The following is a 144179-nucleotide window of genomic DNA, read 5'->3' as shown; positions in this document are numbered from 1 at the left end:
CTGCCTTTCCATGTGTTGTGATTTATTTTACAATTCCCATTTTTTGGGCCCGTTCATAAATTGGCAGCTGGCAACTGAACTTTTCTGTTAAAGCCATCAAAACAGTAGACTATTATTGACTTTGGCCAAACATATGCTTTTTCAGGAGTTAGACTTAATTCTCTTTCTAGTGTTATTTAATATATCTTGCCTCAAATGCATGCCAGCCAAAAATTCCACATAGAAATTCCAGGAACCCACAGCCACTGAGAGTTCTGGACATTTCCAATGTGAACAGCTTATTTAGTTGTTATTGTCATTTAGTTTCAATTCCTAGTCTCTATGTTCTGTATGTGGTAGTAATGGTTTCTGCTTAGTATTATTAATGCTTTTCATCTTGGCAAAGTGTGGAATGTGTACATTAATCCACACTTTCTGCCAAGCCAATAGCAGGAAGCTTTCAATCTAACGTTTTTTTTTGAAAACAGATTCCACATAAAATGTACACATTTTAATGGAGAACATTATGAAAAATCCATTGATTGTGCTAAATTAGTATGTGAGCCACCATCATGGCTGACTTGCGACCAAAAATTGGCCTAGTGATTGTTACTTACCTGCCCCCGGCTCCCACGTTGCCGCCACGGAGGAGAGGGAGACCCCCCTCCAATACGCGGCCACCGGAGCCGGCACGGAGGAGAGGGAGACCCCCCTCCAATACGCGGTCACCGGAGCCGGCACGGAGGAGAGGGAGACCCCCCTCCAATACGCGGCCACCGGAGCCGGCACGGAGGGGTCTCCCTCTCCTCCAATACACGACCACCGGAGCCGACACGGAGGAGAGGGAGACCCCCCTCCAACGCAAGACCTCCGGAGCCGCCACGGAGGAGAGGGAGACCCCCCTCCAACGCACGGGCACCGGATCCTCCACGGAGGAGAGGGAGACCTCCCTCCAAAACTGTGCCGCCTCCGCCGTCGTCTGCAGGACTGCCGCGCAGGAGAGGCAGACCTCCTGGAACACGGCGTCCGGTTTCGGCACTCGCGTGCCCTCTGGTGGTGAACTCCCGAACTGCAGGCTTATATGAAGGGAGATTGCGCCACACTCATCATGGTGGTGATTCCCGGTCATTGGAAGTGACGTCATGAGGTTTGGCGGGAGATTTGAACTTCCTCTGTGGTTTCTATTTAAACCTCTTCAGTTCTATCTGACCTTGCCTTCTGTTGGTTGTCTATGCCTTGTGCTAGTGCCCAGATAGCGTTTCCTGATTCGGTATTCCTGTGTATGATCCTGGCTTGTCTGACTTCGTTGTTTTCCTGAATCCTGACCTCGGCTCTGTTATTTGACTATCCTGCTCTCCGGTATCCTGACCTCGGCTCTGTTATACTACTATCCTGCTCTCCGGAATCCTGACCTCGGCTTGTTATACCTGTTCTGTCCTGGAGTCCTACCTGACCACGGCGTCTCCTACTACTTGTACGTGACAGTGATACTGAAACATTTGAGTTTCCATATATATATATATATATATATATGCTGAGAAAATGTGCCACTTATCTATCATTAGGTCATCAAACCACATAAAATTTCTGACAAAGCCCTATCCTTGCCCCTATCCCTAAACCAAAACCTTTTCTTTGATATGGACTCTAACTGTTAGATATGTAGTGTGAGTTCACCCTTCTGGAGGAAGATCCACCAATCTCTATGGAAGGTGGAGACCCTTCCCTTTTTGCTCTGGATGTGAGAATACCAGCTAGTCATGATTATCATAAACATATTCCCTAACCATTTACTTAATGCAGCCTAGATGCCTAATTACTAGACTTGTGCATTCGTATTCGTGCGAACATGAAAACGAACATGAAGGGTGCGTTTTCGTTGTTCAGCCCGAATACCGAAGAAACAAACACGAAGACACACAACTCCCCTCCTAATTTCCTATTAGTCACCCCCATATGATTGGAGTCACACCAGCTTTCAATGAGCATGCTCTTTTGAATTATTATTTATGTAAATGTTTTTTCTTTAGTTTGTTCCTTCCATTTTAAGACCTCTTGATGGACCCCTCTGTGTTTTGTTTTCACATACTCACTTTCTGTATTTACCCTATTATCAAAAAAATGAAGAAACGAGTTTACAAAAAAAATATGCTGTATAAAGTAACCGGACAGTTAACTGTAGTCCAGCTCACCTCACCTGTGAGTTTGCGATACAAAAAGCCAACAGTATTTAATCATAAGGCTGGGACTTTTTCTCACATTTCCAAAAAGCATGTCATGCTCTTGCCAGCTTTTATAACTTCATTTCCACTGGACAGTTCCACAGCAGATTCCACTCTTTCGGTTTTCCAGTTCAGTATGCACTGATAAGGTACAGGGCCGGCCTTTGGGGTGTGCGACCTGTGCGACCGCACAGGGCGCCACACTCCAGGGGGCGCCGCCGCGGGGTCCGCCGCCGCCGCGGGGTCCGCTGCCGCCAGTAGCGTACCTAGCGGGCGGGGGGCGGTCCGCACCGGGTGCCGCTCATCAGGGGGGCACCCGGCACCCCTCCAGAGACGGACAGTAATGTCCGCCGCTGGAGGAGCAGGCTCGCAAGGGAGCGGTATCGGAGGTCTTTAACAGACCTCCGGCTCCCTTGAGCGATTTTAAGCCGGTTCAACGATCTCCTTTGAACCCGGCTTAAAATCGCTCAAGGGAGCCGGAGGTCTGTTAAAGACCTCCGATATCGCTCCCTTGTGATCCGTGCGGCAACAGCTGCTGTGCGCCGGGGTTTGTTGTCAGATCCCGGCGCACAACACTGAAGCCGCGCCCACCGCTGTCCGTGCCCTCTGACCCGGAAGAAGACAGAGAGGACAGAAAAAGAACTGAAGAAGAGGAGGAAAAGAAGCTGTAAGGAGAAAAGAGGAAAGGTAGGAAAGCATTCAGTGAGAGTGAGAGTGGATTGGTATATGTGTGGATTAGTATGTGTGGATTGGTATATGTGTGCATGAGTATATGTGTGGATTGGTGTATGTGTGGATTGGTATATATGTGTGTGGATTGGTATATATGTGTGGATTGGTATATATGTGTGTGGATTGGTATATATGTGTGGATTGGTATATGTGTGGATTTGTATATGTGTGGATTGGTATATGTGTGGATTAGTGTACGTGTGGATTAGTATGTGTGTGGATTGGTATATATGTGTGGATTAGTGTATATGTGTGGATTGGTATGTGTGTGGATTGGTATGTGTGTGGATTGGTATACGTGTGGATTGGTATACGTGTGGATTGGTATACGTGTGGATTGGTATATGTGTGGATTGGTATATGTGTGAGAGTGATGGGTGTTATGCTGTACCATTCCCAATGTCTTTTTCATGATCTAATTATGCTCTAAAAGTACATCATAACTCCCATCACTCTATACTGTTCCATACAGTGGCAGAGCTGGGAGGCAGATGCCTTGCACCCCCACCGCAGGACTCCTGAAAGGTAAGTGAACTTCAAAGAGGGAAAGGGTAGATAGTTAGGAGGGGGTAGATAGGGAGAAGAGAGTGAGGCAGGGGAAAGGGGGTAGATAGGGAGAAGGGAGTGAGAAGGGGTAGATAGGGCAGAAGGGAGTGAGAAGGGGTAGATAGGGCAATCATACTCCTATCATGCCAAGTCTGTGAGTACATCCTGGAATCTGGGTATGCCTGGGCATGATAGGAATGTGATTGCTGTTAATTTTATATATATATATATATATATATATATATATATATATATATATATATATATAATATTGTTATTTAATTGTTTTGTCCTATTTTGGTGTGTTACTTACTTTAAATAAAAGTGTTAGATTTCTTTATGGTGTGGGGGGTCATATTCGGTTTTGGCCAGGTAAATGCTGCACTTTCGGTTTCAGTCCAGAATTCGTTTCGGTGCATCCCTACTACTAAGCCAGACAATGAAGTGGTAGGCCTACACCACATCAATGTTTGGCGTAGTATATAGTGATTGGGGTTTTGTTACAAGTTTTTATTCCTTTCTTTTTTTGGGATGGGGGGACGCCTGAGGAGTAGTCCGCACAGGGCGCCAGAACACCTAAGGCCGGCTCTGATAAGGTAGATAATAATTTGTAGCCTGGTGACCATAGTTTTTTCTTTTCCTCGCAATAAGAAAAGAGTGTCCTTAAGGTAAACATACTTAGGGCAGATAAGTGTTGCACGTTTATAGCAATGCTATAATGCCTGGCTTGAAGTCACGATAACTTGCTTAGAAAGCCATCTGTTTATAATCGCTAACTGCTGAGTGATAAAAAAAACCTTTATGACGTGGAACTTTTTCGAGCATTTTTACATATACTTCTGACATATACGACCTAAAGAATACGTTGGCCAGCAAATCTTTGGGCCATTTTTAACCTAACATTAGACTGTATAGCTTGGTAAAAGCAGCAGTTGAGGAATAACTTTGCTTTATCAGCATAGCTTAAAGGATAGTGGAACATAGCAATTGACTTTAATAATGACAGTGATGAGGTGCCAGCTAGCCAACGATGTATTCTGGCTAGATACTGTTCCAAACTTGACCCAACTCAGCATCCCAGCTGCCCCTTACCACTGACCTCCATGGCTTCTATCCTCTTTGATGAGCCTCAGGAAATGACTTGATATTTGATACTATGGAAACTGTGTCTGCTAGAAACCGATTCAGTGTTGCATTATTAAAACTGATCAAAAAATTGAGGATGTTACACACACACAACCATTTTAAGGAAATAAGTTATTAACCTTGTGATAGGTTTGTGTGTAGCATCTGATATTTTTTAATCTGGTTTATGAAATGTTGTACATTGAATTAAGCCATGTCATTTTTTTCAGAGCAGGTCATGGGCAGAATGTCTATAGTTTTAATAATTCAAAATTATTCTAGCCTTGGTAATGTAATAATTAAAAGTTTAATAAAGACAGGAGGCTAGTATGATCTACGCGTGCCAGGCGCCCAAAATTCTCTGAGTAGAGTCTGAGTGATCTCCGATAGGCTACACTCCATTGGGGAACCACCGAGATCTTCCACACAGCAAAAGACAATTGATCTTCTAGGATCAAAGGGTATGCCTGACTATCTGGGCTTGAAAGAAGAAAACAGGAGCCTCTTGTCTTGCCTTAAAATTTTCTGTACACTATTAAATGTGCTACAGTTCACGATCACCTTTCACGACAAGCTACTTGGCCGGGTTCCCAGAATAAGTCTGGAAACTTATCTAACTGTCCTTTTATGTCTTTCCTTTTATCTCATTGGTAGTTACGTGGTTTTGTTATTCTCACCACACATGTTGTGGTTAAATGTCCAAGCAGCAGGTCTAGTGGAGGGTAGATAAAAAATGTGATGGTCTGAAATATACGTATAAAAATTTATCCATTTCACTTCTCATACAAACAGCACACCTCAGAATAACTGTCAGGGCAGGTTTTTCCATGGTTTGAATGGAGCATTTTTTGGTGTGTTAAATGTATGTACTATGAAATGTATGGTCATTTACAACTGAAAAAATTATATATATCTGAGATTCTTTCCCTTAGTTGCCAATAAACAAACAAAACACCACAGATAATTCAGTTGAAAACATTGAACCAGCAACCTTTTGTGTGCAGATCCTGCACCTTGCATACTCATATCAGATAGTACTCACCTGTTGCTATCTGGAAGTACCTCAGCTGGCACTCATTTCCCAGCCCTATACAAGGCTGCACCATCTTATCTCCATTGGCCTTGTTTGGTCTAGCTGCTAGTAAGAGTGTCTCATGGTTTTAAATTTGATATCCTGTTTTCCTTATGGACATTCTTGACTTCTCCAATCCTGACCATGGCCAGTTCCTTTTTTTGCCTGATTGCTGCCTCCACCGACTTTTGGCCTGAATTCTGACATTCCCATGGCAGCTCAAACCGAAGAACTTAACGTGAGGGGGAACTGGTTGGAGTGTGGAAAACTCCATATTGGTCTTGATTGGTACATTCCTTTGCCTGACAGTTTAGCCATCTCGCATTGAGTCTGCCTCCCTGGAAAATCTGACAGATGGTCAGTGTTATGGTTAGATTCAAATTTCAGCCTCAATGTGCTTTGGAATTAATGGATATGCTCTCATCCTTAATGGAAAGTACTTAAAAGTATGTTTGTATTTTAAGTTGGACACTGTAAGGGGTTTTGTGTATAAATGATCAGGATTGCTCTACTCTCTGTAGGGGGGAAATGGGCAGTGTTTCAGGGCAAAGTATGTAATAATGGAATCATAGTTTGTTTGTAAAATATACGTTAACATCATATGCTTAGCCCCTCGTTGCTGCCGACTCAGTATTAATCTACCAGACGTGAGCATCTGGCAGTTAAAGGAAATATTGTAATGCCTTTACTGAACAATCAAATCTCAGGCAATTTCCTGAAAAGTAACTATATATTTAAACACCTTGGTAAAAATTTACAACTTTGCCCAGCATGCACAAATATTATGATTAAGACTGAAACTTGGAATGTGTTTGCTAAATGTGACAAATTACATCAGATATGATTATCAAAGCAAACACTGGCTTTCTGCAAAACTATCCTAAAATGAAATATACATTCTTCCTATTTCAGGGTTGTACTCCAGCTTCAATGGTCTCCTATGATTTTTTGTAGGCAGGTTTATTGGATAAATAAGGAAATGCATAAATAATCTAGAAGAAACACTTTTATCAGGAAAATGGAAAGAGGATGGACGATCCACATTAATGTATATTCTCTGTGCAGGTTGTAGAGATGGGCAAGATGATGCTGGCTAAAGCCCAATACCTGACTTGACCCAGCTTGCACAAAGCACCCCCGCTTGTTCAAGATTCTGGTCTCTGCAGTTGTCCATATGGACTGTTTTGGGCATGTTCTGCTTAAGTGTTTGACATACAGATCAACTAGCCAAGAGTGGGATTGGGCTCACTTCATGCCGAGCCTGGGTCAGCTAGGGATTTGCACTGATTGGACTGCCCATCTCTAGAATGTTTGTTAAAGCAACTGTACTATAATACTTAATTTTAATAGTTACTGTGAAATGTTACGTGGAATGTAATGACAATTTCTCTTATTGAGCCTCTTGTGCTTGTGTATATTATAACCTTTGATTTAATGGTCATCATATTTTAGGAGCCAAAAAGCCTTCCCACTGTTGCATTGTTAAAATAGTTTTCAAAGTCATGGGGTGGACTTGGTTACATTTTTTACTGTAAGAAGTCACTGTTTTCACTTTAGAAAATGTTTGTTTACTATTGTTTGATTTTAAAAGCTACCCTGGTGGTTTCCTGATTGGAACTACTTATGGAACAATTATGGATGGTTGTTTATGATGAGAAAAGATGCAATGGCTAAATATGTTTGAGATTTAGAGATTCAAATGTACATATTCACATATGTTCTTCCCCTTAATGATGTTTTTATAAAGTGATGAACATTATAGAGAGTTTTTCCAACTTTGATTGAAGCCAAATGATGAATGGAATACAAACTGAAATATATACATTAAGGTTTAGGAATTACATAATGACAAGAACTTTCTCAATAAATGTCACAAATGGACCATCAAGCTTCTGACAATGGAGCCACTGACAGCATCTAAACATTTTTATCACATTGGTCAGATTAATATAAGGTATCTTGTAAAGGCAAAATTAATACAGGATAACATAAGGCTTATGTTTCCTCATCAAAGCGACTGACGTAATAGCATAGAACACAATATGTCAATTCACTGCAAAGTCTTTGAGTACCAGAAACAAATCCTAGGTATGTAGAATAGGATAAATGTGTAGCTGAGTGCCTCAATGAATACCTGTTTAGTTTTACAGATGAAAATGATGAAAGGGACTAATAAGTAATTTGTTGCATGTGAGTTTAATATAGAGGAAGACATTCTACTTCAGCTGCCTAAAAAAAGACAAATAAGTTAATGGGGTTGTTGGGATACACCCATATTTATTAAAAGACCTTAGTGGTGTACAAGCAAACCCGTTAACGAATTTATTTAACCAATCACTGTTAATGGGAGTAGTCTAAACTGGTAAGTCTTACATTAGTAAGGATTAGTCACATGGATTAGAAGTAACATGGGTTTGCTTCAGGGAGACCATACCAAACTAATCATTGATTTTTTTCATTGGCCTGCTTAAGAATAGGCGGTGCAGTAGACATTACTTATCTAGATTTCAGTAAGGCTTTTCACACTGTCCCACATAGAAGACTTATCAATAAACCTTGAGTCTGTCTCTACCTGGATGTCTGAACGTTTCTTGAAACTCAACTTCTCCTCATCTTCCCTCCCTCCAATGCTAAGATTCCCCCATCTATCTCCCTCAATGTTAATGGTGCCATCATCTCCTCGTCTACTGGTGCACGCTGTCTTGGTGTCACCCTTGACTCCGACTTTTGTTCACACCCCATATTCAGTCTCTCTCTAAAAACTGTTGCCTACATCTTAAAAACATTGCCCGCATCCGTCCCTTCCTAACACAGGATGCTACTAAGGCTCTTGTCCATGCCCTGATTATCTCCCGTCTTGACTACTATAACTCTATCTTAGCCGGTCTCCCTCTAAACCGTATCACCCCTCTACAATGCACCATGAATACTGCTGCCAGACTTATCTTCCTCTCACATCGCTTTACTAACACCTCTCCCCTCTGTCAGTCTCTTCACTGGCTGCCTGTGCGCTTCAGGATTCATTTAAAAATTCTCACTATTACTTTCAAAGCCCTTCACATCGGTTCTCCTCCCTACATCTCCTCTCTCATCTCTAAATACACTCCTAACCGGTCTCTCCGCTCATCCAATGATCTCCCTCTATCCTCTCCTCTGATTTCTAGCTCTCATGCCCGCTTACAAGATTTCTCAAGGGCTGCACCTATCCTCTGGAAAGCCCTCCCCCGGTCTATCCGTCTCTCCCCCTGCCTTTATTCCTTCAAAAAATCCCTCAAGACCCACTTCTTTAAGGATGTTTACAACATAGCACACTAACGCCCTCCCATACTCCCATATTCCTTTAGCTTACCTTTCCTACTCCCTACTATACTAGTGTGGCTGGTCTATCCCTAACAACGACACTTTTACCCATTGTGTAATACAACCCAACTCCCTCTAGACTGTAAGCTCCTTTGAGCAGGGCCCTCCTCACCTGTTGTCTCTGTTAGTCAATTTGTTATGTTACATACTACTTGTTTTGTCCTGTTGTACCATTGTACAGTGCTACGGAATCTGATGGTGCTATATAAAACAGTAAATAATTTTTATTAGTTGAAGAAGGTCTTGATAGTAAGGCATGTCTTTTTGCTGATGACACAAAGATTTGCAACAGGGTTGATGTTCCTGGAGAGATAAGGTTCATGTTTGTTGGTAATCAAGAGGGGGATATAAATAGATCTCTGGCTTACAACCTACTCACACCAATTGTGTCTTGTCTCTTATTCTGGGTATTGAGTGTGTGTGTGGGGGGGGGTCTGTTTGGGCTATAGGCCTAAGCAGTCAAGGAATTTCAAAGCCACTGGACACAAACAGGTGTCTACTGTGATGTTGAAGTCTCCAAGGATGACAGGGGATATCAGAGAAGAGGAAAAGTGACCAAATGTGGTAAATCAATTGATTGTTGTTGAACAAGTCCTATTATTCTCATTTCTTTGGTTATAGCCTCCTATTGACTATAAACTAAACATTGTGAACGCAATACCCAAATGTGTACTTTCTATAGAGTTTCATGAAATTCTCAGTAGGCTATGTGTCAAAATATTTTAACAATGTGCCTTAGAATTCTACTGGTGAACTTCTGACCACTTTATTGGCAAGAACAGGGAGTGGTTTTTTTAGGTATTGACTTCTATAACGTGTTTTAAGAGAGTAGATTTCAAAATTCAAAAGAAACATATGCAAAAGCAATAAGACACAATATTGGAGGTAGGTGAGGGAAACATAAGAAGGTACATTATTTTGACCAAGAATGCTAGCAAAAAAATTCTAACCACAAATGCTGCCCATTAGTGAATACAGTGAATAATACTTGAAGCACACAGCTTCCCAGAGTATATGCATGGCAAAGTGTCATATATACTAATTATGAATACAGATTACACAATTACCACTTTCACTCTTGTGAAGTAGTAATATGCAAGCTTTGAATCATAGAAGTTGATATTTTTTAGCTATATGTGGTTTTGATTGTAGTAGGTGGTAGGACATGCAGGCTTAGTTGCAAGATAATATATCAGAAATGTTGTGCTTGCTTACCTGATATACATTTTCTCTATACATTTTCTTGCTTTTACTACATATATTATAATCCTCTCCCATTTTTCTCTATATTCTTTTGTACAGCTCTCTTTTCTTAGTATTATTCTTCTTGCTCACTTACACATATTTAAAACCTACTGTAATCATATACAAACCTTTTACGATACCTATTGTGAGCAAGTCAAATGCTCCAAAATGTTTTACACCTACCCCATAGTTCCTAGCCATCCTCATTTTGTCTCACCAGTCTGTTGCCCCATCAACCCAGGTAAAAACAGCACGGATACGTATTAAGTGTTTCACTGAAAATTGGCTTTGCACAGTTGACTTTCATCGAGACTGCATAATGTCAGGGAAATATTTACATTTGCCCAGGAGGCATCTGACTGAGTTTTCGTCAAATTGTGAAAGTATTTACCCATTGCCTCTCCATAACAAGTTCACTTATTTCCCACTTCTTTGCTTCATTTTTGCCATCACTTTGCATGGCATATATATCACCTGTCCTCTCTTTCATTGTTCTAATTAAAGTATTTATGTTAAATCCCGGTACCTATTAGGAAAGAACATTGAGATCCTATTAGAGTAAGAGCAGAAGCATTTGGGAAGCATTTTCTGTTGCAGTTATGTATTAATGAATTAACCTGACTTGTCCTTCTTAAAAAACTCTTAAGTACATATGAAGTAGTACAGAAACTCTTGGTATGAGCAACTTATGATTTGGATTCAACAACCTCCTCCCTCCAATCCAGGGAGAGGACGTCACTGCACGCTCCACCATATTGCCCTCAGGTGACCTGAAATAAATACGGTAGCACTTGCCTTCCCTTGATTTGAGGATTGGGAGAGGACTTCACCACACGCGCCACCATATTGTTGCAAAATGGTCTGCAGGTTATGTCCGCATAGATATGGACAAAGAAAGAAGATACCAAATTAAGGAATGAAGATTAAAGATAGAATAGAGAATGAGAAGAGGAGGGAGAAGATAGAATCTGATGCGGAAGTGGTCGGTAGAAGTGGAGGTGGTCGGCAGAAAAGGTAAGGTAAACATTTAGAGAACGTGAGAGAGAGTGTGAGTGAACGTGGACCTACAAATTTTGGATGAAAATTCAGAGCTTTTTGCTCTGTTTTTGGCAGATTTGTGGGGGATCTTGTCTTGTTTTCGAGGAAATTCATACGAATGGCAGAATTTCCCAAAATTCTGTAAATTTGCAGTTTGTACAAATCTGAATGCACATGTCTAACTCATATCTACCCCTATCCACACCCCCTTTAAAACAAAATTAGCCTCTTTGGAAATTTCAATATCGCAGATTGTATATGAAAAAAAATAATTCTCTGTCTAAACTGAAAGGGAAAGAGAGAATACATCTTCTGTAAATTAAGAACATACTAACAAGGTACAATGGTTGTTAGTTTCCCATAAAATCAATGATTTAAGTTACCATCCAACTAACTAAGGCCAAATCAATACAACCAAAGTGACGTGAAGATACTCCTAATAAAATAATGAGTTCCTTCCTAGTGCGTACATGCTTTTGTAATTGAATCCTGCAATTATTTATATAACCGCGATGAGACATGGAAAGCTCATTTCTTCTTTTAAGTTTTTTTTATCTTACAAAGTCCTCATATGAATTACTGTTTTAATACTGTCATCGTGCATATGGTTTATCTTTTAAATGGGTATGTCATTTTGTTGAACTTACTGTTTAAACATTATATTGATAGCAATAATTTGCTTTAAGCTTCCAATTGATTTTGCAAAAGTGTCGTTTACATTCTGAAAATTATTTTATGGAAGAAATGGAGGCAGTTTGATTATAATGGACTGCAGTCCCTATTATCATTATCATTTAAGAACATCTAATTAATTAGCAGATCTGCCTTATGTCTAAATGAGAATATGATAATATGTTCCAGACAGATGCATCTTTTAACCAGTGACAACCCACGATTTCCACACTGAAATACATAAAGGCAAAATCCTCTTTTAAAGCACATACTTTTAGTAGTTCTAGTCATTAAAATAATAGTAATAAAATAATTTAAAAGGATAAAATGAAAGGCGGATGCCTTATTCAAGTAAGTGAAACAAAGTGACTAGATCAGTGCGGGACTATCAGTATGAATTTACAGCTCCTGGTATGTCAAACAACACCCTAATATATGTTCATCAACCACCCATGCATAGGTTTGTTGGGTTGTTTGGGGAGTAAAAGGCCACATTTGGAAGGTGCACATTTTTTCATTTGGAATTTTGACATCTGGTCATCCTGTGGCCATGTTCTACTTGGGACATCTTTGAGAGAGAGTTGAGGGACTCCTGGGGTGATGACGGAGGAAGGGGTGCCATGAGGGTGGCCCACACAGGGTGCCTAAACAACTAAAGCCAACCCTGATCATGACTTGCACGTCCATTTCAGGTCACTTGCAGGAACCGCACCATTAATTTGCTCACACAGAGTCGCATTAGGGTCAGAAGGAGGGCCAATCAATAATAAATTTTTACTGACTTTTACTGAATTTTTAAACCTGCCGAGGAACAGATTATTGTTATGTCGTGATATGTGAAAACAGCAATCACACTCCTATCATGCCCAGGTTCTAGTATGTACTGGTTGCCTGGGCATGAAAGGAGTGTGATTGCTGTTAGCAATCATATGTATATTTTAATATTGTTATTTAATGTTTCTGTCCAAATCAACAACAATTATATATATATATATATATATATATATATATAATTGTTGTTGATTTGGACAGAAACATTAAATAATTGCTAACAGCAATCACACCCCTATCATGCCCAGGAAGCCAGTACATGCCGGAACCTGGGCATCATAGGAATGGGATTACAGCAAAAAAACTAAGAAAAAAACAAACACGAAGAATGTACACAAATATTCGCTGGAACCGAACACAAGAACCGGCGAATATTCATGGAATACGAAGATTATTTTTCCCACAAAGACGAACAAGAAGTAGAGCACAAAGAGTTGGCCGGTGCCCAAGTCTATTTTTTAGTATTCACTGTCTTATTTTAGAGTACTAGCCTGAATTTAGACAGGTTATTGGATATCTAACCATATTAAATCAAATAAAGAAGATAGGCCATTCTATCAGGCCTTTTACAAAGTACTTACAAAGTAATTTATGTGCATTGCTTGTTTTGTATAATTATTAGACTTGGGCACCAGGGGGCTCTTCGTGTTCGTCTTCGTGCTCGTCTTCGGGGAAAAAAAAATCTTCGTATTCCGCGAATATTCGCCCGTTCCTGTCTTCTCTTCGGGCGAATATTCGCGGACATTCTTCGTGCTCGTTTAATCTTCGTTTTCCTCCTGGTTGCCTAGCAGGGGTTAATACGGGGTTAATAACACATCACAGCAGCAGCAGCTGCCGTGAAGGTACGTGTGTGCAGCTCTATTGGTCGTTTCGGCAGGGGGCTGGTCTGGCATCAACGAGTGAATTGCAGAACTGCAGAATGCACTTCATTCGTTGATGGCAGGCGAGCCCCCTGCCGAAACGACCAATAGAGTTGCACACACATACCGAGGTGTACTGTCCATAGATGTTTAATAAAAGAATAGGGAATATTTTACATTTTTAAATTGATTTTGGACCACTTTACATGCCTAACATTTGCTACCTATTTACAATGGCATACTTTGCAACAACCCAACTTACTTATTGGACAGGACTGGAAAATAGCAGGACTGTCCACCAAAATCTTGGGTGTGTTGGCAGGTATGCTGATGGAAAAATGTTGGACAAGAACTAAAAAATAGCTTAGGGTTAATGTACGGTTATGTTTAAGATTAGTAGCAGTGCACTGGTTTGGTTAAAGATGGATTATGTCTAAATAATAATAATTTAATTTTAATGTTTTTTTTAAAAAAAAAATAGGGGTTTATTTAAATGTATTTTAAAGTTAGATTTATTATTTAGTACTTGATTATATTTATTAAATGTTTATAGTAGCGTTACCTACCGAGCTATAACTACCTATGTGTATTTGCATTTTGCATACCTAGTTTAGCTAAATTAGATGGGACAGGACTGGAAAAAAGCAGGACTGTCCCTGAAAAAGTTGGGTCTGTTGGCAGGTATGTGGATGGAAAAATGTTATAGGGTGAAGTGTGAGTTATAGTGTTAATGTAATGCTATTAGTGAGTGAAGGCCAGGGCAAATAACAAGGAAAAGGTCCTTGTGTTTTGTGCATTGTAAGTGTGTGTGTATGTGTGTTATGTGTGATGTCACTGTGTGTTATATGTGTTATATGTGTTATTGTGTGTGTTATGTTTGGTTGGTTGTGTATCAGAAGGAAAATAATGAAATGGAAAAGGAAATGGGAAAGGCAAATGAGTGGGCAATTGGCGACCCGCTCACCTGTTTCACCCCAGGGCAAAGCACCCAAACACTGTCAGTCTTAGACGTTTGGCAGCAGACTTCCAGAGCTCAGACACAAGGCCCTAGCGTAAGCTGGCCACTCCGGCGGAGGTAGCAGGCGTTGCCACACCGCAAACAGAGGCAGCCAGGGGGGAGAAACTGCCCTTACCATTAGGGACATTTTGGGCATGACTCTAGCCAGGAAGCGAACTGGCAGAGAAGAGATGCTGGCACCACCACCAGCAGCAGCATTGGAAAGGCGAATGAGTGGGCAATTGGCGACCCACTCACCTGTTTCACCCCAGGGCAAAGCACCCAAACACTGTCAGTCTTAGACGTTTGGCAGCAGACTTCCAGAGCTCAGACACAAGGCCCTAGCGTAAGCTGGCCACTCCGGCGGAGGTAGCAGGCGTTGCCACACCGCAGACAGAGGCAGCCAGGGGGGAGAAACTGCCCTTACAATTAGGGACATTTTGGGCATGACTCTAGCCAGGAAGCGAACTGGCAGAGAAGAGATGCTGGCACCACCACCACCACCACCACCACCAGCAGCATTGAAAAATTGGAAAGGCGAATGAGAGGGCAATTGGCGACCCGCTCACCTGTTTCACCCCAGGGCAAAGCACCCAAACACTGTCAGTCTTAGACGTTTGGCAGCAGACTTCCAGAGCTCAGACACAAGGCCCTAGCGTAAGCTGGCCACTCCGGCGGAGGTAGCAGGCGTTGCCACACCGCAGACAGAGGCAGCCAGGGGGGAGAAACTGCCCTTACAATTAGGGACATTTTGGGCATGACTCTAGCCAGGAAGCGAACTGGCAGAGAAGAGATGCTGGCACCACCACCACCACCACCAGCAGCATTGAAAAATTGGAAAGGCGAATGAGAGGGCAATTGGCGACCCGCTCACCTGTTTCACCCCAGGGCAAAGCACCCAAACACTGTCAGTCTTAGACGTTTGGCAGCAGACTTCCAGAGCTCAGACACAAGGCCCTAGCGTAAGCTGGCCACTCCGGCGGAGGTAGCAGGCGTTGCCACACCGCAGACAGAGGCAGCCAGGGGGGAGAAACTGCCCTTACAATTAGGGACATTTGAGGCATGACACTAGCCAGGAAGCGAACTGGCAGAGAAGAGATGCTGGCACCACCACCAGCAGCAGCATTGAAAAGGCGAATGAGTGGGCAATTGGCGACCCACTCACCTGTTTCACCCCAGGGCAAAGCACCCAAACACTGTCAGTCTTAGACGTTTGGCAGCAGACTTCCAGAGCTCAGACACAAGGCCCTAGCGTAAGCTGGCCACTCCGGCGGAGGTAGCAGGCGTTGCCACACCGCAAACAGACGCAGCCAGAGGGGAGAAACTGCCCTTACCACTAGGGACATTTTGGGCATGACTCTAGCCAGGAAGCGAACTGGCAGAGAAGAGATGCTGGCACCACCACCACCACCAGCAGCAGCATTGAAAAATGGGAAAGGCGAATGAGTGGGCAATTGGCGACCCACTCACCTGTTTCACCCCAGGGCAAAGCACCCAAACACTGTCAGTCTTAAACGTTTGGCAGCAGACTTCCAGAGCTCAGACACAAGGCCCTAGCGTAAGCTGGCCACTCCGGCGGAGGTAGCAGGCGTTGCCACACCGCAGACAGAGGCAGCCAGGGGGGAGAAACTGCCCTTACCATTAGGGACATTTGATTCATGACACTAGCCAGGAAGCGAACTGGCATCGAAAAGACACTGGCACCACCACCAGCAGCAGCAGCAGAATTGGGAAAGGCGAATGAGTGGGCAATTGGCGACCCACTCACCTGTTTCACCCCAGGGCAAAGCACCCAAACACTGTCAGTCTTAGACGTTTGGCAGCAGACTTCCAGAGCTCAGACACAAGGCCCTAGCGTAAGCTGGCCACTCCGGCGGAGGTAGCAGGCGTTGCCACACCGCAGACAGAGGCAGCCAGGGGGGAGAAACTGCCCTTACCATTAGGGACATTTGATTCATGACACTAGCCAGGAAGCGAACTGGCATCGAAGAGACACTGGCACCACCACCAGCAGCAGCAGCAGAATTGGGAAAGGCGAATGAGTGGGCAATTGGCGACCCACTCACCTGTTTCACCCCAGGGCAAAGCACCCAAACACTGTCAGTCTTAGACGTTTGGCAGCAGACTTCCAGAGCTCAGACACAAGGCCCTAGCGTAAGCTGGCCACTCCGGCGGAGGTAGCAGGCGTTGCCACACCGCAGACAGAGGCAGCCAGGGGGGAGAAACTGCCCTTACCATTAGGGACATTTGATTCATGACACTAGCCAGGAAGCGAACTGGCATCGAAGAGACACTGGCACCACCACCAGCAGCAGCAGCAGAATTGGGAAAGGCGAATGAGTGGGCAATTGGCGACCCACTCACCTGTTTCACCCCAGGGCAAAGCACCCAAACACTGTCAGTCTTAGACGTTTGGCAGCAGACTTCCAGAGCTCAGACACAAGGCCCTAGCGTAAGCTGGCCACTCCGGCGGAGGTAGCAGGCGTTGCCACACCGCAGACAGAGGCAGCCAGGGGGGAGAAACTGCCCTTACCATTAGGGACATTTGATTCATGACACTAGCCAGGAAGCGAACTGGCATCGAAGAGACACTGGCACCACCACCAGCAGCAGCAGCAGAATTGGGAAAGGCGAATGAGTGGGCAATTGGCGACCCACTCACCTGTTTCACCCCAGGGCAAAGCACCCAAACACTGTCAGTCTTAGACGTTTGGCAGCAGACTTCCAGAGCTCAGACACAAGGCCCTAGCGTAAGCTGGCCACTCCGGCGGAGGTAGCAGGCGTTGCCACACCGCAGACAGAGGCAGCCAGGGGGGAGAAACTGCCCTTACCATTAGGGACATTTGATTCATGACACTAGCCAGGAAGCGAACTGGCATCGAAGAGACACTGGCACCACCACCAGCAACAGCAGCAGAATTGGGAAAGGCGAATGAGTGGGCAATTGGCGACCCACTCACCTGTTTCACCCCAGGGCAAAGCACCCAAACACTGTCAGTCTTAGACGTTTGGCAGCAGACTTCCAGAGCTCAGACACAAGGCCCTAGCGTAAGCTGGCCACTCCGGCGGAGGTAGCAGGCGTTGCCACACCGCAGACAGAGGCAGCCAGGGGGGAGAAACTGCCCTTACCATTAGGGACATTTGATTCATGACACTAGCCAGGAAGCGAACTGGCATCGAAGAGACACTGGCACCACCACCAGCAGCAGCAGCAGAATTGGGAAAGGCGAATGAGTGGGCAATTGGCGACCCACTCACCTGTTTCACCCCAGGGCAAAGCACCCAAACACTGTCAGTCTTAGACGTTTGGCAGCAGACTTCCAGAGCTCAGACACTAGGCCCTAGCGTAAGCTGGCCACTCCGGCGGAGGTAGCAGGCGTTGCCACACCGCAGACAGAGGCAGCCAGGGGGGAGAAACTGCCCTTACCATTAGGGACATTTGATTCATGACACTAGCCAGGAAGCGAACTGGCATCGAAGAGACACTGGCACCACCACCAGCAGCAGCAGCAGAATTGGGAAAGGCGAATGAGTGGGCAATTGGCGACCCGCTCACCTGTTTCACCCCAGAGCAAAGCATCCAAACACTGTCAGTCCTTGGCGTTTGGGAGCGGACTTCCAGAGCTCAGACACAAGGCCCTAGCGTAAGCTGGCTACATTGGCGGAGGTAGCAGGCGTTGCCACACCGCAGCAAGTGCAACCAGGGGGGAGAAACTGCCCTTACCATAAGGGACAATTAAGGCATGACACTAGCCAGGAAGCGAACTGGCAGAGAAGAGATGCTGGCACCACCAGCAGCAGCAGCAGCAGCATTGGAAAAGGCAAATGAGTGGGCAATTGACGACCCGCTCACCTGTTTCACCCCAGGGTAAAGCATCCAAAGACTGTCAGTCCTTGGCGTTTGGGAGCGGACTTCCAGAACTCAGACACAAGGCCCTAGCGTAAGCTGGCTACATTGGCGGAGGTAGCAGGCATTGCCACACCGCAGCAAGTGCAACCAGGGGGGAGAAACTACCCTTACCATCAGGGACATTCGAGGCATGACACTAGCCAGGAAGCGAACTGGCATTGAAGAGAGACACTGGCACCACCACCAGCAGCAGCAGAATTGGGAAAGGCGAATGAGTGGGCAATTGACGACCCGCTCACCTGTTTCACCCCAGGGCAAAGCATCCAAGCACTGTCAGACCTTGGCGTTTGGGAGCAGACCTACAGAACTCAGACACAAGGCCCTAGCATAAGCTAGCTACACCGGCGGAGGTAGCAGGCGTTGCCACACCACAGCAAGTGCAACCAGGGGGGAGAAACTACCCTTTCCATTAGGGACATCTGAGGCATGATTTCAGCCAGGAAGCGAACTGGCAAAAGATACTGGCACCACCACCAGCAGCAGCGTTGGAAACGGAAAAAGGTGAATGAGTGGGCAATTGACGACCCACTCACCTGTTTCACCCCAGGGCAAAGCATCCAAAGACTGTCAGTCCTAGGCGTTTGGGAGCGGACTTACAGAGCTCAGACACTAGGCCCTAGCGTAAATTGGCTACACCAGCGGAGGTAGCAGGCATTGCCACACCGCAGCAAGTGCAACCAGGGGGAGAAACTACCTTAAACATTAGAGAGAAAAAATTTAACTTTCCAAGCTAAGAGCTGGGTAACCCAATTTGGGCAGATTGAATTTAAGAAAGGCAATCTGCTCCATCAGATGAGGTGCCATGCGTGAGCGCTGTGGACTCAGTATGTTTCCAGTCATAGAAAACACGCGCTCACTTTGAACAGTGGTTGGCGGACATGATAGAAGCTGCTGCGCAACCCATGAGAGTGCAGGCCACACACTCTTCTTTTCATCCCAGTAGCTAAGAGGATCAACATTAGGAGCAGAAGGAACTTCACAGAGGTAAAGTTTGACCATTTCAGCAGCACTACTCTCCTTTCTGCTGCTAGCTCTGTCAGATGGTCCAACTATACTGCCAAGTGCCTCTTCCCAAAACGCAGCTGCTCCACTCAGCTGTGTTGTGCTGCTTGTGGCACTGCTGCTGATGCTGCTGCTAGGGGTAGCAGACCACATCATCTCTTCCTCCTCCTGCACCTCACCCTCCTCGGACAGCATTCCCATTTTACGCTGCCAGTCACGCACCTTGTTGACCAATTGCTCCCGGTAGCTACTGAGAACATTGAATTTCAAAGCTAGCTTTCCCTTAATTCTTGGATCACAAAGGCACGCTAGCATCATTTCGGGACTCTCTTCCATTCGCTTGCGAAGGTGTACTTTTAGCAGATCCTTCAGCTTCCTGACTATGGCTGCTACGTCAGGATGTAGAGTGCCACCTTGAACAGCCTCACGGTTTCCAAGGAACACATCCATCTTGCTGCCTAGATGGGAGAACACTGGGATTACCTGGGCCAGACTGGCAGTGTTTGAGCTTAAATTTTCTGTGGCATCCCTGAATGGTTTAAGGACTGCCACTAGCTGGGCGATCACTGTCCAATCCTCCCTATTCAATGGAGAGGTAATCCCAATATTGTGCTCTGAGGCAAGATTATGGATTGCCCTCTGCTGCTCCAAAATCCTCTCTAGCATGTCTAACGTGGAGTTCCACCGTGTACTGACATCCTGACGTAGGCAGTGTACGGGAAGACCTGACCTCTCTTGCTCTTCCCTCAAAAGTTGGCTAGCCTTAACACTATGGTGAAAGTGCCCAGCGATCTTTCTGCAGCGGGACAGAACTACTGCTGCCACATTAGTTCCTTCTGACATTGCTGCCTTCACTACAAGATGGATGATGTGGGCTGCACAGCGCACACCAACAATATGACCATCTCGCAGCGCTTTCACCATATTGGCACCTCCGTCAGTTACCACAAAACCAACTTCAACATTGGTGCCCGCCTCTGCTCCCACCCAAAGGCTAAACATTTTCCTAATCGCATGCAGAATATTTTGGGAAGTGTGCTTTTCATCCATCACTTCTGCATGGAGAAGGAATGATCGGTAGCCTGCTGCAGCAACTTCCTTAGACACACCGGGCTGCCACCAGTGTGCTGTCAAAGAAAGAAAGGCATGCTGGGCGCTAGGTGCACTCCACAAATCTGTAGTGAAATGAACACACTGACCAGCAGCCTTGGAAAGCTGCTCTTTCACTGCTGCAACACAGGACCGATACAGCGAGGGGACAATGTTCCTGCTGAAAGTGGAACGTGACGGAACTGTGTATTGTGGAGCCACAGCCGCCATCAATTGTTTGAAAGGCTCCCCTTCAATCATGGAGAAGGATGCCCCTCCAACAGCAATGAACTGACCAATAAGTCGCGTTACTTTATTGGCCTGCTGTTTGGGCATCGTTCTCTTGGAGTGGAATGCCCCAAATTCTTCCAGGGTGGGCTGGGCATGCAGTGCTCCAACCTGCCTTGGTCTCTGGCTGCCAGCACTAGTTGCTGCTGCTGCTGCTGCTGCTATTGGCTCAGAAGAAGAAGCTGTTGGGGTTTTTCCACGGCCACCAGCTATGCTGCCTGCACTAAGTTTTACCTCTGCATCTTTCCCCAATAGCACAGCGTTGTGTTGAGTGCTGAGGTGATGCTTCATGCTAGCACTGGTAAAATGGCCAGACACTTTCCCTCTGCTTATTAGCTTCCCACAATGTTTGCACTTTCCATAGCGCCCTTCTTCAACATTTTCAAAGTGCTCCCAAATTGGGGCGCGCATAGCCTTGGAGTGTGCCTTGGGTGCTGCTCTTACTGCTCGGGGTGGATGAACAGAGGCAGAACTAGTGGTGGTGGGACTGGTGGTAACAGTACTGGCCATAGTGGGACTGCTAATTGCTTTAGATTTGCTAGGTTTTGCTGCTGCTGCTGGTGGTGGTGATGGTGATGATCGTAGCGGAGAAGGTGGAGGCTCAGGGGAAAATTGTGCACTAGTCATTTGGACACTGCTCCCTGAGGAATCTGATTCCTGACCACTCATCTCCTCTACTTCCTCTGGCTCATAGTCTAGCTCTTCATTAGCCAGATCGAATGGAATTCCTGCTAGGCTGGAGCTAAGACTGATATCGTCGTGAGACTCGTGACTAGTAGTAGTGCGAGCAGGAAGAATAGACTCTGCACTTGGCCTCTCAGTCTCAGGCTCCTCTGCTACCTCGCTAGGTGGAGTTCCACTATGTGTAGCCCTCTCTCTAACTGTCTTTACAAAAATTTTGTAAGGACTTGGTGGCTTGCTAGAGGTACTAGGAGGACATGGCGTGGCGGTACCAGTGGGAACAGTAGGCGCAGCACTAGTGGTGGTAGAGGCGGTAGAGGTGGGGGTGGTGGTGGTGGTTTTCCCTACAAAGGAATGAGATCGCTTTGGTTTGGGACCCCTCTGAGTCTTGCTGCTAATTTGGCTCTGCTTGGTACCTTGCATGCTGCTGGTGGATGGGGAAGATGCTGCTTGGGGCAAAAGGCACTTCTTTTTAGTCACTGGGCTGGTACTACTTGTGCTACCCTTTAACTTTGAACGTGCTTCTGGTGCTTTAGGCTTTCCGTAAAAAACCATAGAGCTTGTGGGCCTAGCCGCACTACTACTGCCTGCTTTTGGTGCCTTTCCTTTACTTGATGATCCTTCAAGCAATGCTTCCCCAAATGATAAGCGAGAGCTTGGCCTACTTGGCCGACTAGACTGACGCAAAGGCTGCATCTTAGAACTGGTGGTGGTGCTGGTGGTGGTGCTGGTGGTGGTGGTGGTGGTGGTAGATGGAGCTTGTCCCTCCTTAGTCCCAAAAGGAGGATCCATTTCAAATTTTGTGTTGTGTGTGTAGTGTAGTGTAGTGTAGTGTAGTGTAGTGTAGTGTTTAAAAAACTATAAAAAAAAATAAAAAAATAAAAATAAAAAAAAGGAAAAACGAATTAAAGACAAAAAAATTAGAGGAAGTTCTCTTCAGTGCTACTGCTTAAAAAGTAAAACTATGCACTACTGCACTGTGCTGTGTGCAATCTGCCAAAATCCTAAAGTTATTTAAATTATTAACTCAAGATTAACTATTTAATAACTAGCAGTATTTTATTTTTAATTTGAATTTACACGGGCCTAAGAGCTTAGCCTACTACTATGCTAGCCTAAAGCTATATTTCCTTACTATAAGTCTACCTCTAGGCAGACGCTCTCAAACCCACTAAGCTAAAGTGAGGTTAAATCAGATTCAGTATATGATTTATTAATTAATATTAAGTTATATAATATTAATAGATTAGAACTAATTTACTTATATATTATGTATTATAGATAGAAGAATATAGATTATGAATTAGAATTTAGAATTAGAATTACTTATATTATAGATTATGAATTAGAATATTATTATTTATAATATATTATAGATTAAGATTAAAGAAGATTAGAATTATTTTAGTACTACAGCTAGTAGCTTGAAGCTTTGCTTAGTACAGCTCGTCACAGTCAATTTTTCTTGAAAAGAATTAGAAATAAAATAAAATGTCACAGCAAAACAGTTATCTTCACTGCTTGCTGCACTCACTAGCCCAACAAGTTCACTTCACTGATGGACTGAGGTGAGCAAAACACTAAGGGTACTTTTAATAAAATTGAAATAAAATGTAAAATAAATGAGAAAATCTTTGCAAAACAGTTAACGTCACTGCTTGCTGATCAAAAAAAAACACAGCACTTATGCGGCTGCACTCACTAGCCCAACAAGTTCACTTCACTGATGGACTGAGGTGAGCAAAACAAATGAAATAAAATGAAAGATTAATTAAGAAAAATTGACTTGGTCTCTTACTGTTGCTAAAACAAAGCACAAACTATAGAGCTGCAGCACCAGTACTAATAAGATTAGCTGAACTATACGCTAGTAGTAATTAATTAATATTATTACTTTTATTTATAGCTAATTTAATTAACTATTAAGATAAGAAAGAATTAGAGAATTATTGATATTACTGATTTTAGATTAGACACTAGTAGATGTTCTGAATGTCTACAGTACACTCTACACTAGTATACTATTACTAACTATAACTGACAAATATATATATTTTATAATGAATTCAATTATTAATTATATTAATTAATATTACTGATTTTAAATTAGACACTAGTAGATGAATGTCTACAGTACACTCTACACTAGTATACTATAGTATATATATATATATGACTGACAAATATATATATATATATAATATTATAATGAACTATTAAATTATAGATTCTATTAAATTGTAATTTATAAATTCTATTTAATTTATTTAAGCAGGACAGGCAATAGGCACTAGTGCCAGCCCAGGGCAAGGGCACCCCAGTGCCACTGAGGCACTGGGTGCACTGTCAACTCAACAGCACTTACACTAAAGTTGATGACAAATTAATTTTAAAAAAATTAAATTAATCAAATTATTATTATTAAATATATTAATTAAGTAGCACTGAAGTGAGGATGAAGTACACAGTGAGAAATGGCAGGCTAAGGCTTACCAGTCTCACACAGAACAGAACAATCTCTCTCTGTAACGCTCGGATGCAGCACAGCAGTGTTGCCAAAGCAGTCACAGCGAAAAATGAATGGATCTCTCAGGCAAGCTCTGGTCTTATAAAGGCGCCTTCAGAATTCAAAAAACAGCAGCACAGGCATTGGACGAGACCCTTAGCGTTACGTCACAAGAGTGAGCTGATTGGACAGACGAGGATCAGCTCACTCCTGTTTGAAATTTTGGCGGTTGCGCGGCAAAAACGAAGACGATCACGAAGAATCTTCGATTCTTCGTGATTGTGAGTCTTCGTCTTCGCCTACGGTTTGCCGGCACTGTATTCTGTTCTACGTTCCTTCGGAACGAACAAAAAAACGGCCTCTTCGTGCTCGTTTTCATGTTCGCCCGAAGACGAATGCACAAGTCTAATAATTATGCATGTTTTTCTGCATATGTACCAAATATGAATTTTGAGGACTGTTTCTTTTTTGGCCAAATGTTAACTATTTACCTTTTCAAAATCATTTGTCCTGATCCCCTCCCCTTCTCTCCTCCTTCAGCCATAACCTCCTAACCGTTTTACTTTAAACTTATTTTTCTTATTAATTTCTCTCTTTCTTTCCCTCTTCTAGCCTTCCTGCATCATAACAAACAGCCTGCTTATTACCATCTCAAGCCAAGCTTGAGCCACTTACCCTAATTACTGCTGCAAGAGAGTTTTCACCTTGATTCACTGACCCATACTACTCATTTAGATTGTAAGCTTTCTAGCAGGGCCCTAAAAACCCCACCATTCCTGCCTGGAACTTTGTATAAAAGTTTCATAAGGTGAGATGGCAAGCTCACGGGCAGGTTTCTGATCTCCTTGTGTGTCTGTATGTATTAATGTATATTTGTTATGTGTGTTAACTACCCCGTTTAAATTGTACAGCACTGCATAATTTGTTGGCACTTAATAAAGAAAAGGCTATAAAATAAAAGGTAATAATAAAAAAGGCACATAAAACAGGGTTATTTATTTGTTTCTGACATTAAATTGTCACTCAGGTGATACCATACAAAGAAACTTTTTTAAAATATTAAAGTATAACAGAATAAATTGTTTTAAAAGGTAAGTTATTGCCCTCTAGTGGTAAAATCTGTAGATGCATATTCTGATAAAACAGGTGTTGCGTATCTTAGCAGCGCTCCTACCCTATTAAACTATTACTGTGGCAATTGGGTGGGATCCTGACCATGTATATATATATATATGAACTTTATGGGTCACTACCAGAAGCCTTTCCTTGTAATTCCTTGGATTAACAATGATTTTATCCAACATTTTCATCGTATCTGGATTCTTCAGGAGCTCCTATTGAGGGACCCTCATACATACCCTTTTGGTCACTTTATGTTGTATCAAAGATGTCTGATCTCCTGTGTTAATGTTGTTGTTATGAAAATCTTTATAACAACAAGTGGAAATTTTCTACCAAGCGTTTTATTTAACACAGTTAGTCTGAAAGTTAGCTTGCTTCATGAAGACCCTTAAAAGCTTTTATAATACATTTATTTTACATAAAAAGTAAAAACCAGCAAAAGCGTATTCAGAATTGCTGCCTCGTCTGTCAAAAAACATATGCTTTAGAGAAACACATACTTTGAAATAATGCATGACGCACTTCACTATCCATAGAGGAGTTAGGAGCCTCATTTTTTTGACATGTTCAACTAAAAGTCTACACCTGGGTTAATTAATTTCTGTAAACAGAGGTCTTTGAGTTAATGGCAACATTTAACACCCCCAATCAAAAGGACTGACAGGTTAGGCTAACAATGATTATATTAAAAATATGAGAATTAACCCCAAAGTAATCAATCTTTTAATACTTACACGTGGTATTAACATAATAAAAAGCATTAATTGAAATGAAAGCAAATTTGACACAGTACTAAATGTTCTTTTTAAGTCATTCTGTTATGACAGGTTTCATCTGTTTTGTTATACTCTAGAGAACTGCAATTTATTATAAGTATGTATTATATAACACCAAGTGTCCATTCGGGGGCACGTTTAATAAGCCTTGTGCAAGTTAGGTTACGATTCTAGTGAATGAAACCTTTTTTGTAGATTCTTTTTCAAGGATTTACACATCTGCAACATATTCGGATGATCTGTGATTCAATTTGCAGACATGTGAATAAGCAAGATTTCCTGTCCTTATGGTTATAATAATGAGGTAATGGCTGATAGAACAAAGGGAGGTATGGAATGACAAATGGTTCAGAAAATACAGATTTTTTTTTTATATTGTAAAAGTGCACGTGTCACATTTTAGTAGGTTCACTTTGACGATAGTTAAGCGTACTTGCTAATCATTTTTCCTTTTGTATTTTTCATACTGGTACTTTATCTTTAATATATTTCCTTATATTCATGGTTAAATGAATTAGTAATTATTATTATTTATTGCTCTGATAATTATTGGAAATTATGCTCAGAAGACAATCACCTGTTAAGTGGGGAAAGGGGTTGCCTACTTGAAATTCTAGTGCCAATGTAATTGTTTTAATATGTATTTACTTATTCTGTGTCATCTCCTGCAGCACAGGTCTCCTCACATATGAGGTAGGGCAAGAAGAGCGAGAATATTAAAACGGGTGCAGGTCAATGGCTCATGCTGTTGAGAGGCTTGTGGTCTTTTTTAAGCCCTGATCTTGATTGGCACGTGCATTTTGTTTGTTTTTTTCTTCTTTTTGCAATCCGGTTCGGGGCCATTGAGATGCGCTGCAAACCATTTTTGAGCATGCCCAATAGGTCCCCATGGTAACAAGAAGCCTGCACTTGTGCATTACAGTATTTTTAATGGCAATCCTATTTAAACGTACCTTTTTCCTAGTGTTCAGTATGTTCATGGTGGTTTTTACTATTGTTTGGTAACCAATTTTTTAGAGCCTTTGCCAAGGAAGTTTGTTTTACTTTTTTTATTTTTCATGCTTTATGTTGTTATGTATTTTCATTTTATGCTTTCTTTTCTTAGTATGTCCAAACATAAGACCTCCGGGGCTCCCACACATGACTAAGGTACCGTCAATGTCAGCACCCTCCCTGTCCCAAGAAATACGCATGAACAAGATAATACTTAAAATATATTTTATTAAAGTCAACTTTGGATAATTTGGCCACGGTGCAGTCAGCTTCGCTTTCCGCACCGTGACACGAACCGCAATCAATTTTGTTTATTCAAATAACATGCGATAAACACGTTTTTAAACAATATTTTAAGCCAACCCCTTGTTGACCAGCCCGATTGTTCGTAAACATCACCAACACTTTACTTAACACCTATTTAAACGTTCTAAACAACAATACCAGCTGGCACAGGCGTAAAACCGTATGTCTTTTGCGACCACCGGCATCCCATGCACGGCAGCCGTCATCACCACCAACCTTAGGGCTTGTGCACCACAAGTTCAACCACACCTCTAGGTGGTTAACCCTTGCACCATGCCAGCCCACTAAACAACTAAGAATATATGTGAAGAATATCAACTAATATAAAGTTCTCGATTTGCATCTCTTGAACCATAGGCACCATATTGAACACATGCTACTGTACCCTTTAACACATATCTAACCAGATTTTTGTATAAAATGATGTTGGTTCTGTTGAATGCAGAATGGCGCATAGGTCTGTTTGACTTTTGTTAACAGTCACTACGTCACAGTTATGATCTCTTGTATAATGTAAAGTTCACAAGTAATAATTAGAGTACTGCACCTCACTATATGTATTTAGGGGGTGCTAATTAGGGTGCTAATTTTATGTATGTTTGATTTTGGAAAAGGGTAATGTTGTGTTTTGACTGGGTATAACTAGTCAAATAAAGTAACACAACACTTGTTTCATTCATACAATATATTCACACACTCTATTCATACTCATTTTTTCAGCCCTTTCATTTTGTTTAGAACATTGTAAGCTTAAGTGGCACAGTTAATGCGTGTGTCTGTCTAAGAACAAAGAGTAGGGCGCTGTGAATGTTTACAGCTTAATTACTATGGACTTGATTAATAATTATGGAAAGCTTTACGTGCCAGCAGTCTGTCGGACCAAAATGGCTGTGCTTTGTTGAAAGCAATATAGAACATAAAGATTTGATTGTGGGCAGATAGGTCTTCTGGAACAGTATTTATTAAATAATTATGGGGGCTGTGGGAAAATGTTTTTGACAGCAGATGGGTCCATTGGGTCTGTCACAAGTTAAGGCTAGTCTATCTACATTGTTTATGTGAATGAGTTCCTGTTGAAATGGACTTTAGGTAAGGATTAAGACAGGTGTCTGAGTAAGGAATGTTAATGTATTTCATCGGTGGAATAAGTAAAAAAAAGTTAAAACTGCATGATTTAATTCGTCACCTTTGTCACTGTTATGTTATCTTGAACCTGACAGTCCAGCATCATGTTTGAATACCAGTATCGTAATCCAGTCAATCCCTGATTGATTCTTTTATGTGTGCCCTTCTTGTTGTATGTGTATATAAACCTTTTAAAACCTCAATAAAGAAGTTCACTCTTTGGAAGACATATGCCGTTTGCTATTTGCTGACTGGTGCATCTTAAGGCTATCCGAAAGGGGCTATACATGCAGTTATGCCCCACAATGGCTGACCACTCTACTCGACTGCTGCAACCCTGCAAGATTTACTTTTGGAGGCTTACCCCCAGGGATTGGATCCAAAGGCATCCCTGGAGCCTTGTTTCATGACGGGTTTATTTCACTCTTTCTATGTTATGCTCAGCTTTTGTAAAACTGTAGGCTTGGATGTGCAGCAACTGTATATTAGAGGAGCCTGATTTGCAGTGGGTTCTAGAGTAAACAACCTCTGGTCGTCGTGCATTATAGAGCATGTAAAACTACTGTCTAAACGAAAGTCTAAACAAGCTGTGAAGCTATATTAGTTGGTTCAGTAAGGAAGCTCATCCTATTAGCTAATGCTCTGATCAGACCATACTGACCCATGTGAATCAAATTCTTACACTTAGGAGGATTGCTGTCCGTGTAGCAGGTGTCTATATATAGACACCTGCTACACGGACTCCCTGTGGGATAAATTAGATTATCCAACTAGCAGGAAAGAAACAAATTAATCTTTCAGTGCCAATGAAATTATCAATTTTGCATCTGGTTATTTGCACGTTTATGCTACAAACATGTTTGTATCCCTGTAAAATACTTAAAGCTGAGTGCACAGTTTGAATGACCCTTGCAAATGCCTGTAAAATGACAGCAGTATCCCTTAAACCATTTGTAGCTTTCACCTCCCCTCAACTCGTTGGCATGCGGGAAATGTGTTCAGCCGTTGGTTCGTACATGTGATATACTCATCACCAGCCCTGTGCCCCTCCTGTCACTCAATCTCCTTTCTTGCTCTAAAGGGGTCAATTCTCTAAATGTTTTTTTCTAATTTTGGGGGAAACCGCGATGTTGAATCTGTCTGTTTGCCGCTGCCTGCTCAAAGTCATACTACTGCTACTGCTGCTTTATCACCTTACTTACTCTGAGGGATCAGTTCCAATTTTTGGAAACATTCACTCCCATAGCATGTTGTTGCATGTGTCTATCCATTGGTGTAGTGCTGCCGTTGCTGGTGGTGATGGTGGGCCTGCAATGCAAAATCGAGTCTGGATTCTTTCATAAACCTTGAGATGATGATGCTGTAAGTGAAAGGTGAGTCCAGAAGTTGGCAGGGACCTCCAATACCCTTCTGACCTTATGTTTAGAAAACAGAGCAGAGTGACATATCTGGGGAACAGAGTGGCATGTGTGGGGAGCAGAGTGGCATGTGTGGGGAGCAGAGTGGCATGTGTGGGGAGCAGAGTGGCAAATAGGGGGTATAAGGCACATCTGGGGAGATCAGTGATCTCCCTTTTAACTTGCACACTGAGCAGTAAGATAACTGACTTCCTGTTATGTAATGTTGGACCTGTGGCCATAGGCCCAGTTAGCCTAGGCAAGAATACACTACTGTCAGTGACACTACATGTATGTATAGGGAAAGTATGTACACGGACACATGTGTGCGTTGCAAGATTTCTTGTTGTTTATGGATTGTTGTTCACCACAAAGTCTACCTCTACTTTCCTCTGTATATGACACTGTATTTAATACTAAAAAAAATATTTGCTTCAAGCACTTCTCAGTTTTCCCTTACAGTTCCTTAAGACTTTCTACTTTCAAGCATCTGCAGCTTTTACAGTCTATCATATTTTCCATAAATCCATCTAGTAATCCAAGTGGAGGAGTATGTGGGACTTTTTAGTAAAGTGTTTAGTCAACAAGAACTATACATTTACCATGTGTAAAGCATTTAGTTCCGTACCACCCCAACTGGGAAGGATGTAAGATTAAAGTTATAACAATGAACATTTTCAACTACTATTCCACTCAAATTCCCATTATCAACTGAGAATGTTGCTGAAGGTGATGGTAGTTAGTCTCCCACACCAGGAGTAGGGTGATCCCATTGGCCATGTTTTCCAGAACACAAATAAGATGTATGGACATGTGGAAAGTAACCAACTAGTCAGAAGATGTTGAGTTGGCAGTCACAAGGACGTTTTTTAAATTAAATATTTTTGATGCTGTGGATTTGCACAGCCCAACAGCACTAGGACCTACACACTGAAAACACATATAGTTATGGTTTTTTTACCCAGTACACCTTGATATTTTGCTTATAGGTGCTTATATGAGGTAAATATATAGCTTTTCTTTTTTGACAGTTAATTATGTCTGTAGATTATATGAAGCATATTGTTTGTGTGTCACTGTTAACTAAAAGATGAGTTAACCTTTCATTAGCAATTTGAAACAGTAAATTTTACAAAAAAGTAGAAAACAAACCCAATTAATATGAGACAAAGTCTACATCTTCAGTTCATTTATGGGTCATCTGTCTGTCTGGATCTTAGTCTCTCAACGTATAATGTGCTTAAAATGCTTTTCTGCTTCACACGGGCCGACTAATCTATTCCAATGTGCTTTGCTTAATCTCCTTTACATGAAACCAACAGCGCTGTTCAGCCCTGTCTTCCCAAATTTCCATATATTTATTCCATAAATTACCGGTATATGTTTTATATTTTTGTACTAGGCACCAGAGGTAAATGCAATCCCTTTTTGTTAGCATTAAAATTAACATGTGTGAGGTTTCTATACACGGTCCTCATGAAGTTACCTTAGTATTATTTGTTGTGGTGGTTCTGATAAATAGTGTGAATTCACAGCATATTAAAGCAGATGTCTTGAATGTATCTGTTTAGTAATTAGCAATAACTGGCTAATTGGTTTTGTTTCATGTGAAATATCAGCATATTTTTAGATTTTGTTGTTAAACCAAGTCTCAAGTCATTAGCAGTCAAATAGAGAAACTGGGGTTTATTCACTACATACAGTTTTGATAGGTTGCAAATGAAGAACTCTAGTGGGAGTAGGTGCATCTAGAGTGTACCCACACTCAGCGCAATATACATATTTACCATTAGTCCAGCAGCTCAACTTTCTCCATAGTTTGTCCCCAATCATTTTCCCTGGGATTTTCAGGCGCTCCACTTAGCAGCAATGAGCCAGGCTGATTGGCAGCAACTTTACGTGTAAGATTTTGTGAAAAGATCTTTTTTACTTACCACAGTAGGATCCCAGGTGCATGGGCGTAGGAACCCCTAAAAATCTGGGGGGGACAGCATTTTCCCCCATCAGATCCCCACTTTCTCACACTATCTATCCCCTCTCCCCCCTCTCACACTTTCTTACTATCTACCCCCTCCCTTCTCACACTATCTACCCTCTCCCTACCCCCCCTTCTCACTAGCTACCCTCTCCCTACCCTCCCTTCTCACTAGCTACCTTCTCCCTATCGCCCCCTTCACACTAGCTACCCTCTCCCTACCCCCCCTTCTCACTAGCTACCCTCTCCCTACCCCCCTTCTCACTAGCTACCCTCTCCCTACCCCCCCTTCTCACTGTCTACCCCAGGGGTGTCCAACTTTTTTCTGCAGTGGACCACTTCATCAGAATTGTATACGTGCGCGGGCCGCACTCATTTTTCACTGTGAGAAAATATGGCCTTTAAAAAATAAAAATGCAGATTAAAATAAAGTAAATGACCTTTACTTTTCCTCTCACTGATTTCTGGGCCTAGAAAGTTTTGTGACTACAAATTCAGGACTCAGGATAATTAAAAATGAAATAGTTCTATTTATTCTAGGGATGCACCAAAATGAAAATTCTGGACCAAAACATTCACGGTTCACACTTAGCCAAAACCAAAAATGACCCCCCCACCTTTAAAAATAATAATAAAAACTCACATTTTTAATAAAAGTAGGTAACACACCACAATTGGACAAAAAAAATAGCAATATGGCTTGGCATGATAGGAGTGTGATTTCTAACAGCAATCACAGTCCCATCATGCCTAGGTTACAGCATTTACTGGTTGGATGTGTAAGTGCTGGAACCTAGGCATGATGGGACTGTGATTGCTGTTAGCAATCACACTCCTATCATGCCAAGTCAGCCAGTACATGCTGAAACATAGCTAGCTGCCCCCCTTGTGTATTGATGCTGCCAGCAGTATGGGGTCTGCACATCACTTACAGCCACTCTGTACCAGCATGTACTGGCTGCCTGGGTATGATAGGAGTGTGATTGCTGTTACACATCCAACCAGTAAATGCTGTAACCTAGGCATGATGGGACTGTGATTGCTGTTAGCAATCACACTCCTATCATGCCAAGTCAGCCAGTACATGCTGGTACAGGGTGGCTGTAAGTGATGTGCAGACCCCATACTGCTGGCAGCATCAATACACAAGGGGGGCAGCTAGCTAGGTTTCAGCATGTACTGGGTGACTTGGCATGATAGGAGTGTGATTGCTAACAGCAATCACAGTCCCATCATGCCTAGGTTCCAGCACTTACACATCCATGCTATCACACACACACTCATTCATTCATATACTCATTCATTCACAGATTCATTCCCTCAATCACGCATACTCATTCAAACACCCTCCCCACCCCCTTACCTGCACTGCAGCTCCTCGATGCCGCTCACAGGCTTCAGCAGAGGGCGCAGCCTCCCTCTGCGTTCTCTGGTACTGCACAGAGGAAGCAGGATGTGATGTAATGTCACGTGAACTCTGCTGGGTTCCGGTTCCTCTGTGCAGTACAGAAGACCCTCCCACAGGTAAGTAGCAGGGCTCTTGTTGTAGCAAGGCTCGAGGTGCGGACCGCGTAAGATCGGTTGCCCTGGCCTTACCTCGAGGTCTCGCGGGCCGCATTTGAGGCGTTTCTATGGGGGGTCCTACGGCCCTGGGGGGGATTTCTTAATTATCGGTCCCCCCCGCATGAGTTACTGGGGAGGATCTTCCCCCTCCGTCCCCCACGGTTCCTACGCCCATGCCCAGGTGCCAAGGCATTTCCACCATTTTAGTTCCCACTTTGCTTTGGCTGAATCACGCTATTCTTAGGTCTGCAACTTTATCCATTTACAGGTCATGGATAACATCATAGTATATGTAAAGTGGTAAACGACTATTATGCTTACTTATCTAGCCTGAACCTGGTACGTAACATTAGTCACGTGCATGAAAAAAAAGACATTTCATTTTTAAATAGACAATAATATTTTAATATAACTAATTGCATATTATTTTACACAATAACCATGAAACTGTATGAACTATAGAAATATTCTACACATGAGGATAAAGTTACCAATAGTAAAGAGTCTATATGGTTTAAGTGTGAGATGCCATTATTGAATAATAAGGCAGATGCCTATGACAAATTGGCACAGACTTTACTACTAAGCATTTGTATTTAAACTGCATCTCAAAGTACAGAAACATTTACGGCTATGGCAGTGGGAAAAGGTTATGTAAAGGTCGATAACCAAATCAAATATTAGTGTTTAGGTGGCTTAAAACAGCAGTCTTGCTTTCCTTTCTGATGCAGCAACAAAAAGCATATACAATTACAGTATGTTGGATGTTATGGCAACTAATGGCACTGTTAAAGTTGTCCAGGAGCTAGGCTTGACACTAGCCAGTGAGCGTCTAGCAAGGCAGAGTATGCAGTAATGTATGTCTCACAGAACTTGTTTCGGCGAACCATACATTTGTCTCATCTCAATGGGTTTGCCCTTTGGACTAATATTTCACAATTTGTCAATATAAGATGTGTAGGACAGAAGCCGGCTTTCCTGTCTGTATGGAAATACATTTATATACACGCATGGAGTGACTTCTGCATTCCACAGCACAGGAGTTGTGTGATGCCTGGTTGGGCCCACCAACTTCTTTCCTTGTCTTCTTCATATATATATATATAGATTTCTATAGAGTGTTTCATAATATTGCAAGTTGCATTCATTAAGACTCACCATAGTTTTTTTTTTTGTTTTTTTTTTAGATTTTATACATAAACAGTTCAGAAAACAATAATGTAAGCTACAAACTACTTATAATGACATATTTGAAACACTTCCTCTCAAAACTTCCTCTCAAGAGTGGATATCTGTTTTATCAACACTAAAATGCAACACCTTCCTTAGTTTATCCTAGTTGTAGAAGAAATAAAGCATTCATCCAGCCATAGTTATATACATTTAAGTATCTTTTACAAAAATCTACAGACATCCCAATGTCACTATCAAAAAGTGAGTATATCTGAAAGTGTCCTTATAAAATATGTTTTCCACAATATCCTCCATGAAGTAAATCCATAATTGTCAGTACTGTCACAGCATATGTAATGTGTCCTCCTGTTGTGTAAATCTTTCGTCTTGACTTTCAGACATTTCCTTAGAAAAAAATATCAAATTAAAAATGCATAATCTACAGGTACATGAATACCAGAAATAATCATGATTAGAATTATAACTATTACATTTTAATGATAAGTGTAAAGCTGCATTCCCTGGACACCTCATAGAGGAGAAATATTGTCTGTGCGATAAAATAACTGCTCAAGCATTAGGACATTGTTCTATAGGCGCTGTAGCCCTTTTATGGTTTTCTTTTATTTCTTTTGTTTGGGTGAACTCTACATTTGGGGAGGGTTTAAGAGCATTTACATTGATCAGCCATAACATTATGACCACTGACAGGTGAAATGAATAACACTGATAATCTTGTTATCATGGCACCTGCCAGTGGGTGGATGTATTAGGCAGCAAGTGAACATTTCATTCTCAAGGTTGAGGTTAGAAGCAAGGAAAATAGGCAAGCATAAGGATCTGAGCATCTTTGACAAGGGCCAAATTGTGATAGGTAGACAAGCCTCTCCAAACTACAGCTCTTGTGGGGTGTTCCCGGTCTGCAGTGAGCAAAAATGGTCCAAGGAAGGAAAAGTGGTGACAGGGTCATGGGCGGCCAAGGCTCATTGATGCACGTGGGGGGCAAAGGCCTGTGTGGTCCAATCCAACAGATGATCTTCTGTAGCTCAACTTGCTAAAAAAGTTAATGCTGGTTCTGATAGACAAGTGTCAGAACACAAAGTGCATCACAGTTTGTTGAATATGGGACCAGTCAGGGTACCCATGTTGACCCTGTCTACTGCTGAAAGCACCTACAATGGGAACCTGAGCATAAGAACTGGACCATGGAGCAGTGGAATAAGGAGGTCTGGTCTGATGAATCACATTTTCTTTTAAATCACGTGGAAGGCCGGGTACATGTGCATCGCTTACCTGGAGAATACATGGCACCAGGATGAATCCATGGAGGCCCCACATTGCAACTTGCAGGACTTACAGGATCTGCTGCTAACATCTTGGTGCCAGATACCAAAGCACACCTTCAGAGGTCTAGTGGAGTCCATGCATCGACGGGTCAGGGCTGTTTTGGTGGCAAAAGGGGAGCCTGCACAATGTTAGGCAGGTTTTCATAATGTTATGGCTGATTGGTGTATATTAAATGTTATGTTTAAACCCATTACTGTTCCTATACTCATTTTGCTTGAGTATATGCCTTTGAGAGGTACCCCCTCTTTTTATGGAGTAGGACTGATAGAGACTAGTTCCTGTTTTGTCAAATGTTCAACATCCAAATTAAATATATGTCAATGAGATTAAATAAAGAAGGAATTAGACAAGAATGAAGGATTTGGATCAGTTTTGTACCCTGTGTGGAAAGGAGTTGACAAATATTTTATAGGTAGAAATAGACACATTTAAGGACTGATTTCAAGTACATGTCTCGAATTTTGCAGGTAATCATCCATTTGACTGCACAGAAAAAGCAATATGTTTTATTCAGTATAACGTTATCATATAAAGTATTTACCTTTGTGCGTGTAAAAAAAAGTCCATAACTAATTTGTTGGATTTACTTTTCTTACACTATCAACAGACCTGTGTAGGAAATAAGAATTTTGTTATTAATTTAGTATCTTGTCACAATCATTTGTATTTTAGCTCCTGGATATGCTGATGTTAAAATATATTTCCTCATTGTGTTTTTAATGTATATATACATTGCTTAATTACATTTCTAAACACAGTTTCATTGGCTTATTTAGTGTATTGGGAGAAATGACAGATCCACTTTAATATTCAGTCACTTTGCCATGAAATATATCACACACTTCATAGTCAAGTACCGAAATAATTAGCTAAATAAGGAAAAGCTAGGTAACTTACATTTGATGTTGTCTCACAAATTCTGCAAACTGTCGATCTTTTGCATAAAGTTCTATTATTCGAATTCTGTCTTGAATTTCCTGAAAAGAGATCACAATTGAATGTGTGTGCAACAGACAGAGCCGGATCTATTTTTTGGTGTCCTAGAGAAACTTAAATTTTGGATTCTCCTCTGCCCCAACTCAGCATCAACATACTGCCCAACTGAGGGCTCTCCTCCTAAGTGTACACAGACTGGCCACATCTACGGGACACTCCATGCCTTTCTTGCTTCTCTTGATGATAAAGGGAAAAAAAACTTTACACTATAACTTCTTTAGTTGTGTCTTCAAATAAGGCTCTATAAGACTGGGGAAGTGGGTTAATGGGAAAATGCAATGAGTAGTTAAGGGGGGGGTAGAAGAAATGTGTTTTATGGAACAATTAAATGGATGGAAGGATTCCCAAAGAGTTGACACTGGTCACTGGGTTACAGGGAGAGAAAGAGGGTTAAGGGACAGAGACAGGATGAGACAGAGGAAATGGGCAGAAAGGAACAGAAAGGTCATACTCAGAAAGACAGATTTCCTTAGGAGGGGACCTGTGTATAGACCTGCTTAGGTGCCTTCCTTCTGGAGCTCCCAACACATTTTACATGTCTGGTGGCTAGTGGGATACACAAATCTATGCTGTGTGCACCTGCATGGGCCACCAGAACTCTCAATAAGGCAGTTATGGTGTGTGGGAAGGGTCATATGGTAGCAGAGCTTACATCGATCATCAATTCATACTGAGATATATACCCATCATTACTACCAAGAACTTAATTCTTGATACCAACACAAGACATGTGCACCTGTGAAAACATAGTCATGGTTTGGACCATTATATTGCATCTAGTAATGCCACAGTAAAGTTATCTAGGTTTGGATTATCTTACCTCCTTGGTAAGCTCACTGTTTTCATAAATGTGTCTTATTTCTTCACTACTGAAGTCGGCAGATGTTTCTGGACTTGTGGAACTGGCTGACGATTGCTGCGGGTATCTCTTATAGTAATGACTGTAGCCCGTAGTGTCACTCTCGTACATGGGATTGTACTTTACAGCATTTTCAATAGATGATAGGCTGTCACTTTGTCGGCTGTGGTGAAACCAAACATTCAGAAAACAGAGTCATTTTTTACCATTTTGATATTTATAAGTGTCTTTAACATTTTAAAATGAACCCCACCTTTACCAATTATAACTCACCCTACAGAATCTTCAGAATCTCCCTTTGTATTTTGACCACGAAGGGTCCTTGCCAGGAAAAAGATTATAGCAGAAGCTACAAGAAGGAACCCAGCTACAGAAGCAATAGCAATACCAACTACAAGAGGTTCTGAGACATATTCCTCACAGTGTTCTCCACGATACCACCAGTTTTCTCCTACCCGGCATCTATAGAATAACAAAGTGAAAATACATGTACACATTTTGAAATGTAAAGATTTCCGTGATATCAGATTCCTATCAGACTAGGCCTTGCAAAATTAAAAAAAGGCATAAATTGGTTGGTGGTGCTTGAAATTATCTTTGAGTATTTTTATTTGGTCATGGTAATCTTTTATGCAGTGAGAAAGCCTGCATGACTTTTCCACATCTATAAACATAACAAAAGGAATCAAAAGTAGATAGATGCCATCCAATAGTCCCCTTATGCACACAACTTATGTTCCCCAGGGAGCATCACTGTCGGGAAACCTCCTCCATACTTCCTCAACGGGAGTCTCCCAGTTTGGCAAGATTGCAAAATGTATTGTTTACCAGCAAAATGTATTGTTTACCAGCAAAATGTATTGTTTACCAGCAACATGTATTGTTTACCAGCAAAATGTATTGTTTACATAAAATTATATAGTTATATAGTCCTCAAGGATGAGGTATTATTCGGGCTTAATAAAGCCATCTGCCTCACGCGTTTAATGCGGCGAGGCACATCTTCCACATCTATAAACATCCCAGTGCTTTAATGCATACATTGTGTATTATCTGACTGAGGAATGATGCACATGCTACAGTTTACAGAAATCAAAAAGGACATTTTATGACACCAGATATATTTCTGGTCCTCACAACAACCTCAAGATCAGGCCGCTTTTATGTATATTGGTTTAATGTGGAATAACATGTCCCAAACCGGAATAGTTTCCTAATCATACAGCAATCTAGAATTTTTCACATTGTACTAATTATATTCTGGATTTATTTTCCAAGATACATTAGTATTGTAAGTTTACAGAAACTCAACAAAAGATGCAAGTGATTCAATGACCTTCATACTTTATTGACAAAGGACAACTTCAACTTTGAGCATATTTCAATAACAAACAAACAAATAATTCCGTACCATGAAAATAAAACGTGCATGCTCTGCGTTAACCACTTACCTGCATATTGCACCCTGCCCTGGGATGATATCACACTTGCCATCATTCTGGCAGAACTCTAATTCCAAGTCACACAGGCTCTGGCAGGGTAACCCATCAATGCTAACATATCCCGGGTTACAAACACATTCACCTTCACCGCTCCACTTGTTTATCAGACATTCAGAAAACTCGTTACATGCCTGGAATTTACAAGGATCAGCTCCATCTCCTAAAAATATCAAAAGAAAATCATATGGCAATTCATATTCAAGGTTTTATGCAGTTAAGACAAAAAAAATCATGGATTATCATAATTTCACCAATGAAAGGTACTTAATAATGTTGAGCCTTCTCCCCACAGACAGAGCAAAAAGTATTGTTTAAGTATAAACTGGATTGCTTTTTGGCAAAGATACACAGGGATACACAGTGAAATGTTGACCTAACAACAATACAGATTGTCTATGGACAACATTGGCATGTTCTTCAAAGGAATATTTGTTGCCTTGATCTAAATTAATGCAATTAAGGACATCTTGTATAGAATACCTTCTAGATTTTGTAACCTTATTTTATATATATATATGTATTTTTCACCAATATTGTACCTGCTTCAACATCCAGTGAGTACTTGTCAATAGCCAGGTTCATAGTTTGATAAGCAGTGTTGCAGAAGTCCTCAAGAATGATGTACACAGCATTGGTTGCATTACGCAGAACAGGCTTTGCAAACTTCATTCTGCTGTTCACAATAATGCTCCCATTTCGGAAATTTAATATCTCTAGGTTCTGAAAGCCAGTCAGATTGGATTGCAGATAGGGAACCAGCTGAAACAAATAAACGGATATTCAAAAGTGCCATGAAGTTTCTGTTCACGTATTACAAAACCATCATATGGGTCAACCATAAACAAGGTCCTAGGAAGCTAGCAAAAATGTTGGCAATTTCTGGTATTATCTTAATAAACTACAGATGGAATTACTGAACCACCTATAATTTTTTTAAGGACTCTAAATTGTGCCCTTAATTTTTTTGTCTTTACATATTCCAAACGTATGCTCTTGGGTAATAAAAAGTTACATTATAACCTTTATCTACCTGTTACAGAAGTAATTTTTCTTCTTGCCTCAACTTATCAGCATTTCATTGTTCAGTTAGGAAAAAAATTTCAAACATACAACCTCAAAATGATGTTGAATTACTTCTTCCTTTCTGTGTATGTGTTTATAGATAAATTATATTACATTTATAAGCATTATGCAATAAAACAGCTGTCTTTAAGAAATCACCAACCTTTGTACTCATTTAAGCGTATAAAGCCATCAACTTAAAGCAGAAATCTCACCAGTTCTAGAAACCGTTGCTCCAATGCTTTATATTCCGGAGAATTTTTATTAAATAAGTCCTCTGAAAATATCATGTTAGTTACACGTAGGCTGAAGAACACCAAAAGTGCCCGTGCTGATGCTGAAACATTGGTGCCACTTTCATGAGTAGAAAAAATAACTCCGGCCAGATCCGTTGAGTGGATATTTTTCGCAACCATGCTTCTTTCTTCTGCACTCATATCAGGATGAAAATACACAGTACTCATGTGATCTATGCTCACAGATATGTTCTGGACATCCATGGAAATATCCTCCTCTTGCGTCACTGTAACAACTTTAGAATGTAGCAGGCCTGTTGGCTCAATTGAATCATCACTTTGGAGTGGCTTATCTTCACTTTGTGGTTTGGTAACTGCACCCTCTTTGTAGATTACAGGAATAATATTGGAAATGGCGCTTTCTGACGGGACGGGATGGTCAGGGACACCAAATGGAAGATCCATCTTGGCAGAAGGGATTGTTTTTAACGTATTATCAAATAATTCTGTAGGTGATGCTGCTGCTACAACCAACACATCTTCTTTTCTAACATCAGTTGATGATACTGATACTGGTGTTGTTTTGACTGAAACAATATAAGTTTGCATATCTTCTTCGCTCATTGCTGGGGATGTAATTAAACTATGACCTGGAAGGTATGGTTTTAAAGGTTCTATTTTATTGGAGAAAGAGATATTTGTCAATTCTGACTCACTTTGCAAAATAATACTGTTCTGAGAAGGTGACTCTTGTGTTTCAGGAACATAAACTGTCTCTCTAGGTGCCGCTTTGCTAGATGTGTCTATAGAATATTTCAGAGTGGACTCAACTAGACTGTTACTTTCTGTAAATGAATATTCATATATAACCTCTGATCCTTGCATTGACAGTTCAGTATTCAAAGTCTCCAGTGTCCATAGTACAGGAGATAGCTCAGTTGATGGCTCTATAGTTGAATGCTGATTCTGCAACTGTTCTGTAGGAACAGAACTGTCAGACTGTTCAAGATTCCTAGTAATCTGGTCTACAGACATAATCTCAATGTCCTCTGTATTGGCCTGTTTAGTAATGAGCTGATCAGTGGAGTGATCTTTAAATTCTTCATTGTCTTTTGTTATCTCCATCGTATCTGTAAGTATAAACTGAGCTTCTAAACTAGTAAATGGCTCCAATGTCGCTCTTATCCAAGGTTTACTGTCCTTGCCTAGTGGACCAGATCCAGAACCTGATCCCTCAGCAGCATGGGTACTTCTCTCTGTGTCTGTATTAGGTGGCAGTAAATGTTCGTCAATTAGAATTTTGAGATTTTCATACCTGTCATCAGATGTGGAAGATGTAATTACGGTTGGTGTTCCATCACTTTCTGTATTGGTAAAAACTGCACTTTCAAAAGAAGACTTGCTTAGTGCAGGCAGTTCTGTAGCAATTGCAGCGGTCACATCTGAGCTGGATATTTCAGATGCTAAAGTTGTCAAGGTTGCAATTACATTGTTTTCTGTTGATGTTAATATATCTTTTGACATATGATCCTGGGGAGACAAAGTTGCAACAGTAGGGTGATCATAAGTAAGCATTTCATTATCTCCTGATTCCTCTTCAGGCTCCATATGCCCAAAGGTAACAGTAACTGCAGCTGCTCTTGTTTCCAAAGAGCTAAAGAGGGTGTTTTGTTGGAATCCAGGTGTCGTAGTTGTAAAGCTGTATTCATAACCAGGGACAACATCAACTCTGGAACTTATTTGTTCTGTAACAACTGGGCTTTCTGCTTCCAGTGCAACCTGACTTCTTGATGTCAGATCATGGCTTGTGTCCTCAAATGGCAAAATATTGCTTATTGTTGAATAGGCAGTGGGGAGCCATTCGGCTTTCAAAGCATTGTCCTAAGGTCAAATAGGTCACAAATTAGACTATCTTATAATTATAAAATTCTTTTGCATATTGTAAGACTAGTCTCTAAGTATTTTTCATGGAATACTTATTTGTATGGAAGTTCACACTGAACTTAAGGGAACTTAAATAAAAAGAAAGATACAAGATGATACATAAGGTAAAGAAAGCTATGACCCCCAATCTTCTACAAAAAAAAAAAACAGTGGTACTTACAACATCTCCAGTAGATGGCCTTGGGAAAGTTGACTTTTCAGTTACTGTGGTCCATTCATTGTAAAGGTATGTGGAAGCATTTCTGACTAAGTACAAAAAAGAAATAATTTCAAGCATATTACTTAGGGGATAATTTACAAATTGGAGGCAACAATTGGTCCCTTTGGATAAGTAAATGAACATCTAAGTGTTTAAACACCTGTAATTAGAATGAGAATCAGAAACATGTTACTGATTTAAATTCCACACCTTAAATGCATTACTTAAGAAGGAAAATGATGAACATTGATTTCCAAAATAGCTATATAGGCTGAAAAAAGACATGCGTCCATCAAGTTCAGCCTTTCCTATATCTGTTAATTTCTTGCTGCTGATTCAAAAGAAGTAAGAAATAACAAATACAAACAATAGCCTGTACATTTCTTAGCTAATTAGCTAGATCAATGTATAGATCATGCCCCCCAAAATTATACCTTCATGCTAACAAACTATAAAATATAAACACAAGACTGTGGAAACTCTATGGTAGATTTCATTGACTTTCTAGATTTCTGCCAGATGTCTGCCATACTGATATCGTCATAAGCTTTATGAATTTTATGAAATGTTTCAATATGGTTGTTTGAAGAGGTTACTTACCATTAATAAGCTGGAGTGAGTCATAATCTAAAACAAATGTATTATTTTTCAGCAATGTTTGTTTGTAGATTGCTTCTACGATATAATCTCTAAAGCTGCTGACTGTATAAACAGCCGTAGGATTATCTTCAACATCGTTAAGGACAGTGTCTTCGACTTTATTGGAATGAAGGTTCATGAGGTCCAAAGTAGCACTGCTAATTGCTTCTGCATCGCCATCAAAAATGACAGCGTAATGTACTTCCACACCAACTCTGAATGAAAAAAGCAATGTATGTGAAACTGTCATATACCAGGCTATTCACATACGTGCACACGGCTGCCATATACCTAAATCTACTTGCCACTGTTTTCTGAATGCAGTCTCTATAAACATTTTGAAATATATATTAGGTTAATATTTATGTTCTCTTTTAAGTTTCCCAGTTGCGTAGATTACAAAAAGGGTGCGGGTTAATAAAAAATGACTTGTTTGAAATCAGTTTGAGAAAAACTAATATAGTACATGTCCTCAGTTATTTAAAAATGTCAACATGGACCATTTTATAATGATTTATTTCTAGAAATTCCATAGCACTGATTGTCATTCATAATATACCAACTAGCCCGGTCTTGTATAGTGGTTCCCTAAACTATTTTCATCCATTATAGTTTACCTGTCATCCAGTAGTGATGGGCTGCGAATAAAAGAAAAGTTAAAGTCAATTAAAGCCATATTAAAGCCATATTCAGTTATGTACATCAAGACATAGTTAATACAGCTTTGTTTTACATTAAACATACCTTAATTTTTGCACAATTATCGTTTTGTATCCTGGCAAATGTTGAAATACATTTTGCATCTGTAGAAAAAAAAATAAGCTATTACCAGTCAAAGTAATGTGAATTTAACCCAATTGTATTTAATAATGGCAAATAGCGTGATATTTTCTATTAGTGTCAATTACTAGATGAAACAAAATTTAACCACTTGATAAAAAGATACAAAATCATGTCTGTACTATCTGAGAAAAATAGATATATTAAAAGAATTTCATAAAGTCTGCACAAATTACCAAATTAAATAACACCAGCCTTCCAATTACCCATAAACATTCGTTATAATACCTGGTATGCTACTGGGAACTATTATTGTAAAATAAATAAAATAAAGTTTACAAAATATGGCAAACTTCTAAAAGTGCATTGGAAATATCATTAAAAAATATTAGCTTTCAAGCGATGCAAGAAAATAAAGTGATTTTGTATGAAATATTATTTCATTGTTGTTGCATGTTCATGCACGTTTTTGTTGTTGTTGTTTAGTTATGTTTTGCTTTACCTGTGCAATAAACTTTGCTCTAAACATCTGGTATGACTCTGAAGACGGGTCACTTAATTCCTTGTTATACTCCTCGCCAAGAAGTAGTATAGTAAATTCTACCATCTTCTCCCCTGTTAGCTTCACAGGCTTCTCTGTCAACTTCACAATCTCATTATCCAACTGCAGAAAACAAAACTGATTTATTAGTTCATTTAGTGGACATTTTGCCCAAAAATTTAGATAGACTCAATTACTGCGACAAATTATACAGTTTTTCCAATTTCCAAGTAGCAGAGAGTAGATTTGTGCATTCAGATTCGTACAAATGTTAACGAAATTGGCTCCACCATTTATATGCAGACAGATTGACAAAAGAAAGAGATGTGCAGAAATGCTTCTCTTTCTCTCGAGATCCATCTACATTATTCTTGTATCTTGGAGTACTTCTGAAAAATGGTGTGCACCACAGGACTGCATATCATATAAAAAAAACAGAGCACCTATAGTGGGGTGTGTGGTTAGAGGTAGACCAAGGGGCAAGGTTGGGTCTCCATAAATGCATCCTGGTGTTCTCCAGGTAAGCGACGCACATGTACCCGGCCATCCACGTGATTTAAAAGAAAATGCCATTCATCAGACCAGGCCACCTTCTTCCATTTCACTGTGGTCCAGTTCTTATGCTCACATGCCCATTGTAGACGCTTTCAGCAATAGACAGGGGTCAGCTTAGGTACCCTGACTGTTCTGCGGCTACGCAGTCCCATACACAACAAACTGTGTGTTCTGACACCTTTCTATTAGATTACATTTTTCAGCAATTTGAGCTACAGTAGCTCATCTGTTGGCTATGACCACATGGGCCCCCCACGTGCATCAGTGAGCCTTGGCTGTCCATGACCATGTTGCCGGTTCACCCCTTTTTCTTCCTTGGACCACTTTTGACAGGTACTGACCACTGCAGACCGGGAACACCCCACAAAAGCCCCACTAAAAAGAAGGCTCATTCAACTGTATTGTATGGATACATTAACATCCGTTCCTCAAATTTGAAGTAAATTAATAAATAAATAAAAGAACTTAGCTGAGTGAAGTGCGTTTATTTATCCATGGCTTAACGATTGTTGCCCATAGCATTCACCGAGCTAGTGCTGGTGGTAAGTATATTACGTGCAGAATGTAAAGGGACCTCTCAGCTATCATTTGCATTAAAGTGCATATGATGGCTGGAGTGTCCCATTAATAAATGAGACTTACGTTATCTACAGCTTCTTCCTGCTCCAAAATCTTCATTGTTGTATGGCTTTCAACGGGTACTTCATAAGGGAATGGTACATTAGCAGCTGCATCTGCAGTACACATATGAGACGCAATAATAGGAAATCATGGCAAATATGACTAAAACCTTTTTGTTTTCAGTGCTATTAACACTAAAAAAAGAAATCATACAGTAGGATTTATTCAATAAACTGTAGCTTTTCCATGAGCGGATCGAGGGGGAAGGACGGAGCAAGCATCATGCTTGAAGAGGAAGGATATAGAGGTAAGTCCCGAGTCTTTATATCCCTAATTTCAAGAATGCTGGGTTAAGCAGAGCCACGTAACATTGTGTTGCATAGGAGTAGCGCATGTGTGCGCAAGTTGCTGAAGACAGGGTAAGTGAGTTGTGTGTGTGTCTAACTGGGTATGTGGGTTTGTGTGTGTCTGTCTGGGTTTTGTGAGTGTGTATGCTGTGTTATGTTAGTGTTTGTGTCTGGTTATGTTAGTGAGTGCATTGTTGTAGAGGTGTTACTGTGTGTTAGCATTGAAAATCTAGTGTGGTAGCATCTGGATGTGTGTGTTAGTGTGCGTGTGGTTAGTTAGAAGAGTTTAGTTGCCCCTGGATAACATACAGACAAATTTGTTGTTACATGCCAGTGAATAAACCCCAACAAACCCCTTATATGCAAAATCAAATGTATTTATTTTATTTTTTTTAAAAAAGCATTTTGTGAAAATATCAAGGCAAATGGAATTTTACTTAATTCTAGATAGCAAATCTGTTTTCATCAACCATTTTTTTTTGTAAGGCAAATAAAAAAAAGATTAAGGAGATGAAGAAAACCATGTATTATTCTGTTTATAAAAAAAAATCCCACAATGCCATTCTGCTGTATGTATGGATGCAAGCAATGGGCAGATATACCTTGAAACGATGTAATATCTTGGGCTGGAGGTGTTTCTGTTACTTCCGAACTGAAAAATACACAACAATAACAATGTTAATCCAACAGTATCTTCAAAGAACAGAAGAAAATAAGAAACACTGGATCATGACATCATAGCCTAGCACTCGCCCTCAGGAGGAGAAGCTACCTCAACAGTTAAAGTGTTCTAGTTACATGAAGATCTCTGATGTGAGGTATGCTGGGGATCCCTTTTGGTGACCTGCATACTTGAGAACCTCACAGGCAAGGCTACCCCAAGCATTCCCTTTTCTGGGGAGTGGCTTCATGAAGGGGTGGGGCTAGGCACACCAGACAGCCTTTATTGGGCATGGAGTGGGAGGGAAATAGTAGAAAGTGGGCATGGCCAAAAGCCACTCCTCTCCCTGGAGAAAGAAGAAGCTGATATTTAGTAAATTTAATCCAAGCACAATTTAAGCAAAAAACATTTGTCTCAAAATATTCAGAGCATTTATCAAGAGAAATAGACTTTGTGTTTGTCCTTTTAAATGTGAAGTATTTAACAATTATAAATGCAGCATCTAAAAAAGTAATGTTAAGGTCCATTTATTTTCCCTTCTTGATAAAAGAATCATAAAGTAGCTGTATAATGATGTAATAGTGCAATATAATTCCCAGGTCCTAAAGTTCGTTCTACAAATTACAAGAGAGACATTAACATTTATACAATGATTTGGCACATTATAAATACATATTTCCGTTCACTGTGCATTGCATTCTAAAAAAATAAAAGTGTTGCATTTGGTGATGAATAGTGAGTTGTGTAAACTAGAATGTGTACTGAGCTACATTAATATATTACTGTCTCCTCGAAGCAGCTCTGCAACATAGAGTACAAATATTAAGTATTATAGATATGAATAGATACAAATATTACTTAAATTACTATTGTCATGATTAACTGAATATCATGCTAATGGAGTCCTTGCCAAAAAGCTATGGAGAATTTAGTGATGGGGGCATGAGCAAATTTTCCTCTATAGATCAGATCTGATTTGGCACTCTTTAATGTCATAAGATTTCCAAACAGGAACTATGCCTTCTGTGTGCTGCAGAGTGAAAACTTGGCTTATTAGATAACAATTGAGGAACGCCATTAAAATAATGGAACACAGAAACATCTTGCAGTAAGGTCTTCCCAATAGATAGCCAAAGAACCCCAGCTGTTTAGTTTGATGCCATTAAGGGTGCCATTGTGGGCACTAGAGTGCTATCTGATTTTTTTTTTTTGTTCCTAGTCCTACTTTCGGGCAAGTCTGGGTAAAAGGAATGAAGAAGATCTCAAAAGCGCATATAACTACATATTTTTCTATGCTGGCCCAATAAAAGGTATTCGCTTCAGCTAAAGACTCTGGTCTCCTTCTTAGGAAGACTAAGGAAGGGTGATGATTCAATAAATGACTAAAATTATTGCCGACTCAGGGTATTGTTACTAAAAAGACCAGAATACATACGTGGATTACATACATGCATACCTGGGAACTCCCAAGGTTTGATCCTGAGTCTCAGGGTTTTGGCCCCAATCTCAGTATGTTGTGGTTGATATTCCATTTTTAATGCAGGTGACTGATGTCTATTGAGCTATTAAAGGTCTAATGTTTCAAGAGTGTGAAGGTCAGCTCGTTTAGAAAGTTCTCCGGTATGCATGTATGCAATATAGCCTAACATATGTTTGTTGACCAGCAACTACACATCACCTTCCACCCTGTGGTTGTAAAGGCGTCGCTGCTTACCTGCACAGGTGAAGCCATGGAGCAGTATCTCTGCAGAATGTTATTTAAAATAAAGCAAAAGGAAATAACTTGGAGGTACAGCAACTGACATACAACCAGTGTTCATGCATTGTATACACACAACATTGGCTACATCGAGTGAAATTGGAGATAATGCGGCTTATTCCCTAAACTGTGAGTTCAAGGTAAAATAAAACAGCTCAGTTTCAAAATTCACTATGCATTGTGAACCCCACTGACCTTCTCCAGCAACAAGGGCTGAGTTTGCTCCACATTATGCATGATTAATGTGGTGAGAGTTGCTTCACCAATTTACCTATACACTATATAGAGCCTTCATTGAAATGCTTATCGTGCACCAAGACACCAAGAGTTAAAATGTTCTGCACGAACCCTTGCAATGTAATCATTTGGTGATCAACTCGGTTACAGTTTCCTAGCTCTGGAGCATAGAATACAAATATTAAGGGGAAGATTTAAAGTACAAAAAGCCCACTACCCCTTATTAGTGCAAATGCATTTTTTTAAAAAAATAAGTCTTCACCGTATTAGTTCAAATAAGAAGAAAACCTGACAAGCGTGACACTGTGAGACCTAAATAACAGATTCCTCTGTTTCCCATCCTTTCTGAACTAGTGGGAAGCCCCTCTAGTAGCCACATTATCTCTCTTGCTTGCATGCCTCCATTCTAATAATGAGTGATAGTTACAGTCAATGGCATCATGCACGGCCCTGCCTAGCCTTAACTTATAGCAACATCGATCTACTTTAAATACCGGAAAGTATTTTAAAACCAGTATTAACTTAATTGTTCCTTCTCAGTGAGCTATTAAAATAAGGTATTCAATGAAAAAGAAAAGATAGCCTGGGATGCTGTGACTCCGGTCCCAAATGACATCATTTAGAAAGTAAGATACACACAAATAATGAAAATGTTATACTATATGTAAAACATGCTTCACACTGACACAATAAGGCACCTTGAACAATAAGGCACACCATTTGTATGTATATATAAATATATATATATATATATATATATATATATATATATATATATGTATATATATATATATATATATATATAATGAACACAGTGTTCTTTTTGCATTAAAGTAGCACAAATGCTGTGGGACAAATATGTAGAATAGATCTGCATCGAGGCCAAATCTGGGAATTCTTCAGAGACTGGTTAACTACGATATATTGTAGCTTGGATAATTTGTCCCCAATTTGACTCCATGTATAATCACGTGTTTACAGACAGAATTTCTTCCAGCATATTTTTTTTCTGTATGGGCATAACTGATAGTTTAAAACATTATATTTAAACAAGTAATAGCATAGGTCGGACAGGAGAATCTTTGGAGTATGCATGGGAAGTCTATGTTCTGAAGGCTTGGTGGTGTCTACTTGCCCTTGGAAAAAACAATTTGACTTCGTGCTATTTTTGTGGAAATATAAAATAATTCAAATACTAAAGGCAGAAAAAATTGAAGAAGCAATATTAACTTTCTATAAAATCACTCACCCACATGACCAGCCAGTGCAAGAACTTAAGAAGAAAAACAAAAAAAACAATAAATAGATTGCATATTTAAAAAAAAAAGAAAAAACATTTAAGTCGTAATAAAGCTGATATATAAAAGAAAGATTACTTTATCTTTATAGATATAACCCTTATTTCTTTGTCCATCTTTATATAACTTAGCAGATTGGTATGTAAGGGTTGAGTAAGGGAGAGGGCATTACATAGGAGATTGGTGTATTAGGCTTGAGTAAGAGAGGGCATTACATAGGAAAGTGGCGTGTTAGGGTTGAGTAAGGGAGAGGGCGTTACATAGGAAAGTGGCGTGTTAGGGTTGAGTAAGGGAGAGGGCGTTACATAGGAGATTGGTGTGTTAGGGTCGAGTAAGGGAGAGGGCGTTACATAGGAGATTGGTGTGTTGGGGTTGAGTAAGAGAGAGGGCGTTAAATAGGAGATTGGTGTGTTAGGGTCGAGTAAGGGAGAGGGCATTACATAGGAGATTGGTGTGTTGGGGTTGAGTAAGGGAGAGGGTGTTAAATAGGAGATTGCTGTGTTAGGGTCGGGTAAGGGAGAGGGCGTTACATAGGAGAGTGGCGTGTTAGGGTTGAGTAAGGGAGAGGATGTTATACAAAAGATTGGTGTGTTCGGGTTGAGTAAGGGAGAGGGTGTTACATAGGATATTAGTGTGTTAGGGTATAGTAAGTTAGAGGATGTTACATAGGAGATTGATGTGTTAGGCTCGAGTAAGGGAGAGGGCGTTACATAGGAGAGTGGCGTGTTAGGGTTGAGTAAGGGAGAGGACAAAAAGGGCAACCACATCAGCCATGATTTTCAGGAAAAATACCCTTTTCAAATGTTGCTGACCAGTGCAGGTAAAGTGCTGTCCTGGTGAGTGGTGTATAACTTGGTAATTTGTTCCTTTCCATGAGTTTTTACATCATACAAGTGCCATAACTTGAGACCGTGGCAAGATTATCACATCTGCTTCTGGAAGCAGATGGAAGTAGAAAGAGGTGCATGGGCATTACCTATGGAAGGAATGGCCTGCATCCACCAAACAGCAAGGCAGAACTTTTATGTGTTGAAAGCAACGTGCAAAATGATATGTTTCCTGGCTGATGTGGTCAACCTAGGGCCAAAGAGGCAGTGGTTATGGTATGGCAAGGAATGGTAGTATTTAAATAGCTATATTATATTGTATGTAATGGAATTAAAACTAATAGGCCAAAAATGGGGTGGTATTCCAGAACAATCTAGCTTTGATACCAGCAGCATATTTATGTCATATACCTATTATTAGTACACACCACACACTGGGACCTACCTGCTCCCTGTTTGTTTACTAAGATCCAGTTTCTGCAAGAAGTTAAGAAAAAAAGCATTTTAGCTATACCTCAGTTACATCAGAGGTAAACGACAAGTTGCCCATGGGTATCAAAATACATCTTAAATATACAATCACTGAGATCATTATTATGAGTATTAATATGTTACAAAAAGTCCTGAAGTGATGCTTATAACATGTGCCATAAACCTACCACTAGCATTTCCCCTGAGCATGACTGCATCTCGAGACCTCTCATTAAAACTATCGGTACCAGGAACAAACACTAACACATAACTCAGTAAATAAATACCTCATTAAGCAAGAGCTCTGCTCGGAGAACAACAACACTGTTCATCAGCTCCGGAGCTTAGACCAAGTGACCGGAAAAATATTTGCTATTTGAAATATGCAAACAAGTGTCCAGGTCTGCAAGAGCTCAAGATAACTTTGTAGATCATTGTAATGGTGTAAACAATTGGAGCTTTCCGTGTGAGATGTGCCTAGTAGACACAAAGACCAATGTCACCGGCCAACAAAAATAAAATAAAGGCATTGTGGTTGGGGCATAGAAAAGATGGAGAGGAGCATGACCAAACTGTGAAGTGTATTGACTAATGGTGAACTAGGTGAGGCTAACTCATGGATCGTACTAACTTTCTCCTGTTGCGACCAAAAGATTGGCCTTTGGATTCCAGCTCATCTAAGGAGCCTGCATTATGCCCGATGTTCCATTAGCATCCTACATCAGATTTACTACTAGTATTCTCATTGAATGCTAATATCTGTATGATTTTTTTTTATTTAGGCTCTTTTGTTTATTGGTCACAATAAATCCATAGCCTGTTTGCTTCATAAATTCCAAGTATTCATTTTTTTTAAGTTATTTATTTATTTACCTCTCTGACCAATTTGTGATGTTCTTCAGACCTGCTAAAGTTGGTCCCTATTTCAAATGGCGTCATGGTGCCACCTTCACACAATCGCATCCAGCGCTGATATTCTGTTTGGTCTGGTAGCCGGTCCCAGAATATCTTGAAAACTTCCCAGACCGTTTCTTGACATACTGAACAGAAATTAAACAGTTAATAAAGTAATATACTGACCACTAATAAATTGCTCACCATCATTCGGTTATATTGGAGTTTCCTAAGGTAAGTTGTGCTGTTACCTACTGTTGCATTTTTTGTGATTGTTGTCAATAACAAAAATGACAAAGAAAAGTTATTTATTTGTATGTGTATAAAACTTTGTAATCTTGTTACTTTTGTTTTGTTTGTCAATGTTGCTTGTCTGTAAAAAGTGTTATGTGTTCATGTCTTGTTTGCCCTGGAAGAACCTTATATATGGCACAGCCATGTATAATGAAGACTGTGAGTTCAAATAATCAAACCACCCAAAACTTGTTTGTGTAAACTCGTTATTTAGCGAATGAACCCCAGATAGCAAACATTTAATCCATAGCTTAAACACCAGGACTGAAAGAGCTAAGACCCTCTAGGAAGGTTTTTGAATGTTTTGTATGTAATTCTATAGGTATGTTGTATATTGTAAAATATGTGCCTCTGTTTCTTTCTAAGGTAATGAGTATCTACAGCACTGGGAATGGACATAACATACTGTAGGATAGTAATGAGTATCTAGGACATTGGGCATGAGCATGTTGTTGTATATAATGGTAGTACTAAGTATCTACAACACTGGGGATAAACATTTATATTCTAAACTTGGAGAATTCAAATATCACAATTTTACAAGGGTGCTGAGTATCTACACGATCCTAAGCAATGCTGAGAAAGAACATGCCGTATTATATAATGGGGATGAATATTTTAAACTCGGGGAATATACATGCCATGCTAAATAATCGTACTGAGTATCTACAACACTGGGGATGGTTGTGCAATGTTATATAATGGTATTAGTATCTACAAGAGTGGGCATTAACATGTAGTGGTGTATAACATGCCATGCTACGTAATGGTAAAGAGTGACCACAAAACTAGAAATGAACATGCAGTGGTATATAATGGTAATGAATATTTACACTGGGATAAACATGTCATGCTATAAAATGGTACTGAGTACTTCCAACACTGGGATTGAACATGCCATGCTATATAATGGTAATGAGTATCTACAACTCTAGGAATGGACATGCAATGCTATATAATGTTAATGAGGACCTCCAACACTAGGGATGAACATGCAATGCTTTGTGATGGTAATGAGTATCTACAACACTAGGGACAGACACGCTGTGCTATATAATACTGATGAATATTTACAATAATGTGGATAAACATGCCATGCAATAAAATGGTAATGAGTATCTATAACACTGTGGATAAACATGCCATGTTATATAATGGTATTGAGTATTTACAACACTGGAAACACACATGCCATGCAATAAAATGGTAATGAGTATCTATAACACTGTGGATAAACATGCCATGCTATATAATGGTATTGATTATTTACAACACTGGAAACACACATGCCATGCAATAAAATGGTAACGAGTATCTAAAACATTGGGGTCGAACATGCCATTCTATATAATGGTAATGAGTATCTACAACACTGGGAACAGACATACTGTGCTATATAATACTGATGAATATTTACAATAATGTGGATAAACATGCCATGCAATAAAATGGTAATGAGTATCTATAACACTGTGGATAAACATGCCATGCAATAAAATGGTAATGAGTATCTATAACACTGTGGATAAACATGCCATGTTATATAATGGTATTGAGTATTTACAACACTGGAAACACACATGCCATGCAATAAAATGGTAATGAGTATCTATAACACTGTGGATAAACATGCCATGCTATATAATGGTATTGATTATTTACAACACTGGAAACACACATGCCATGCAATAAAATGGTAACGAGTATCTAAAACATTGGGGTCGAACATGCCATTCTATATAATGGTAATGAGTATCTACAACACTGGGAACAGACATACTGTGCTATATAATACTGATGAATATTTACAATAATGTGGATAAACATGCCATGCAATAAAATGGTAATGAGTATCTATAACACTGTGGATAAACATGCCATGCAATAAAATGGTAATGAGTATCTATAACACTGTGGATGAACATGCCATGCAATAAAATGGTAATGAGTATCTATAACACTGTGGATAAACATGCCATGCTATATAATGGTATTGAGTATTTACAACACTGGAAACACACAAATGCCAGGCTATAAAATGGTAATGAGTATCTATAACACTGTGGATAAACATGCCATGCTATGTAATGGTAACGAATATCTATAACACTGGTATTGAACATGCCATTCTATATTATGTTAATGAGTATCTAGAACTCTAGGAATGGACATGCAATGCTATATAATGTTAATGAGGACCTCCAACACTAGGGATGAACATGCAATGCTTTATGATGGTAATGAGTATCTACAACACTGGGAACGGACATACTGTGCTATATAATACTGATGAATATTTACAATAAGGTGGATAAACATGCCATGCAATAAAATGGTAATGAGTATCTATAACACTGTGAATAAACATGCCATGTTATATAATGGTATTGAGTATTTACAACACTGGAAACACACATGCCATGCAATAAAATGGTAATGAGTATCGATAGCACTGTGGATAAACATGCCATGCTATATAATGGTATTGAGTATTTACAACACTGGAAACACATGCCAGGCTATAAAATGGTAATGAGTATCTATAGCACTGGTATTGAACATGCCATTCTATATAATGGTAATGAGTATCTAGAACTCTAGGAATGGACATGCAATGCTATATAATGTTAATGAGGACCTCCAACACTAGGGATGAACATGCAATGCTTTGTGATGGTAATGAGTATCTACAACACTGGGGACAGACACGCTGTGCTATATAATACTGATGAATATTTACAATATTGTGGATAGACATGCCATGCAATAAAATGGTAATGAGTATCTACAACACTGGAAACGCACATGCCATGCTATATAATGGTAATGATGAGTATCTACAACACTTGGAATGCACATGCCATGTTATGTTACCGTAATTAGTATCTATAACACTGAGAGTGTACAAAGAGAAGGAACATTCCATACAGCAAAAGGGTACTGAGGGTTTACAACATTGGTAATGAATATGCTATGTTGTATAATGGTACTGAGCATCTGCAACACTGGATATGAATAACATGTGCTGTACATACAGTAAAATGGTACTGAGGATCTACTACATTAGGAATAAACATGCAATGCAGTTTAATGGTATCTACAACACTGAGGGTGAACTTACCATGCTTTGTTATGGCAAAGATTATCTACGCAATCAGTGGCATAAAAAAGATATTGGGCCCCCCCCCCCTGCGAGACATAAAGTTGGGGTCCTCAAGCTCCTCTTACACACACAGTAACATACTTATAGACATCCCTACCTTAACCACAGCCCTGCTTTGCAGCCTCAATTGTCCCCTGGGCCAGCACGCCCCTGATACTAACATACTTATACACACAAACATAGTACAAACATACTCAGACACGCTAACATACTGACATACACACATACAGTAACATAAGTACACACATACTGACATTCATACATACAATAACTTTTAAATGATCATGTCATTTATTAAAGGTAAAGAGTTAATTAAAACCTATATCACCCATGTGAAAAGTAATTCCCCCCTAAATCCCCTAACATTGCTGTGGGGATTAGCCTACTCTTCTTGGCAGAATTATTTTAATTAAGCCACATTGGGTTTTTAAGTGTCACATGCTTTTTAAGGTCACGCTATAGCATCTCAATCAGATTCAACTCAAAACTTGACCAGGCCACTCCAAAACATTCATTTTGTCTAATTTGAGCCAACCAGAGGTGGACTTTCTTGTGCGCTTCAGATCATTTGCATGCTGCATGATCCAACTGGGCTTGAGCTTTAGGTCACAAACTAATGGCCAGATATTCTCCTTCAGTATTTCCTGGTAGAGAGCAGAATTCATGATCCATCAATTAGGTAAAGACCGACAGATCCTAAAGCAGTCTCAGACTATCACATTACGACCACCATGTTTGACTGTTGATATGTTCTAATTGTGGAATGCTGCGTTAGCTTTACGCCAGATGTAATGAGAAACATGTTTTTCAGGAAGTTTTTTTAACTTTTTCCGCTTTTAGTACACAGACTATTATCCCAAAAGTCTTGGGGGCCATCAAAATGTTTTGGCAAATGTTAGAGGAGCCGTTTTTGCACAGTCTCTTTTCTATTGTGGAATCATGAACACTGCAGTTTTTATTCTTTTCTGCTTTTTGAGACCCTTTAGCCTACTTCACTTTGCAAGAATTCTTATTATATTTTAATTTATTTAATTAAAGTTTAGATTCAACAGATCTGGCAGTAATCATGCCTGGTTGTGGCTAGTGAAATCGAACCCAGTTATCAATTACATTTGGTTAATTGATTGAATTAGTAACTAAGGGGGCAATTACTTTTTCACATAGGGCCAGTTATGGTTGCATAGCTTTTTTCCTTCGATGCATGCAAAAATATGCAAAAATACAGAAAAAAAGGGTAAATCATTTTTCACAGCACTGTATCTGCAGCACTGCAAAAGAACATATGGTGCTCTATTATGGTACTGAATATCTACAACACGAGATGAACATGCCATGTTACATAATGTCTTCTAGTAGCTATAGTGGTGGGAATTAATATGTCATGCTGTACAATGGAGTTTCTAGAGCAATGATACTGTATCTACACAATGACAATGAGCATGCTGTGTTGTACAATGGTACAGAGTATCTACATCATTGTAATTGACATACAATGCTGTGTAATGATCATAAGTATGTAAGACAGTAAGAATCAACATGCGGTGCTGTGTGGCTCTGAGTATTTAAATGCATGCTGTATAATGTTAGTGGTTATCTACATGCCATGATGTTTAATGGTATACAATTCCAATGTGTGTGTTTAATGGACCATCTTTGCAGTTGTGACGTGGACTGTGTCTTCGGTAGAAAGCTGCAATAAAGAATGCCGGTTTCCCTCCTGTAGTGATTCCGTGGTGATCCAGAATGCAAGCAGGATGCGGCTAAGTTTTAATGCATGTTGATGGCAAGCAGAGAAATATATTAAAGCACATAGCATTTGATAGTAGATAAAAACTATTTGGCCTAATCTTTTTGTCTGTCCATTTTCTACCTCATTTGATGTTCCACATAGACAAATAACATAGACAATTCTAGACACTGGCAGCTAAGAAATGCCACAATTCGAGGTCACAAGAAATATAGCACATGGTAAATTCATACATTTTAGTCAGATTTTGTAGAGAGTAAAAAGATGTCTAGTTTAAGCTCCATTAGCACTCTGTAAAAGGTAAAAATAACACTCAGCACATGTGCAGAGGAGTCTAAATACATGTAAATGAACCCAGATGAAAAATAAGAAATTACAATATTAGACATTTTAGTCCTTATTTATTGCCATAAACAAAGAGGGAACTCTCCAGTTATGTGAGATGGCTAGCGCAAGCCTTTGAAATGGAGCTGCGAGAGGTCAAAAGCTGCACAGTCAGGCCATTCCTCACATCAACTGTACCATGAGATGCTGAAGCAGTGTCATATTCCTGCTTGTTTGCCAGATAATGTGACTGCTTTCTCTGAGCTGAACACTACAGAGTAGACTTCATTTTAATGTTTTATTTTCCAAATTATTACACAGAGGGAAAATACGGTAGAAGCATGGAATACACACGGAGCTTGGTAACAACCAAATTTAGTTTGAGTGTGACCCATCAGCCACGTGTCAGTCCTGTAGAGTAATCTACGATCTAAGCAACATCAAGGAGGCAGAAGATTGTTGTCCCCAGACTTTTTAGACCTGATTCCCAGTGGTTTGTAAAATTATCATGTATGCTGATTGTATTACATACATACTCTGATGTCAGTGTATTTATCCTTAATGTTGGGGCTTCCTGACTTTGTCCACCATGGCTTTTCATCTACTACAAAATAGCAGCTGCACAAAAAAACATTGTCCCAAAGTCTAGGTGCCGTTTATAGCAGGGCTAGAGCTTATGCTCAGTAATAAAACTCTCATCATCTGCTTAGGCAGTGAAAACGTCTTTTACATCAAAAAACATCTAGCAGTATTTGAATGGGTTTGAGGCCATGAGTTATCCCCTTAAACTCAGATCTGGTGGAATTTTGACTTTGATGGTTGAGAATACTACAGATGTGAAAAATCATGTCTTTATTCAGACTTCATAATTAGATTAATGTATAGAGAACCCTGCCCTTAGATCACAGCCCAAAGTACTCACCAGCAGCATGTGGAAAGTGTACAGGGAGATATAATCCCACTTTAGTCCCACTGCTTCACAAATTCTACCTTCTCCACAAAAAAAACACAAAAATCTAGTATACAGCCTTAAAGAAGTTAATGGGGGTCATGCCATTTACTTAGACCTCTTTTGTTTACAAATGTTATTTCACCCACAGAAAGATGTTTTGCCCCTGATAGTTTTCCAGATCCTAGAAAAATATCCAGAAGGAACCCTTTATAATGTGGAGCAAGCCTATGAGACACACCATGCTTCCCATATAATACAATGGAAGTAGAAATTAAGTAGGGGTCAGAGACAAAGCTGAGGTCAGAATCTGTAGAGTCATCTGCCAAAGGTACCAATGAGGAAAACGTATCAGTATGTTCAAGGTTGTATAATCGGGTAGGCAGTACAAAAGATAGATATCAGCAGTGAAGTCTAAATAACAAGCTAAAGCTAAAACCCAGAGATTCTGCTGTAACTGATGCGGAGCTCCTTTTGGTAAGGCTCAGTTTTCACCCATGCATTATCGATGGTCACCGCTGGGGAGATGCAGTGTGGGGCGCATCATCTGTTGATGCCTGTAAGTACTACCCACTGAGGAACTGGTACAGATGGACACCCATTGGGTCCAGAGGAACTGACAGGTACATGATAAGCGCCAACAGAAGCCAAGCCGCAGGGGAGTGACATAGACCCATTGCAGACATGAATTGCCTAACATGTTGCTTATGGACTTAAAATGTAGGTAATGATTGACAATTTCCCCATTTTTTAGTATAGCCATGCACAATTCTTCTACTCTATTCTTCCTTATTTACCGGTATTTTGGATTTGTTTATTCCTTTGAGTGTACAGTTAGCAGCACAGTGCAATCCCTTTCTGTATATAAATAACCCACAAGCTAGTACTTAAACAGACAATCTGGCTTACTATCAAGTGGTCGGAAAACTTTCACAACCAGATAAAACTGAGGTAATGACCTACTTGTCAAATAGCGTTCTTGGAGATCCACACTCAGTGAGTGTTTTCAACCAGTTAAGTAGCATCAATAGACTCTCACTACTTACAAGCAACATTACAAGCTTAACCTTATGTTTCTGTAAGGGAAAATTCTTACGTTATGCATCTGCTATGGTCAGTTTACTCATTGTGCAGTGTTGCAGAATATGATGCTTCATAAATCAATAAATAATAATAATGTTCCCTTACGGAAAGTTAAAGACTAACCTAGAAATTAAAATTTTTAGGGATGCTACTGGAAACAAGGGGGTATTATTTAGTTCTACTGATATCCCATCCATTAAATACTAGTGTCCCAATGAAAGTAATTATTAATTAGTGTGTTGGCAGCTGCTGAGGGGTCAGACATTATACACGGCAAAGTTAATTCAACACACATACAGGAGAAGGTGTACAGATGTTCCTGCTACGTCCTGTGAGAACATCAGTGTTTGCCCCCTTCTCTCCCTTCTGCTTTCTCACTCATTCTAAGCTAAAAACTTGAGTGAGCCCATCAGATTAACGTCAGAGGTCAAGTTGGGGATACAGTGAATTTTTTTGTCCATTAAAGAAAATGTTACGATTATCAAACACAAAGAATACACTGAAATACCTATCTTTAATGTTTCCATGGATACATGATCATGTTTCATAAAATGTCCTTATTTATTTTCTACATCACAACTTCATGTGTTCTAGATGTACATGAGTATCAATATCTGAACCCTATTTACTCCCTAACATGAAGATTACCAGTCTTGTATAACTGATGTTCTGCTGTGTAACACCTCTGTTAATCACAGTTAAATCATACATCCCCCATTAAAAGACATGCAAGCTGTTTAGTCAGCTTAATTTAACATACTCTGAATGCAAATAAAAAAACTACAAAGTATAGTTATGTTGTGTCATGGAAGCCTCCGTGCCATGGGCTCCTGGAGGGGACTGAGTGCCAGCCTCCTTCCTACAGACTATGGGCCCTGGTATGGAGTGCCACATTTCCCAAAGTACAAGAGACTCTAAAGACTGTGGTGCTCGGAAACAGATTTGGGGCGCCTGCATTTTGTTAGGGGGTTTATGTGTGGTGTTTTACTCTCCATCGGGCCAGGACTTGCAGGACAGAGACCTCTATGGCCAGTATTTGCACCTGGATCTGATATCCAGCAGGTTTCAGCCAGAAGTCATGGAAACGCTGTGTTTACTATCCTCCCCACAGACTACACCGACCCCCTACTGAGCTGAGGTGGGCTGAGTGCAAATACTGAGCCGTGTGCAAAGGAGGACCTGATGGAGTACTGTGTGTGGCTTGCTGTGTCTATTGTATGTAAATTACCCCTTGTACTGTTTAAATAAAGCTGTGTTTACGATTAAACTGAGTCCTGTTTTCACCTCAAGATGAGGTCTGATGCTTGAGCTGCTATGATCCTTTATTGTCACAAACCTTTTGAGTTCAAAATACTTGAACAACTGGGTTCAATTAAGCTAAACCAGTTGTAAAGGTGATGAAAGATCCCATTTATACAAACTGAAGTCTTTACATGTATATTCCAAATTCTATGCACAGGACCATCTTGAACACTGTGCAAAAGGGGTACATACAACTTGGCCCAGGCTTACCTTAGGGGACCACCCTTAACATGTCTTCCCTCATGTTCTGTGCATACCCTGCTTTTGGAGATCGCCAGATATGACATTATATGCCAGTGCCCTGCAGCAGGAAGCGCGCCAACCGTGGAGAAACAGTAGCAAGGTTTTGATGATAACCTTTCAATGACAGCACCTTTTTAAATTATGGATTTTTTATTGCTCTTTTTTTACTTATTTTGATATCCTTTCTTATAGTTATTAATGCAATAATAATGATAATTATTATTATCAATTATTATACTAAATTGTATTCATATTGACTACATAAACTACATTATAACAGTCGTCCATTTCAATTCTGGCAAATATTACATTTCATCTGGCAATGAAAAGGTTAATTTGTCTCTGTCAAATTGTATTTATAATATCTTTGAGTAGCCCGTATTTTAATCCTCAGTCCGTGTTTGTGCTGCTGCTCTCTATTGCAAGTATTGCAACTTGACCTACATGGCATATTTGGAGATATTTGACATATAGCTTCTGCCAAATCACTTTCATTGTGCTATTGATTTAACTGCACAGTCTCATGACTTATTAACCACACATTTTCTGTCCCAAGGAACAGATTATGTATTGAAGCCCTCCACAGCAACACAAGCTCAAATGTTGCACTGTGTTAAGGTATATTAGACCGCATACATTGTAAGACACTTTTGCCCAGCTATTTATCTCTGTGTGAGAGTTCCTATTAATATTTTTTTGTGAAATCTGGACATCAAACATAGTAAATCAGTTTACATATAAAGGGTTCAAACAGGGCCAGGTTGTGACATGTGCCAGGTATAAAGGCTAATAGCATAAGCAGCCATCACTATCCCAGTAACGGCAGGAGTGCCAGGCAGATAGTAATAATCTTCTTCTGAGATCCCTGCTGTGCTGATTACTGCTATGTCTCACTCTCTAATGCATGGGTTCACTTAGATCTGTGTTCTGGAAACAGGCCCAGAGTGTTCATTAAAACCCCTCTGGTGCTGTAATATCCTAGCATACAGTATATATATATATATATATATATATATATATATATATATATATACCGTATTTGCTCGATTATAAGACGACCCTGATTATAAGACGACCCCCCAAAATCTGAATATTAACTTAGGAAAAAAAGAAAAAGCCTGAATATAAGACGACCCTAAAGGAAAAAAGTTTTACCAGTAAATGTTAATTCATGTAAACTATTTTTTTTAATAAAAGCTATGATTGAGAAAAATATTTTTTTTTTGTTTTTATTTCTTGTATTTTCCAACCTGTCCCCCAGTTACGCACATCTGCCCCCAGGCTTTCCACACCAATATGGCACTGTGGCCCATGATATGCCTTTTAACCCTCTATATGCCACTGTGCCCCATGGTATGCCTTTTGACCCCCTATGTGCCACTCTGCCTCCAGAAATGCCTTATACCCCTATATCCCATTCTGGCATTTAGGGGGTTAAAATGCATATTATGGGGCAGAGTGGCATATAGGGAGGTATAAGGCATTCCAGGAGGCAGAGTGGCATTAAGGGAGTTAAAAGGCATTGTATAGAGCACTCTGCCTCCAGAAATGCCTTATACCCCTATATGCCACTCTGGCATTTAGGGGGTTAAAAGGCATATTATGGGGCAGAGTGGCATATAGGGAGGTATAAGGCATTTCAGGAGGCAGAGTGCACTATTAAATGCCCCCTTAACGCCACTCTGCCTCCTGAAATGCCTTATACCTCCCTATATGCCACTCTGCCCCATAATATGCCTTTTAACCCCCTAAGTGCCAGAGTGGCATATAGGGGTGTAAGGCATTCCAGAAATGACACACACACACACACACACACACACACACACACACTTACCGGTGCTTCCAATTTCCTGCTGTATTGCCGGGGCAGCGGGTTGACGTCTCATTCCGCGGCAGCCGGAAGGAGGTGGAGTTGGCAGCGGGGGTTTGTATGCGTCCGTCGCAAATACCTTCCCCGGCTCTCAGAGATCAGGAACTCTTGAACTCTGATCTCTGACAGTCGGGGAAGGTATTTGCGACGGACGCATACAAACCCCCGCTGCCAACTTCACCTCCGGAAGCACCGGTAAGTGTGTGTGTGTGTGGGGGGGGGCGACGACAGGAGGATCCAGGTCCCCTGCAGCGGTGCGGGGGATCTGGATCTTAGTCTCCTAATCAGACCTCTATTTGAGGTCTGATTAGAAGACGACCCCGATTATAAGACGAGGGGTATTTTTCAGAGCATTTGCTCTGAAAAAAACCTCGTCTTATAATCGAGCAAATACGGTATATATGAATACCATCAGGGTTTGTTTCTTCGTTGACTTACCCCTGAGTTTAAAAAACTTCAAATAATTAAGAAGAGCCTGTTCAAATGTCTCGTCCGGACATACTTTGACACCACTGGGAAACAAGATGGCCCTCTTTTTCCTCTTGAGGAACATTCTATAATGCTGTTGGCTTGTAGTGGTCGGAGTTGGATTTGATTCTTCAGGTAATGAGGCGCTCCCAGGCTCCAGCTCATATTGCAATTCTGTAAGTTGTTTATGGGGGATCTTCTCCAGTGAAGCGCTGATTTCTGTTAAAATAAAAACACATTCTGTACGTTATTGAAAACCAAGTAACACTGTCTGTATCACTTTATTTCCATTTGTAAATACAGGTAACGGTCAAATAGATGTCTTCACAATTAGGGTTATTTATAAAAAAGCAATATTGGATCAAAGTGGTAAAAAAATTAGCAACCAGAAAGAATATTTCAGCAGTTGGAGACTGTTGACTGTTTCACTTCAAGATATTCCCAATCAAGTGATCCGTTTGCAAACAATAATACTAGAATCACTGGAAGAAGGACAAGTAAAGCTAACCTAAAGTATAAAAAAAATCAAAGGATCAATGAGGAGTAAGGAGGAGGGGCTCTGCGAGACTGACTATTCATACCAAAATCGTTAGATAATACAAAGTAGACTTGTGTGTTCGAGAATGAGAGTGAGCGAGAGTCTGAGAGAATGAACGAAAGTTCGAAATGTCCCAAAATTTTCACCCGAAACGAATGGGGAGAGAACGCAATTCGTACCACGAAAACGAATAGGCCATAAACTAACCAAAAATATTGTCCAAATCATTTCGACCCCATTTGCCTCAGACCTAGAGATGAACCCAGTTCTCAAGTGTGGCTTTACATATACTTTTTACTTGCTTGCCAATAGGACCCTCTTCACATAGTGTATTGGTTTGTCTTAGTCTGTCTGTTTTAGTGTTGTTTTACCCTTTGAATGTATGTTTTATAAGAAGTGATGTGTATTATTATTATTGTTATTGATTCTATTTAAATAAAATATGAAACATGGATTCTATTGTCATGATTCAAGATATCATTATATTTTTACAATCTCTGATGGCCTACTTTTCAGATTTTTTTTTTTCAAAATTAATTTGTTTCTTTGGAAGACATCGACATCTTGGCAAGAATTCAATCAGCCGACACTAGGTTTCAAATCGTATTTTGTTTTTCAGTGAATGATGCCCCCTTCATTTCGATGAGCAAAATCAGGAGGAAATTGTCTATTGTTTGAAGAGGAACATCTGAGTCAGGCATTTTTGAAAATGATTCAAAACTTTGTCCGCGTTCTAAAAAAAACTCTTGACAAAAGTGCAAAAGTTCATCAGCATTGTTTTACATTAAACAATCAGCAGTTTGCCCACTTTTTAAGGGGCAGTACTAAAAAATAATGTCATTTTGTCTTTATGCACAACCCCAGTGTCACTTTACTGAGTTTTGAAGTTTATATTTAATACTATTTATCATGCTCACCCTATCACCAGTATGTGGACTTTGGCAGTATGTGCACTGGGGGCTAAATAGTTGCCCTCCCAAGATGTGGGACATAGGAGAATGAGGTGGAGGATGGAAAAGTATAAAACCTACATGAGCCTATGAGTGCTATAAAACCAAGCAACATGACACAACATAACATACAACACAACATACTTACATATATATATATAATTTGAAATTTACTCTAAATAAAGTTGAAACATCCTGTTTCCTTAAGCAGTTACACATTTCCGCTAGATTCTAAGCAAATTGATTTGTGGGATAAGGATACAAGTAGGAATATTATATGATACCATTACAGTTGACTGACATAAATGAAGAAGAGGCTTTGATGAAATTGTATTATCATCACCTATTTGGGGTTGTTGGTTTTTAAGAAATTTATATCAGTAATGCATTTAATATTCTTATTGTTATTTTCTTATAGACATTTTTTAGGCATCGTCTGGAGGTACATGGTACATCACCCATATTATGAGTATTAAACTCAATCACCCTGTCTTCATTTTTTACCAACCGATACCACAAGGTATCTGCTTACGATCAGCATAGATCTGCTTCCACTCTCCCTTCAGGTTTCTACAGGTCTGAGAGATGTGGGGTGTTGGGATAAGATGCCATAAGCTTACATTGATGCCATAAGTGGCTAGAAGTGGGGCATAGATGCCAAGGGTAGCCTGTCAGAATTCCAGCTGGTGATATGTAGATAACTGTAAGCTGCACTGAATTTGCCAGGAGAACCTGGCATTCAATATCTTTAAAAGAGTTGGAGACTAGGCATACAGTGAGCAGAACATCACATGACATCAACATAACCTGGGTGCAACATGACATCATGACACTGTGTGACATCACAGCCTAAGGTGCCAGGAACCAAAAAAACACAGATTTTTTTTTTATTAATTCAAAATGAATTAATTTTAATAAAATTGATACCGGTTGCCAGAGAGATTCATGTTCAATTACAGAGTAGTTTATTCATTAAAGGGAAAGTCTGGACAGTTGGGGGGGCACATCGTTATGAAGAGCCAGCACTGGCAAGTTTCTCCAGCTGAAGGGCTTAGTAGGTCATGTGTAATGCAAAATGTATAATGAAGTCATGGAGCTGAAATCACAACTCTCCCTTAAATGAATAAACACAATAGGAGCCTTAATAGGTATGCCACATTTTATAATTGTTATTTACAGACCTCTTCAACACAAGTCAATCAAGCCCCATCATATTTATAAATTCTAAAATACAGTACATAAACACACCCTCACTCACATAATATACATAATATGTTCACCACACTTTATTTTTTTGCATATCTTTTCCACCTCTTTTACATATTGCACTCTGGGACATGTGGCCACACTAGGCCTTAGTGTTAAAATAGCAGAGCATTCTATTGCCTGCTAAAATGCATTTACCATGCACTAAGGGGACACTTTTATGTAATTTAATGTACGTATATAACCGAAGTGCCAGAGCCTACTATCCCCTGTTAGAATGGACACCACATACAATATGACTAGAGTGATCTCCATGGTCCGACACATTGTATTCAATGTGTCTATAAGGCTCATCATTCAGCAATATTACATGTGCCGGTGTCAGAAAGGCTTACAGACATCTACTGTTGCATATTTTATACTTTAAGTAATACAATTATGATTAATTATTCCTATTGTATTGTCTTTATGACATAACCTGCATCCAGTGCTGAGTAAGCACATCAATAGAACCGTATGTCCTACGTCTTCTTAGTCAATTATATCTTACGTAAAAAACACAAATCATAACATACTTTAAGATATGGCAAGCAATGCCGTTTGTATGATAAGAGCTTATATTTTTCCAATAATAAAGCATAAATTAAAAACATTTTTTTTTGTAATTTCTATTCTGATTGTACACTAAATGTCAGCAATGTATACTTAATAATAGTAATAATTTTTTTAAAAAAAATTAGCGAGATAGAAAGATTCTTACCTGTTGATGTCTGTTGTTGTCCTTCACATAGAGTAAGACAGAAAAACCCCAGTAAAAGTTTCCAAATAAAATAAACCATGCTTCTTAATTTGGCTAAAGAAAGAAAAAAAAAAGTAATATTTTTTTTATATACTGTATATAATCAAACACTACGCACAAGTTAAATAATGGAAAAATAGGTTCGGGTTGCTCTTGATGAACCTACCAGAAAAGCTTTAATTCTTGTCTATACACTAACAAGCAGCAGTATGTTAAATGAGCTTCTCCAGTTAGCAGATGGGAGGGACGCAGGAGATAATTCGTTTTTTCGGGTTTAATCTGTGCTCGTAAGCTCTTTAGAGGAGCTCGTCATGTTGTGAGCAGACAGCCCATTCAAAGGCTGAACATTTCACACCTAACTGAGCATATTGGCTGTCTCCAAACGGCTGCTCTGGAAAATTGTCAGTGATAAAATAATACAAAGGTACCTATAGTATGGTAAAACTAAAAAATAAAATAAATATAAAAAATCTAAAACATACGTAAAAAAAAAATATCGGCTTCAGTTACTGATATCTAAATTTTCAATTACCAAAATATCTTCATAGTGGATAATTTTGTCTGAAAAATGATTAATGATGATTGTATCTGTCGGTCTATAAAAATAATATATAGGGATGTATTCATTAACCCGAGCATATGTGAGAGTTGGACATTCTAGCAAAAGCATTGTGTAGCTATTGCTTACAATACTAATACTTAATGCTATATTAAGAACGGCATGAGAGAAATTGCGTGAGTTCCCCACCAATTACACAAAGCCCCTAATAATGCATACTAGACATGTGCATGGTAAGCAAAACTGCTTCCGATGAAATTTGGGTTTAGTTTTTGCCACGTTTGTTTCCGGGTAACAAATTTTGTTTCATGGACGTTTGGTTCAGACAAAATTCAGGGCCTTTTTAGATTTGTAGCGGCATTCAGGGGCATTTCCCAAATGGGTAAGTCTCTGACACCTTCTGGACTCTCCTTTATTATAGAGGTTCTTTTTTTTTGTTTTTTTTTGAAAAGGTTCCCCGAGTTTTAGGATGGTCAAAGAAGTGCAGCAGCAGTAGCAGTAGCAGATAATTGGGCCTGGGCAAGCAGACACAGGAAGATGCAGCCCCGTGGAGCAGGACTGAATTTCCACAATATTATAGAGATTTTAAAAAAGTTCCCCAGAGTTAGGATGGTTAAAGAGGTATAGCAGCAGTAGCAGTAGTAGTACTAGTAGGGCAGTGGAAGATGATAGAAACATGCAGCAGGACTGAATTTCCACAATAATATATATTATGGTTTTGTCACCAATGTTTATTTATCAATAAAGAATAATAGATATGATAGAAAGATAATAAAAATGTAACGTGTCCACAAATTGCAGGTTTAGCTAGAAGCATAAATGGGTAACTGTGTTAATCAACTAAACTCCACTCAGGACGTCCCCCACATCTGCTGCCGTCCCTGTCATAGGACTACATTAGTCACTACAGCTTCTCCAATTTGGATAGGAGGATAGATATGTAAGATGGTGTAGAGTTGTTGAGGGCTCTATAGGTCAGGGTCAGAAGCTTAAATTTGATTCTGGAGGGTATGGGGAGCCAATTAAGTGATTGGCATAACGGCGCACCGGATGAGGAACGGCGGCAGAGAAAAATGAATCTGGCTGAAGTGTTGAGGATGGATTAAAGTAGTGAAAGGCGGGAGAGGGGGAGACCGGTTAATAGGGAGTTGCAATAATGCAGGCAGGATATCACAAGGGATTGGATTAGTAACTTGGTGGTTTCTTATGTGAGGAAAGGGTGGATTCGGGAGATGTTTCTCAGGTGGAGGCTGCAGGAGTTGGTGAGGGACTGGATGTGAGGGATGAAGGAGAGAGCAGAGTCAAGGGTGACACCAAGGCAGCTTACCTGGTCTGTTGGTTGGATAGTGGAGTTGTCAACAGTAATAGAGATATCAGGAAAAGTGGACAGAGCAGATGCGGGATTACCAGGAGTTCGGTTTTAGAAAGGTTGAGCTTTAGGTAACGGAATGCCATCCATGATGCAATTCCTGATAGACAGTCAGTAAGGGGAGTTAGAAGAGAGGGGGAAAGGTCAGGAGCAGAAATATAGATTAGGGCGTCATCTGCATATAGGTGGTACTGGAAACCAAAGGAAGAAATAAGTTGTCCGAGGGAAGAAGCGTAGATGGAGAATAGCAGATGCCCAAGAACTGAGCCTTGAGGAACACCAATAGATAGCAGTAGGGGAGAGGAGCAAGTTCCAGTAAACGAGACACTAAAAGTACGGTACGAAAGGTAGGATTTAAGCCATGAAAGAGCCGTGTCATGGATGCCATGCGCACGGAGGGTTTGTAGGAGGAGGGGGTGGTCGACTGTGTCAAAGGCTGCTGAGAGGTCCAAGAGAATAACCAGTGAGAATTAGCCTTTTGTTTTAGCTGCAAGGAGGTCATTAATAACTTTAGCGAGTGCAGTCTCTGTTGAATGCTGCAGACGGAAACCGGATTGTAGAGGATCAACGGTGCTAGGAAAAAAATACACAATTCTCTAGATCTACAGTGTTTTTAAACGTAATCTGTTAATCCTACTTCATGAACAGCAGCAACATCTAAACTAAAAGGTTTCTAAAGTAGTAATAAAATTATCAGGAAAAGTGTTTTTTATTTTAGGTTTTATTAACAGTTTAACAGTTTTACTTTGGGATAGAATAATTCCATAAATATTAGTAGATAACAAAACCTTGCTAAACTCTGTTGTCCTGATTTTACAAAACATCCTGAATAATGAAAACTTTTAAAGGACATCTTAGACTGTTCGGTAGCCCAAATATTATCAAAGGTCTTGTTTCTAAAACTTTTTAGTTGTGTTGGTTTACTCATCTGTTGCATTTAACTCTTTTTATTTCTAAAGCTTAGCTGCTTATCCCTATGAAGAGGAAATTAAAACTCCTGGCTGTGCTTAATTGTGTCTATAAACATTAATGCATGTATTTAAGATTATTATATACACACATACATACTTGTATAATATATGTATTTTTGTTAAATTTTTATATAACACAAACATACAACATAGAAAAGCTAAAACGGTATATCCAAACTATAAACGCGGTACAAATCAGCACGCAAAACGCATTAGAAAATAAATGGAAGGGCGCTGACATTTTTGACGACAGAAAAAACCATATTGAACATATGAAAATGATAATAATGACAAGAATATAAAAACATCCTATATTCAGTTCAAAAAGAAAAACGTTCCTTTTAAATATACTTTTTATTTAAAACCTGCAACGTTGGCCTGCATCCTTTTAGAAATTTAGCAGCGAAACATATGGAACTTGATAACAAATTTTTATTACATTTTAATAAATATTTTATACCAAGTCATTTATTTAAATAAAAGGCATTTCAGTTTAGGACATGTCAAATAAATATAGAAACAATTTGTAACATCAGTCTATACAACAATTTACAGTAAACATATTACAAATATATAAAATACAGTATTCTAGTCAATCCGAAGCTTTGCGAGTCTGGGCCTTCTTAGCTTGTACGCCTCTGCTGGAAATGTAGATGTAGAATTAAATCTCTGATCTCTTCTCTTTTACTCCTTATTACGCAAAGAGGAAACCAATCTCCCAAGTGTATCGGATGGTCAAAATCTACAATTGGTTTCTTTAAAAAAAAAAAAAAAAAAAAAAACGGAGTTAGGAAACCAAAAGAGATGGAGAACTCCTAAAATGCCATGGCTTACGATAAATAGCCAGCAAACCAGTTAGCTCTCTACCTTCAACCAATCTAGACTTGCCAATGTGAGAGATGTATTTTTAACGCCCCACAAAATGGTCAAGAAAGAACTAAGCTGTAATATAAAAATGTACTAGTTCCAAAATAATTTCACCTGTGTATGAACACAGAACAAGACTGAATAGTTGACCAATCCCTAAAATCATGGATTGAAATTCATAGATTTGTTTATTAATAATAAGCAATGGCAGTCTTGAATTGGGGTACCTGGTAGAAGCTCTCCACGTACTGGAGCAGATACAGGCCGCAGTCTGTGCTGTTGTTCTGCTTTGGAACTTTTGGATAAAGGTCTCTTATAGTTGACCTGGTGAACTCTCTGGGTGTTTTTCGTTTCACATTCCACTCTACTTTCAGATATCTGAAGTAAAAAAAAAAAATAAAGAGATGGAGTGGACAACAAAAGAAAAGAAAAACAAAAAACATGTAAAAAATAGCCATTGGTAAGTGGTTACAATAGAGTCGATAGTATAGCCAACCGGTATGGATCTTTACATTCAACAGTGTCGCCGGTTTAATTGATCTTAATCTAGTAATGACTTAATGTCCCTCCTTAGAGACTTCTCTTTGAAATGTCTGGCATGAGAATAAATATAATTGCTCCAAGAAGTACTTCTAGAGAGCCTAATATAGAGCAACCAGTTACGGCGAAGTCTTGAGGAGCAGAAAGTAGAACAACGTAACAGATATAGATAAGGAAAAGCAAATTAAAATAGAAACATTTTTGAAACTGTAGAAATTTGCGACATATAATTTGAGTGGTAATGTCACTTACTCTCTTAGGACATGTACTGTAGATTGGACAGATGCAGTTATTAGGGAGTCAAAAATGAGAAGGCATGGTCTGTAAGGAACAGAGAATTAAATTCAGCTTTGTATATACCACTAGAATGACAGCAATAATTAAACAAAGTGAACGAAATCCAGTTAAATCTAACACTGGCATTGTCAGCACTAATATTTTCCAATCCAATTTAAGCCAGGTAGCTGTGCCACTGCAGAGAACAGAATTACTAAACATACCCACTGTGACAACCTCGCTGCTTCTGCTATACCCCTACCTTATATGCATTGTCAAATAAAGTATTATGCAATACCATTAAACACATCGTCTGTGAATGTATATCACATAATACTGCTCAGCAGGCTAATTACTTCTAATTTCCTATACAGTTTAGGACCTAATCAGCTGAAATGGGCATTGCCATATGGTGGAAAAGGATTAGGTGGGCCAATATTCTCCTGTCTAAGTTAATATCACTGACATCCATTAGCTGGAAGAAAAGAGGGATTGCTAAATAAAAAAGGAACTATTAAACAATCACTCATAACACTACATGTGAAAGCAGCGGAAAAATTTACTTCGCTCTATGGAAACTTTAAAAATTAGCCGTACACAAATACAAAATTATTTTAAATCCCATTATGCATCAGAAAGAAAGACCATTACAGTGAAAATTACCTTTTGCAGACTTTACCATTATTGTCCCTCTGTGGTTCCTGCATATAAAAAAGTAAAAAAAAGCTATAGTATGAAGCATTAATGGAGATTCATGATGATAAACAGATAAAACATCAAATAATAAGAGAAATTCCTCCAAATTGTGCGTGTGTGTGTGTGTATATATATATATATATATATATATATATATATATCTATATTATACGTAATATCCAAGAGATGTAGGTGTGTTCCTAAACCTACTTTCAGAACTTGGCAAACTCAGGCACCACAACTGCAAATTTGGGATATCATGTCCATAGCAAATTGTGTATTAATTAACCAAATGATTCAAAGCGATCCCTTTAAATGACAACTTACCTTGCATTTTTGGTCAACAATGGAATTTGTGTCAGAAGAAAGGGATTTGGTACCTAGGAGTAGAGAAAACTGCTGAAATTAAACCAAAATGTGATGTGCAAAATGAATACCATTTGTATACATCTACGCTAACCTGAATTGTTTCTTAATAACAACATACATCACCTACTGAAAAAGGGGGAGCCACTAAATGGGTTATAATCAAGCAATTTGGGCAGAGAGCTCTAATCAGTGTCTCTAACCTGAAGACTTCTGGTGGGGATGGTCAACGTTCTCATCTTGCATTGTGTCCTCTTTTTCCTTTGCAAAGCTGTCATTGTACACAATGACTGACCCACCGCTTGACGAGTTTCTGCTCTCTTGTGACTGCAGAGGGGCAGAGGCCTGCTTTCTCGGCTTTTCGTAAACAGGTTTTTCTAGCCCAGGAAAACATATCACCACAAGATACCAGTGGGAACTGCAAGAGAGAAAGATGGTTGCACTAGTTACTTGGCCATCATTGCAACTAACACAAGGTTTGGTGCTAAGTATCATAATACAAAATTTTCTTTAAACATGTTGCCAAAAGGTGAATTAAAACTTTTAAACTTTAATGCTTTTTTTTTTTTTTTTTGTTTCTGCAACCAAAACCCACCTAATCAGTCCAACATGTCCGCCTAGTCAGGCAACGCAGTCCGGATTAGCTGTTCAGTGGCAGCCTGACAAAGCTTTATGCTAATGATTTTTACAAATACCACTCAAAAGATTAAACCAGCTCTTTATAAAGTGAATTATATTAAGGATAATGCATTCTAAACTACTGATGGTGTCTGCAGCACACTTGCATGTTTACCAGGCACTAGCTGGAAGTACATGATATTTAAACGCGCATGGCTAATTTAATTTTAAGAAATAACATGTATTGTGTAGTGTGAACCAGAACCGGAAACTGTATTTACTTCTCATTAACAGGCACAAAGATGAAGTCCTTTGAGAAGATGTCAACATGGCGAGTCCAGGTTTTCACACTCTGATGTCGACGTTCTGCAGAACTATTTGAAAGAACACAGGATTATTGCTTAGACTCTCATGTGTTGTGTCTAACAGGTACAAAAACTCTAAAGAAGGGCTATACAGTCAAGTAGTTTACGCAGCTTTTCTTACAGCATGATCTTCCCAACTAGCTGAACTATAGTGTGCATCTAGTATACACCCAGAAGTGGCATGAACTCTGAGAAACCCTTTGACATTTGCATTTCCACATTAACCTCAACTCATATTGTAATACTTAAGTAATAAATTATAAATAGACCACTTACGTTAAATTAGTGCTATCCTCACTAGCACCATTATCCTTTCGTGTCAAACACTTAAAGAAGAAACTGCTAAAAATGTGACATCTCTCTGCAAACGGCTTAGGAAACTTCTCCAATAAGATGTACCTGTCGGTAGGAGCAAGAAAGGAGAGATCATGTCAAAATGCAAAAAAAAATAATAAATAAATAGCTAAATAAGTAGCTCCAGATGCAGAACCCATAACTTTAAGCATAAGCATTTAAGCATCATTACAAATGTAATACTTCACTGGACAAAAGAAAAAGGTCAACCCAATAAAGTTATGGGGTCGTGAGAAAAATAGGTAATAATATAATCTATTACAATAACAATACATTATAGGGTTCACCGCATGGTCACGCTCAACAAAGATGGACTTATTTTAAGACATGGCATGCGGGGACATTTGCACTATACAGAATAAAAAAAAGATTGTGAGCAGGGCATGTCTGATATAATATAGTTAATGTAGCTGGTACAATGTATAGATAACATTTCTTAACTGTGCGTTGTTGTCCCCTGGAGCGCACTTTAAAATCACCATAACCATAACCAACCCCACCCAAGCACGGCAATAGGCAATATATTTATATAAAATCCCACCAAATAAATAGCGGGCGAATACAACTGTCGTACTAAACTGCAATGAGAGAAACAATACGCTATTGTTACACCCCCTTACCCGCTTTTTTTTTTTTCCCCTGTCTTAAACAATCTACAATCTGCTAATACAATTTCCAGCCAACTGCTTATCCCGAGGTATAAGCCGACAAGAATTAGCTTTCCCTAGCATTTCTGTTGAACAAGGACCAGCTGGCACATCAACGAGGATTATCCCTGGACGGTCACTGTAAAAAAAAAAAAACCACACACCATATCCACGTATCCACGCAAGAAACCCTTACATTTCAGCCGCATCGTGCCCATTCTGATTTACGGCAGGCTATTATGATTCAGCGTATTTATTCAAAAGGTAACTCACTTTAGATAAAAGTCAATAATGACATCATTGAGGAATTCCCCGTGTTCCAGACACTCCAAATCTTCATTTGTCACTGCCAATCCTCCTTTTGTTGGGGGAGGGGGGTACACCAGCAAACTAAAAGATAAATTACAAGGATTACATGTTGATTATATTAGTGTGCACTTGTTTGGCGGGATTGCACAGGACTAATTAGCAAGGGAACGGCTTCAGAAGGATGTCACACGCAGGCACATTATTTGAAGTTGAACAATGCTCTGTTCTGCATAGTAGGTGAGATAGCAGCAAATTAGAATTCACGTTCAAAGTGACAAAAGGATGAACGTACTTTAGGCGAGATCCACCAGTCCGTAGTATTTTCCATGTGTTATCTGGCTTGGGAGCCAAAGAAACAGAATAATGGCCACTGGCACATCTCCCCAAAAGGCTGTAAGTAGGTGGAATCGATGTCTCTCCTTTGTCCTGAGAAGAGAGAATATAGACATTAATTCAACTGAATTAAAAGAATGTGGGGTACAATATTCAATCAGGGAAAGGATTCCAACCTTCAGCAAGTAGTGGCCCAAATTCTTCAAATTGGATTTAATCACATAAAAAAGGAATGGAACAAAGTTTAAACAGTGGTCACATCACCATAGCAACCCCTAGAATGGTCCAATCAAGAAGAACTTAGCAGCACCATAGAAATTAAATTAGCCCCTTAAGGAACAGGCTGTTTTTTTTTTCGTACCCTTCGTTTTAACACTTTTGCAGTGCTTGTGTTTAGCAGTAATTTTCAACTCTCTCATTTAGTGTCGCCACACAAGTTATATATTGAGGGTTTTTTTTCGCATATTTTTTTTTTTTTTAAACATACCTTTTGTTTTTTACTGGATGGTTCCCCTGATGGTGACATCACTGCATAATTTATTTAACTATTTTAATTTTTCTAATTTACTAATCAAATTGTGATTGCAAGTTAAATACAGTACCTGTATTCAACGTGGCAGGGGGAGCCCAGAGTTCTCAGGAGGGTCTGGAGAGACCCTCTTGGAAACACGCAGCAGCACTTGTGACCACTCTCCAGAGCGGTCACAGTGCACCCTGGAGTGGGTTTTCGGTGTTGCTGAATGCCTACCTACGAAGGCATTTCAGCAAAACCGTTCAAGCTTAGGAGTCGATCATTGACTGCCTCCCAAGCGCTTTTAAATCAGTGAATACTAAGCTCTTTTAAATACAGTATATGGTGGATGTTGACGCCTCGGGGCTGCCGTATGCCTCAACATCTAGGCATTACAGCAACAACACATTTAAGTGAAAAAAACAATCTTAAATCACTTTCAAAGCTTGTTTAATGCCATGATGTCATCAGTCATTAACCGACCATTTTTCTGTGACGTGCCTTGCATGTCATTGGCCGTTAAAAATGTTGTGTTTGGAGAAATATTGTACTTTAGTTACCATATACTTATATACATATAATGTCAATATTCACAAAGACCGAGATACCCACACACAGTACCTTACCCACTGTCACAGACTGGTTTAGACAGACACAGCATTTGAGCACAGTATTGGGCTGGAAAAGCTTGGGCCGTGTCAATCTTTGAGCTACATATTCCACTACAAATATTTATAAGACATAAAATATAATCGCCTTGCATACAAGAAATATTATGTCTGACTGCAATCCTCGGAGCGAAACTAAAGATTAAATATATAAGCAGCAAAGAATTTGACGTAGATATAAAAACAACATTTGGCCAATCCAGTGGTACCATTTGTCCCTGCCGTAAACACGCAAACCTTTCCAAGTTCTTGGTTTTGTGTTAGAGTCAGGATAGTCATATGCCTATTACATGCATGTTTCAATTCTCTCACTGTATTAGCCTCTACCACTTCTGCCGAGTGGCTGAATAAAGCAAACATTGCAATTAAAAACATGGGGTTTGTTAATGAATAAAGAGTCTGACCTCTGGCTTTTCTGGATGCGTCCGAGTATTGGAGTGCTGGTGTCGCTCCTTTTGAAACTCGTGTAAACAATTTGCCACAAATGCATTTTCTCCAGGGGACAATTTCTTCAGAACAGGGTACGCTTCTGCCCAAGACAAAAAGTCCCCCTGAGTAGAAGTGCCATCCTTGTTGGATTCCTTCATGGTCTCCCTCAACAGAGTCAGCTCAATTTGTGTTGGAGAGTCCGTTAACTCAAGAAAGATAAATTCACTGGTTTTAGCTAAAAAGCAAGAATTAAAAAATCATATTTTGTGCTCACTATGAATTTTATATGCTTAATCTGGACACTAACAGCACTCTGTAACAGCTGTTAATCTTCAGTACAGTTCTAAAACCCCTCACTGATCCCAACTTGATAAGTATGCTCAGCAACTTTCCACAGCAGCCACTTTTAGCTTGTTTAAAAAAACATACCTGTTTCTATTGTAGTATTAGCTCCAATTTGTTTATTCAGCTCCCGGGCATGATCAGGATCTAGCCACAAGAAAACGATGGCGCGACTTCTTACAGCTGCTCTTTTTTTTACCCACAGTCCATAACGCAGCACTTTACTTGTATCCACTGACAAACACATACTTCTGAGCGATGACACTGCCAAGAAAAAAACTGCCTGGTCAACTTCTAATTTCTACAATATATATACCGTATTAGCTCGATTATAGGCCGCACCCTAAAAGTTAGGTGCTTTTTTTTAATGAATTTTTTTTTATAGATAATAGATACGCTGCCACTCTATCTCTCCCCCCCCCCGAGATATGCTGCCACTCTGCCCCACCCCCGAGATATGCTGCCACTCTGCCCCCAAGATGTGCCCCTCCCTAGACTTACCAGTGCAGACTCCCAGGTGTCTTGCGGGGCAGCTTCTGGTGTAGACAACTTCCGGTGCCGGCACTTCCGCTGTGGGAAGTGCCGGCAAGGAAGATTGTTAAAGCGCATCGCGCAGACGTTCACCGGCTGCGTCGATGTGAGCGTAAACAACCTCCGCTGCCGGCACGTCTGCACGATACGCTTTAACAAGCTGTCTGAGCGTATCAGAGAGTAGGATGCAGGTCCCCTGCAGCGCTGCGGGGGATCTGTAGCTTAACCCTGCTGCCTGCATGTCCCGGGTGTCGGGTGATACAAATTGCGCAATAGATCCTGAATATAGGCCGCACCCCCACTTTAAAGACTTAAAGTGGGGGAGGGCGGCCTATATTCGGGCAAATACGGTATATATATATATATATATATATATATATATATATATATATATATATAGACCATGTTTTCTCTCCAAAAAAATCATATAAGATATTTCACATTGATTAATAAATACATTTGGGTATTAAAACCAAATTCTATTATGTGCCTCCATTTTCAAAGGCAAATTTACACATTCTGACTATAAGGAAAGAAAATAAAATGCTTAATGATTTTTCAAGAGTAGTTTAGAGCTTGGAGTTTTAGTTCTCACTGCTTACTCTGGACTACACTGAGGTGTAGTATTACTCATTTATTTTGTATTAGATGATTATTAGTAAGAGAAGTCCTACCTATTATATAAAGCTGATATGAAATGTAATTTAGACATTTGATGTGCTCAGGCTCCATATTATTGTTTTATATAGCACCATCATATTCCGTAGCGCTGTACAATGGGATATAACAAAGCATTTCTAATACGTTACACACTGACCTTTCAGAGGAATATCAATAGATTTAGATGAAAACTAGAAAGAGAGAGGAAGTAAACCGTTAAATAGCTTTACTTGCAAAACCAGCTAATACACACAGCTAATATATGTATATATGCATGTGTTTTAACTTAAAGGGTTTTTAATAAAAACTGCTTCCATCTAAATGAGTGACTTTAAAATAACTTTAAATGTGGTTTTTCGTATTTAATAAGTCCACTGTCTAACATTCTCTGAATATGTATCAGCTGTAAAAAAAATTGAAAATAAAAATGCTTACTCCACCCCGCATAAATCTTTAGAAAGGGAGAGAGAGGGGGAGATGTACATACACAAGCACACTAAATGCAACTGCACCGGTACAGACTACACCAAATATTTACCTTTACGGAACCAGTAGCTCTTCCCACATTTTTGCCAAAGTAAACATTTACAAACTGCAACTCTAGCATGGAACGGTGAGCCTCTGTGGTCAACTCTGTTTCTTTTTTTGAGCTCTGATCTTCAGGACACTCGGATACATGCTGAAAGAATGAAGGAAAAAAAAACCATAAAGCAAAAATCTGGTTAGCTTAAAACTGTTTCAATCAATACTTATTTACATGACTTGATTGACACATGAAAATTTATTGGCACTGAAATGAGCACTGGTGTTTTTAGCTACAAATATGTTCCCAATTTACAGACGTGACATAAATACAGCATTTCATGCATAGATTTTTCTCAGTCCACACAGAGTTTCTGAAAGTCTGGTATACCGTATGCATCGCAGCTTCAGGAGGTGAGGATCGATGTGATGGAGCAACCTTGGCTTTCATGGTCATTTCTGCAAACGTTTGCCTTATAACTCGGGTACTCGGGGCTTCTACATTTTCTCTAGCTTCTCTCTCCTCTTCGTCACTAGAGAGCACAACTGATCATGCAACGGGTACAAAAATAGGGAAAATAAAACAGCTTAGAGATAAAGATTCCCTCATACAAAAATGTTGTATACCTTATCAATCCTATGGAAAGCAATTTTTACACCAAATTGACAAAGCGCCATTTAGTGAGTATATGGTAAATGACCATACAAAACTACAGTGTTCGCTCTGATCACTGTCTGATCCCAATCAATAAAAGAAGCCTTTTGTAAGAAAACAGGCAAATTTAAAAGAATTTCGAATTTTCCGGCATTACTTACTTGGTTCAGATGAAGACGAACTTTCTCTGCTGGACCGTTTCATGTGCAGCTTTCTTCTGCACAGTCTCTCACCCTGAGGACTAGAATGAGAAACTTCCACAGAGCTATTTGGTAAAGTCCTACCATTTAAAATATTTTCGGGGTTTTCGCTGGAACGGGCAGATGAGCTTGCTGTATTGCCGGGTTCATGTGCAGAAAGATCAATGTGTTTGTCCTCTGAAGCGCAAGAGGGTTTGTTGGTGCTCCTTTCTGGACATGTTACTTGTGAAGCAGCCGCTTTGCTGTTCAGCTGCTCTGTGCGTTTGTGACAATATGTTTTCTCAAGTGTAGTTATATCCAGAGAAGAGGGTTTTTTACTTTTATCTTGGTCATCCTGCATTATAAAACAAGAAGAAAAAGATAACAGTACTTGTAAACAGACACCAACACTTTTTTACATTTATAAACAGAACATATGTGATGTGTGAACTCTTTTATATTCGGGCACACTTTAACCACTTCCCTTGTTAACGGCACAGCTAGCCATTTTCTTTTACTCCAGATTGACTGCCACTGTAAGCAACCCATGACAATTAATGCCAATAGTTTGTAATGAAGACTAATGAAAGGGGAAAAAATTGGTTAAAAAGTAAATAGTATTTCACTCACACATTCTGGTTTTGTTTCCTTGTGGGAGCTTTGATTTTTCTGACTCTTCTTAGTCTTCTGCGTGTTGACATCTTTGGGAAATGAAGCAGATGTATTGCTGACATCTCTGCATGCTTTACTGGGCGGTGTATCTTGCACAATTTCTTCTAAAGTAAATGAGTCAGTTTGTTAGCAATCTTTTGCGATAAAATGAAAAATCATAACTTTCCTTTTTCTTGTAAATAAACACGTTAGCGCTCATGTATTTAGTTTGCTTTCACCTTTAAAAAGACTGCCTGAACCAATCAACTTCACAATAGGTGAGCGATAACCCCTAATGCAGAGAAATAATATTGCAGATCCTAAGACCGGTGATTTAAGATACGTCTCTCTATGGCAGACACATAAGGTTTGTGTGTCTGTATATATTTTGTTGTGTTCTCATTTTATTTTATCTGTAAATTCCACAACAGAGTCTACATGAAAAGAAATTTTACAAAATGCCATGTTAACTCATAACATAATGAATGTACAAAAAGTGTCACCGTAGGGACCATAACTCGTCATTCACATCCAAAGTTGCCACTGTATTATTTTAATGTGGGCTTGCATATACTTTTCCAGAAGATACGAAAAGTTGGCAGCCCTACTCAAAATAATACCCGTGCTTTTACAAAACCTACCCTTTTGCTCCATTACACATCTTTTTCCAAGATACACGCTACACCGCTCATTTTTCTTTGGATAACTCTCTTTTTCACTGCAAAATCCTGCATTTTGTTCATTCCTGAAAAACAATATAATTTTTTTTTTTTTACTTGCCAACATAAACATCTTTTAACACAAACATACATAAATACAGATTGTTTGGAGATAGATTAGATAAAAATGTTGTTCCATTTCAACGGCCTTTATTCCTCTCTAAAATCTTTATTCTGTGCAGGAATTCTTGTGCATTGCATTTGTGGTTGAGAGGAAAAACGTTGCATTTGATGTATTTAGAATCCTCTGTAGGATTTACCAGCCAGTGTGTGGCTTTAGTAGCAAGGATAAAGAATATCTATATAGACTGATCACAAAAAGTTAGGTGCCAACATAATTTTTTGGAGCTATTATTACCTTGCTCCTATTAGCACACAGAATGTTGCCAGTTACTTGTGGATATATTCAATAATCCAAAACAGAAATGGCAGATTCCCAAGTTATGCAAACTTTATTTCTAACCCATAACGCACAATCATTAACGTTATCCAAATATAGGGAAATAATCAGAGATATCCCTTGTCATGTATATTTCTTTTACAGAGATCAGTCAACCCACCTCTGATGCATTGCAGTGTTTTGGTGTAACAAACTCGGCAGCGGCATTTGGCTTCATTCACTTAAGCCTGACAGAACTTCATTACGCATTGATGCTACACATGTCACAATGTATGTACATATGTACATACATTCTGACAGTGTGCAAAAGGCTGATTGGCTACAAGTGAGTAGCGTCAGTGAAGCCATCGCTGTTTTGTGTCCCTTTAACACAACAGGCAGGAAATAAATACACGATGCCCAAAAGCAACTGCAGACATTAACTTTTACGTGTAAAACTCACCGATGTACAAATAATACGCAAATATTTTCAAACCACTTGGTCTTAATCACATTTCTACATACTGATCCATAGAATATAATACCCAGTATAAAATACTATACCTTGGTGATAAGCCCATACTTTCCTGAGGATCATCTAATACTTGGCATGTTTCTGTGTCATTAGAAGTAGGTGATGGAATGTGACATGTTTGAGAGTTAGCCTCAATACAAGAATTTGAACCAGTTACATGATTTTTTGCAGACCGTCTTCCCATATCTCTTATATCTGTCAGCACAATTCTGGGTTGCCTGTTATTTGAATATAATAAATAGAATATTTGTATGTGCTATATAGGATTATTATGGGATGTGTATGATTAGAAAAAAAAATGAATAGCTTTGTGGTTTAAGGAACAGGATGAGGTTAAGTGAAGTTTACTTAATATGTAGAGAAGGCATTTTACAGTGAGAGAAGATTACAATAATAACTAATTAGATTCGTAAATCATCTGACGTTCTATTGACTAAAACACCACAGTATGCAGTGTTACTGTGCTTGTGTTGCCGAATGGAAAAATACATATTTGGGATCATATCAATAAGCATAAAAGTACACGAATTGCAAGGCAAGTAGGATAGAATTGGCTGCATTAAGATAAGTAGAAATGTTAAATAATAAGACAGAGAGAGAGATTCTCACTGCGAACATGAAGTGTAAAAACTCAACAACTTTCAAGCACAGAGAAAAAACCAACAAAGGGGGCTCGATGATTAAATATTTCAAAGCAGTTTAGCTAGACAAATCGCATTCATTTTTTGTAGATATCGAACTGATAAAAAGGAATTACAGCTTTGAAATATTTAGCAAAATCATGGGAAAAAAAATATGGAGACATGCTGGATGCTTCCTGCAAAATAACTGAAAAGGGAAACTATCATATTTTATTATTTCCTTATTTGATCTGTGAGTTACGAGAAGTAGAGAAAGGCAGCTCTGACTGGTTTTAAGACGCCATGTCATAGAGCATATATGCTTTGGTGGATTAAAATTGAGAAGGTTACTTTATAGTTGGAAAATCGACCTTACTACATTTTGTAGAAAAAAAAACATATGGCATATACAAATCCGGTATAATTACTAATATTACACACAAATTTGAAGCCTGCAAAAGATCCTGCAGTTCTTTTTTCTAGTCGCTTTAGAGCGACTTATGCCGTTTTTATTTTTCAAAAATTGCTGCTGTCTAGCATGGACTAGGCTTTTCTTTATGCACAGCAATAAACATTGAGTTTTAGAAGAATGATAAAACAATGTAACCAGTTGAATTACTAAAAATAAAATTTGAGCCCAAATGGTTCTTATTCATGAAATATGACCTGGCTCCTGGAATTTGTCCAGCCCTGTGTGCGTATAATTATTAAATGTAGAAACATGATAGTGTCCCATGAATAGTAAACATGTAATTAACGGAAAAGTAAACCGGTTACATGCAAGGATTGTTGTATTACCTGCTAAACAACGAAAGTTGCATTGGAGTCAATTTAGGACTGCCAGAGACATCTATATTAGGTGTTTCTGCAGCTTTCATATATTGTCTTCCTATATCAGTTTTCAGGACATTAGTCAATATCAGTTTGGGTTGTGTCCAATTCTGAAGACTAAAATGTTCATCAAAACAGATAACTTATATTCAGGTACTGCAGAACTAATCTTACGTGGAACACAAGCAAATCTCAAACACATTCAAACAGTACACGGCTGGACAAACCTTTACAGGCTTTAGGAGGCAGAGAGGGACACTTTTGAGGAGATGATTAGGTCTCCAAAAACTAAGGCACCAGTAATCCAATTTTAAGAGTCACCAGGGGTTTTGTCCAGCCATGTTTCACCCAATTTTAAAGACATTCTACGCCAATATTCTTGGTGCTGAATTCCATTTACCTGCAAGGCTTGTTAGATCCAAATTTTGACACATAATAGGCACAGGAGTCTTTATTCCGTGTTGTGTTGAAAGAGTCATAGGAAGAACACCAGGCTCTCTACAAGTGGAAAGAAAAGAAATGACAAATAGTGTAATCAGTAAGCACGTTGGTCCAAAAAAGGTCTAAAGTATTTCCCAATTGTAAATGCACAGAAGAACAATTACCTTTAAGATCAACAACAAAATAAGGGAAACATTTTATCTTTGACATGCGTGTATGTGTATCACATTAAATCTGATTTTTCTTATCAAATAAGGGGGTTGAAGACAGCTTTTTCCATAGAGATGTTTCTGAATTACTAAGTACTCAGAATTAAAGAAAAAGCTTAACGCAAAGACAACTACAATCACTACGTCAAGGAGAGTAAGGTTACGTCCTTGGCGGGCTAACACCTGATTGTGGACCAGGCTTAGTAAGCTTTTGGTATGAAAGTTCTTACTCTGACCACCTACTGTGTATAATACCCTCCCAACAGATTTGACTACCACTGCTGGTTTTCTCTTTAAGGATACATATTCTGATTGGGGGTTACCTCTGTTAAAACAATTACCTTTCTGGTGGTAACATTTTTGAAGTCTGGGTCGGCTAGCCGTGACAAAGGGGACATCACATGTACATCTTCAGACCAAGCATCTGTCTTCTTAGGAATCCTAAACTAAAAATACAAATCAAAGGTTACTTTTTTCCACAATCAAAAGTGACAATATTGTGGTTAATTTTGTTATAATTAAAGACAAAACATAAGTAAAAGCCCCCAGAAAGAATACAGTGAAACAATTCTGGATTAACAGAGAATACGGGAGGTGCTTTGTTGGTATGAAGAATGTAAATTTACTGCCACATCATCTCGATGACTACCTCCTGCAGCGATAAAGACTGATACAGAAAAATAAGTGATAGAAAAGTTTGTACTGAATTATAAACCATCGTGTTTCAGAGAAATGGCGTTATTTATCTAGCTATACTAGAATATACAGAAATGGAAGTAAAGCAGGTTTCAGAGACATTACATTATAGCAGTATACCATGCCTCGTGAATGTACATACCACAGAAGCCTTCCTATTCGGCTGGGCAGATGGCGGAGAATCTTTTCTTTGCTTACCCATCATGGCAAAGGGGTGCCTGGAAGTAAACAAGTAAATAAACAAAAATAAAAAGAGAATTTAAGTGTCAGCCTTACGTTTTATACTAGAACTTGACAATGCAGCTGTTCACATCACACAATATACAGCAATGTGCTTGTGTGCCTGATGAGCCTCTTGCAGGTGTACTTAATGGTGCACGTGAACAGCATTAGCACATACACTACCGTTCAAAAGTTTGGGGTCACTTAGCTGTTTTCATGGAACGTGCCATTGCACGTTTCCAGCTACTATAGTCATTTACAACATTAACGCTTTATTTCTCATTTATTTAACGTCAGTTTAATGGGCAAAAATAGTTTTTTCTACATGACCCCAAACTTTTGAACGGTAGCGCCCATAGCTAGGCAGCGTGATATACATGATAAGGCGTTCCACACGCACCAGGAACCCAAAGTAGAGACTATTCCGAGATACTCCTCACTGACTACCCCGCTATCCAGGGAACGCATCCATTAGCAACTTCCATACCATGAGAATCTTACACAAGAACACAACGGAGATGCTTTCTGTTTGCATAGATTATTCAGACACCAACTAGCCTATAAATGAGAGGAAGCTAGATCGCTTCATAATAATAATAAAAGTAGAAGAAAGATAAGGTAGAAGAAATAAAATGAAGAAGAACATAGTGTTAAACTGTCCACGAGGGGAAATTTGGAGTAGGGTGCAGCACGTTTGTTTTGACATGTCATGGCTAAAGCTAAGTTTTATTTCATGATTACTGGATATATTCACTTTCTGTTTGCAGAGACAATGGAGGGGTTACCTTACCAATGGTTTGTAAATAATCATTCAGGTGCCGATGACACATTTATTAAGCGCCAAGCAGCGCATAAGCGTCATCCTTGAGGTAATTCTGCTCGTGAATTAGGACCAAGGACCACCCGGTAACCGCAGACCTTCTGTCTTTCGCTACACCCTCAGACCATATACACGCCGCAGACACATATTGCCGAGGGGCGCTCACACTACCCAACACACGTTATTAGCGATAAACTCGTGCTTTAGGGCAAAATAAATACATTATTAGATTGCAGTCACTTACCGGGCCCGGACGTTGCGAAGCAACCACACCGACTGACGTCACGTTTAACAAGACATAAACTCCTCTCAGAATACAGCTGTGCGCTGCTCTGCTCGACAGAGCAAGCGCGCCTCCCACTACAACTGCGGCTCGCTGTACGTCCCTCTTGGGGTAAGAACGTAAACGACGTACGTCGCCAGATCCCGACACACTCGGTGCCTGCAAGAGCGACGCGTCTATTTTATTTATTTATTTTTTCTCGTTTGCTGCGCGGATTTGGCGTCATCATTTGGAGGCCGATCCTGTGTAGAGGTGGTGGTGGAGGCGTAGTCACGTGACCTACGCCGACCGCCCCCCTCCTCGCCAGTTGCTGCAGGTATCATGTGACCGTGTGTAGGTTTATTGCACAGGCTGTTGGGCTGCGGACGGGTTGCTTATAGCGGGGTTTCCGTTTGGTAGATTTGGAGGGGAATGAGATTATACATTGCCAATCCGTATAACTCGCTTTACGGCATAGCAACTGCAGGAAGTTTAATTTAAACAAATATTCCCACGTTTACAAGTCACACACCTGGAAATGAGTCTGGGGTTTGGAATATTCGGGTCCCACCCTAGGGGCAACTCCGTGACATCACTGTACGTCATGAAGAGGCTTACCCTATATAATGTGTAATTAATGAGGTCTCCTCCTCACTGAACGATGTGTTTGTTATACAGGGCAATCTCGGCTCTTCTTGCTGGAGAAACTCACTAGCAAACTTTCTCTAGTGAATAACCTACAGAGCCAACCTTTGCAGGGTTCATCAATATTGTTTATATATTATACATGTGAACTATACAATCAATATCCTACATGTTTGGTACATTACACAGTAAATCCCTTTGGTCTGATGCTCTTACCCAAGTTGGTCGGTGTTTCCCAAAATACCCCTCTTTGGGTGAATGTATACACGGTATAGAAAGTGATTTCTATATGATTTTTGCATCAAATGCATGGTTTAAACTTGGTCAACCATGTTTAGCACTTCAAAATTGTTGAATCTATGATTCTTAGTAGATTCTGTTATTGGCAGCATACACTGTATGTTCATAGGACATATGGCTGAAATAAAGCTCCATATGTATAAGACTTGTATATACAGGATTTATATAGGAACCCATCTTGCACCTCCTCCTTTAGTTACTATTCATTTGTTCTGAGTTACTAATCATTCTAACATCTTGAACTGGTGGGGGGGGGATCTCTGATGTCGATACCAGGTAGATATTCCCTTTAGTCAATACAGCGGAAGTCTGCGGGAGTTCAGTTTAAACTAACTGACCTGCATTGTAAAGGGTCATCTCAGGTAAGTTTCCCCTACAAGGTGATGTAGTTCACCCTGTAACATGCATAGATAAGTAGGTGTCAAGACTTCATAGAAGTCCTACTGATCTAGCAATGCATACACGGCCAATCATAAGTGAACCCAGCAATGAAAACTAGCTAGCACTTTAATTTGCTTAGATTTATATTTTTCAGCTCCCTCCACCAGTTATATAGCCATTCATGCAACAATCTTTCTATTCCAAGCATACCACTTCCATTTGTTTAAAAAGCTATAATCAGAAATTGTTAAGGGTATGGCTGCAAGATGACGGAAATGGGAAAATAATTATAAATAAAAAAATATCCCTAGGAGGAAACCCATGATGTGATTTATATATGGCAAATAGTAGTGGGAATACCAAAGCAACAGGGTCTACTGTATATTATGTTCCATTTCTACTTTGTTTGGCTAATGGTTGTGCTTTATATTCAACAGGAATGGAAGGATTGACGCGCTTCAAAACATGCGTTGAAGTTCCTCAAGGCTTGGAAGACTCGTTACAATATTATTTCAATGAGCAAGGAGAGCTAAGGCACATGATTACCAAAGAACGATTTTTGTACAACTACTACAAAAATGAGTATGACCGAAACCACAAGCGCTATCAGGTGCTTGGAGATATGATTACACTTCAGGTTTATGATCTTTTGGAGAAAGATTGTAATCTACAAAGAATTTCTATTCCAGTTGATGCCACCAATGAAGAGCCAAAGTCTTTCTTTTTTATGAGTAAAGAATTGTTGAGTATGCAGACAAACCTGCTTGTTCTTCTTCAAGACAAAGGCGTAATAAGAGCCGGTCAGTGGGGACAAAAAGCAGTGTTCCACCACTCTATAGATAAAGGAACACAAATCCCATATATTAAGACCGCGTTAAGGGACGATGGATCTGTAATTGTCTTGAACCCCAATGACAATTTTGTTGAAATGAAAGAAGAGCCCAACATGATCGTGAAAACAGAAGAAGAGTCTCTTCCAGAGATCAGTGACTCAATTGAAAGAAAGCTTTGTGTTCCAAAGAGGTGTAGTGGTTCTCCAGAGGAGCACACTACCTATGTCTGGGACCATTTTATTTCCAAAACCGCAGCTACGAATGTGGCATTTATTGCACATGGTTACGGCGGCCTTGTCTTTCTTGATCTTTTGTGCAAGAAAAGTGTGGAGGTTATGAACAAAGTAACTGCGGTAGCGTTTATAGATTCCAGACACCATGCTCAGCACCAGGCAAGAGCGGACCCTGCAGTGCAGACCTGGATACGTGCGCACTGCAGGAGTTGGGTGCTTAGTTCCAAGTCTTTAGACAGACCAACAGGATCCTTGAGGAAACTGGATTGCCCCAAGGTATCTGCTGGAACTGAAAATCATGAGCTTGCACCCTCTAACGCACTTCAATCTGTTTTCCGATTTCTTACCAGGTCATCAAAAAGTCGAAGACGCACAACATTGCCATCAAGAACAATGTTAACCAGAAGTGCTACAAGGAATAAATGAACTTTGGTTATATCTTCCATTACATGCTGTACAATTAAAAGAAATAGACTGATGGCATTTGATATCTAAAGGAAATAAAGTATTCTGTACGTGTGAATGCATATATGTTTGACTTTACATTTCTCTCCATACAAAGAACAGGCCAATCACAATGGGAGCTGGAATGCATGATATTTTAGAAACTCCTAGATGGATTGTAGGTGATTTTTATTAGGCCAACTTAAAAGCAAGGTTACTGAAGCTTTCAGAACCCCAGAGGTCCCATCTTCGGCCAATAAAAAGCCGCTTAACCCTCAAGACTCCAAATCCTGAATTTAATAGCTATAATAAACATACAATAATTAGCAAATTATTTGTCTCTTTTAAATTACAATTAACTCACCTAGAAAACAGTAATGCATAATCACCCCCTGTTTCTCACATTCATCCTTTTAGGGATAGGACTAATACTTATATGTATATGAAAGCTATACATGGGTAGAGACTAACAACTTTGCAAAAGACATTTCACTGTGTGTGCTGTATGCATTAATGACTTCCTCGAGCCTTATCATAACGTCCTTGTACAGATACTACCGGATGTATAGTCTGCCTTATCTCAAAGACTAAGCCCCAACATAGAAGGGTTTCCGCTAAAGGAGATACTTGCTGGAGTGACCCTTTATCCAGCGTCATACATTGAGTGTCTCGAAACCACAACCCTTGGCAACTCCCACTTTCACAGATGAACCCTTTGTTTAAGTCATAAAATGTGTGGTATTTTTGAAACGTAAAGACAATGGTATACCAAGTTTTTTATTTTTCTTATTTCTAAAAATATAAATTATGTTGTGTACAAAATAGACAGTTTGTTTACATATAAAGACTGCCCCTGTCGTAAAAGGGCTTTAATCACGGGGTAGCCGTGCAAAATGAGGTTGTTGTGCTGAAACCACGGCTGTCCTAGAAACTCCCACTTACCACGAATAAAGTCCATAATTTGCACCATAATATAGTGGTTGATGAGGATCTTTCACTTAAAATATAAACATCAGTCTGTTGTGTTTGTTTGTTAAGGTTTTTGCACCATACATATTGTATAGTATACAATACTATTTATTTGTATTTGCAGTCCCTGACTCTGGTGGTAACAAGCTTGGGTATATGAATGGCCTTCCCTAACAACTCGTTAATCGTTTGCATAAAACAAAAAAAGGGATTTGGCTGATACCGAAAACATAATCTGTTTCATAACAGGAAACAGAAGATGTTTTATTACTAACATCTCACTCGCCCTACAGAGTTTGAAATGATAAAAACATCTTTGAACAGCCCTTGATTTAACGGGGAGCTCAATTTTTAGGAAATACCTCCAAACATGTATGGGGAAGAGAATGACTAGTGATCTTGTTTCCGCACCCCTGCGCTTGGACGTTAGCTCTAAGGCATCCATGTATGACGTTGTGAATACCCAGCCAGAATCGCTTGCATTACAGGATCTCTCAGGTTTGGCTGGTGGATGTAACTTAGTGTGTGTGTGTGTGAATAAATAAATGCACAGTCTGCATCCTGAGCAGGGATGACAAGCATGGTCTTTGAGGACACAATTTGTCTAGTTCAGGATTCCACTCACACTCTGCTAAACATTATGCTACAAATCTGGCATGACTGTGCCCAGGAAATTCACAGCTCTGACCTAAAGCGATACTCCAGCCGAACAGACAACCTATACATTCCTTTATGCTATATATAGAGCACTTAATGTCACTTAAGGAATTCTCAATGTGCACTCTGTGTATTGTGTAGAACAGGTGATGCCTAAAGTATTCAGTCCGATTGTATATATTGCCTTAAAATGAATTGCAAACCCAGGTCATTGTGTACAGTGTCTGACAATAACATTTAACCTATACACAGGCATGCACTTAATAGTACATGCTTAAAGGGGAACCGCCACAAGTACTGTGATCGGCGGCGCTGATCATTTAAGCCGTGCATGGAGACTATTCCGTGATCAGTGGCAGTGGGGATAAAAGTGAAAACGGGGAGTTTTCTCCCTGTTCAAAGAAATGAGAGGAAAAAAAGTTTTTAAAATAGTAAAAATAAATATAATTTAAAAATAATTTTGTAATAGAAAACCAAGTTTTTATTAATACATAATTTATTTACAAAGAAAAACAATTGAAAAAGTTGTACACTGAATTATAAGAAGATAGCTTAAACCAACACTTTTCCATTAACTTTTTGCGTGAACAAATACTTTTCTTTCTGCCATTTCATAGTTTTAAACAGTGCTCGGTTGCTGTGTTCATGAAACCTGAAGCAGATGACACTGTCTGATTTTCACACACTCTGCTATTTTGTTTTGTGGCATATCACCCCTTGTTTCCTACACTCCCTGGTACAGAAGATCGTATTTGGGAATGTTCTTTCGGTCAATAGGACTTTGTACAATGAGTTTTCCACGCATTGCTCCCCGGAAGATCACTTCAATTAGATCAATGAAATCCTGCTTAGTTTTAAAACTTCCAACAAACTTTGTATGATCTGACGACCTGTAAAAGTAACACATTGTATTCGTTATAATTAAGATTCAAGCAATGTTTAAAGACAATGTTTGTGTTTTTTGCCAATGCTAGTTGCCCTGCAGGAGATATGTTCCCTGCACTTTACATGCTTACCTCCAGTCAGCTCCAGAGCTACCTCAATGAACACTGCAGAGGGGGTTCTATTGAAACCCCCATGCGCTTGTGCAGAGACCACTACTACAGATTTCAATCACTGGACCACAGAAAAGTACTTTAATATGCACTCTTCCTTCCTGAGTGTTGATCTGTAGTAGCGGAAAGGTCCTACCTTTGGAAATGCCAGGCCAAGTTTCAAAATAATTCGATATGTATTGGAATTTCTATTAAAGTACTTGTACGTGATCTATTATAAAGTGTCTGATACACATACATACACCACACACACACACACACACACCTTTCCATATAAAAATGAGGAAATCCTTATTACCCATAATCCACTTTCATGTGTTGTCCATTGAAAAAGAATATTGTAGAAGGAATGTAGCTGATGTCAAAATATCGGGTATAGACTGGTACATGATCCACGTCCACAAGATAAATAGTTGCCATTTTACTCAAGTCGTGCGCTGTTTTGGCAAGCTGGGAATAAAAAAAAAAAAAAATCACATTGTATTTAAATATCATTGCAAGATTCCTTTAGTTAATAATATTAACTTAATATGAAAGCGAAGTACGTGATTTACAATTTCATCGAGCTGCAGACAAACTGGATCATCATCTCTTCCAAATCGAAGGGCTAAGACCTTTTCAGCTGTTGCTTTTATTGCTTGATCCACCTCGCTTTTAGTGCTCAGCTTAGGCAGCAGGAAACTCATATTCAGTGATGGTGCATTCACAATGACCAGTTTCTACAAGGAAAAAAGTACAATATTACAATGTATGCACGGATTCATTAATAAACAGCATTTTCGCACCATGTTCTTTACTATTAAAGGAAATAGCTTATCTGAAAAACAAAAACGTGGTAGGACTTCATGCAGTAAATAGCTAGAAATGCATCTGCGCTGAAACGAAATGGAAACATGTTTTATTTTTATAGCGTCCACAGATTCTGCAACACAATACAATAGTGAAGTTATGCGAAAACATAAAAAGGCTGTACCTTCTAGCAGATGGTATCGTCGAGTATACTAGAGCCTTATTGCACTAGTCGTTTTACTCATGTAGAAATAGTAGAAACGAAGGAAAACTATAAATGATTAAACATATGTCTCTAAACCCCAATCTTAGATTCTGTATCTGTTACTAGATCCCGAAGCATCCATCACCTCCTTGAGCATAAAATACTGTAATGTAGGTGAGAATTGACAGAAACTTCTTTTTTTTTTGGGGGGGGGGCGACAAGCCTTTATCTGCAGACCAGAAGGCTGCCATTATTGTTAGTCATCTGATATTTTGGGTGGCTGTCAACACTCAAACACCACACCTAGCTGATTCTTTATGGCAATGCTTTGAAGTCCCTTCCCACAAAGACTTTCATTAGTCAGAGGGTCCAGATGGGTGATAGAGACTGAGCCATTCTATAGTTTCCCACAGGCAGTAAGCAGTCCAGATATGTGTCTAGTAGACTGGGCTGAGATAACAAAGCTTCAAATCACCTGGAAATGGACCTACAGGGGAACTAAAGCCTAAGGAATATTTTCCAGGGGGCAGGTAGGGCCGTATGGGGTATCTGTAGTTGCCCCTACCTCTCTGGTAAAGGTTTATATCGGGGTAATCCCATTCTGATGGCCACGAACAGACTAATTTACCACAGAAGCAGTCAGTTGTTTGATACCTCAGAGTATGTCAACAGTCATTAATTAGCATGCATACCTGTTGGGCAATCACGCTAAAACACAAAATAACTTCCTAGTGATGATGACCAGAGGGACCGCTTGAGACACAGAACGCCCTGTCAGAAGGCTGGATGTTTCTAACTTTTCTCCCTGCCTCTACTGTGACCCGGCTCAGGAGTGCGACACGTGGAAGAAACCTGAAAACATCTTCTATTACCTACACCAACCCTGACATATCCGTGATCCCTGTGCGCGAGACGGGCACCTGCTAAACCCCTAAGTCTACTGTCGGGAACGCGCGGTATCACCGGAAGCGGAAATGAGTTCTCGGAGGCTGTCACTGCAGAAAGTGTGGCGGAAGTGAAGCTGAACTATTGTGAGTATGCCTCATGCTGTATGCGCGCCGCTGCACATGGGGAGAGTGACCTCTGTCTGGATCAACCAGCCACGGTTACTGTAGGGGGTGGCAGACATTATTGTGTTGGTTTGACACTATGCGGTAATTGTAACATTTTAACTCCTCTCGTCTATATGCGTTTGTGTGACATGTCACAGTTAATAGAGGTTGATAACACTTCAAAGACTGAAGGTGCTGAGATCAGATGTTTTATATCCCCCTATATGATTTAAAGTAGTGTGGTATGGGATTGAGAGTAACGTTGATAGGCACGTTATACAAGGTGGGGTATCTAGTGAATGATATGAGGGTTTCAGTGATTGCAGATGGCTCAGAAGCATTGCAACCCAGAGAGCAATGAGAACTGACCCAGTCTGGAGCTCATATTCCAGTCACAGTGGCATATTGCTTACTAGTCACTCTGTTTATCGTTCTGTCCCTGAGGTGCTTTTTAATAGTCCACAGTTCCAAAAGTCAAGCTGTTTGTGGATTAATCAAATTGGGTAAATTACGTCTTTTCTTCTAAATGTGTAGCTATCAATGAGTAACGAAGCAGGTGATCAGCAGTTTCAGCTCAATTATTTTACTCTGTATTATGAAGACTTGTGCTCGATATGGCCCCTTTTGGTGCATAATTGAATAAGCAAACAAACATCTAGGAACACCCATGATTTAAGGATACGTTTTGTAGGACCAGCTCTGCTCTCCTTCCAGCAGAACCTCACTGGTCTTGGTCCTTCGAAATCTTTAGTGAAGGCAGCTGAAACTACAACCATCCTGCAAACCCCCTTTAAAGCGTGACACTGCACTAACCTTATTCTCTCTTGGCTTGTTAACAGGAGGCAGTAACCCGGCCAAACCGTAACAGAGGTGGAACGTGGTTGACAGTACAGCCGAGGTTAGCCATCATTGCCTATGATACATCTACCAAATACGACAGCGCGGCCATACCTCCTCTTAATTTGATTTAGGAACTTTCCAATATTCAAGTTCTGGTACTGCATTTACACAATAATAATAAAAAAAACAGATGTGTAAAATGTTTGGGATAAAACGGGTACCATATTTTTCAGATGTACCAAAAATCCCTGGGATACATCAGTGAAGGAAACCGTGTGTCTCATGGTCTTTTTTAACCCAGAAATTCTCTGCAGGGCAGAGAGAGGCTAATGAAACTATTTCTATTAAAGAACGGTAGTGTAAAAAAAATTGCATTTGAATATGTATTGTATTCTCTTCTGCTTTTACGCTAAACAAGCATCTCTGTCTTCTGTGTGGGGAAGAATTGTGTCACAGTCCAGGGCTTTATTTAAAGGCTGTCCACTACAGCGGGCATTTGCTCCAAGGGGTCCATGTATAAAGTGTAAATATAGAGGCAAAGGGCGCTTGTTGTTCTCAATTTGCATACACCTACTGAGAATACCTTGCAGTGGTACTAGCGCTCCAAGATTCCTGTGGGGAAAGAAAGTCGTCTGGCTTCTTGCGGTTGTACATTAGCATTTAAAATGCCTCTGCTACCGCTCTAATTTTAAGTAAAGGGGTTTTCTATCACCTTTACCCCACCATAACTTTTGTTGGGTGTTATTTGTGCTGAAAGCAATAAGTCATGTGAATCACTGCAGAAAGGTATTATGCCTGTGGCTATGTGGTCAGCTGCTGTGGAAATAAAATGAAAATCGGTTACACCTATTTATTTCAGGCTGTCAGTAACACCATCTGTGCAATATAACTGTATACGTATATGCTTTTTTTTATTGAACACGTATATTTGTATTTGTAGATGGCTTTATCTAACACATTGTATGTTTGTATTTGTAGATGGCTTTCTGTGTTGCATCTAAAATGAGATTACTGAATATGGTGACTCGAACCATTAGATGTTCATCTGCATTTCATACTCTTGTTCAGGAAGGAAGAGTATCTTGCTCATCCTTAAGAGTCCCTTGTCAGCAATCGCTATACAGAACAATAAGCTTGTTCCAGTGCCTGAGGGCAGAAGATACAAAGTTAGACCTAGATGAGTGGAAGACTATTATGAAATCTGATACCCAAAGTACTGAGACGGAACTGAACTCAGAAACACAAGAGGATCCCTCACTGGCCAGCATGAGAGAATTGGTAGAAATGTGGAGACTGGCAGGTAGAGCTGTGCCAACATCCATGACTACAGAACAAGTACAAGCCCTTGTGGAGCTTTCTTCTGTTTCATCGCGGAAAAAGTATTTAAAATTCTTGTCAATTAAGGAAACGGAGAAAAAGAACAGGATTAAAAAGAAGCAAGAGCTTCAGAAAGCTAAGATGGAGACACTGACTGAACCAGCAGTAGCAAGTACAGAAGTGAAAAATACCTTATTTTTAAAGTTCTGGGATAGCTCCATTGATAACTTGCTCCGATGGAGAGTTGCACAGGCAATGACATTGGGACAACCTCTAGTGTTTGACATGGTATATGAAAACTATATGTCACGGTATGAACTAGAGAATACTGTGTATCAGTTAATGCTGTCTGAAGGATGGAACAGAAGAGCTAAAGATCCTTTCCACCTCTACTTCTGCAGCCTCCAGCCTAATGGACCATACCATAAGGAACTGGTAAAGCGTTACACCGGAGCTTGGGATAATGTACTTGTAACTGCCACTGAGAAGTCCCATGTAGACATCTTCCCACAGGATCAGCTTGTTTACCTGACAGCAGATTCTCCTAATGAGTTGAAGAGATTTGACCATAATAAAGTTTACATTGTTGGCTCCATAGTTGACAGATGTCAGCAAACGGGATTGTCGTTAGCAAATGCTAAACGGCTGAATTTGACCACTGCACGTTTACCTCTAGACAGATACCTGAAGTGGGACAGCGGAGCTAAAAATCTTACCCTTGACCAAATGACATGTATTCTTTTAAGTTTAAAGGAGGAGAGTGACTGGAAAAAAGCATTGTCCTTTGTCCCAACTAGAAAACATGAAGGGTTTATAGAACGTGGTCACTCACGAGAAAAGAGCAAGGTCAAAAAATACAAATATGCTCAAAAATGGTAAAGTATGGACATTAAATGGTTTCTAACATTGAAAGCCAGAAAACAAGAAAACAAAACAATGGAAATAGTGATATCGGACACAATTTAACATTATCCCAATAGCTTTATTCTGTACATTTGTTATTAAATAGTATTGGTTACAAGCCTGGTTACATTTTGCATGTCTTTTGCCATGTTTGGGGGGGAGCTAATCAACTGCGTTGTCTAATTCTATGCGCAGAAATTTTGAAATTGATTCCTTTTACACACAAGAAGTTTAATAAGATTCACATGCACAAAAAAAACTGCTCACAACATACATACATACAAGCCAATTGCACAGAAAAAATAAATCACAATTCAATAAGTGACACTGCATAGATTTTGTCACAAACCATGAAAGTAGATTTTTATATTAGTGCTATGACTAAAAGTTCTGTCTCCTGAAACAGATTGCTGTAAATAGTATAGGCCCCGTACCTGCTGTAACAGTTAATAAGCAAGAGCAGCCAGAAAAGATTTTCTCATGCGGGCTGTACAAGGACTAGGCACGACAGTGGAATTTTGACCTAATTACCAGTCAGTTGCTATAGTGCGTTTAATCTAACGATGGAAGACCAAAAACACCTTCAACACGTATTCACTACAGTTCCGTTCACGGCGTGTTTTGACGGACCCATTAAAAAAAATAAAACTTAGAGTTGCATATACTTCGTTTTTAAATACTGCAGCAGCACAGTTTGCGCGGCAGCCGCTCTCCTGCAACGAACTAGGCATCCCTAGTAACGCCACACTGCCAGCCCGTTTTATTACCTCCAAGTATTTTATCCAAAACATCCACTACCACTGACGGCGAGTCCGGAAGTAGCCGGAAGACGCTCTATCTTTACAGGCAGTTTATCTATGGTAACTGGATGGGCGGAGCTAGGTGGGAAACAGTGACGTCAGTATTGCTTAGACCTGCAAGATGGCGGAGAAGATGGAACGAGTGAAAGGAGGTGATACGGAGAGTGCGTGTGATATGCGGATATGGGCCCAATTTTCAGTGTTTGAAGCGTTTGTATGTTGGCTTGACTGTGACTGTAATCATAATTTTACCTCTACGAACTATTGGCTATATTCGTCGCATACGAATTAGTTGGTTCACTGTCATTACAGAGTATGCGTATAAAATCCTAGTTATGTTTGCTCTGCGTGTACAAACCCTGATATCATGAGTTTTGGGAGGATATATATATATATATATATATATATATATTTATACTTCTAGAAATAAAATATTTTGGTTAGAACATATAGAACTATATTATTATATGTTTAATTCAGACTGCTAGCATTTATCTATGTATAGGTGTAGGTTTTTTGCCTACACTAATACTAAGGCCCATTTTTGTTTTTGGTACTTTTTTTGTGGTTGCTGTTCCCATCATTCAGCTCAGTAAATAAAATGCTCATCTTGGTAAGTTGTTTCAACTTCACCAGGACCAGAAGAAGAGGCAGAAAAAACAGTGAACACTAAGACTGTTTCTTCCAGCAATGGAGGAGAAAGCTCAAGTCGCAACGCAGAGAAAAGGTCTGCAGATAAGCCGTTGGAGGACTCCAGCCAGCCCTTGTCAAAAGTCTCCAAGATTGGATTTGCGATCGGAGGGCAGACTACAAAGAAGGCACCTTCTATATCCATCAAGCTTAGCACCAATGTACGGAACAACTTGAGAAGTTTGAATTGTGCAGTCAAAATGTCTATATAACAGTGTTGGCCTAACAATGCATCACCCTAGGGCAGGGGTGTCCAACCTGCTGCATGACTACATCTCCCATAATGCTCTTCCAGCTTAGCTGGCTGAGGAGTATGGGAGATGTAGTCCTGCAGCAGCTGGAGAACTACAGGTTGGACACCCCTGCCCTAGGGTGTCATACATTGCTGGGATTCAAGAGGTTTCTACATACATGCTTTAGTTGTGTCTGTGTGTACGCTAGGTTAGAAACCGCTATTCCAAGGAGGTTGCAGGAGGTGCCGTTATATCGCATCTTGTTTGGCTCCAGGAGTCAAGTAGAGTTGAGGTGCCACCTTTATTGGTATCATCTTAACTTTACTTAGCTTGTGTGTTTCCATGGCTTTTCTCCACATGGCTTCACACTGTTTTGCTAATTGGGGACATGTCGACGGTGCATGTTACAGTTTGGATGAAATGTCATCAACTGAAGCAAAAGAAACAAAACAACAACTTAACTTTTATTGAGGGTAGCCTAAAAATTATGACCTGAGAAGTCCTGGAGTATACCGTATTGGCTCGATTATAGGCCGCACCCTTAAAGGTTGGTGCTATTTTAGAGAAAAAAATATTTTTACAGAAAAAATACACAGTGGAATGGTAAAACAGTATCTAATAATCAGGAATTCGTGTATTTTAACATTTTTGGTATCTATTATGTAGTTAGCATAGGTTATATACAAACAGAAATTTGGAAAACAGCCATTATAAAGTCCCCCCTTAATTTATAATGCCCCCCCTCTGGTATGCCACTATGCCCCCTAAAAATGCCCCCCCCCACAATTTACCAATGCTCCCCCAGACTCCCTGGTGTCTAATGGGGACAGCGGGTGGACGTGGCATAGACAATCTCCGCTGCCGGCGCTTCCGCCTGGGCTTCTATGGTGGAGCACCGAAGGTGTTTAAGATAGCCCATCCATCATGTACAAAACAAATGTGCCTTAATCTGTGGTGTGAGTATATATGTGTAGCATCACACATTCTGTTCACTTCTATTACCTCTTCTAATACCTTTTTTTTCTTCTTCTTTTAGAAACCTAAGGAAACCGCTCCAGCAGTAGCCCCCAAAAAAAGTGCAGTGGCTGCGGTATTCAACGAAGACGAGGATGTGAGTTCTGTTTTGTCACATTTAAACTGCTGCTTCCAATTAAAATGAGAAAGCTTACAGTCATTTAAAAGGTGTATGACTGGTAATAAATTTACAGCAAATAGCAGGAAGTGGTTTATATATATATATATATATATATATATATATATATATATATACATACATATATATATATATACACATACATATATATATATATACACATACATATATATATATATACACATACATATATATATATATACACATACATATACACATACATATATATATATATATATATAATTTCAATTGGCTTTTATGCCGCTCTGTCAATGGTGCAATTGCCCTCAGTTTTAGCAGCAGCTGGATATTAAGGTTGCCTAAGACGCCCAACTGGATACAAAACGATCCTTATTTACTGACTCCCCTATAAAAGCGATATGTTATGACATTAAAGCCAGAATTTTTACCGTCACACTCCGTGAATACGAAGCCTAATACATTTGATGGATTTTAATTCTGGTATTTTGTTACGGTGCAAGATTGATTGCCGTTTAAGAACGCCAAAATGGACGTTTCTCCTGCAGTAATAGTACTATGTGCGTTTAACGTTCTTGGCTACAGATTCAACATTAGCGTGCAGCAATGCCCATGGCTACGAAAGTATGACGTTTATTTATTTATTAATATTATTATTTATTGTTTTATATAGCGCCATCAACTTTGTATAAAAATCTAAAACTTGTTGGTCAGTTTTCTTGTGCTTGGTTTTATTGGTTACTTATGTTTTATAGCCTTGTATAATTCATATTTCATTTTTATGATGTGCAGAGTGAACCAGAGGAAATGCCCCCAGAAGCAAGAATGCGCATGAAAAATATCGGAAGGTACAAAACCTAAGCGGGGGTTAAATCTATGATAATGTGCTCAGCTACAATGCACCGTTGTTAATGTGTGTTGTCCTGACTCTACTAGGGATACACCGACATCCGCCGGGCCAAATTCGTTTAACAAAGGCAAGCACGGCTTTTCAGACAGCCAGAAGCTATGGGAGCGGAATTTGAAATCTCAGCTGGAGCGGATACCTGATAAATGAATTGTCTGTGGAGAGGGTTTGTGTGTCAATGAGGAAGTTTTCCTTTTTTATGGATGAATACATTTGCAGTTGTGTATGTTTTTTTTGTTTGTTTTTTAAGAGATGTGTGAGGAATTTAAACATTTGCTTCCACCAAACTCTGCATATTTTTTTTTATTTTTTTTTTTTACTTTTATTGTTAATGTAGAATTAAGTATTTTTTTGTTGTCTACGTTTTTTTTTTTTTTTTTTTTTGTCACCTTGGCCGACAAGAAGTAAAAACGGAAATCTCTTTAACAGGAAAAAAAAAAGCTGTGGCTTGTTATTGCAGTCATTAAGTAAACTTCGATCATATGTTATCTGCAAAGATTAAATATAGAGATGTTCAATTAGATGCCATTATTATATTCTGTTATATGCGTTTCAAGTCCGTGACCACGATCAAGATCATACATGCTTTCTGATGCCAAACAAAAAGCCACTATTTAAAGTTAATGTCAAACACACGTTTGCTTATCTTATATAGTTATATATAATTTTAACGCATATATATAAGTTATATAAAGTCCATGTGTATTGAGGCATTACTGACTAAACATTCTTTTTAGGACATATACTTGAATTTCCTGTAAAAGAAGAAAAATAGCAAATATTGTGATCAAAAATAACCATGGAAATAAAGCTTTCCCAATCCTACGTTGTAGTCCTCTTAACATTTTGGACACCTCTCACATGTTCTCCGTATGTTGTAGGAAGAAAAAATAGAGAGTCTGAGAAACACATTGCCCCAGAACCCTTAACCCGATGCAAGGCTTTATTAGGGTTGGATTTTTGAAGACCTTAGTAAAACGTTTGGGCTAATTAGGGCCCAATATAAATGTGACTAACATTGAACCTTGCTGTCAGATTTAGGTTATGGAGGAGACATCTGTCAGTAGTGCATATTCCGTAAAGTGGCAGGCCTGTCAATATCTCATAGAGCATGATAGAAAATCATCCAGGAAGTCTCAAACGACATTAAAATAGCATTCGCAGATCTGTAGGCATGACTCCTCCATCAGAAGGACACTGGGCATCATGGATGGGGCATGTATGTATAGCATGTCAAGAACCTCATAACATCAACTGTCAATAATAAAGTCAAGGCCTGGATGTCTTGTAATCATGACTTTGTATGACTTTGAGTTTGTATTGGAATTCTACAGAAGAATGTCAGACCATGTGTCTGTCCCTTAAATCACAACTGGGTTTAGAACAAAGACAACGATCCAAAGCACATAGGAATGCATCAGAATTCTTATTTAAAAATGTAAAATAGCCAAGTCGAAGACCATACCTAAGCGCAGGTGTACGTGTGTGCATTGTGAGAAATTCATACTTTACCAAAGGCCCAACAATATGCGTTTTGGCTGCAAGGGATGGTCCTGCGTAACGCGTAGTTAATCCGGTGAAATGACTAGAACACTAATTGGTGTTTATTCACTAACAGGGGAGTTGCGGTTTCAACTCTGTAACTTTGTTTTTCATTGACAGAAAAGTCTTAACTATGGTTGGTTTTTTAAGATCCTTAGATTTAACACAAGAGACAGGACTATTGTGACATGAAGCAGGACATGGCACGGATGGCCCTGCAGACCCTATGGACAGTATGCATGCGAGGAAGCTGTGCACATATGGAGAAGACGTACATCTTGCACTGGGTTTGTTGGAATGTATGTAACACAAATTCAGAAAGGGGAGTTGACATGAGGGTTTGTGGTTTTATCTTCCCGACTTCACAATACATAAGGTCCAACTTTGGTGACCATCTAACGCACTGAATTATGCTGAACAGTACAGCAAGCAGGCGATTGAATCCATAACCATGTTTTATTGGGTGAATGTATTTATGTATACATTGTTTGTAACCAACATTCCACCGACCAGTTTATAAGAGGATGCATTAATTCTAGGTACACTATAATAGAAAAACTAGCCCCAAAAATATCCATGAATGCTCAGCAAGCGCCAATTACATGCAAACATTGTAACTTTACTTGCTATGCCAAATAATATACACAGAGGCCAACATGGGTCCCTCTAAAATGGTTTACCGCTTCCAGCACTGATTATTCTAAGCGGAGATGTGGATACGGACACTGAGGGCACATACGGTTATTGTATATGTTTAATATATTGTATATGTGTAATAAGTTGCTGCTACATGCCAACAACCAGCTTGCCGTAACAGACCGCTCAGGCAATATGTCTTGAATCTTCTGTTCATAGAGACCCGAGTCCTTCCTCAGAGGCGACTTGATAGCTGCACGCTATAGTTATAACAATCCTCGCTCCTACAGGGTGAGGACTCTAGTCCGTGAGAGGACTCTAGTATTCTGCATTAAATTTCCGAGCATTAAGTAAAACTTATGTCAGGGCAAACATTGGCATAGAAATTATTTCCTAAAACAATTTATTTTCCCAGCACTAATTTTTTTTTTTTTTTTTTTTTTTTTTTTTTTTAAAACACTTGCCAAAAAAAAAAATATGTAACAAAATAAAAAAAATATATATATAACACTGGAATAATCAAGTCTTTTAAGCTTCTATATAATTTAACAAATACAAACAATTTGAAGGGAGATAATGTAAAAACCAAAAACAAACAATATAAATACATCAACTTTATGGCTCATGTGATTAGTCCAGCTCTGAGTTTAATGGATAGCAGGGTGAGTGAAATAGAAGGCTGATAAGAGAAAATCTCAGAAAGCTTGTTTTATTGCAAACATTTTAGCAGCAGACGTTTGACGCACCGGCTATGCACAGTTCTATAGATGTGGCAGTGGGTACTGAATGGATTTCAGCGATCAGCAATACATTACTGTCGATTAACACATTTGTTTTTAAACTTTGACATTATTGCAAAAAGAAAAGGTTTTAAAAAAAAATCCAATTTGAATAAAACCTGCTTAAACTGGAAAATAATCACCCCCCCCATGACATTCGTTTTTTGTAAGCATAAAAACAAAAAAAGGCAGATCTGATCAACAACCCTTAAGGTGTATTTATTTTCATTTCCTTCAATGGAAAAAATTGAAGCAGACTTTTACTTACAAAATGCATAAGAATACAACAACTTGTAATGGTTGATGGAGTGTAGAGTATCGTACACTCCTGATGAAAGGATAGAAGGAAAATGTTGACCATTTTCAGGCAAACAATATAAATTATTGGTTGCTTCAATACTTGCAGCAGCACTTACGGGGACCAGTTAAGTGCTAGAATAAACACGTTTATAAATATATACAAATCCAGATTTTTGTAGGCATTTTACAATTAGACTTCCTCCGAAATGTGGTCAACCTCTACTTCTACTGTCTCTATGTGCTCTGTTACATCTCCGATTTTCTGTCCTTGTTGTTGGGCCAGTACATAATTTACCACTTGCATGATACTTTGGTCTGATAACGTAGACACGCACTCCTGGGAGTTTGACACCGCTTCGATGTCTTCAATCGCCTCTCCCGTAACCAACACAGTCTCAATCTCTTCGGTTACAATCTCTGCATGCGGCTCCTGCATTTCAGAGGACAAAATGTTGACCGCATGTTCGACCTGAGTCCCCTGGTTATGGAACTGAAGAGTATCTTTCTCCAACATGATTTTGCAAGGTACGTAGTTGTTATGGAACTTGGTCATGTGTTTCCGTAGAGTGCGTGCATCTATATAGGCTTCGTTGCACACAGGACAGACATAGGGCCGCTCTCCCGTGTGTGTCCTCACATGGCGTTTCAGGGAGCGGGCATCTGCCCAAGCTACTCCGCACGTAAGGCATTCAAAAGGCTTTACACCTAAAATAATACATTCAAAAGGCAAAATTAACTATTTGCAATAATATCATATTGCCCAAGCCAAACAAACACAATTCTTCTGTATTACATGAACAGTAAATAGGACAAACCCAATATAGATGGGAAGGTTAAACCACATATATAGCAAAGGTGGTTTTTGCCTAATTTAAAAGACCACGTATTCTAATGCAAGAGAGAGAATGGGTTTTAAGAGAAGAAAAATGCACTGCAGTGGCACTAGTGGCACAAAAAGACAGGCAAGTGATTTTAAATATATATTATTTTTATACCATAGACTTATTTATAGTGGACCAAGATACCAAGCTCATTTCAATGAAAGACACTGTTAGGCTATTAGAAGCCTCGTTCACTGCAGACACTATACATTAGCTGTTTAAAAAGAAATAATAGTTCTGTCCCTTTGGTTGGTCTATATTTATATTAGATGTAATTGCTCCATAAGTAAATTTTAGCTTTAGTTGAAATTCTCGTGTATAAAATGATAGCATACATTGGCATAGTTTTAATATTCCTATATACCTTCGTGATTGTTTATGTGTCTTCTATATTCTCTCAGCTGAGTGAAAGTCTTTCCGCAGTGTTCGCAAACGCGCTCCACGTTTTGCTTTGTACGGCCCTTCTTGCCATGCGTGGCTTTATTTACATGTCTCCTGAAGAGAGACTTCTCGTAGAACTCCTTGCCGCAAACATTACACCTACGGGGAGAGAGTATAAAGTCAGCCATGCGGACAGAGTAAGACGCATTACTACAGATATTCCATTACAGACATCAGCCTGAACATCAACAACGTAAACCAGGCTGCAAAGTACAATGGATTTATTGTTTCACGCATCAAAATGAAGGTCATTCATAAGACAACACTTGTACGTTTGTCTTGACTGGCTACATACAACACAAAATAAAATAAAATAAACATTTAATAAAATGAACTTTATTTTTTGTAAGTTATTTATGAGATATTTCATTTAGGAAATCTGACACTTTTGGCAAAGCTGGAAAGTCTGGTGTATCTGTATCTGGCATATAGGGGGTTAAAAGGCATATCATGGGACAGAGTGGCATATAAGGGGGTTAAAGGCATATCATGGGGCACTCTGCCTCCAGAAAAGGCTTATGCCACCCATACAACATTCATAGTTCAGAGCATTTGCTCTGAAAAAAACTGTCTTATAATCGTCCAAATACGATAATAATAATAATGGGGCGCATCAGCTGCTGAGAAAGGGAAACTTACCGGTGCCATTGCATTTACATTAGGTGGGTTTCTAAAACAAATATATTGATTATCTGTAAATACCGTCACGCATTTACTTCGTGTACTCATTTGTATAGCGGAGGTTATTGGAAGGCGACCAACCTACCGTAACTAGAAATAAAGAAGCATTCATGTGCCTGGCAGACCCCATTTACCGGGCATCTTGTATGTTATAGGTGGCTGTATATAAATAACGCTCTGACAAGAAAGCCCACGAATTCTACTCACTTGTAGGGTTCCGTTACAGAATGGGATTTTACGTGCGAATACCAGTCTTTCTTCCAGCTGTAGCATTTTCCACAAAACTCACACTCGAAAGGCTTCACGCCCAGGTGCTTGTTCATGTGCTGCTGCAAATCACGGGAACCAAAGAAACTCTTATCGCACCTAAATTCAAAGGATACACACGTTAGTCATAAGCAGAAAATAAAATATCCACAAGACAATACAATAGCCCAACTGTACTCCTTGGAAAACAATACATTACGGTTATTATTAATGTTATTTTGCTTTTGCATTTATATTACATCAGACTCGTTAACCCTGTGACCGGAGCTTTTTGGACATTTTTAACCTATCATTCCTTTTCCACGTGTGTACCTACAGAAAAATACATTGTTATTTTAAGGATAGATAGGACTTTGTCTTCAAGAATTTTGTTTGGTATAGCCTTCCAGTTATTATAAATAACATATTAAAAACCAATAAAAAGACATTTTCAAAAATGTTATTTTAGGATTTCTTCCAGAAATTAGGCCCCACCGATAAAAAAACAAACAAACCCTGATTCATGTTCAACAACATTCCCGAAGTAGAAAAAGACTCCCCATGCATAGTTTTGGTTTGTTTTTTTTTTGCAAAATGCACCCTTACATACAACACCATTTTTGGATTGGGGTCAAGAAAGGTATTTTTTTTTTTTAAATGTATATTTCTAGTGGGAGGGACACAAGGTGTTAGGGCAACTTTTTTTACATTGTATTTTTGAACACCTTTTAGACTGGAGGTGACTAAGGTATTTAAAGTGACCTCAGTGATCTCTCTAGGAATTATATGAGGTGCCCCTTATGTAAGCGCTACAGAATTTGATGGCGCTAAATAAATAATAATAATTACATTTTATCTTAATGTTTTGAAGAGGAAGTTTCTCCCTCTTTTCACTTTGATCATCATTGTTGCTGATCACAGAGTGATCTCCTGCACAAAAAACATAGGACGTACTATTATGTCTTCGGTCCTCTGATAGCGATAGTACGTCCTAAGTTCACTGAGCGGTGAAGTTATTTGATTTAACACACTATTAGTTAAGTATAAGCAATAACAACATACTGTGTGCAATGAAATCCACAAGTCTCATCTCTTGGCTTGTGCTTCTTTATGTGCTTACTTAGTCCAGAGGCTCTGTGGAAAGCCTTACCACATATTGAGCAAAGATACTTGGAAATACCTTTAAAAAAAAAAAAAAAGAAGTAAAATATCGTCAGCAAGGTGTGTATTTAATATTCTGATACTTTTTTTATTATTATGATTGCTGCTTTCATTCACTAACTGGATTCAGACTGCTAATTCTCAGTAAACATTGATTAAGAGAGCAGCAACAAAATGCAAATCATCATGGGTCATTATCAGAATTTACAAAAGCAGGGATCAAAGAATAACATGTTTATGCAGAAATCGGGAGATTTTAGTAAAATCCAGGTTTCTTTAGTGTTTTGATGCGTACATGTAGCTCCCAACATTTCAAATGGCTAACGGGGACAGTTTTTACCTACATGTTGTATGTAATATACTAAAACCAACCCCTCACAGAAAAGAGGGGCAGAGTGATTTGTCTACAGAGAGACAAACTATTAGGTATGTTGATGGCCCTGTCTAACTAGTGACCTCCAGAGCTTTCTTTAACTCTAAAAGAGTGTAAAGAATTAACAAATAAAGGAAGAGCAACATAGCAGCGCTCCTCTGGAGTCTAGTATCTGGCATTCATTACAGCATTAAATTAAGCTGCCGGTGCGGTCTAAAAAAAAAAAATAATATAAAAAAAAAAAAAAAAAGTGTGTATAATATACAGAATGGGGTATTAAAAAAAAAACAGTTCTGTATCACTTTTAATAGATGACCTCTACACGTCATTACCTGTGTGCGTGCTAACATGTTCCTGCAGACTGCGTTTTGTTACAAACGACTTTTCACACCTGTCACATTTGAACCGCTTCTGGGCTTCGTGTAGAGCCTGGTGCATCTTTAAACCATGCTTGTGGGTAAACGTCTTTTCACAGATCTAAGAATGAAGCCCAGCACAATTGAAGACAACGACAGGTTAGAAATTGTTTTAAATAAAGTTTTGCTATCAATTAATATAATGCAACGGGGAGGGGGGGCATCTGTTACCTTGCACGCATGTGGCTTCACTCCTGTATGTCGGAGCATGTGCAATCGCAAAGAATACAGCTTTGGGAGCGTTCTTCCACATATATCACAAATAAACTGCCTTTTTGTTGGCCCTTCGGCAGGATCCATTTCTGCTTCAACTATACATGCTTCCGGTTTGCGGGTATGCCGGATGAGATGAGCGCGGAGGGACGCCCTGTACTGAAACTCTTTCGTACACAGCTGCGGGTCAAAAATATCCATCAATTACTTCCAGAATTGAGCCACAAGGCAAATTTATATATTCCATCGCTCCATAATTGAGACAAACCTATACGACGACTCACCGGGCACTTGAACTCCTTGATCTTGTCATGCTTCACGCTGTGCATTATCAAGGCGTAGCGACGTTGGAAAACCATTCCACATTCAGCGCACTTGTGTTCGTCTTCAACCTTGGGCCCTTCCTTCTTGGACGGCATTATTCTTTTCTTACCACGCAACACCAGTTTCATGGCAACCTTAATTAAATGGTTAAAAATAAATATTCGTTAGTACATTACAGGCAGTATTTTAAAGGACAGGGAAATAATATGCCACATACTCTACATGACTATACCAGAATAACCACTATATTGCATAAAATATGGGGGATCTTTATGAAATACTGTTGGCACAGGAACTTTTCTTTTTTTTGTAATGAACCACCAGCTCCCACTAATGGATCAAAAAAGGGTTTAACAATTTATTTCAGCATCTTTCATGATGGTTCAATGATCATATCCCTTAGTTTATACAGTATTTGAGCCATCAAACCCCATCTTAAACACCTAAAAGGCATAAGTGTTAGAATGTTGATTATTTAGCTAAAGAGGTTCTTCTGGACCAAGTTGGACACAACTTCAGTAACACAAAACCTGTGTCTCTGGTTCTCCAACAGAACAGACTGAATACTGGACTAGTATGCCTCAATCCAGGGTTCAGAGAAACAATGATTTTTATTAAATGTTTTTGACCTCACGATTATTAGGTTTTATTTATTCAAATGTTGTTACAATAGATTCAACTAATTAAGCAATTATAAATGTCCTATAAGCTAACTACCACACCAACACCGTAATAAAATAATTATAAATCAAAGTCAAGCCCTCTGTTAACAATGCTCTAAACGGGCCAGAGAAACTACCTGTTGGACTGCAGATTTGGAGTTCGTCTTTCGGATCTTCTTTTCTTGACCTTTGTGCATTTGGACATATCCACCTTCCCCAACTGAGCGCTCCCTCAGCTTCCTTTTATAAGTGCTGTCATCAGAAGGTGCCAGAGGCTCTTGGGAGCCACCAATGGTTCTTGTCGCTGGCGACTTTGGAGGTCTACCACGTTTCCTCTTAGGAGGAGTGTCTTTGCTCTTTGTTGTTAGTACGGTTTCCACAACATCGACACAAGGTGCCTCGACAGGAATGGCCGAATCTTCCCGTTTGGACTCTTTGCACTGCTGATGTGTCTGTGTGCTTGTGGAGCAGGAGTCATTCAAATTGACATCTGGCTGCTCTGAATCTGAAGTCACCTTTGCTTCAACTGCACAGCTGGCGAGTATATGTGACTCGGGAACATCATGGGATTCACTCACATTTTCAACCAAAGGTTCTGGCTGGGTATCGGTAGGCTCAGCAGACACACAAACTTCTGGAGCAATACATACGGTTTGCGGAGCCTGTGTTTCTTCTGCGGATACATCGATTACTGCAGGAATAATGACTGCGGGCTGGAGCTCTGCATTCACATCTGAAATGTAGATTGCCGTTGTGGCACTCAAAGAACTAATGGGAACTTCGCTCTCGCTCACCAGTTCTACGGTAGAGTCTACAGACAACTGAGATAAGCCAACAGTAAGATGAGGAGTTGCGCTAGAAACTATTCTAGCCTCCATCTGTACCGTGTCAGCAACCTCGCATTCCATATTTTCTTTATTTATCACATCTGGCGCCTGATTTTCATTCACCGCTTCAGTCACTGTGGGGGTTGCATTACCCGCTACTTCCACATGATCGCCTAACAAGCTCTTTTCTGATGTCACAGTTTGCACATCACCTTTATGGTACAGGGTGAGCTGCTTCTCTTCCATCTGTTTATGAACAGATTCACATATTTCAAGCACCTCGCTCATGTAAAGATGACGAGCCAGCATGGCAACTTCTGCCATGGTGCAGAAATCAAAGCTTAGGTCTGAGGTGTATGCAAACTCAAGTAGCGGGAGGAAGCTGGACTTGCAGAATCCTGGAAAGGGCAGAAGCATAACGTGAGATAACATGCATACGATTGGACTGCATCCTTGTCACCAGAAAGTCATTCAACATTTGTTCTAGTGCACACACAAAAAAAAATCAATAAAAAACATTAAAAAATAAAGTGTTTTTTAGGAATGGTATAAGAATACATTAACCACACTTGTCTATATATAAAACGTAAGGATCCAGAAAAAGTGGACTGGACGCACCTGATCCGAATATCAGAGAACAATACAATGAACATGTTCCTTAGCCCATGCATGGGAATATTCAATATGCAATCAGGAAGAAATGTCACAAGCCAGCGTAACAGACGCATTCTTTTAGACAGCTATTAAATAAGAAAATGTTAGTAGCCATGGTTGCCTGGCTCTTGAGATTTGTTGAGTCTTGTATATATATTGAAATTTTTAGGCCAGGCATTATTAATAGAGGAAAGGAACATGAATGTTGATCCTTCACATCACGATGGAATTAGTTCATATATACTAATCAAGACACTGGTTATATATGTAATATCACATAAAATACATCACTCCTTACCAGAGAGATCCACAAAAGCCTCATGACTTGAAACAGCCCCCTTTTCAATGAAGAGCTCCCTGAAGTATTCGCTGCTCGCGGCTAGCACAGACTTGTGTGCTTTAAACTCTTCTCCTTCGATGAGAAGCGTAACGTCGCAGAACTGATTGGATAGGCGCTGCTGGTTCAGCTGCTCCAACACTTTCTGTCCATGCTTAGTGGAGGACTGCCTCACTGTGCCTTTGCTATCAACCTTGAGGAACAAGAAGAAGAAGAAAAACAAACTTCAATTTTGTAATTGTTGTCGCAAAAAAAAAAAGTAGGGAATCTCAACTTGTACACCACACAGAATCATTAACGTGGATATCACAACTGTGATATAATACTCTTTAATATACTGTCAGGGGAACACACTGGACTTAGGCTTCTCTCTCCAAACCTAACTTAGGCTAGCATTAAAAATAAGCTCCCTGTCTGTCCAAGAAGATAAAAAAAAAACATGGTATCTTTGGTTGCCAGTTAAGATCCAAATCATTATTGTCAACATTACTTAGTTGTCAAAAAAACACAACCACCATACACATCAAAAGCGTACAAAGCAAGCATGAATACCTATTTACTTTCCATCACGGCACGTGCCTTGATAGAAAGTAAAACTCCAATACCTTGGATTTCGGTTTCTGCCGAATGTGTAGCTGTGCTTTATGTCCCCCCCCCCTTATCCTTGTGTGTCAATGTATGGAAGGGAAATTAAATTCACACAATTCTTCAGCATTACTGCAAGGGATAAATTCACGTGAAACTATGCTGAAAACACCTGGACAGTTTAAGGTAATGTGACAAAGTAATAATATAACATTAATACATTTGTCTCATATCCGAAGTTTTCCCAAACTAAATACGTACAAACACCAGTTCGTGTTTTGTCGCCGGTTTCTTTTTAACAGTTTTTTGGACAGGTTTTGCACAGGGCGCAGAATTGCCTTGTTCGTCGTCTGTCTCGCCGTCTGATCGGACTTCTATGCCAAGCTCCTCTAGCATTTCAGATGGATCGTTCAAAGAGCGAGAGCGATCCAGCCTCTCCTGGCATTTGGGACATGCTTTGATGTAATCTTTTACGTGCTTTAAAATGCCTAATAAAAAAAAAAAGAAAAGAAAAAGAAAACACATTTATATATCTTCATCGGTATAATGGACAACACTGGGGTAAAAATTAAACAATCCAAAGCCAACATCACTACATGGCATCAAAACATACAGCATACAATTTTTTGTCTTGTGTGTTTGAAGATGATATATATATATATATATATATATATATATATATATATATATATATATATATATATATATATCTATCTATTTAATAAAGAACAAGGAAAAGAAAAAAAAAACTCTGTCCATTCATTATGAAGAGCCAACACTGGCTACTTTCTCCAGTAAGAAGTGCGGAGCCAGCCCAGTATAATGTACCGTCTCATGGGTGAGGACGCTTTGGAGAACGCTCACTGATTTAGCGTATTTAAACATACAATGCACAGGGCCAGCCAAGTTCTTTCTACTGGAGTACAACCTTCATTGCATATAGTGCAGAAAAGGAGTAGAAACCACAACTCTCCTGCCAAATCTATAGTCAGAAGACCTCAATACTGCCGTAAAACACAGAAAGTGGGACACAGCCGATTGGAAATCCAAGTATATTGCATACTGTTTCAACGTCAGACGTGATAGAGACCTGGCTCCATTAAATCCAAGTTACTATAATGCCTTCACAAAAACTAAAGCCATCACTGAAAATGACTTAAGCAGAGAAGATGAGATTTTGACTACACGATTGTTTGACAACAATTCAGCCCGTGTTTACTGGTGTAGAGACTGAAACCACAAGCAGTCCTTGGTCTTGTCTTAAGATTCAGTGAAGCATTAGGCCTGTCCCATGCATGTTTAAATTCCCTCACTGTTTTAGCCTCTACCACATCTGCTGGGAAGATGTTCCTTACTTGACCTCCAGGTTTCTATTTTTAGATTATGTTAATCTTTCTTCTTTAAAAGGTTTAATAATATAAAAATGATGAGTCAAACATTCTTTGGAGAGAGGGGGGTTAAGGTATTCCATATCATACTAAAATATGGTTACTAATAGTGCATTTAGGGTGCCAAGTCCAGCAGAGTCAATGACATGGCCATCATGTCAATGAAAAAAGCGAGTGTTCTAGTAAAGTATTAAGACCCCACGCAGCTTCCGTCCCTCGTGCACCCACACTATCCAGCTGTCATGCTATTAGGGCCACACCTCCCTGCCCCGCCCACTGATGGACTATAGCAAGCCGTCCCAGGCGCCTGCCACTTCCTGTGCGAGGCTGTCTCTCGCTTTCGCTTAAAAAAAAAAAACTTCCTCCAAGGTTAAGCATCCTTCAGTTTTGTCCGTTTCCTGACCCCCTCCCGCTTTCCATCCCAGCGGGGACGTAGGAACGGGAGGACACGTGCTCCAGTAGATACATAGAGAACTGCAAGTGTCCCATGCCGAGACGGAGTGATCAGCGTTATTTCAAAATGCTCCAGCTAAATCCTGCAGCACAGATAGAGCAGGCGAAGCACACTTGGTATCACCCCTTACCTGGTCACTGTTCTGCTCTCCTACCCAGCCTCACACCTTGTGCACACATCCAAAGAGCATGTGCAGGTTTGTTTGTTTACTTTCTGCGCTCATCACTCCAGACTGTGCACCAGTGACCTCCTCCCCCCGTCCCAGTAGGATTGTGCTGCTTTGCCCAGTCCCGCCGCTGTATCCCCCGTACCGGGCTTACCTCTCCACCAGTAGCTCTGGGACAGATTGTGCCATGTCTGATGCCGGGTCAGGTGTTCCCCTCCCGCCCTGATGTGCGCCGCGTCTATCAGCCCCTTCCTGCGCTCAGTCTGCAGCACCACCTCCAGCTCGGTGAAGATCTCCTTGTCCCTGTGCCGCCTCTGGTAATACAGGATGCCTGACCTCACCACGTAGCAGGCAGCCGCCTTGCGGATCTTGCGCTTGGCATTGCCCTCCGTGCCCGGTGCGTAGGGCTCCCGCTCGTTAGTGAGATAGCGAAGGATCGCCAGGTAACTCTCTTCACTCGACATGTTTGTAGGGCAGGCTGAGGAGAATAATGGTCCGTTGGCGGCAACCGCCGCCTTATACCCCTCCTCGGACCCACCCGGCTAACTCACCGGGCGCTCCAACGAACCACACTGGTTGCTTCACCGTTAACCCGCAACAGGGGGTGACAGTTACACGGGGAACTGCAGATATCGGAACGCCCGATGAAGAGTCTCGCGGAAAGATAAAATGGCTGCTGCACCAGCGGAAGTGACGTCACTAGCAGGGGGCCGAACCTGGTACGCAGTGTGTTTGAACTCGAGGCGGTGAGACGCTGCGTGATTTTTCCCCGCGGGAGCGTGGTGAGTGACAACCGCCGGTGTCAATGTAGTACGGTGGGGATGTTTACTCATTATGTAAAGTAAGACGACCGTATTTCCTAACTGCCGTTCAGGAACGTTACCTTTCTTTCCCAAGTGCATTGCCACAGACGGTGGTATAGCATGACTCCTATCATATAGCAAGCCAGACACAGACCGCTTAATGATACGCAAGCACTGTACGACGATAAAATATGCAACGTTTCAAACAATAAAGTTTGGGGGCACATCTCTTATATGACATGGATATGACATATTTACGGTAAACACCAAATCCCGGGGCCCGCCGTGTAAAAACTTCTAATGAGATTCCATTGGTCGTTTAAACATTGCGTGGATCTTCGGTACCATCCGAGGCTCTGGTTTGAAGCCATACAGTCACTAGTCCTAACGAGCTTTATGGTGCTCATGGCTATCATGCATAATTGGCTTCAGCAGGCATGTGATGCCTGGGTCAACTTCCAGGAATGAGGGCTTACTGAATGTTAATTAGCCTTCCAAGAAATAATTATACTATCATAAATAAAAGTATTTATTAATCCTATATGGATGACTGCATTTTTATGAAGGAAAATCTTTGAATACAGTTAATTGGAGTTCATCTGTTGGCTTCACGTGCTTGTTCTCCGTAACATAATTAGAGAATGATTCAATTATGTTTCAACCTTGTGTCTCGTTGTATAGAGAATCAAATCGGCGCGGGATGATATTTAGGATCTAGATTTAGGATATTACCCAATATTATTATTATTATCTTTTATTTATATAGCGCCAACAGTTTACGCAGCGCTTAATACAATACATAAATTCAAGGGGTATGACAAGACGAGAATTGGCAGACTAAGACAAACCGAAACATTCGGTGGAGAGAGCCCTGCTCGCAAGCTTACAATCTAGAGGGAAAAGGGGAGACAAACATAAGGCACAGAGAAAGGGTGAGAGGTAGTGTGGTGGTTGTATCAATGACAAGGAAGTTCTAGCTGCTAAGATGGTATGTTTCTCTGAAGAAGTGGATTTTTAGATGTGAAGAGGAGAGCCTTAGCCCATGGGAGGAACGTAGGGATCGAGTAGGAGAGTATTTGCTTATGAGGGCAGAAATGTATGGAGGAGCAGTATTATGGATGGCCTTATATGTCAGCACCAGGATTTTAAATTTAATTCTAAAGGTAATTGGGAGCCAGTGGAGGGTTTCACAGAGGGGGGATGCAGAAGAGGAGTGACGTGCAAGAAAGATAAGCCTAGCAGCGGCATTTAGGATAGACTGTAGAGGAGAGAGTCGAGACAGTGGAATGCCAACCAGAAGAGTGTTGCAGTAGTCAAGACGGGAAATCATGAAAAAAGTGAATGAACAAGCGTTTTTGTGGATTCTTGGCAGATACGAGAGATGTTTTTTTAGGTGCAAGTGACAGGATTAGGGCTGCAACAACTAATCAATAAAATCGATAATAATCGATAATGAAATTCGTTGGCAACGAATTTCATTATCGATTAGTTGAATCGATTATTATCGATTATAAAATGAGGGTTTTTTCAGAGCAAACGCTCTGAAAAATCCCCCTCATTATATAATCCGTTTAGTCTGACTCACCGTCTCACAGCAGCAGCTCCTACTTACTCCCCCTCCCTGTAATCACTGTGACAACTGGCCCCGCCCCTTCCTTCTCCAGGCCAGAACCACATGGCTGTGACACTCATCTAACTGTAAGTATATGCACATATATATATATATATATATATATATATATATATATATATATATGTATGTGTATATGTGTATATATATATATATATAATGTGTATGTGTGTGTATATATATATATATATATATATATATATATATATTTGGGCTACTGAAAGTTAGGGGAGGTGGGGGTTAATTTAGGGGCAGTTATGGTTAGTGGGGTGTTTAGGGTTAATTTAGGGGCAGTTATGGTTAATTGGGTGTTTAGGGTTAATTTAGGGGCAGTTATGTTAATAGGGTGTTTAGGGTTAATTTAGGAGCAGCTGGGGTTAATGGGGTGTTTGGGGTTAATTTGAGGCAGTTGTGGTTAATGGTGTGTTTAGGGTTAATTTAGGGGATGCTGTGGTTGATGGGGTCTTTAGGGTTAATTTAGGGGATGCTGTGGTTAAGGGGGTGTTAAGGGTTAATTTAGGGGCAGTTATGGTTAATGGGGAGTTTAGGGTTAATTTAGGGGAATCTAAATCCTGGGGGCAGTGAAGTGACATATCTGGGGGTATAAGGCATATACAGTATATAAGGCATATGTGGGGAGGGCAGTGTGGCATGTCTGGGGAGGACGGAGTGGTGTATCAGGGTGTATAAGGCATATCTGGGGGTAGAGAAGTGGCATGTCTGGGAGGCAGGGTGGCATGTCTGGGGAGGATGGAGTGGGGTATCAGGGGATATAAGGCGATACGCTGCCTCCCTGCTGCCTCCCTGCTGATACAGGCACAATGGCAGATGTGGGAGGCAGCATGGCGTGGCATATGTGGGGAGGGCAGGGTGGCATGTCTGGGGAGGATGGAGTGGTGTTTCAGGGGGTATAAGGCGTATCAGGCACAGTGGCATGTGGGGGGTAGAGTGGAGTGGCAGATGTGGGAGGCAGCGTGGCGTGACAGATGTGGGAGGCAGCGTGGAGTGGCATATGTGGGAGGCAGCGTGGAGTGGCAGATGTGGGAGGCAGCGTGGAGTGGCATATGTGGGAGGCAGCGTGGAGTGGCAGATGTGGGAGGCAGCGTGGCGTGACAGATGTGGGAGGCAGCGTGGAGTGGCAGATGTGGGAGGCAGCGTGGAGTGGCAGATGTGGGAGGCAGCGTGGCGTGACAGATGTGGGAGGCAGCGTGGAGTGCTGTGGTAGGCAGCATGGCATGTCTGGGAGGCAGCGTAGCAAGCCTGGGCTCAAATGTGCATATATTGGGGGGCTGGTTGGGAAATAAAGACAAGAAATTTATTATCAAAGTTTTTTTATTCTGCTGTTTGTATTTAACATCATTTGTTTAGTAAATTATTTTAAATAAATGAAAAATTTACATTCATTTTTTTTATCCGATTAATCGATTAATCGAAAAAATAATCGGCCAACTAATCGATTATTAAAATAATCGTTAGTTGCAGCCCTAGACAGGATGATTAAATATAGATATAATAATATATCTGTGATGCTGGATTATTACGAATAGTCAGGGTCAATTGCCTGGTGACGTATTTACCAATTGCCTGGTGACCCCCAGCTGCCTTCTCCTTGTTGGGGTCTGCACAGTCTTAAAAGTTTCACTGTGCCTTTAAGACACTCCAAGTAAAGGCATGCAATGCATTCTAATGCAGTCTATGGGGGGCTGTGCTCAGGAGACAATTTTTCTTCATTTCATGGGAGACTGTTTCAGTGGATTTTCCATTATTGCTATTGTTCCTCCTGAGGAAGCTGGGTCCAAACTTGGTGAAACGTGTTGAGTGATCATCGAGAACATAATACAGATCGACTTGCATTCATTCCTATGATGATAAGTGGGACTCTACCTACATTAATGAGTGTTTGTGGATAACATATCTGTTGTGCCACTACCTCTTATAAGTGCAATACTGTGCCATTGGAGTTCTGTTACTGTTACAGATTTTAAAGAAGATATAAAAAGAAGTCTTTTCTCTATATTTCTAGATGAGTCTGATCCTTAAGTGGTTAATAAGCTAAGTTCTCCCAGAGGGATCATTTTCTGGATTTCAGTGGCCACACACTTGCTTGCTCCACGACTTCCACATGATTTTGTACATGGTACTCCTGGAGATGTCATCATGGTGGAATGGAGACAATGGTGTCTGTTGGTGCAGAGTCCCTCTTTGGTCCAGCATCAGTTTTCTCACTTGACTGGTTCTCTGACATTTTCATGATCTGAGGAGAAAGGGAATGTTTATATGAGATTATCACTGATGGAGCTACAGGTTGATGATGAAGGTAACATTGTAACACTCTAGATTGTAAGCTCTTGAGAGTAGGTCCCTCTTTTAACTTTTTTATGCTATACAGTACTTTATAATGTCCTGTCTACCCGTTTTAAACACTGCGGAATCTGAAGGATGTATGTAAATCAATAAATGTCTGCTCATCTCCTGTAAGTGTAGTCAGAGGTTGGTGTTTGTCATCGGAAGCTGCATGTTGTGCCTGGAATTTTGTGGTTCATATCACAAAATTATCTAATTAGTCCATGATGTTATAATATGTGCCCAGGAAAAGTGCGGGGGAGCACTGAGGAGGTTAACCTGTGCCCAGAGCCTCTGCGAGGGTGACCACATTTTATTTCTGCTGTTTTCTGCCATTTAGGGACACGGTATGGAGCAGATGAGATTACACACACAGGTGTGTATATACACTATATCTCACATACACATAAAATGCATTCAATATTCTATAAATTATTAGGAAACTCGGGAACCAAGTTTATTTCAGGTTTAATAATATATTATACATACAATCAATAGCAGACATGAGCAGTTTCCCAGAAATAACTCCACTATAACATGACATGACACACACAATCACACACGTATCAAATACACAGTGGGTTTCTTGCCTGATGCTGGATGCAGCTTACACTGAGCTCCGTATGAAGAGGTGACTCGGCCAAGGAGGAGAGACCTTCTTCACTCAGAGCTCTCGTTCTGTGACAATGCATTATTAATATGCATCAAGTCCCATCCAGGCGATCTGGGAAATGTGGTCACCCTAAGTAGTATAGTGATTCAGTATAACACTACCTGAATGCAAGGTAATTCATTGTGTAAGAAGGCTCAAGAAATCTCACTGGTTGACTTTTACATTGTACATGTCCAGTCTAACTCTTCCTTCAGCAGGAGCTCACTGGGGTTATTGTAAATTGTGACATTAAATATACTTTTCAAATACTAATTCAAAAAAAGTCTTCTAACTGTAATACTGAAATTTTGTAGATAACTGTTCTTGTGATTTCATAAACACACAATGAGAAATATAGCGCGTTTCTTGCTTATTTCCAGATTGATACCGATAAAAAAAAAAAATGTCAACTCAAATTAAAGATAAAGAAGCATTTGAAAGACTCAACTTTCTATACCAGGTAAAAACAAGCAAGCTTTCCTTATTACTTAGACCAATGTCTATTTGGGGTGCCATACATTTTTATCTTGTTGCGAAAACAAGTGTCTTTTTCTTATGTGTCGTATCTTTGTCATGTATGACAGATGATTCATAGATGAAGATGCAAGTAGTCTTCAAACCTCAGCTAAATGCACATACTGATAATACTCTTTATGTCTGGCAATTTTAGGTAAGGCCACTGGACATCCTAATCATATATATAGTAAAATCAGATTGACATGTAATTCTACATTTTATTTTCGGCTGCCTCAAGTTGCGGATGTAAGACCTACTGCCAAACTGTTACATGTTGCACAGTAATGGCACCACAAACATCTTCATCTCATCTTCCTTTCATCATTTTCAGTATGCAGTCTTTCAGAAATGTTTAACTTGTATTTGGGAAAACATGCCATTTTTCCAACATTTATCAATAACGGTTTTATTTATTTGTTTTAAGTCTCTAACTGAACACTTTCTGTAGAAACCTTTTAGGATTTCAGGCAAATTAAGGTTTCAATTCATAGACTTAATTTTGAAGCGCCAAGCCCAGTGAACGTCTCCTGCGTATTGGGTGACCGTTTTTAACGGATACTTACATTTGTCGAAGGTCAGCCCCCCTCCCCTTCTTGCAGCATAATCTCCCTGGGATTGGTTCTTCATAATGTAAGCCATGGAGTTGCATTGAACCTGCAAATGTTTGTATAAGTCATAAAAGAATCCTAGTTAACAAGCTTTTCTGCTATGAAAATGCACAGAAAGTGTTGAACTTTAGCAGTTAGGGAAGCATTTCAGCCATCATTGCAGTTTTGTTAGAATATCATATTGACATCATTATCCAATCGGTATAGGAGTTCAACAAAGCTAAAACCTGGGGTAGCTGATGGGTGCTGGGTGTCTAAGGCATTCTGTGATTGTATTTGTCTTTCCTTTCCCAAGGCTGCACACTGTGTCCTGGCACAAAACCCTGAGAACGTGGAGCTGGCTCGATTTTATTGCCAAACACAAAGAGTGATCAGCAAGAGACTGGTGTTGAGGCAGTGAGTTCTTATTTCAACGGATAAGCGTGTAATGTACTTTACTACATGATTTGTTACTGTATAATTTTTTTTGTGCTTTTCCGTTGACATTCAGCAAAAAAACATTTTATCGTAAATATTATACCTCGATCACTCAATTACTGTTTTAGGAAAACACAATCAAAATCTTAAGAGCTTGATATTAAATATGTCGATACATTTCCTCTTTGTTCAGTGAATTTTTTTTATCTCATGTTTGAACTTCATTGTTATGTTTTTTAAGGGACCCATCGGTGAAAAGAACAATTTGTAAAAGATGCAGCTCCCTTCTAATTCCTGGTGTCACATCTACAGTGAGGCAAAAAAGTAAGTCTACCTAATAAAAATATGAAAAAATATAGGTTTGATTAGGGGAAAAATCATAACATGCTATATGAAATGGTGACGTGTATCTTTCAAAAACATTATACTTTTTCCATATTATTAAACCTTTAGGACTGTTTCACGGAGCAAGGCACATGGATGACATCTTTCTTACATAGAAAACTAGAACATGTCGGGAGATGAGAACCACTTGGCCCGTCTAGTCTGCCCAATGTCTGAATACTTTCCTTACTCTTTGGCCTTATCTTATATTTAGAATAGTCTTATGCCTATCCCATACATGTTTAAACTCCTTCACTGTAGTAACCTTCAGCACTTCTGCTGAAAGACTATTCCATGCATCCACTATCCTCAGTAAAGTATTATTTCCTGTCATCACTTTGAAACATTTGACCCTCCAATTTAACACTGTCTTCTTGTTGTTGGTAGTTTTTCTTCATTTAAATAAATTCTGCTTTATATTCCCTTTAAGTATTTAAATGTTTCTATCATATCCCCCCTGCCATGTCTTTCTAACAGGCTATGTATGTTAAGATCCTTTAACCTGTCCTGGTAAGGTTGTTATCCTGTAATCCATGAACCATTTTAGTAGCCCTTTTCTGAACTCTCCCCAACATATCTACATCCTTCTGTAGATCTGGTCTCCAGTACTGTACACAATACTCCAAGTGAGGTCTCACCAGTGATCTGTACAACGGCATGAGCACTTCGCTCTTTCTACTGCTAATATTTCTCGCTATACAACCAAGCGTTCTGCTAGCATTTCCTGTTGCTCTACTGCATTGTCTACCCAGTTGCCACGGCTCTGACCATTTTTCCAGTTCAATGGAAAAATCATTTGCCATTTGGCTTCTTCCTCCAGGAACATCAACCCTGTTTCAAATTTTTGTAACCTTTCCATCAAGACCTTCTGCAATATCACTAATAAAAATATAAAAAAGAATGGGTCCAAGTACAGATCCCTGAGGTATCCCACTGGTAACAAGACCTTTTCTGAATATAGACATTGACTACAACCCTCTCTTGTCTGTCACTCAGCCACTCCTTAATCCATTCAACAACATTGGGATCTAAACGCAGAGATTGCAGGGTTTTTTTTTATTATTATAAGTCTTCTATGTGGCATATTGTTACCACACAATGTCAGAAAAGTCTATTTACTCTTATGAAAAATGAACAGCCATAAACTGTGACTGGCTGTATATGGGATGATAAATTATATTAGTGAATAATATATTGCACATAAAAGGAACAAGCAGCCTCATAGAGAATTGTCTGTCTTAAATTTATATATATACACACTTGTCAGCATGCGCGAGGGTTAATTTAAGTAAACATGACCTCTTCAGTTTAAAACCCAGTGAATGTATGTATTTCAGAATGTCGTGGACAGAGGAAGACGGTTATCAGGTGTCTGAGTTGTGGTCTCACTAAACGATTTCTCAGTAACCCAGATTACAAACTGTGGTGTGAACAACCTGAAGCTCTCTTAGAAAATCAGCCCAAACCAGGTAAACTGCACTTTTCATCAAGAAATATCACACATGTATCCGCTTCATCCCCAAACGCAGATATTCTTATCTGTTTTTTGGTGTTTACCTTTTTTTTTTGTCCTTGCCTAGCTAATGTGTGTGCTTACTGCTAAACATTAGTCTTCATATATTTCTAATATCTATCGTTCAAATTGAAAACTTTTTTCTCGACATTCTACTGAGACCGCCCTTACTAATGACCACTGCTAAAGTCAAGGTCCGCTACTCTGTGCTAATCCTATTGGACCTTTCTGCTGCTTTTGACACAGTGGATCAACCTCTTCTCCTTGAAACTCTTCAGAACTCTGGGCTCTGACACTGCTCTCTCCTGGTTCTCCCCCGGCCTATCCGTCTCTCCCCCTTCCTTTATTCCTTCAAAAAATCCCTCAAGACCCACTTTAAGGGCGCCTACTTACTTACGTGTTAATGCCCTCCCATATTCCATTAGGTCACCTTTCCTAGTCTCTTTCCTGCTATACATTTACTGGTGTGACACTTTTACCTCTTATATAATTGTAAGCTCGTTTGAACAGGGCCCTCCTCACCTCTTGTTTCTGTTGGTATGTTATATACTACTTGTTATGTTTACCTATTGTACCGCGATGAGGAATATGATGACACTTAATAAAGCAGTAAATAATAATCTTGAAAATGTGATCACTCTTATAAGTGATCAAATAGTAATAATTCTGTGTTAAAGAACTGCACCTTTTGACTTCCAGGTCAGTGCTGCAGAAAACATTAGTTTTTGGGACACTTTCTTACCTGATGTACCTGATACGTCAGTGGTCGCGAAGGGGCTAAAATTATGAATTCTCTAGCCCTGTCATGTAAATGCAGGAGCTGCATAAAGCAAATTTAATGCTGTTAAAGTATTAATGTTGAAGTATTTGCCTGGATTTTTTCCACTTTACATTAAAGGAAATGGTTTTCTTTTTTTATTAGGTGTGAATAGTGGATCTCAGAAAGACCCAAACAAGACAGAATCTTCACTGAAGACTGATGAAAAGAAAACTTAGGATGCACTTTCTACTTAAATATGTTTTCACAGTTATTTTGATGTGTAAGTTTAACATTTTGAAAATACACAAAGTATTTTTTAAAAACCCCAAACTCATTAAAAACTGTAATTGATTCCTCCTACCAAATAAAGTATCTGTTTTTGTGCATTTCTTTACTACAGATTTACAACACATCACCGATTAATTGCTTGGCTCATATGGATTCTTTAGTCACCTTGCTTGGGCTTTGACTTTCATAATGTATAATAAAGTTGAATTTTTTTAACCTCTTCATTCCCAGTAGTTTTGTGAATCTAAAGACCAGATTTTTGTTTGTCATGTTTACTCTGTTAAGCATCTCCCTTTTACATATTTGATGAATCCACAAAAATTATACATCATTTTTTCAGGAGCATAATGACCTTTTAAAATCATAGAAATACAGGAAACATAATGTCAATAAAGAAAAAGAATTACATTTTTTTTGTTGCAATTTTGGTTAAAATGTCTTTCACAGTGGTTGCCACAGCTGAACAATGACCCAATTTATGTTAAACAACATCTCCTGATTAGTCATACCCCACATGCGTAGATATATAATGTAATTTCTTATTTTCAAGAGGGTGCCATCAATGTTTTACATATTACCCTATATCACATATTTTAATACTCTTGGCTTCAGGCAGTGGTCGACAAATTTTGGAAGCCAGCCAAAAGATTTAGGAGCCCAATTTTTTTTTCTTCCCCAATCATGTTTTTATTTTTATATGCGCCTAGTCTGCAGTTAAATTTAATTAAAACACACCTTTCTTCCACGCTGCAACCCTGTATGTTTAATCATCACTCCTCTTTTTGTGTTTTATTGTACCGGCCAAAGGTTCAATGATTTCAATGTTCCATATCAAACCAGATTTGTGCTAATATTTATTGGGACATGCACCTAGACTTGTTTAAACTCTCTTACATGCTGTGTAGCCAAATATGTTAGTGCTTAAATATGTAAACATTTTATAAATTAGGATGGATGCTGTCCACCTGTGATACCCGCTTTATCACCCCCCCCGTAGCCAAGCAGGGATGCAGCTGCCCTGCTTCCTGGAGGCCGTAAAGTGATTTATAGTCACCCTGGCAGCCAGGGTTTGTTGAGCCCTGCCAAACGCTAACATAAAGTTATACACTCTAATACCATACAGACACACACAGTAACATCTTATGCTCACAAACGCCTTACAGTAACACACGCTAACATTCCACGCTCATGTACACACGTTCATAACACTAAAATGGAAACATACACATATTACCATATTGTAAAATACGCAGCATACACCCTAACACCACAGTCTTATACACGTCTGTATTCTGCCATCATCGTATACATAGTTACATAGGCTGAAAAAAGACATGCGTCCATCAAGTTCAGCCTTTCCTATATGTGTTAATTTGTTGCTGTTGATCCAAAAGAAGGCAAAAAAAACCCCGGTTTCGCTCTTTCCAATGTTGCACTAACCAGGGAAAAAAATTCCTTCTTGACCCCAAAATGGCAGTCAGATTTTTCCTTGGATCAATAAGCTGTCTCCCCATAATTAAAGATTATTTCCTTAAATATTATGTTTTTCCAGGTATCCATCCAGTTGCAGTTTAAACGTCTATATAGACTCCGATAAAACTACCTCTGCAGGCAGAGAATTCCACATCCTTATTGCCCTTACTGTAAAAAACCCTTTCCTCTGCTTTAGTCTAAATCTCCTTTCTTACAGTCTAAACGCATGACCACGTGTCCTATGACTAGTCCTGTTTATGAACAGATTTCCACACAATGGTTTGTATTGGCCCCGAATATATTTATATAATGTCATCATATCCCCTCTGAGGCGACGTTTTCCTAAACTAAACAGATTTAAATTAGTTAACCTTTCTTCATAACTATAGTGCTCCATTCCTTTTATTAATTTTGTAGCCCGCCTCTGCACCCTTTCTAGTGCTATGATATCCTTCTTTAGAATAGGTGCCCAAAATTGCACAGCATATTCAAGGTGCGGCCTTACCATTGATTTATACAGAGACAACATTATATCTTTATCCCGTGACTTGATGCCCCTTTTTATACACGACAATACCTTACTGGCCTTAGCAACCGCAGACTGACACTGCACATTGTTGCCTAGTTTGTTGTATAACAATTCCCAAATCTTTCTCATTTGTCGTTACCCCTAATTCACTACCGTTTTGGGTGTAGGTTGCTTGTGCATTCGCTACCCCGAAGTGCATAACTTTACATTTATCTACATTGAATTTCATCTGCCATTTGTGTGCCCCAGTCTATCTAGATCCCTCTGCAGCACAGTAATATCCTGCTCGCCCTGTATAACTTTACCTAGTTTAGTGTCATCTGCAAACACAGAAACATGACTTTCAATGCCTACTGCCAGGTCATTTATAAATATGTTGAATAAAATTGGTCCCAGAACAGAACCCTGAGGGACACCACTTACCACTTTTGACCAGCTTGAAAATTTACCATTTTTAACAACTCTCTGTTCTCTCTCTCTAAGCCAATGTTCTACCCAAGAACAAGAATTTGCATCTAGACCAATTTCCTTCAGTTTGAATACTAACCTATTGTGTGGAACCGTGTCAAACGCCTTGGCAAAATCCAAGTAGATTACATCCACTGCAACACCCTGATCTACACTACTTACTTCTTCATAGAATGCAATTAAATTAGTTTGACAGGACCTATGTTTCATAAAACCATGCTGATTTATGCTAATAATACTATTCTTCCCAAGGAATTCTTGAATATTATCCCTAAACAGCCCTTCAAATACTTTCCCAGCCATGGAAGTTAAGCTCACAGGTTTGAACCCTTTTTGAATATAGGAACCACATCTGACTCCCTCCAATCCTCTGGTACAATTCCTGAAAGAAAAGAATCCCGAAAGATTAGAAACAGAGGTTCACTTATTTCCTGACTCAGCTCCTTAGGTACTCGTGGGTGAATACCGTCAGGCCCCGGAGCTTTGTTAACATTAACTTTCTTTAGTTGCTGCAGCACCTTGTCCTGAGCCATCCAATCACAGTTTGACTGCAAATTTTTCTCAGTGGTCCTATGTATATCCATTGCCATAGGTTCCTCCTTAATGTATACTGAGGAAAAATAGTCATTTAAAGTTTCTGCTTTTTCCTGGTCCTCCTTAACCAACACTCCCCTCTCTGTTTTTAATGAACCTACGTTTTCATTTGTTGTTTTTTTTTAGAATTTATGTACTTAAAGAATTTTTTTGGGGTTAGTTTTGCTCTCTTTGGCAATCACCCTCTCATTTTCTAGTTTAGCCCATCTAATCACCTTTTTGCATGCTTTATTGGCTTCCTTATATCTTATATAGGATGCCTCTGATTCGTCTGATTTAGGGGTAGTTTTTCTTCTTTTCTTAAATTAATATTATAATAGTAGGGCTAAGGGCCACTTTTAAAACAGTATTATATATTTGTTTATCATTTTCCTGTTTGTGTTTTTTTTTTGTGTGTAGGTATGGCTTGAGATCCCTATAGGGATTCCTCAGACATGTTTGATCCCAGTGATGTCATTGTGACGCTTTTTTTATTCTATTTAATTTTTCCACTTTTTTATCCATTTTTGGAAGGAGGAGAAACTGTATCTGCCTCTCCTCGTGCTGATCTGTCTGTGCTTCATTTCAATTTACATACAAACTTTTAGTTTAGCGAATAAACTGTTATATTTATTTTGCAAACATTAGCAAGCATTGTCTAAATAAACCACATTCTATTTTATTAGTTATTCTTTATGGATTTGGTATCAGAAAATTTGGTCCCGTCTTTATTCCCACCTATTGTTTTCTTGCTGTTCATGGTTACATAAGTCATTTTTCCACTTGTGCATGTTCTATTATTTACCCATATAAGTTATTTTACATTACTATTTTTACACCAGCTACTCAATTGTAAATTGGCCCCAAGGCATTTATTTTTCATTTACTTATAAAAAGTTATAATAGCGCCACCTAGTGGCCGATATGAATGCTAGCACGCTGGCTAAAGAAAGGTCCCTATGGCTATCTCTGTTCAACCAGTCAACCCTTCACCGCCTCTGTGTGGAGCGGAAGTGACGAAAAATCCACAACAATCGGTTGCCCGGGAGCTGAGAAGCTGCGGAAACCATGGCAGAGGAGGTAACCAGCCTCGCGCTCGTGTCCCCTAAATCACAAGGTAACACGTTGTCAACGATTACTTTATATCTGAGTGAAGGTGCATGATGGGGCGCAATCGCTGATGCGAGTAATTGCAGTTCAGTGCGAAACGGAACCATGTTTACAGTTTGCCTTCGTTTCTGTTTAGAGGCGCGGACAATAGCATTCTCGGCGCCGCCGCCGCGAGGCTCTCTGGGAGTTGTAGTATTTCATCACCATTACTTTATTCTGCGCTTGAGTAATTGACTACAGCTCCCACAACCCTCTGCGAGAACTGAAGTGAAGTGACCGTTAAACTGACAGCCCGTGGGTTATCCGTGGATCAACAGCTGAATGAAAATTCTTTGGCTCTGTGGAACGGCACAGTATATACCATAGAGAGGGGCTTTACTCACAGCACTCATAGCTGTTTATACCTGCAGTTTTGTCCTAGAATATGAAAATGGCTCTAATTATGTCTGTTTTTATGTGTTAACCACGAACAGATGTATTGAGCACTTTGCAGTTTACCTTATAATAAAAGGGGAGATACAATAAGTGCCGCCGTGTATATATACAGTAGTGCAGCCTGTAGCGGGTTTATCCGAGTTCCTTAAATACTGCTTAATTCCGTATATACCCTCCATTACCGTAAATTCTAGAATAGCAGTAGCCTCCCCTGCACCCCGTCCCTCGCGACACCCTGTCCCTTGTTTTTATAGTAAGCGAAAAGCGACTTTTCAGGTGCCATGGGAGTTTCGCTTTTGGCCTGTGAAAGCCACGGTAAGTATTATATTACGCTGTTTGGTGTTGCCGCATGTGCCGTGGCACTCGTCGGTCAGTTATTGTTTTTTTGTGCAGCAAAAGGCATCATTTTGTATCTCAAAGACGATGGTTTGGATTTACCTTTTTTACGCATACGCACAGTCAATGAGAAAGTAACTAAGACTAAACTATTATTATGTAGCGCAGCACTGTTTCATTGTCACTACGCCTTTAATATTTGTGTGTGTTTATCCCGTCATTAATAATCATGGTGGGTAGTAATTAGACTTTTAGAAGACTTTGAAGAATAATAATTTAAAAAACAGTGGTTTGAGTGTATAGGTCCATGTTCTTTATTTTTTTTTATAAACGTCTGTCCAGAAGAATGAATTATAATGTTGTGGTATACCTAAAACTTGAAAGTATGCCATTGGCGCCACATGTATTTGTAACTATCACTCATAATGTAGTATTGATGGTTACATTTGTATTATTTATGATACAGAGTATGTATTTTGTTCATTATAGTATATTTCTGCCATTACCGAAATAAGGAACCGTTCGGTATATGGATTGTCCACACTTAATGGAGAAAATTGTTATTGATGATGGTTATTTTATATTTTTCAATAACTCAAACCCCTCGAATTTTAAACTGTTAAATAATGGTTGTTTTTCTGTTGAGATTGTATGTTTAGTTGATGCATTGATATGTGGAAAGCACTTCCAGTGAGGACTTTAAATGCATATTATTTCCCAGTATGTTTTTTGTAAAGATGTTTGCTGTGTATTGTACCCGCTCAAGCTTTTATAAGTGACTTACTGGTTTCTAATGGTCTGCTCATTCATTAATTCAGGGAGCATAGCCGATCTGTCAGGACAAGGTCTCCAGAAACTGACACCTACACTACCCTTTGGGTCTGACACTCGTACATTAATATTGGACAAGAACCAGATTATCAAACTGGAACATCTTGAGAAATGTAAAAATCTTACACAGGTGAGTAATAAAAACCCCCAAAACATTTGTGTGTTTCTCTTCTTTTTTTCTTCTCTCTTCTTTCCTCTTTTCTCTTTTTTTCTCTTCTCCCTCTCCCTCTCCCTCTCATTTCTTGATCATTCTGATTTTGAAACTGATTTATATTGTGTTTCCTTGCCAGCTATCTGTTGCCAACAATCGGCTTGTACGGATGATGGGGGTGGCAAAATTGGTCCATATCCGGGTATTAAACCTGCCTCATAACAGCATTGGCTATGTGGAAGGATTGAAAGATTTAGTGCATCTGGAATGGCTTAATCTCGCAGGAAACAATTTAAAGGTAAATGTCTTTAAGGCACTTATTGGATTAGCGATTGCTGTGCTATTTGGTACAATGTGTAGTTTCTCTCCCAAGCACCCTCGCTAGCATATATTGTCAAGCCGCATTTAGGGTGGAATTTGATTAATAGATTACCTGTGATCACATATTCCCCCATATTTCATCCTTCTCTTCACTTAGGTCACCTGTAGATGATCAACCTTATTGTACATCCTTTGTTCTTATAACAAAGTCTTGCATTATGCAGTGGTTGACAAAGAAAGCAAAATTAGTTATCATTTGTTACGCAAGTGCCAATGCTTACCCAGTAACCTAAATAGCACTTCCTGAAATGCTACTTTATGACATTCTCAAAAGGTAGACAGCTCTGGTAATCTGATGGTTTCCACTGCAGAATCCATACTGGGATACTAAATAAATATATATATATATATATATATATATATATATATATATATATATATATAATTACTAAATAAACATATATATTATAGATGGTTCTAAAGTGGAGTTATTAGATTATAGTCATTTGCTACAGATATGTTATTGATGAATCCCAGGACATTTTTTCCTTCTTGGACCATTACACTTATGTATTGCATATTTAATATATGTTTCATTGACAAGAAATACTTAATGTGTTGCTTAGGTTGTTGATCAAATAAATAGCTGCACTTCTCTCCAACACCTGGATTTGTCAGACAACAATATATCCCAAGTTGGTGACCTCTCCAAGCTGACATCTCTGAAAGTAAGTAGAGTTCCCCAGATAAAAGAACTACATTGTTTCATGTAAGAATGTTTAATTCTAGTCTTGTCATACCCCTTGCACAAAAATTGTTGTAAGAAGCTCTGCATAAATTGTTGGCGCTATATCAATAAAAAGATTTACATTTCATGTTCATTGCTGATACTGATTCTCTCTTTGAAGGGACTGATTTGTTTCTTTGTCATTATTATTATTATTTTTTATTGTTTTATATAGCGCCATCAAATTCCGTAGCGCTGTACAATAGGTAGACAGGACATAACACAAACGCCAGAATGGTAAAATCTTTTTCAACTACTGAACAATATTACAATGTCTAATCCATAGGAAGTTTTTATGATTTGATGGAGAACGCAAAAATGTTATTGGACACTGTTCCACTTTAGACACCTTGCTCTCCACCAACATTTTATTTATGGCAATACCCATTAATGCCATATTAGTGGATTTTCTTTCTCAAGTAAAAGACAAGACTTCAACATAACCAGCTGATGACTTTACACCTATAGCTGTTAATAAATCCTTCTTTTGTAGACTTTGCTTCTCCATGGAAACAACATAACGTCTTTACGCGCCACATCTGCAAACCTTCCCCAGAATCTCACCATACTTTCCTTGGCAGAGAATGAAATCAGAGATTTAAACGAAGTAAGTGAGCTTGTTGAGCAAAACGTTTGGGGTCTATTCACCTAAAAGGTACTTTATACTCCTGGATATGAGTATGCATTATGGAGGAACCACCCCAGTGAGTTTCTCCAGGAAGTAGGTGTGCGCAAGCCCAATAAAATGCATAGGTATTGAAGAAAGTTCTGAGGTTGCTGTCCACCTTGTGTTTCTAGTTAAATTGAATTCACTTTCATTCAAGGTGCATTATTCTGTTACAGGAATTATGTCTTGATCTCACTAGGAAAAAAAAAGATAATCTGCAGATAGGAGCTGGGATCTGTTTTTAGGGAAGCAAGATCTGTTCACTATGAGTTTGCACAAGAGATGTGTTTTCAGCACTTTGAATTCAATATGTATTATGAGATCCAACCCCAGTGAGAGTCTCCTGCAGGAAGATGTTAATGTTTTGTAAGATCTGTGTGTTGGGATTCTGAGATTTTGCCATGTTCGTCATTAACAGAAATGTACTTTTTTGGCAGGTGTCATTGCTTGCAGGTCTTGCTGATCTGGAACAATTATCAATCATGAATAATCCTTGTGTGATGGCCACCCCATCTCTTCCTGGTTTTGACTACAGACCTTATATTGTCAGCTGGTGCTTGAACCTTAAAGTTTTGGATGGTTATGTTGTGTCCCAAAAAGAAAAGTAAGAACACATTTTAGTTAAATGAGTTTGTATAGTTTTGTGAAAGTTCTGTCTTTTATTGTTTCAAGAAGACTTGTGTTTAAATCATTTACACTGACATTAAAAATAGATATCTGTGGGAGTGCTTACCACGTAGTTTTATCTACGGAGATATTACATCCAATTGCAGGAACTCTATGTATTCTTGTGTATTCTTGTTGTCCTATTTCTTTTCATCGATAATGATACCATGTAGTATACATTTTCTACAGTCTTAGCATCTTGTCCACATTACTATTTGCAGCTTGAAGGCAGAATGGCTTTACAGCCAAGGCAAGGGAAGGTCCTACAGGCCTGGCCAGCATGTGCCACTTGTGCAGTACTTGGCATCTGTTTGTCCTCTTACTTCAGCGCCTGGCCTTCAAACTGAAGAGGATGCAAAGCTGGAGAAAATATTAAGTAAACAGAGGTACGTATGAGTTCATTTGGAAGTCTCACTAAGTACTTGCCTCCTTACAAGCTTTTCAGTCACCGTCTGAGCCTTTGTGTTAACACCGACTATCATGTGAAGGGACTACTTATTGCTCTTTGCTTTTCTTATTGCAGTTATTTAAATTGGGTACATAGCATACAAACTCAGCAAGGCTATATCCATTCTATACAATATGTAACTGGAGCTACTACTGGTGTTTAAAATGCCACACAATGCAACCTCCAGAAGATGTCACCAGTGTCCCAGTAGTAGTGTAATTAGAGGAGATGGGCAGTTACATCATATTAAATATACTAAATATTATTTGAAAAATAGGAATGAAAACACTATTTGTAACCCACTTCAGGCCACCAATGGCGTCTGCAAATTTTTTGTTTTCCCAAAGGAATTATTTGTGATGTTGGTGCAACGTTAATGAAGAACTTATAGACTGATGCATGATTGAATTTGTGTACTAGGCATTATAAGTTTGTTAAGTTTTAGATCTTGGTGTAAATCCACACATTAGTATCACAGATTTACCACTGTCTCCCCATCAACAAATCTGAAGAAGCAGCTCTGGTGTGGAGAAGAAAGATGATCAGCAAGAAGGAAGATTTTTTACTAATTAGATGAATGTGGTCATTTTTGTGCTCGCATCTAAATATACTAGTAAAAATGTTCAAACTCTGCCTATAGTATTAGTTACTCCCTAACTGTCTGTTATCCTCTGGTACCTTTTGCTGTAATATTAATGTCTCCAAACTAAATCTCTGTGGCTTTGCCACATCGTGATTGGTGAAGGCATTCGATGGTCTACTGAGACTATAGCTGCTGTATACAGTGAGGTATACAAATGTTCTGTTACTTTTTAGTAATCCATCATTCACCTTCCAGACAAAAATGAGATATTAAATCTCTTACATATATATGTGGCAGGTTCTAAAATGTTTGCTTTTCATTATCAGGTTACATCAAAAGCAGCTATTGCACCAGATCCGCGGGGAAGGCCACTTCTCATCTATACCAAATAGAAGGTCACCATCATCTACGGAACAACAGAGTCCAACTCGCACACTCCAAAGATCTCATGACAATGGTGAGATTGCAGAATGTATTCACTATAATATATAATGTGTTTCTCTGTAGAGGCATCAGGGAATAGCACAGCTTTATATCTGTCATCCTCTTCGACTTCCAATCCTCCTGCACATGACAGGCAGCTTTGATGCATATTTGACATCCTAAAATGCTGATTGCTTAAAAGGACACTCCAAGCATCACATGAATCCTCCTCAAATGCATTTGCCTTTTTTTATTAAGTTCTTACATCTTCGGTATTCAACCCTACGTGTAACACGTCTAGCTGATTAAAACCACAACAGAAATTTATGAATAACAATCATTCAAAGCTATCAATTAAGATTTTGAATAAAGTGCATAGGGAACTGATTTTTCTGATTGGGTGCATATATAAGGTATCGTTTTCTTTTTATTTATATTTTTTTTAGAACCTATAATCCATGTAGATGCTTGGCTTGGAAGAAACAGTGCTTGTGATTACTCCTATGCCACGAGAAAAGTGTCCTCTAGTACTGGCCATTCTGGAACATCACAATACAACAGCCTCTATTTGGAAGATATACAAACGGATGAGGACAAACTGAACTGTAGTCTTCTTTCTTCAGAGTCGACTTTCATGCCCGTTGCACCTGGTCTCTCCCCTGTATCTCCCTGTGTAGAACGGAGGACACTGGCTACCAACGAAAGCGTGATTGAATTTTACAAAGAAAGTACGGAAAACTTGACAATGGTGGCACAAGAGATGACACAGCTTGAACAAGTTGAAAACAAAGTGGAAGAAGACACATTTTGTTGTGTTAATTCAGTAATGCCAAACAAGGGCAGAAATGATGAACCATCCTCCAGTACTATTGCTGTGAATCCTCAACGGACAAATAATTACCCTTGTAATACTACAGTACCTACAGTATTGTCTCTGTCGGAAATGGACGAAGAAAGTCTAAACCGTATGAACAAAGCAGCCACAAAGCTGCAGTCCAGCTGGAGAGGCTTCTATGCCAGGAAAAATAATCCTAAAGTTCGAGATGTACGCTACGAGATCAGACTGCGCAGAATGCAGGAGCACATTATCTTCTTAACCAGGGAGATCAATAGGTAGGTTTCCCTCTGATTAACCATGTCCTATATAAAGTATTTAAATATTTATTAAAATAGATGCAAAATGCGAAAAGCAATAACTATGAGACAAACTGTATATCTGCTATGAATAATGTTTTTTGTACATTTTTTCACATGATCTAAGAATACCTGAGGTTAGTAAAGATTTTAAATCCGGTTCAATTTCAGACTATATAGACAACACATAGATAACCCTCAGATATGTCAACTTTAAACATGTCTCAAAAATCTATCAAAATGAAGGCGCCTATCAGGGTGCTAAGACCTGACTCTTACTTTGTGACTAATGTAATTATGAAGTACTTGTCAATACAAGTCAACTAGGATTAAGAAATAATCAGGTTGCACATTGCTTAAAAGATGTTGCTTAAACGAGAGGAAACGAGAGAGGCAAATGAATCACCATATAGAAGACCCTCTGACCACATAGCTGTAGTCGGAGTGTAACAAGACCACCACAATAGACAGGCTGTGAAATCTACATACAGAAGATGCATTCATTGAAACCCGTTGCCTAAATCACCTAATCCTTGTAGAGGCATGGTGTGGCTAAGAAGAGAAAGGGAAGACAGGCTTGTATCCTGGTGGTGGCATCAATTAAATATTGAGAAAGTTTTATCATATCTATCCTAATAGGGGAAGTCACAATGTGTCAGGCCTTGTTTGCAGATGAACGAACGGATGTTTCATCGCATGAATAGAAACAATTATATATATTGGTTTGAGAAATCAATGATCATTAGTCAAGAATTATAAAGTAAGACCAAAAAAAAAAAACCCCAGATGTCCCGGTGCAATTATTATTACAGGGATATAAAGTTGTACAGCCTGATTTACTGCACGATGATTTAATCAGGCTCTATAGCGACTTATCACATTAGTCACTCATTAAAGTAGCACCGGAATATAAAAAGTGTAACAATCTTGCGCAACAAGCAGATTGACCTAATTTACACCAGAAATTCCCTGCTTCCAGCGAACTCCATTCATACGAATAATATTGTTAATGTCATTGCGTTCGTGTCTACAACTGACAGATGTGATTTTTGGTTTAATGTTTTAGACTTATCATCATTTTAGGGTAAAAAAAAACCCCAAAACCCTAAATAGACATAATAATGCTGAAGAGAACAAACCTTGTCTAGGTAGTTATCCTTATATTACATTTTATACAGTAATTTTATAACTCTGTGCCGTGTGTGTATGAATGTATTTGGTTCATTGACCATGGGTGGGAAATCATATAAAAATAATTGTACTTTCGCTACATTAAATACTTCGGGAGGCTAGCAGGGAACATATTTGGGAAAATGAACTGTTTGGCAGTTCTAAAATTACTTCTAAGATGTGGAATTAAATCTTGAAGAACTCAATGTCGGATCATCTAGATCAGGGGTCCCCAACCACCGGGCCGCGGACCGGTACCAGTACGTGGCCTATAAGCAACTGGGCCGCACGATAGGGTGACCACGTGACTCGGAATCAATGGCTTCAAACGTCGTCCCTTTTTTTTTTTTTTTTTGCTTCGACGCAGAGGCGAGAGAGGGGCGCTGAGCACTCGCGTATGTAGTTTTCAGCAACCGCTCTGCACCCCTCAGTCTCTTCTGCAAGGCCTCTAGCTCGGTCACGGTGCCGGCAGAGCAGGGAGACAGAGGCCTCTCGCTCCCACCATAGGACTCCTGGACGGTAAGTGAACTTCAAAGGGGGAGAGATGGTTGATAGATAGAAGGTGGTAGTAAGAATATTGAAATAAATAAAGAGTGAGAATGAATGAGAGAAAGAAAGTGGAGTATTATAAATAATAATATATATATTATATTTGGTGCTAAAAAGGTTGCTGTTCTAGATGATTTGAAAACCAGAGAACACACTGTTCACTAAAAGCTATCTAAAGATGTAAATGTTTTACCGTGTCCTGATTAACTAGCACAGCACTGTAGGTTCCAGGTCTGCATAGAACTTGGTTTGCAGTGGGTATTGCGGCTGGATTCACACCCAAGCCCAGTTTGTTATTTCTTGATTGCGAAATACTGAAAAGGCTATTCTATTTTTAGGCCTAGGTAAATATAGATGCAAAAATGTCTCCAGGTTATGCATGCAATTTTCATTCTTGTATACTATTTATAGCTCATTGGTAAACCAAAAAAATGTACGTTGTGTTCTATTTTTGGCGTCTTAATAATGGTGTCTGCTACTTTTAGTTAGACACTAATAAAGAATGATCCGCTTTGACACATATGTATTCGATGACTATAAAGGTAACCGGATGCTTTAAAGTAGTAGGTACAGCTAAACAGACATTAACATTCTTGGTTGCACACCTTCCATGTGCAGAAATGCCGTTTGCACGTAGTATCTGCCCACTGTCTTCTATATACAGTCGCCCTACACCAGGATCCTTCTGTATTAATACTGGCCGTGTAGACTTAAGAAGTCAGACAAACAGATGCAGGCACGATCCTGACCAATGTCAAATTCTTGGCAACTAAATGTGAAAATCGAAGATCCATGGCTGATCGGCTACTCTGCTGATCTGTATGATCCTATACCATCCCATAAGCCCTTCCCCAACATCTCTAGCCATTCATCTCCATACACTTTACACTAGTTCTTCTCCTTAGAACCTGCTTTGTGTGGATCCTTTAGCAATGCAGTCAGAGCATACACAGAAGCGTGTAGAGCTGGACTCAAACTTACCTCTCAGGCAACCAAGCACTCAATCTGATTCTGTGGACCTGTTTTCATACTCATAATGTTTCCCGTTAATAATAAACAAATTTAAAAAAACCCTGAAAATATTGTTTAGATAATCTTTTCTGCATGAATAGAAGCGGATGTTTTATTCTTTAATCTTTATTACAGATTAAGTAATGTGGGGTTTTGCATTCAATAACCTCTGTGTTATAGGCTGAAGAAAGAGAAAGAAGCAGAGCGAATCCAAAGGCTTGTACAGGAAGAAGCCATGCGGTACCTTTGGGAGCAGGTAAGCTCACCTTCTGATGTGTAAAAACAAAGAAAACAAAATACCAAAGCTTAAGTGTTGCCTTCTGTTCGAAATATAAATTGATGTGGAGTAATCTAGCCGTTTGGAAGGAAAGAAGACTTGGTGCTAATCAACAGAGGAGTGGAAAAAAAGATGTGCAACATTTGAACACCTTACGTGATCCTTAAGATGTCTCTAATGTTGGATTCTAACATATACAGTTTATAAAATGTATTGCTCACTCCCCAAGGGGTTGATGTTAGATATAGCATCAACACTTACGCCTTTTACCGTTTGTCTGAAATTGTTCCCACTTATTGACATCTCGGGAAAGATTTGCAGAAGCTGAGCCATTGGCTGACCCTTTTTTTAAGCAGAGACTAATTATACACGTGATGTCGTAGGAGTTGGGGAAAACACTATAATAATAATATCAGACCAGTTAGATAGGGAGGTTGGGCGTAAGGTAAGTGAATAGTCTGTAGTGCCCCTATACTCGGAGTTATCTTTGTTTTCTGCGTAATAAGCCTCTTTAGTAAGAGTTGTGTAACGTTTTGTTGTGGAGTGCCAAGTACCGGTCAGAAGACTAAGTTGGGGTGGCACAAGTTTTTGAATGATGTCATACAGTAGATCCTATGGTCTATGTATCATTCGTGCACGCAGTAACCCACGAAGGCTGACTCGTCCTGTATGGACAACAGTTATCTAGATAACAAGCCCTATGGGCAATCATTATGTTGTTCTTCACCGTGTCCCAAATAACATTCTGTTACATTTTCAGGTGCAGTCCATTCAGCAGTGGCAAAATACAGTGAATATTCAGTTAGGCACAACAAATAAAAATGGCGTCCTTACACCAAGCAAATCCCTGACCAACGTACCCAACTCTTCATCTGATGAATTAGAGGAAGAGGCTTTGTGTATTCTTGATTCTGAAAACCTTCAAAGAAAATTGTTGCCAGAAATCCCAGATTCTGGTTTCCATTCTATTGTAAGTAAGGAGCTGGCTTGTTCTGAGAAGACCTCAACTGAGGAGAGTGGGTCTTCAGAACCATCTATGGACACTGTGAGACACTACAGTGACCGAGCATCTGACTCCTGTACAGAGCCAAACACAGCTCCAGAGATACAAAGTCAGAGCGACAAAGACAGCTTCAGCAGTGAACAGGACAACAGTCTCTTGCAGCAGTATTTACAGACTGTTGAACAACTCGAAGCAGCGGAGAGTAACACAAGCTACAGCGAAGGAGCTTCTGAAAGCCGCCCAGGAACCACGGACTGCTCTGCGAGCTCTGACTTTGGTAGCCTTTCACATGTTCCAGATGATGACTATAAGGAGGTAATCCAGACTGCATTGGATGAAGAGCATAGTACTCAAACGCCATCCCATTCATGCTCTCAGATGCTTCCTGTGGATTTGGTTCTCTGACCAGAGGAATGCAGGGAACTCGTATTCAATAGTATATCAGAAACTATATGAATTATCTTCATTTTTAATTGAAGTGGAACACTATAAGCTTTGCAACTAGTAAGCACTTTGCCAGAGCAATCATATCAATTTCTCACCTATATATTTTTTATTTCTGTGAAATGCTAATTCTGAAATATACCGTTTTTCCACTAACCTCTCAAAGAATAGCTACGTTTTCTACAGTTCTGTGTACTTACTGTTTATCAAAGTATGTTTTTTATACATCTGCACACGAGGCCTACGTGTAAAAACAAAAGTGCGGATGACACAAGGTGATAAATACAGATCCTTCTGCCTTACCGTAGTCTGCTCAAAAACTAAATTCATTATTCTGCTACACGGGTCAGTATTTAAACAAGGAACCATTATTATATATATGTATGCCTGGGCAAGAAAATATATCATTATTCAAACATGTACACAATAGCCTTATGTAATTCTGTTGACCATCCTAACCTAAAAGCATAATGGCTTAGTTTGTATTTATTTTTATTCCATTTACACATAGAAATAACATTAAAAGAATAGCATGATGTAAAGTACGAAATGATCAGGTAATTGTAAACATATTATATACCAAGCCATGCTCTTTAGAAATGTAAATTCAAAGATCCGAAATGACCTATTTCACCTTTCCCTTTTTTTGTTTACAGGGGCTCCTGCCTCCTATTTATCAGAATAACTTGATTACTGCATACATTATATCCCTGAGCCATTGGGAATGTAGTATTAAACAAAGGTATTGGATAAACTATTGTACATGGAAATATATTCTGAGTGGTTATATATCATAGGGTGACCATTTAACCATGGGGGGGCAACAAGAAAATGATTCCGAGCAGCACTGTTTATAAAGAGTCCCTGCAATATATGTTTTCTACGTGTGTCTATACATATAGCCATCAGTCATCCTAATATCAATCCTTAAATAACCCAGACAGGGCAGGCTTATAAAATCTTTCTAACCATGGCCCAGGATTCTGGGAGTTTTCTCCATTCCTGTCCTACATGATGTTACAGCAACCTGCCATCGAGTAAAAAGAAGAGCCAAGAGGCAATGAGTGTTTAATACAGAAGCAATCGGCAAAACACAGGCAAGGATAGGATTAATATCATTTTTTACAACTGTCCTTTTTTTCTCGTTATTCAAGCTGACTTAAGCCTAAGAATGAGATCGGTCTTCATCAGCCGCTATAGCACATTCACGTTCGAGCAGAGTATTTATATATATATTTTCTGGTGCTGTTGGGCTTCAAATTACCTTCATTTTGAGTAAAGCTGATGTCCAACTTTTACTTCACTTTAAATCTTGGAGACAACAGTTTTAATATTCGGTGACACTGTAACATGACATACACGTGTTTTCTTAAGAAGAATATATACTATAGAGAATGCAAATAACAGAATAGAACCAAGGAATTTGATAAATATGAATGTGATGTTTGAAGTTATTTATGGTGTGGGGGCAAGGGGTTCTATTTATTTTATGTGTGTTTTTTTTTTTTTATTGGTGTGAAATAAAGTCCTAAAAATAAATAGTGTTGTTATTACTGGTGTGGTTTGTCTTATACATTTACCAAATGTGGAATTATGTAGGCATTTTGGTGCTTTGTAATATGTAACAAGCAAATAAGCCTTGGTAGATTTGACATTTGATTTATTTTGCTGAAGGTTTCATCACATAAAGGGATTAGAAGGTGGTTCAAAAATAGAGCCTCTTAAAATACATATAAATACAAATATGTATAAATACAAATATAGCTCTGTTCTCATACAAAAAATATACTAATACATATCAAAACAATAGTGTCCTCGATAGCATGTTTTTAAAATTTTTTAGTTAGCCTCATGTTATGTGAAATATACAGCAGATGTCTTCAGGAGGGGATTTCACTGTCTGAAAATAGGCATAATTAAATCACGTGTCAGCCATCAAGTCTGCATTGTAGTTCTTGGACAGGATAAGATACAGCACACGATGGGATACAGGACACGGGATCAACGTGAAACGCGTTTCGCACTTAACATGCTTAATCGTTAGCATTAGCCGACGCGTGATTTAGTGTCTGTTTTCGTTACAGCACCTGGATGTTGGGTAACACCATTCAGTGCCGCTTTGATGAGGGCTTGAGTCGGCGCTTCTTTTGAGTTGTGAATTTTCACTGTGGATGGTCACTGTAGATGTGAAGAATCTTTACTTTTCTTTTTCTCATGAGAAATGAATTTTTCCTGAGGAATAAGGGTAATATATTTGAGAGACATACTCATTTGGTGTCGGCCCTTCTCAAAATGGTATCTACTAATATCTTTTGTCTTTCATAACAAGTTTTATAGACCGCCATGGGTGCCACATATGCTCCCACCTACGCTATTTGAGCTAGTGCAAGCAAGAAATTGTGTTTAAGAAACTTTCTGACTCAAATGTGGCACTTTTAGATTACATTTCTAGATGATATTTTAGTTTTGTAGGAAGGTTCATCTGAAAAGTTGATTGAATTCATGAATTTGATCGGTGAAAATCATCTCAATCTTAGATTTGCCTTTTAAATATAGTCAGATTGAAGTAACTTTTTTTTAAAAGAGAGGAGGATAACCTAGTCACAGATCGGAGAGAAATCTCTACAAGCATCCACGATGCAGACCATTGTTAGAGGCTACCAATGGGCTTAAAAGGTTCCCAAATAGGGAAAGAAAGATCCAATCAATGATTCAGTGAGATTTATTTCGAGATTTGATCAACAGTGGGGGGATATCAGGTCCCTATTACAGAAACATTGCAAAGTGTTGAAATTTGATCGCTTTCCTCACTTGTGGGCTAATACTTATTTCTTCTTTTTTCCTTTTAATTTTTAATTTGGGCTCCACTCCTAGTAAACATAGTGTTTGCTTTGTTCTTTCATTTCATTCTAATCATGATTCTGGTAAATGCTTTAATTAAAAGCATGTTGTATGTATACTGTATTTTACCACTTCCGCTTCTCTTTGGTCGACTTAGACCCAGGAATAAGCCTGTGTGGTGAAATGATCATTGGCCGCGTTGCGTATGGGTCTCTGATGGTATCCCGTAAGTTACTCCATTTTTCGAGCAGTTGTTTAAAAACTTTGCTGATTTTACTGACTGGGGCATGGTGACTTGATGTAAAGTGGCTGAGCACTTTGGAAGTTACAACTACTAACAACCTGTCATATTGATGACTCTGCTTTGGATGCATTTTATTTTTGCTTTGTGGGATCTAGACTGGAAATATGGCAGCAACTAGTCCTTAAAATAATTCTCAAGCTAAATCTGTCTGTTTCTTCCAGGGATCATTTAGGAAACTGAAAAAGTTCCCTGTATATGAGGCCCTGCAAGCCTACAGGATAGCTTGGTTGTTTCCCTTTACAGGAGAATTTTCCGAGCTGTATTCTGCTCCAAAAATTGGTGCTCCTATTGCTAGGGCTACGTAGAAGGTCAACTATCCCTCTAGATGATGCTTTTCACTTTTCTGATACTATGGATAGTAAAGTGGAAGGTGTGGTAAAAATAAGTGGCTACGTCAAAGCCTCAGCTTTATCTGTGTTGGCTAGAACAGCTTTGTGTCAAAAAACGTGGTCTAAGGATAATGCCTCTAAGAGTGGTCTGCATGGCATTCCATTCGCTGTTTTAGAAGATGCTGGAGTCGCTCAGGTGATAAATATGATTTACCAAGAAGAAAATTACTCCCATGCTTCCAATCTAACCCATTCAAGGCACCCAAGAATACAGATTCCTCTAGGTCTGCTATCAGATAACCCCAATTCTTCCAGATTTTCACTCTATGTGTTATTGTTTTTAAAATATTAAAAACACACACATATATATATATATATATATATATATATATATAATGTGTTGCCTTTTTAGGGAGGAGGAGGTAATCACCATTATCAATACACAAATATAACACGTACACTTCTTTACAGAGCTACACATAACAATAGGCATTAGGTACAACTTGTATGGCGCCACGAGGTGTATAAAATCAAGGACATAGGCATGCCATCTCCTTAGACAAACATTGGCAGTAGAATGGGTTGTATTGAAGACGATCAAAGGGTGCTACCTTTGCCACAAGTCAGTTTTTTAATTTCTGCTCTGCAAGATCTGACTTGTGCATTCAAATTTGAATCTCCAGAAATTAAGAGGGACTCCAGACGAAACAAACGAAGAAAAAGCAAAAATATCTGAATTTCTGTTTGATTTTTTTTTTTTTTTACTCTCAATCACTCTTGCATTCTCTCAACTCTCTCTCACACTCTCACGCTCTCTCACAATGTATCCCTTCTCCGCCGACTGCTTCCGTGTTCCTGTCTTCTTTTTGCTCCAGGTTACCTACATTAGCTCTGCATCTTCACTCTCTCAGTACCCTTGGTTGATGTAAGTTTGTGCTATTGCTCCTGCTTGATTTTGATGTGTTCAACCCGTTGTGACCCAACTTGCCCTTGACTTCGCTTATTGGTTCCTGATTTGGCTCTGCTTCTGTTGACCCGGCTTGTTTTCACTTGGCTTCTGGATTGCAATTCAGTTCTGATATTGTCCTCTGGTTCTGAGCCGGCTCATTTGACCACCTCTCCTGTAGTTCTCCTGCTTTACGGGATCCACTTCTACAGACAATACACATTTATTTATTTTGGATGGCCGTATGCTTTAGAATTAAGACACCCAGTACTTTAATTAAAGTAAGGGGCTTCTATATAGTGCCTTAAGGATGCATAAAGCACTTTAATGCAGCAAAGGCAATTTAAATAAAAACAAGAAACTTTAGAAAAGTTTTCCAGCATCTACATATACTATCCCAGGGATCTATCCAGCACTTTAAGACTCACAAAGCACTTTAAAGGACCATTTAGAATCCAAGAGGAACATCTGAAGGACTTGTATATGCTGTTTTGTGCACATTGTTTTCATTATTATTATTTATTTATTATCTTTTATTTATATAGCACCAACAATAT

General features: G+C 39.5%; 9 protein-coding genes across 19 annotated transcripts; 5 read left to right on the top strand and 4 right to left on the bottom strand.

Moving 5' to 3' along the window:
- Positions 1–36478: 36478 nt before the first annotated feature.
- Positions 36479–67730, bottom strand: IMPG2 (interphotoreceptor matrix proteoglycan 2). Its single transcript, XM_053455980.1, has 19 exons — positions 67463–67730; positions 67258–67350; positions 63774–64022; positions 52340–52506; positions 51441–51472; positions 46816–46865; positions 45888–45979; positions 44652–44813; positions 44114–44172; positions 43987–44007; positions 43331–43584; positions 42692–42777; positions 40567–42468; positions 39829–40048; positions 39239–39449; positions 38061–38249; positions 37749–37950; positions 36830–36909; positions 36479–36541 (listed from the first exon to the last, which is right to left on the bottom strand). Exons 2-19 carry the CDS (start codon positions 67334–67336, stop codon positions 36502–36504), a joined length of 4095 nt encoding a protein of 1364 aa, XP_053311955.1. The 5' UTR covers positions 67337–67350; positions 67463–67730; the 3' UTR covers positions 36479–36501.
- Positions 67731–70530: 2800 nt separating this feature from the next.
- On the bottom strand, positions 70531–86569 carry SENP7 (SUMO specific peptidase 7). Of its 4 annotated transcripts, XM_053455002.1 has the most exons (24): positions 86431–86569; positions 85287–85362; positions 84790–84894; positions 84199–84296; positions 83766–83915; positions 82377–82565; positions 81356–81459; positions 80694–80839; positions 80046–80418; positions 79621–79775; positions 79246–79386; positions 78865–78898; positions 77604–77780; positions 77150–77409; positions 75526–75659; positions 75198–75314; positions 74200–74322; positions 73840–73932; positions 73144–73358; positions 72902–72954; positions 72542–72579; positions 71855–71923; positions 71290–71440; positions 70531–70950 (listed from the first exon to the last, which is right to left on the bottom strand). In XM_053455002.1, the coding sequence occupies exons 2-24, from the start codon at positions 85347–85349 to the stop codon at positions 70819–70821; spliced, it is 3120 nt and encodes a 1039-aa protein (XP_053310977.1). In that variant the 5' UTR covers positions 85350–85362; positions 86431–86569; the 3' UTR covers positions 70531–70818. The 4 variants fall into 4 exon arrangements, with proteins under 4 accessions (XP_053310977.1, XP_053310979.1, XP_053310978.1 ...); XM_053455004.1 differs by lacking the exon at positions 83766–83915; XM_053455003.1 differs by lacking the exon at positions 86431–86569 and having other exon boundaries at positions 84790–84889; positions 85287–85363.
- Positions 86487–89343, top strand: LOC128473000 (putative protein FAM172B). 2 transcript variants are annotated; one of them, XM_053455006.1, is made up of 2 exons: positions 86487–86580; positions 88212–89343. In XM_053455006.1, exon 2 carries the CDS (start codon positions 88214–88216, stop codon positions 89264–89266), a length of 1053 nt encoding a protein of 350 aa, XP_053310981.1. In that variant the 5' UTR covers positions 86487–86580; positions 88212–88213; the 3' UTR covers positions 89267–89343. The 2 variants fall into 2 exon arrangements, with proteins under 2 accessions (XP_053310981.1, XP_053310982.1); XM_053455007.1 differs by lacking the exon at positions 86487–86580 and adding an exon at positions 87650–87755.
- A 2025-nt stretch (positions 89344–91368) lies between these two features.
- On the bottom strand, positions 91369–93888 carry TXNL4B (thioredoxin like 4B). The gene is made up of 4 exons (XM_053457412.1): positions 93835–93888; positions 92520–92689; positions 92264–92415; positions 91369–91800 (listed from the first exon to the last, which is right to left on the bottom strand). Exons 2-4 carry the CDS (start codon positions 92649–92651, stop codon positions 91635–91637), a joined length of 450 nt encoding a protein of 149 aa, XP_053313387.1. The 5' UTR covers positions 92652–92689; positions 93835–93888; the 3' UTR covers positions 91369–91634.
- Positions 93889–93963: 75 nt separating this feature from the next.
- TRMT10C (tRNA methyltransferase 10C, mitochondrial RNase P subunit) lies at positions 93964–97198 on the top strand. 3 transcript variants are annotated; one of them, XM_053457411.1, is made up of 2 exons: positions 93964–93990; positions 95830–97198. In XM_053457411.1, the coding sequence occupies exon 2, from the start codon at positions 95830–95832 to the stop codon at positions 97045–97047; it is 1218 nt and encodes a 405-aa protein (XP_053313386.1). In that variant the 5' UTR covers positions 93964–93990; the 3' UTR covers positions 97048–97198. The 3 variants fall into 3 exon arrangements, with proteins under 3 accessions (XP_053313386.1, XP_053313384.1, XP_053313385.1); XM_053457409.1 differs by having other exon boundaries at positions 93976–94064; XM_053457410.1 differs by lacking the exon at positions 93964–93990 and adding an exon at positions 94859–94909.
- Positions 97199–97935: 737 nt separating this feature from the next.
- On the top strand, positions 97936–101658 carry PCNP (PEST proteolytic signal containing nuclear protein). Its single transcript, XM_053455001.1, has 5 exons — positions 97936–98023; positions 98508–98722; positions 99831–99905; positions 100719–100774; positions 100863–101658. The coding sequence occupies exons 1-5, from the start codon at positions 97993–97995 to the stop codon at positions 100981–100983; spliced, it is 498 nt and encodes a 165-aa protein (XP_053310976.1). The 5' UTR covers positions 97936–97992; the 3' UTR covers positions 100984–101658.
- Positions 101659–103706: 2048 nt separating this feature from the next.
- On the bottom strand, positions 103707–114378 carry ZBTB11 (zinc finger and BTB domain containing 11). The gene is made up of 11 exons (XM_053455000.1): positions 114054–114378; positions 112153–112379; positions 111268–111499; positions 109626–110713; positions 108787–108960; positions 108461–108682; positions 108206–108350; positions 107402–107519; positions 106301–106459; positions 105336–105511; positions 103707–104795 (listed from the first exon to the last, which is right to left on the bottom strand). The coding sequence occupies exons 1-11, from the start codon at positions 114361–114363 to the stop codon at positions 104281–104283; spliced, it is 3366 nt and encodes a 1121-aa protein (XP_053310975.1). The 5' UTR covers positions 114364–114378; the 3' UTR covers positions 103707–104280.
- Positions 114193–124033, top strand: RPP21 (ribonuclease P/MRP subunit p21). Of its 4 annotated transcripts, XM_053454998.1 has the most exons (7): positions 114772–114961; positions 119708–119787; positions 120747–120847; positions 121110–121192; positions 122590–122721; positions 123688–123805; positions 123926–124033. In XM_053454998.1, exons 2-6 carry the CDS (start codon positions 119731–119733, stop codon positions 123759–123761), a joined length of 447 nt encoding a protein of 148 aa, XP_053310973.1. In that variant the 5' UTR covers positions 114772–114961; positions 119708–119730; the 3' UTR covers positions 123762–123805; positions 123926–124033. The 4 variants fall into 4 exon arrangements, with proteins under 4 accessions (XP_053310974.1, XP_053310971.1, XP_053310973.1 ...); XM_053454999.1 differs by lacking the exon at positions 114772–114961 and adding an exon at positions 114193–114618 and having other exon boundaries at positions 123688–124033; XM_053454996.1 differs by lacking the exon at positions 114772–114961 and adding an exon at positions 114193–114681 and having other exon boundaries at positions 123688–124033.
- Positions 124034–127779: 3746 nt separating this feature from the next.
- CEP97 (centrosomal protein 97) lies at positions 127780–139527 on the top strand. 2 transcript variants are annotated; one of them, XM_053454993.1, is made up of 11 exons: positions 127780–127973; positions 129556–129698; positions 129859–130017; positions 130667–130768; positions 131321–131434; positions 131932–132098; positions 132382–132546; positions 133518–133648; positions 134061–134727; positions 137659–137734; positions 138516–139527. In XM_053454993.1, exons 1-11 carry the CDS (start codon positions 127925–127927, stop codon positions 139161–139163), a joined length of 2421 nt encoding a protein of 806 aa, XP_053310968.1. In that variant the 5' UTR covers positions 127780–127924; the 3' UTR covers positions 139164–139527. The 2 variants fall into 2 exon arrangements, with proteins under 2 accessions (XP_053310968.1, XP_053310969.1); XM_053454994.1 differs by lacking the exon at positions 127780–127973 and adding an exon at positions 128535–128716.
- Positions 139528–144179: the final 4652 nt, after the last annotated feature.

The sequence above is a fragment of the Spea bombifrons genome, chromosome 2 (assembly GCF_027358695.1).
Source record: "Spea bombifrons isolate aSpeBom1 chromosome 2, aSpeBom1.2.pri, whole genome shotgun sequence".
In the NCBI taxonomy this organism is placed as follows: Eukaryota; Metazoa; Chordata; class Amphibia; order Anura; family Pelobatidae; genus Spea; species Spea bombifrons.
The sequence above is the reverse complement of the archived record's forward strand: the minus strand, read 5'-3'. Positions and strand labels throughout refer to the sequence as shown.

Coding starts and splice junctions, on each gene's coding strand:
- TXNL4B (XM_053457412.1), bottom strand. CDS start 92,651: ATGAGTTTCCTGCTGCCTAAGCTGAGCACTAAAAGCGAGGTGGATCAA. Junction 92,416..92,519: donor GTCTGCAGCTCGATGAAATT/GTAAATCACGTA, acceptor TTTTATTCCCAG/CTTGCCAAAACAGCGCACGA. Junction 91,801..92,263: donor CACATGAAAGTGGATTATGG/GTAATAAGGATT, acceptor TTACTTTTACAG/GTCGTCAGATCATACAAAGT.
- SENP7 (XM_053455002.1), bottom strand. CDS start 85,349: ATGATGGGTAAGCAAAGAAAAGATTCTCCGCCATCTGCCCAGCCGAAT. Junction 77,781..78,864: donor TATTGATATTCCTCTGAAAG/GTCAGTGTGTAA, acceptor TTTTCTTGGCAG/TGTCATCGCTCAGAAGTATG. Junction 75,315..75,525: donor ACTGGTGGATCTCGCCTAAA/GTACGTTCATCC, acceptor TTTATCTTTTAG/TTTGCTGGTGTACCCCCCTC.
- ZBTB11 (XM_053455000.1), bottom strand. CDS start 114,363: ATGTCGAGTGAAGAGAGTTACCTGGCGATCCTTCGCTATCTCACTAAC. Junction 112,380..114,053: donor CCAGAGCTACTGGTGGAGAG/GTAAGCCCGGTA, acceptor TTTTTTTATTAG/GCATTTTAAAGCACGTAAAA. Junction 111,500..112,152: donor CAAAACACGAACTGGTGTTT/GTACGTATTTAG, acceptor TTGTTCCTCAAG/GTTGATAGCAAAGGCACAGT.
- LOC128473000 (XM_053455006.1), top strand. CDS start 88,214: ATGGAAGGATTGACGCGCTTCAAAACATGCGTTGAAGTTCCTCAAGGC.
- IMPG2 (XM_053455980.1), bottom strand. CDS start 67,336: ATGGTTTATTTTATTTGGAAACTTTTACTGGGGTTTTTCTGTCTTACT. Junction 38,250..39,238: donor GGGCAGGGTGCAATATGCAG/GTAAGTGGTTAA, acceptor GTTATTCTATAG/ATGCCGGGTAGGAGAAAACT. Junction 37,951..38,060: donor GATTCTGAAGATTCTGTAGG/GTGAGTTATAAT, acceptor GTTTCACCACAG/CCGACAAAGTGACAGCCTAT.
- RPP21 (XM_053454999.1), top strand. CDS start 119,731: ATGTCAACTCAAATTAAAGATAAAGAAGCATTTGAAAGACTCAACTTT. Junction 119,788..120,746: donor GACTCAACTTTCTATACCAG/GTAAAAACAAGC, acceptor TCCTTTCCCAAG/GCTGCACACTGTGTCCTGGC. Junction 122,722..123,687: donor AGAAAATCAGCCCAAACCAG/GTAAACTGCACT, acceptor TTTTTTTATTAG/GTGTGAATAGTGGATCTCAG.
- TRMT10C (XM_053457409.1), top strand. CDS start 94,011: ATGCGCGCCGCTGCACATGGGGAGAGTGACCTCTGTCTGGATCAACCA. Junction 94,065..95,829: donor GTCTGGATCAACCAGCCACG/GTTACTGTAGGG, acceptor TTGTATTTGTAG/ATGGCTTTCTGTGTTGCATC.
- CEP97 (XM_053454993.1), top strand. CDS start 127,925: ATGGCAGAGGAGGTAACCAGCCTCGCGCTCGTGTCCCCTAAATCACAA. Junction 127,974..129,555: donor CGTGTCCCCTAAATCACAAG/GTAACACGTTGT, acceptor TCATTAATTCAG/GGAGCATAGCCGATCTGTCA. Junction 134,728..137,658: donor TTAACCAGGGAGATCAATAG/GTAGGTTTCCCT, acceptor TCTGTGTTATAG/GCTGAAGAAAGAGAAAGAAG.
- PCNP (XM_053455001.1), top strand. CDS start 97,993: ATGGCGGAGAAGATGGAACGAGTGAAAGGAG. Junction 99,906..100,718: donor TATTCAACGAAGACGAGGAT/GTGAGTTCTGTT, acceptor TATGATGTGCAG/AGTGAACCAGAGGAAATGCC. Junction 100,775..100,862: donor CGCATGAAAAATATCGGAAG/GTACAAAACCTA, acceptor TGACTCTACTAG/GGATACACCGACATCCGCCG.